This window comes from Podarcis cretensis, assembly GCF_951804945.1.
Source record: "Podarcis cretensis genome assembly, chromosome: 1".
Taxonomy (NCBI): Eukaryota; Metazoa; Chordata; class Lepidosauria; order Squamata; family Lacertidae; genus Podarcis; species Podarcis cretensis.
In genome coordinates this window covers 135,419,315-135,551,943 of record NC_137170.1, presented here as the reverse complement: position 1 = coordinate 135,551,943, position 132,629 = coordinate 135,419,315, and the positions used below count along the sequence as shown (strand labels likewise).

General features: G+C 44.5%; 1 protein-coding gene and 4 long non-coding RNA genes across 5 annotated transcripts; 4 read left to right on the top strand and 1 right to left on the bottom strand.

Annotated features, from left to right (window-relative positions):
* The first annotated feature begins 30,496 nt into the window (after positions 1 to 30,496).
* Positions 30,497 to 85,142, top strand: LOC307220362. Its single transcript, XR_013840852.1, has 2 exons — positions 30,497 to 30,619; positions 83,143 to 85,142. It is a non-coding gene; the product is annotated as an uncharacterized lncRNA (long non-coding RNA).
* On the top strand, positions 56,444 to 68,243 carry LOC307220678. Its single transcript, XR_013841030.1, has 3 exons — positions 56,444 to 56,689; positions 64,800 to 64,984; positions 66,130 to 68,243. It is a non-coding gene; the product is annotated as an uncharacterized lncRNA (long non-coding RNA).
* LOC307220419 lies at positions 74,634 to 80,360 on the top strand. Its single transcript, XR_013840874.1, has 3 exons — positions 74,634 to 75,310; positions 75,688 to 79,906; positions 80,285 to 80,360. It is a non-coding gene; the product is annotated as an uncharacterized lncRNA (long non-coding RNA).
* Positions 84,491 to 101,900, bottom strand: COPS8 (COP9 signalosome subunit 8). Its single transcript, XM_079983252.1, has 8 exons — positions 101,732 to 101,900; positions 101,077 to 101,147; positions 96,271 to 96,319; positions 95,020 to 95,152; positions 92,544 to 92,651; positions 92,069 to 92,131; positions 87,696 to 87,737; positions 84,491 to 85,847 (listed from the first exon to the last, which is right to left on the bottom strand). The coding sequence occupies exons 1-8, from the start codon at positions 101,822 to 101,824 to the stop codon at positions 85,768 to 85,770; spliced, it is 639 nt and encodes a 212-aa protein (XP_079839378.1). The 5' UTR covers positions 101,825 to 101,900; the 3' UTR covers positions 84,491 to 85,767.
* A 1,133-nt stretch (positions 101,901 to 103,033) lies between these two features.
* On the top strand, positions 103,034 to 104,075 carry LOC307220883. The gene is made up of 2 exons (XR_013841140.1): positions 103,034 to 103,547; positions 103,925 to 104,075. It is a non-coding gene; the product is annotated as an uncharacterized lncRNA (long non-coding RNA).
* Positions 104,076 to 132,629: the final 28,554 nt, after the last annotated feature.

Here is a 132,629-nt window from a genome sequence, read left to right as displayed (position 1 = left end):
TACAAGAAGCAGAGCACCATATTTTGCAAGCTGGGTACCCCCTCCTGTGTCAGGATAACAGGCAGCTGCCCCTCCTGCATTGCATGATTTGGAAACATTATTCCCCCAACAGCCATCTTGCAAAGCTCAAGACAACAGACAACAATTTCTAACAATGCCACATACAACTCCATCTACTCATCCTATACGCTAGAAAGAAGCACAGAATGACACTCTAACACCTCAGCAATGTTGTGATCTTCACTCACCCCTTCTTCTCTGGCCAGGAGGGACATTTTGTGGTTCATCTCAGGGGCCAAAATGTCTTGGGCTGGCCCTGCTCACAGCTAGCCAGTTTACACTGTAAACTCTTTTACAGTTTACTCTTCAAGACCATATTTGCAGTGTTAACTTTAAACACTGCAAACATTTACTGTTTGATCGTCAGTGGGGATGGCAGCGCTTAGCTCTGCCTCCCATTGTCACTTGAGGAGGGAAATTTTATGAAGTGGGAAATTTTATGAAGTGGGATGGTCCCTGCAGGTATTGTTTTCAAAACTGGTTTTCCAGGGTTCAAAAATGCCTGGGAAGCTCTTGCAAGTAGGGAAGGATTCCTGTTTCAGACCTTCAGCTCCCACCCTGAGCAACACTTAGCTGAATACCATCCTGTGTGACAATTTTCCATTCCACTCTATTAAAACCACATGCTGTGGTTATTCCCAATAGGAGCCCATCAGCTCTGCAAGGGGCTGGGGCTGGCATGAGGAGCAACCACATCATATTAACTCTCCCAAGTCGTCTCCTCCCATTAAATATATTCCAGAGCAGCATGAGAACCTGTCACCCCAGAACAGAAGCCATGCGCTCAGGTAATGTGAATCAGCAGGAGGAGCTGACAGCAGCAGGAATAGCCAACTACTGAACATGAAGGGTCCAGATACTTGCTTAGGACGCGGTTTATTCACAGCCTACATCCCATCTAGAATGGCGCATGAGTGGCCATCACCCCACCCCTGGCATCCTCCTGCATGGCTGGTCTTTCAAACATCCACTTTGAATCAGGGAATCTCTTCACATCCTGGCCATTGGCTTCTTCCTGGAATCCCTTTTGGCTCAGCGCAGGGTGCCTTGTTTACTGCCTCTCTCTTGGCAACGGCAGGCATTGAGGTTTCCAGATACGCCGGCAGCCCCGGGGCAAAGCACTGCAAGGGATGTGCAGACCAGTCTGCGCCTGCTCCTTGCCCTGCCACCTATGCATTTGTTTGTTCGTTCATCACTCTGTTGGCTCCCGCTTCCCACATTAATCAGAGATGCGTTTGTCTTTGTAATCCACACAGGTGGTCATGTTTCCCACAAAATATGTATTTCTAAACATTTCCTGCTTGAAGTGCATGTTTTAAAATGCATTTTGATAGTTTTACTCAACTGACAACTGCAGGACGGGTGCCAGTAGTTGGGTAGCCCAGTTTTGCAAAACTGGAGGATAACTATGTTCTGATTTGTGTATTAATCTGGGAGGTGCAGTTCATGTCCGTCAAATTCCTCAGCTATCCCCTAAGTCCAGACCCCTGAGGGGAGACATGGGCTGGACACATCTCTCCCTTATCAGTCTCTACGACCCCAGCAGCAAGGGTTTGATTTCATCCCCAAAGGTGCACTTTATCTTTGTTTCCTGAGCCACGGATTTTCTTGGATTTCCATTCTTGTAAAAAAATAATAATTAATTTTGACAATTAAATTTCCACAATTAAAAACAAAAATTAACTTACAATTCTACCAAATCTAGATATGTATGGATACAAGTTCAAGAACCTTCTCTCTGAGATTCTTTGAATTTCTAGACTCCCCTCCATACCCTCTTCTGGTTCCTTATACTGTACATACAAAGTTCTGCTGCATATTCATACTTATCCAATGATTATTTGCCCTAAATTCTGTCTAATTTTCTGCTGGTTGCAAGTGTTTACTTAAAATCCTGCCAATGTATCAACTTGTTTACAGTATTTTTGCACATATACAATAAACATTGTATATTAACATTGCCGTTAATTTTGCCATCTCTGCATAGTCCATTAGCTTGATTTGCCATTCTTCTTTCGTCAGTATCTTTTCTTCCTTCCATCTTTGGGCTAACAGTGTTCGGGAGGCTGTTGTAACAGACATAAATATTTTCTTCTGTTTCTTCTGGGGAGTTCGGTTCCTATCAATCCTAATAAGAAAACTTCTGGGGTTTTTTACAAAAATTGCTTTAAACATTTTCTTTAATTCATTATAGATCATTTCCCAGAAGCTTTTAATAACCTTACATTCCCACCACATATGATAGAACGTACCCTCTTTTTCTCTGCATTTCCAACACTTATTAGAACTTGTTCTATAAATTTTGGCAAGTTTTACCATCAGCACATCATTTTCATATTATTCTCTTTAAGTGAGAAACATGCAGTAAATTTCAGATCCATTTTCCAGAGCCTTTCCCAATCTGTCATTTGTATATAATGTCCCACATCCTAAAAAGTGGCTTGCCCATTTTATCATTACACACTTAACCTCTTCTTCTTTGGTTTCCCATTCCAACAACAAATTATACATTTTCAACAGTAATTTTGTATTATCTTCTACAATTTCTCTTTGAAATCTTGATATTCTATAACTAAATCCTTTCTTTTTATCACTTTTAAACTTCTGATTGGTTTTCCGATTGCACCAGAAACAATAGTGGAAGCCACGCTGGACATTCAGCTTCCCAAAAAACATTCAACAACTGGAGCACTCACTTCCGGTTTCCAATTGTGTAGGAGCCAGAACGTTCAACTCCTAAGGAGCTGAGGCATGACTGTATAAAATGTGTGAGGAACAGGATCGTGTGTGGCTTGCAGATTTTGGGCGGAATGTCTTGTTCCCATGAGACATAATTGAACTTTTATCATTAATATCTTAATATGGGTGTTCCCCCTTGCTGTTTGTCAGACCATTCCCAATCACCGTTCCTTCCATGGAGAATCAAAACATAACTGGAGAGAAATGAAATCAATATTTTTGAAATTAGTTGTATGGGGTGAACGATCCCCACAATTAGCTATGACTGTGTTCCAGATGCACAGTGATTTATGAGAAAAGGACAGCGAGTTACTCTGCCTGAGTTAAACAGCGTGGGCAGATCCAAAACAGATGTCTAACCTTTATCTCAATATCTGCAGAAACAAAAGGAGCAGAGCAGGAGAAAACAAGAGAAAACAGCAGCTGAAGCTAATGGAAATGCAAATACCTTCCAAATTCTGTTAGACGGAAAAGGCAAGAAACCAGCCAGGAACCTTTTCTTGAGCCAAGGCTATACAGTTTGCTTTTAAAGCTAATGCCATAGCAACCTCTCTGAAATGAAGAGACAGCCACTGAAGATGAGCCCAGTAGATTACGGATATCTAAACCATGACCAAGTCACCATTTTGTGTCCATATGAATCCTGAGAAAGGCTGGCTCTCTAAGACAGCTGACTTCTTTCTGATGGCAAGGAAAGGCAGCATACATGAAAGCAAAGAGGGGTGGGGGGAAACTTCATGCACAGAAACTAGCCGTTGAGAGAACCCCAAAACTGCTTTTAGCAAGGGGAAGGCTCCTTGCATCAACACTCCTGTTCAGTCCTGAACCCTGCTTCCCCAATACAAGTTTGCTTAAACCCACTTCATGCATCGGTGATGCTAGCACCACCCAAACAGGACTTCCAGGTGGGGACCTTCACACTAAATCAACAAATCTGGATAGTGGAAGATAAGGTTCTCAGCCTGGTCCTTCCCTGCTCATACTGCCTTCCTCAGCAACTCTTACTCCCATTTCGGCTTTCTCTGTTCCATACAAGCTCCTATTTTGTTGGCCTCCTTTGTTTGTTGGCCTGCTTCCTATTGTCAAGTTGTCAGGACTCTCCAAAGCCAAGGAATATCTTGGCTATTCTTGTTTTCAGGAAATGCAAATGTAAATTGGATGTGCATTGGAAAACTTAACAGAATGTGTACTTGATGGCCAATTTATTTACGACATTTGTATGCCACCACATAACATAAAGTTCTCTGTCCAGCTTATAATAAGTAAGTAAAATAAATTCAAAATAAAGCATAGAAGCATTAAAAGGATTGGGGAGGAAGCTAAATGAATATAATGAAGCAGAACTAACAATAATTCTCAAATTAATGTAAGAAGGAGCAATGGCCCAAGTTATTACTAAAGATGCTGTCCATTATTTCCAATGGGATGAGCATTTGGATGTGACCCTCATTCTTTAACCCCAGGGCAGCTTGCATGAAAGCTTGCACATTTCACCACATATAATAGGATAGGATACAACTGAACAGAAGACAATGTGAATGTGCTCTATTCCTAATATTTCAGTTCAACGCCTCCTACTGAGGTCTAACACCAACTACCAGCTAAAGTCCCTTCAAGTTCAATTGTATGAACTCCCTAGTAAGGTAACGTGGCTTGCATTGTTAGGGCACAGTCCAACAGAGTTAGGTTCTTTGTTAAATTATTTGATTTAAGGACTCCTGAGTCTGCATTGGTTGATGTCCTAAATGCAGAAGTAATTTCTCCGGGATACGCACCCATTTGTATGGTTATGGTTATGGTGCTGATGACGACCTATAAAACCCTACAAAACTTAGGTCCATCTGAAAGACTCTATTCCCTCATAGAGCCCCTTCCTGGGCTTTGAGATCTTCGTGGGAGGCCCTTTTTTGGGGGGCCCCACCCTCTCAGACACGCTTGGTGGGGACTTGGGAGAGGGCCTTCTCAGTGGTGGCTGCTCCCAGACATCGGAACTTTCTCTCTTGGGAAGCTAGACTGGCTCCCTCCTTGCTGTCCTTCTGCTAGCAGATGAAGGCTTTGGGGAACTGACTGCTTTTAATGAAGGGGCTGGTGTTGTGCTGGTTTCATTGTAATTATTGGTATGTTTAAACAGATTTAAATGTATTTTTATGATTGATTTTTTCTGGTTATAGTGGTTCTTGTTTTTATCTGTAAGCGGTCTTGAGTCCCATCAGGGGGAAAGGTGGGGTATAAATATAACAGCAACAACAACAACAACAATTCTGTAATGTGGAACTCATTTGGCTGGATTATTCCCAGAGCACTACACTGAACATTCAGTGTAATATAACCATGACATCATCTCATGTCTAGCCTTCAGAACATGTACTTTTAGCTTACATTTCTAGATGTCATTCTGTATCTCCAGTGTTGAAGCAATGTGTCTGCAAATAAGCATAAATCCATCTCTCTCCTGAATGTGGCAATTGCATCAGAACCTAAATATGTCCCTCCCTCCCCCAAACTCTGCACCTTGCTCTGTGTAGCCGTTATGAATTCTGGGTGCATTTCCCCCTTACATCTTTGGTACAAAAAGATCAGAAAGCAAGGAACAAGTTGGGGCTAGCTCAAATGGATCTAGAAGACTGTCCAACACTGAGGAACACAGTTGCATAAAGGAGCTCCTAGTGCTTCTGAGAACAATTAACATGCATCAAAGGAAGTTCGCCTCGCAGGAGAAGAATGAGGAGGAGTTCCAACATGAATTCATCATTGTGCTGGAAGACTAGATGAAAATGGTAAACTCCTAATCTAGTCTTCCAACACAATGATGAATATTGCAGATGTTCAGTTCTGTTGGAGGCTAATGAAAGCATCATATATTGCCTTCTCTTGGCTAATCCACCATAGCTGAGAAGATTTAGACCCTAAAAACTAGCAAAGATTACGGTATTCATGTGCAAGTCCTAGTTTTGTGGCTGATCCATTTCACTGCTTTCAGTGGGACATGCTAAGGAGTTGGTTCACCTTCTGTGACAGTCCTTCACTGGCTGCCCTTCCCCAGCATATCCAGCACACATTCCTTGCCTTGCCCTCAGCCCCCTTTTCTCATCATTTCCCAGCTTGGGACCTCCATCCTTCCATCTCTACCACCCCAGTTCACCTGAAGGTCTCCTGCCCTGTGAAATGGCTTTCTCCCTGGCTGCCTCCTCTGCATGCAACTTCCACCAGAATATATGCAAGGTGCCACCACACTCTCACCGCAAGCCCCACACTTGGGGTTTTGTTTTCTTCTGGCATAGCCTTTGCTTTCTCCTCTGAATTTGCATTATCAAGGAAATAGCCAGCAGATGCCATTGTGCAGGGATCAGCAACCTAAGGCCCATGGGCCAGAAGCAGCCCATGGAGGTCGTTTGACCGGCCCACGAGCTGCCCCAAACCGAGCTGCCTGCTCGCGTGCTGCACTAAACTGGCACAGCACAGCGCGGGGACTCACTTCCGCGGTGCCAAAAATTGTGTCTGTGCATGCACAGATGCCGAGAATTGTGTCTGCGCAGATGCAGCCACCCAAAATCACAGGCGTGCAAGTGCAGATGCCGAAAATCGCGGGCACACGCGTGATCTGGCCCATGGAGGGATCTCCCCAGGACCAATCCAGCCCAGGCAAGATAAACCTTGCTGACCCCTGTCATAGTCTTTGCCCACCCTCCTCCCTGTACTTGTAACTCCCCTTCTCTTTTGTTCTCTGTCCCTCTGCAGAGAAACAGGGACCTGCCTCTGATAGTACACTGATGATGTATAAATAAATTGTTCTAATAATAAACAACAGTGTGGTTTACTTGCGTGCATAGGAATTGAGCTGTAGTGTGGGAGCCATGCAGTCACTGCATGGCTCCCACACTGTAGTATAACTAGCTTCAGCTGGGTCTGGCCCTTTGTAATTATGGTAGATAAGATTTGCATTTTTAAAACCAAATAAAATAATATGGAAATTTGTGCTAATGGTAAATGTTTGTCACAGGTCTTTTAAAGTTGCATGCAACCCACACAAACATATTGACTTTCTCCAGTATTCTTTGCCCTTCTGGCTTGCGACATTAATCAATTAACTAAAATATTTGTAAATTTTACATGACAGTGAGAGATTGTATCAACTGAAAGTATAAACATCTTAAGGCAGCCCTGTTCAGGGAAGTTTTTAATATGTAATGCTGTATTGTTTTTAACACTGATTGGGAGCCGCCCAGAGTGGCTGGGGAAACTCAGCCAGATGGGCGGGGTATAAATAATAAATTATTATTAAATTATTATTATTATTATTATATAAAGAGGGGGCACGGGAGATGGGGAATGCAGCTAGACAGCAAGAACAGATGTGCTTTTTTTGCACATTCAGCATGGCTTCTTTCAGTATTCTGGGATTACAGGATTCCTGCAATAAATTTGTGTTGTATATATACAACTTTACAATGCATACCACATATGATCAGCCCATAAATTTCAAGGTCATTCACATCTTAGACATCTCTAGTACACACAGCTGTTGCTGTAGAGGATGTTACACAAAGCAAGGAAGTGAGATGGTAGTTTTACACAACATTTGACCCACATGTGGCCCAAGAGACCACTTTTGCTGGAGCAACACGGGGCCTATTAAGTAAGTGGGGATTACTGTGACTCACCACGTGGCCCCATCCCTGGTGTGATCCTTGCTGGTGGCGCAGTCACACAGGACAAGCTGGGGCAGATCAGAGCATCTTGATCAAACAGCAGAAGCCCTCAGTTGACTCAGGAGACTTAAAGATTTGAGGCGCTGACCTCCTTATCAGAGTCACATGGGGAAAGAGTAAAATCTCTGGGCAAGGGGCCAGAATGAAGGTGGCAGACTCTTGCCCTCAGGCCAGATGCCATTTTTCTCCCTTTGACTTTCTAAGAGGGAGCTATAGTTCCCCCACACTTAACAAATTACAGTTCCCAATATTCTTTGGGGGAAGCCACAACAGCTAAAGTGGCGCAAGTGTGCTTTAAATGTATGGTATGAATGTGACCTAAGAAAGCCAGCCAGCCTGTATGGAAGATAGCAGTTCATGAAGATGAGGTCTAGTTTAATCATTGCCTCAGACACTTTAACGTCTACCGAAAAGTGGTGTGCAAGTGCAGTCACAACAAATCATGACAAAACAATACTGAGACAACACCAACAATGCATTGTTACCCATAATATCTCCCTCTCAAAACTGTTTTATATCATAAGAAGCACCAAATAACTTAACCCCATTATCAAAATAATTTATTACCAGCAGAAAGTATGTGGGGAACTTAGGAGTCATAGGAGGTGACAGCCTCAACAGCATAACAACCCCATTTAAAGAGGCAGGTGGGGAGTCAGGCAGTCCCAGGTATTGGTAGGAAATTGGTCAAGTGCTTTCTGTCCCATTAAGTTGGATGGAGAAATGGGAAAGGGAAGGACATGGTCGCAGATCCCACAATGGGCCCTGCAATACAGTCAGTGGGCCACTGGCCTTGAAGACTAACGGGGGTCCAGCAAGCTGTGTCAGGGGGTGTTTAATTTTCATATGAAGAGGGATGTGTGGGTGATGGGAGCTAAGCCCCCTTCCTCACTATACCTGCTGCCATTCTCTCTCTAAAGACAGTTTTATGCAAGCCTGGCACATTTCCCGGAAATTTGGGGGAAGGATCTACACTCCTTGTATGCCCTGTGTGATGAGGCTGGAGGAGGTGCTGAGCCGCCCCCAGCTCTTTGGAATCAGGCTCAGGTGTACTGAAGGGCATGTTTGTGTACGTGAACAGAAATAAGTGTCAGGGAAAGAATTTTGAGAGGGGGACAGAAAGAAATCTCAGAAGACAACTGTGGAACAGGTAGCATGTTTGGAGGGAGGGGGGAGGAGGGAGAGCTTATCTTCAATCCTTCCCCAATGAGGACTCAGGGCTTTTAGGTCCCAGAGCAGAAACCAAGACTCCAGGCTCTACGCTTTGTCAACTGGTGTACAAGGGGCTGAGAACACTCTGGAGGTTGTGGTCTTGAACAGAATACTACACTGTGGGAGACTGCCGTCAAACTCAACAAATGCAAATTCTTGCTAGTCTGTAAGTTTAGGGGCAAATGACCACAGAGCTGTATTGCTGATAGGCAGACACTGAAACCATAGAAAATGCAATTGGTAGACAAGGCTCTGTGTGATGTCATTTCCCCTAGGAGGGAGGGAGCAGGTGTAACTTCCTGTTTCTTCCTCCCTCTCTCTTCTTTGGCCAACAATGGAAACAGACACATGCCTCTGCTTGCTCCAACTCCAGGCTCATGCCTGAGGCAACTTATCTTGTAAACGTAAGTGTTTTACCTGCATCATTTTTACTGCTACCTTTGCCATGAACCAGCACAAGACTACTGAGTAAGTAGACACAATTTTAAAACCAGCTTTACAAGTTGTTGCCTGATTCTTTGTTAAGTGGGGTAAGAAGGGGAAGCCAGCTTACTTTCTTAGCTGGAGTAGATAAAAAAGGAGCCTTTGCACCCTAATTTCTTAAGTTCCTATTTTACTGCCAGGAATGAGAGTCTCTGTGGGAGTCTGGAGGGATAAATTGTAATTAATAGAGCCTCTTCTACTCATTAAAACCTCTCTCTCTCTCTCTCTCTCTCTCTCTCTCACACACACACACACACACACACACACACACACATTTGGCTGCAAAAAGGAAAGGAAAGGAAACCCCACCCTTACGTTGTGTGTGAATGCTGCAGTCACAAGAACAGCAACACATGTGGCTCTGTCCTGTCTGGTTGGGCTCTGAGAACCTCTCCTTCAGTCATTTCACATGGACAGTGCCTGCTAGTGGCAAGACCTTTTGCTCTTCAAATCCAAGCAAAAGAAAGATGAGCAGCAGCAGATAACTGACCAAAGAGGCAAAGAGAAAAAGTTAAAAACAAGAGGCATAAAAGGTAAAGTTGTCATGAGATTGTAGGCTAGATGTGAAGGCGTTATCAAGCACTGCCAAAGTAAAACTGAGAATATATGTTCCAGAGAAATATAGCATCTAAAATAAACAATAAACGACTCCAGGAACGATTTGTTGACTTCCAAGTCCTTTGCAAGGCCAAACGTTGCTCTTCACCTCCTGCAGCTCAGGCTCTTTGCTTGCCCGGCTGGCCTGTGACGCCCTGCGCATGATGGACATCCCAGATGTGCATTCATTTCTCTTTATAGCTCCTTTGCCTGCTGCTGAAATACCATACGCAGATCCCAACAGACACTTGCAGGCGCCATCAGGCTTAATCAAGTGCTGCCATCCAAAATTTAAAGTTCAGAGGCCTTTATTGCAGTGCTTGTTCCATTAGGTAGTTTCTCTTCGTGAACTAGCGATGCACATGATATCGGCCTCACCCAACCTGCTCCTTCTTGAAAAGTGTTCCTTAGCAAGTGCAGCCTTTTCAGCGGTCCAGATACTGATCTATGTTTCAAGGGGGTGAAAAAGAAAACTTAAACAAGCATTATGGCGATCCCATTTCTTCACATGAGAGCTCACATTCAGGCAGTATACTTGGAGATGATGCCCCAGCTATAGGATATTCTAATGAACAAACAATTTAAAGCAAGATGTGAGCAGTATTAGTCCATGTTGCAATGGCACCTTTACAAGGCAGTCTGATGCATGCCTTGTGCAGCCCTTAGTTCCAATCCTAAGCACACTTTCCTGCCATGGAACAAGCTTCACAGTAAACATGCATCACATTTCATTGTAAGGGACCCGAGTGTGTAGAGCTGTTAGAGAACTGGAAGGTAATAAGGCAGTCAAATAAGATCCAGACATCTAGGATCTCCTGAGTAGATGTCAGGGAATGGTCTGAATAAGAGGATTGGAAATGCATTCTCAGGCAGATCAGCTCCTCCTTGAAGAGGAGGGGGGAGATCCCCCCCCCCCGTTTCCAGTGGTTTCAGAAGCAGAGGGAGACACAAACACTGAGCAGATGAGACAGGAGTTGCCTAGCTATGAGATAACGGAAAGAGAAGCAGAAGGAAGGGAACAGCCAGCAGAGACGTCATGAGAGACTGTGAGGGACCCTCCCTCCCCAAGAACTAGGAGATCCATCCGTATTAGAGAACAAAAAATGCAGAAAGGAGGAGGAGGATCTCCCCACTGGCGCCCCGGATGTTGCTGGGGACGGAAGGGGGAGGATTTAGAGTAGCCAACTGCTCTCCTTGTGGAGAGATGTGGATTTTTGCTTGCAACCAGATGATTGAATAAAAAGAACTATAAAAGAGAAACTGCTCATCAATTCTTGTCTGTGAAGTTACCAAAGGGAGGGGAGGACTCTCCATGCCTGACAGTACACAGCAGGGTGGTGGAATGCTAAGATGGAGGTTAGCAGTTTATGAAAACTTAGTAAAACTTAGGAGAAATTGAAAGGGGCTCCTACGGGGAGAAATCTGGGAGATGAGAGAGAGGAGGGCCAACGTGGTGGGAACTGATGCCAAACAGAATTGTGGAGGCATTAGGGCTGGCAAGAAATTACAAAGAGGAATTTGGAAATGTTTCACCCATATTGAAATTTGCAGTTTGAATGCTCCTGTTTCTTTTAGGAGAGAAGAAATCACTTTAGCTGACTGGAGAATCAGAGCTGTGACACCATAAGTGGCCAACTTTTTTTGCTGTTTCTTTGGTGCATTTGGAAAAATGAAAATGGCTCCCTTGGTTGAAAACATCCTTACCACTTGCAAGGATGGCCAATACCGTGGGCAGCAGTTAGTTATATACATCCAAGAAAGTGTTTTGTATCAAGCTGAAGAGTTCCGCCACGTGGACGGCCCTTTTAAGTGTTGCTGCCCGGACAGGACAGGCAGGGCCAGAGCCAATGCTAGGGCAGCCAGCAAGGGTCCACCCTATTGGCACAGCCACTGATTGGGCCACTTGAATGGGCATTTTTAGCAGGAATCCACCCCTACCTCCCCAGGCAACATGGACCTCCCCGCAACTGCCAGGAAGTGAGTATGGCCAGGCAGTGGGGATCGAGGTCGGAGTGCAAGGGACCAGAAACGTCACCCCCCCCCCCAGGAAGGCAGTGAGCAGCCATTAGTTACATACGTGCAAGAAAATGCTCTGCATGTACAAAAGCAATGAAGCAATGTCTACTGTGTGGCTATGATTCTATTGGTTGGCAAGAAAAAATATAGGTATAAAAGGAGAATCCCCTAGATGCCAAGATCCTGGTTTGGGACAAGTACTTTTTTGTAAGTCAGCCCCAGCAGAGATTTAAAATAACAAAATATGCAGTGTAGAAATATAGGATGTTAGACCTTTAAAACAATGCCCTTCCAGGTTCCTTCCAAAGTTTCCTACTTCCCCTAGCATAGAAAAAGACCGCAGATTTAGTAAATTAAAAATGATTTACTTACAAACTTTTCAAAGGTCAGATTCATGTGTGTTTCCATACAGCAATAAGAAAACACAGGCAGCGAAACTTAGCTTAGTTCACAAGTGGTGAAAGTTCCTAAATTATTTGTATAGGAACACAAGCATGGCTTGTAGAAAGCCAGGTTGGTTGCTCCAGGCTCAGACCTCTTCACACACCGTGTTCACGCGGTACACTGAAGGAACAATAGGCTTGCTGCCTCTGTCTGAAAGTACCTACAGACTTTGGGCTGTCTGTGCAAGGCTGGTGCAAGGCTGAGGCAAATCACAAAATGGTGCCCCCCCTGCCAGGGAAGAGTGAGCGAGTGAAGGTCTACACATGGCGAGGGCATCAAATAAACTTTGCCCAATGGTTGAAGGAGGAATCAAAGGCCATGGGTGGGGCACTCTGAATCACATGGAGCAGGTGCAGACTCCAGGAATCCCAGAGGGCAGCCCCTGTCATTTCCTCCCTAGGGGTGGGAGGAGACCAGCAGTGCCTCCTGTTTGCCAAGAGGCACCTATAGAGATGAAATGGGGGGGATGCCGAGGAGACTGCAGATCCGGCCTCCAAAGAGCACACAGCAACCACCCTGGGCGATGCATTCCTTGGAGGCCGGATCTGCTGCCCCTGTGGATTCTGCCACATGAAGCGTTGCCTTACCTTGCCCCACAGGTATATGCTATAAATGCAATCCATGTATCAAAGCCAGTATTCTGTTGTTGCTGCTGTTGTGCTTAGATAGCCTTTTCTGCCTTGGAGAACTCGAGCAGTAGAGACTCCAGGGAACAGTTACTCATAGACGTCCCTGAAGCCACGGATCATATTGAGCCATGGCAGAGTGAGTACTTTGCATGTGTAGGGCTAGGAACAACTACAGTGGTGCCTCGGGTTAAGAACTTAATTCATTCCGGAGGTCTGTTCTCAACATGAAACTGTTCTTAACCTGAAGCACCACTTTAGCTAATGCGGCCTCCCGCTGCTTCCGCGCAGCCAGAGCACAATTTCTGTTCTCATCCTGAAGCAAAGTTCTTAACCTGAAGCACTATTTCTGGGTTAGCGGAGTCTGTAACCTGGAGCATATGTAACCCGAGGTACCACTGTACAGGTGAGTATTGGATGTAAGGAGAAGATTGCAAAAATACATATGAAGGTGCCACCTTCCACAATTTGAATCAGACCATTTTCCTACATATCAAAATCCAAGTGTAAATTGGCAAAACTGTAGGAAAGCTAGGATGCCAGATGGAAATCTTGCCCATCATAGAACCAAGAAGCAGACAGCCAGGTTTTTAAATGCAAATGGTGAAGTAAGCGTAACCTTCTGTAAGGTGAAGGGCAACTGTATTTTACAGGAATCCTTTCCAGTGCCCCCACCCTCTTTTCAAATGGTGAGTCAGGAAAGCAACTAACATTCACAAAGGTATCAAGTGCCCCAATTATTTGCCCACGTGGTGGAGGAAGCTGTATCGTCACCGGGTCTTTCAATGACATTATGGAATGTGCCAACAAGTCCTGGGAAACAGATTTTGTATATCATATTCCACATGAACTAATTGGCAAGAACAGGCTAAATGCTTCTGAAATATGAAAAGAAATGTTGTAAAAAATAATAATAATGTCAGATTCAATTTTGGAGTAACTGGTGAGGGGGGCAGAGAGAAAGCTGGCTTAGTAGTACAATTGTCTGAGAAGCCATTATTTTAAGCTTATGTTGACAAAAGAGTTATATCACCTACTAACCAGAATCCAGTCTCAAAATATATTCCACTTGGAATGCTGAAAATGTATGAAAGTCTATTATTCTTCACATAATGCGAACATTGGGCAAAATATCTCAAGCAGCACTGATAGAGATCAAACAAATCTTTCCTGAAATAAGTGGTGGTTGCCTATCAACACTGTTTTGTGGGTTCTGCCCCTTGTTTCCTTTCAAATAATTATCTTCCTCAATGATATATATATATGTAGATTCCCTGGTATTCATGTCTAAATAAACTTAAGAACAAGAGTGTCATGTTTATTCCTTCTTATTTTCTTTTCCTAACTAGACAATATTTGATTTTCTACTTCCTTTGCAGCTAAAATGTTGGCTGATATTCCAGTCAAAATTATCTATATTTCATCCCCACTGACTCCTGTCCACCTCCCTGCCTTTCCTAGCTCCAAATTATCCATTGCTTACCCACCCACATCACTACTCTGATACCAAGACAGTGCCTTCGCTCCCTGGCTTGTGGGGCAGTTTTCTTCCAGCCCGATTTCTCTCTGGTCATCAGCTTGCTTCCAGGGTCTCTTACCTTCTTTGAATGAACATATTCGTTTATTTCACGCAGAAAATAAAACCACAACACAGAGAAAATGCTGCCCTGTTTCATTTGTGCTACAGCTCATCAGGAGTCAACTCTAAAATCTGTTTTTAATACCAGGGCCAGTTCCTGGAATTTGTGGTGTGAGGGAAAGTGAGCATGTTTAAAGCACATTTTCCTCACAATTAAACAGGTGCAGCTTATTCATACCTTTCCTCATCTCAGAATTAAGGTTATGGGGAACATGTCATAAATTCTACGTAGGCCTGATACCCAATCTCCCCTTTTTTGGATGTATCATTTGGAAGCAAATAATCTGGTCCGTCTCCACAAAAAACTTTTCCTGGTTTTCTACTTTCCAGTAGATCCTCACAGAAGTGTTTTCTGTCCTTACAGAGATTTGTCCTCATCCAACTGGCAAATTCTTCATTCTTTCCCCACACACAGGGATACATTTGTGCCGGGGCTTAGTTCAGAAAGCTCATAATATCAGTTCTAAATTGATAATATCAGTTCTAAAACTTTTTATTTATATAAAAAAATCCATTCCTGTTTCCTCCAGTTTCTGCCTCTCCTTCCTTCCTTCCTTCCTTCCTTCCTTCCTTCCTTCCTTCCTTCCTTCCTTCCTTCCTCTTTCCTCCCTTGTCACTAAAGTATCCCAGTTTTCAGGCTGTAATACTTCACATGGCAGGAACAGCCATACTTCCAAAAGCAGCATTAGTGACACCGATGAAGATGCAGCCTCCTGTCAGATGTGTGGGATATAGCCAGTCAACATGCTTAATATGCATGAAGGGGTTAAGTCCATAGAGAAAGCTGTCCTGTCAGCCTTAGCTATGTCCACTCCCCTCACCTTTGGAGGAAAGGATACCAATCTCTTTGCTCCCCCCCCTTCCAACATGTGAATACTCTGCAGGTGAAGATACTGTATAACAGCCAATCACTTAACAGCAATAGATCAAGCATTTATATCATTCGCATTCTGCAAGTACTTTGTGGATGGGGCTAATACTTCAGTTTAAATGAGCCATTTGTTTTCTCTGGCCTTAAGTCACTTTAGCTCTGACCAACCTAGACTGAGCAAGTGGCATGGAGGAGAAAATGGAATGTGTGCTTCTATTGTAGTCTGATCCACTTTCAAGATTGAGATTGAAACCATATTGCTTCCATTGGACACAGACTGAAAGCAGTGATTTTCTAGCAAACAAATCCTGTCTACTAAGCTGTTCCCTTTCTTCCTCCTTCCACTTCTAGCCAAGTACGTGTCTGGAAATTCTTGAGATTTCTGGTCCAAAGATTGCAAAAAAGTTTTTTGCAGATGGACTTCAGCAGTGACACTCATTGCACAACCAGCTGCGCTTACAGATACGATGTCCAGGAAGGGAGAATCTGCCCCCTAAAGGTGAGGCGATTTTGGGTTTGGAAAAAGCATTCAAAAATCTGAAGTATAGCCAAACTTCCTCAAGCTGGACACCATTCTGGAAATCTTGTGACACCAAGTCTTTCTCATGAGACTGCTGCTATTTCCCAGTTGTAATGTCCCGGGAAACTCTCCAGATTTTTGTCCTGGATTTTGGATTAACCAGAAAAAGGCCACCTCACAGAATCCAGGCTACAGCATTTAGTCAGCAGCAGTTGTGGTTTCTGCTGCATGCTGGGATAGATTTTTATTCATGTCTGTTTAGCTGCAGCCTCTTGAGCAATCTTTAAAGTGTAAGTTTTGAATGAGAAGTCACATCCCAAGGATCTTGACCAAGCCTGACTGTGGGGTACTTTATATCTAAAGCAGGGACAACCAGGTTAGGGGGCTTTTTAAAGATAGGGGTAGCTCAGTGGGGGCAATATTTTTGTCACCCAGCTGAGTGGAAGCTTAAGGATAACATTTTAAGTTCAGCCCAAGTTCAGTCCCTTCCAACTCTACAGTTCTATGATTCTATGAATTTTCATATATCGTCCAATGATTTGTCAAACCAGAATTAAGACAGGTTGGTGGGGCAGTGCCCCTAATTGCCCTGCCTCCATGAGGCTTGGAGAGGCTTGAGTAACAGCCCAATTCTATGTATAATTACTTAGAAGTAAACCTTAATTAGTTCAATGAACATACTCCAAAGCATGTATATAGGACTCTAGCCCAAAATCTTCTTGTAAGCCAATTGAGCTGTGAGCTGCCACCAGCACCAAAGAAAACCATCCCTGACTAATACTTGAGGAGACTTCTCATGAAAATGTTGCCCATGGCCTCCCTAGGCTGCTTGCTCTACTACTTTTGAGCATTTTGAGTTAGGAATCCTTTCCTGATGTTTATTGCAGTCCCATCTACCTGAATGAAACCTACTATCCGTTCTCTAGAATGAGATTGTGCGGAGCAGCCGGTCAAAATTCATTTTACTCAGTTAATTCCTATTGAACAGGAGGAGGGAGCAAATCTACACTCCTGCAGAAGTGGTAGTGTGTGTCAGGAGGGAAAAAGCGCTGGGTTCTCCCTGGTTAAAGGCCAAGAGGCTGAGGGACGGCTTTCTCTCTCCCAGAGAATGCTAATGCTGTCCTTGCCTCTCCCCTTCTCCATGCCCACAAGGAAATGAGAAGGCCAGGTAGAACACTGAGAATCTTCACCCTGGAACTGCACAACGGAGAACGCTCTTGAGCCTGGTGACCAGGGATGGTTTCCTACATGAGGCCAAAGGAATGGCACAAAGACATTCCAAGTTGGCCTAACACCCACACCTTTTGATGGGCACTGAGGGTGTGTGCCAATCATCATCAGTGACAACATGGACACTGGCTGGCTGCAGGAGTTCTAGTTGCACTTAAATCAAGACGTTGAAAGTACTATTTATTTACTGGATATAATGCTAGACTTACGTTATGGTAATGCAGTGATTGAAAGGCTGATTTGTAAACTAGGACACCCCTTGCTTTGCTCTTGCCCAAGCCTTGAGGAGGTAGCTCTTGGTTTCTGCCCCCTATCAGCAACATGGGGACAATGGCTTTGTCCAACCCTGTGGGATTGCCATGTGGTTGACTTGCATGGTGCTTTGAGCATGATCAAGTGCTGCCTGTATTAATGCTAAATAGCAAAACTGATTGAACTGCAAACCAGCCAAATTGGTTCAACCAGAGGCAGCAGTAGGACAGACAAAATTACACATATGTACCACAAACAATGACAACCTCCAAGTCCACCTGCAAGGCTCCTGAAAACTATCTTCTGGATACAGTTTAAGATATCTTGAACCTTAAATGGCAATTGGGATTGCATGATTGAGCACTCTTTACCAGGTCATCAGAGCAAAGCAGTACTGGGTCACGTATGAACGTATCCTTTTGGCAAGGATATAACACCATCATCCATCCACAGAACTGACAGGATGCAAGAGTTCAGAAGCAAACCTTTGCTGCTTTGATGTCTCCCTGCTCATTATTAGACTAATATTCTAAAGCAGCAAAATCCGAGCAGCTCAGACTGCTATGAAGGTCATGTGAACTGGCTGCAGTTTAAAAAGTAAATAAACTAATTCAACAGAAACTGTTTTCTGACATGACTAATCGTTTGCCAATCATCTTCTACACAGTGTTTCTTGATGGTCTCGGTTTCCTTTCATTGGAAAGCTTCTGCAATAATCTAAACTTTCCAGCCAATGAGGCTAAGGCACACCCATTTCCATGGTCTCAGCTATACAAAAGCAATGCAAGACATGTTGCGTCCAGCAGCCTTGGAAACCTCTAGTGCAAACAGATTGTCATATGAATCCATTGTTGCAGCTGGGTGAACCTGAGAGGCTGACTTCAAGCCATAGGCTTCAAGAGTCCAGTCAGATTCCCTTGGCTAGTGCTCCTTAAAAAAAACAAAGAGGAAGTTATTTTATAACAGTGAGGTAGCTCTCTTTGAAAAACAAGGTGCTATTACCAAGTACAGTCCAGCTGTAGCTTGTCAGATTTTCCTCATTGTCAGATGCTGCAAAGGCTTAGACTGAGCACAGCAGCCCCGTGTCCTGAATGGGCCACCCCAGGCTGGCCACAGACTCTGTCGCCTGTGAGTGATGCCATGAGCGGGTGCTGGGTGTCTGGGAGCCCCAGCCAGAAACTGGCTGAAGTTTCTGGAGCACTACAGGGAAGTGACTGGAGGCATGGCCCGTGCAAAATGGAAGATATTAAACTTTGGCTAGGAAAAAGGAGACAGGAGGGGAAATGGAATCTAAAAGGAGAGGGGAAGGCAGGACTGGAGAGAAGAAGCAGCAGAATGGGTGTGTGCAACAGAATGAGATCAAAGCCGGCAGGAACTCAGGCAACCCACAGGAGAGGGCCAAAAAGGCACCCCGGGTAGAGATTCCATGGCTAGGAGAAGGCATTGATTTATTTGTTCTTCTGGGTAGTATTTCTGTTTGCTGGTTTGTTGTTCTGTTCTCTTGCTGCTTTTTTTCCTCATTTTGTAGGATTTACTTTTTTTATTTGTTGGATATTTTGTTTGTTTCCCTGAGCACCATCAAGGCTGCTGACCAATGGCTAGACAGACAGACAGACAGACAGACAGACAGACAGACAGACAGATGATATAGATATTCTGAATGTATTTGGAAACTCAGAGAGGACTTTGAATTAAAATAACCAAAGAGCAGGAAAGATGCCCGGCAACCCAGTGAGAAATTAAGACATAGCAGCCTGCTTGGACTTGCATCCTTCTGCGTAAACATTTCAGCTTCTCCAGGACCTAATTAACCCAGCTAGTTTCCCTCATTCATGGGATGTGAAAGAGACACAATTTCTAGATTGCAATTTGGACTTCTTTTACAAGAACACTATCAGATTACTTCAGCAGCCATTAATTTGGGCTTTTGGGATTTGGGGCCACGCTTCACCATTATATTTGGACGAGAGGAAGGTCAGCAAAACATGTGTCGTGAATTAAGCATTCCCTTTCATGGCATATCTACCGTTATTAAAAGCTTTAAATAATGTAATCATTGCAAATGCAGTAGTTCTGATTTTTTTAAAAAATAAAATCAATATGCAGTGTAGAAGAGATCCCAACTTCCATGCTTGCACTATGATTCAATAGATAGGCACCAAAGTAGGTGAAGTGTCCTTATCATCTTAATAAAATAAAATAAAAATATTAAAAGCTTTCTTTGTTTAAAGTAATTCATCCAAATATTTCAGCATACTTGATTATGATGATGATTAAAATTGTGGGAAGTTCTGTTTAAGTCAGGCCTCGTCATTAAAAGGATACAATGAGATAACTATGCAGCTCATTGCAGCAGGAAATTCTGGTTCTGAGCATTGACAAAATACACTTGACTTTGCACAGTGAAGGCTGAAAGTGGGTTTGCCAGGAGGGGGAGAAGAGTGCTGAGGGGGGGAATGAAAGAATTTTTTAAAATACTTTTGATTTTGATGTTGCAATGGTTTGCTTGATTCAGCATCTTCTTGATATCTGCCTGACTGGGAGATTTGTAGATAAGTCTCCAGTGCTCTCTTCTTCACAGGATGCTTGGCAAGTAAAGGCTACCCTGTTCATCTCATTGCCCTCGGCCATTGTCTCCCGAGCAGTGGCGTAGCGTGGGGGGTGCAGGGGGGGCCCGGCCGCACCAGGCGCAACATCTGGGGGTTAGGGTTAGGGGGCGCAAATCCACGGGTTAGGGGGCGCAAATCCACAGGTTAGGGGGCGCAAATTACTTGCCTTGCCCCGGGTGCTGACAACCCACGCTACGCCACTGCTCCCGAGACAGACGGATGCCAGGCAGCCAGGTTCATCTCACTGCTAAATGAACAGAAGGGGCTAAATAGTCTTAAACCTTTGCTTCAGTTAGTTGTTCTTGGGTGAGCTTAGGGTTAGGGTTTCTGTGGTCACCCTGGGCAGATAAAGGTTTAGGATTTCAGTTTCCAACTCCCCAGGGACTGCAATCTACTTTCAGAATTAAAATCTGGCAGTGATCTACCCCCTGCTTATTTATTAAAGATTTTCTTGTTTTACAGAAGTAAGTGTAATGCCTCGTATTTTTTCCATGTAACATTTTTACAAATCTGTTTCATTTGTTGAGACATTAGGCGGAGAAGAAAAAGAAGAAGAAAAAAAAGGGGGGTGGAGGGAGGGAAGATGAGTGGGGTGGGGTCGGGTGGCGATGTTTCTATTATGCTTAATGTATGTAGGGTTTGACAAGACAATGACAAGAATCCACCAACAGCATACAAATCAATATGGCTAACCTGATCCAAAACACCCACCCACTCCACTCACACAGGAAAACAAAGACCACCACAGCCAATCACAAACAAACAACCACACCCTGGGCCAACCCCAACCTCTCTCACCACCAAAGGAACACAAGTGAACAGCACAAGCAACGCTGACACCAAATCTACCCCCCTTTTTAGGGGTTCAGGTGGGGGGGACTTTTAAGGGGAAAGTGGATTAGTCGCTCACCAAAACAGCGCTGTGGAAACATTTTGCCTCACAGCAAAAACTCCGTCTTTCGTTACAGAGATCAGGAGAAAATGCAGGCAGGGGAGAGGGGCTGGGGCCGGGCGCTCTTAGGCACAAGCAACGGAAAATGAGCCCACAATCGACAGCGATCGACTGGAACCTCCCGGGGATCAAGCAGTCGATCCTGATCGACCTGTTGGACGTCCCTGATGTAGGGAAACAGGGGAAGGGGCTTGGGTTTTTTGGGCAAAGGTGATTGGGAAGGAGACAGGTGGAGCCAGAAGTCCAGGCAGAGGCCATGCAAGGAAGAACCGCATTGTCAGGCTGGGGCAGAGTCACGGAAATGGTGTGCAGGATGCCTTGGGGTCCAACGCTGCACTGCTGTGGGGAACAAGCCCTACTTGAGGTGTAGTGCTCTCAACTCTCAGTACCTGGCTCTTCCTCTGGCATGGAATTTGAGAGGCAGGGAGACGCTGAGGGCAAAAACACATCGTCTTTTGGTAACCCTCCTACGCAGCCATTAATGAAGCAGAGGCGCTTCTGTGTGTGGCATTAGAGTGAAATTAAAACTAATATACAGACGCATGCTGGAATAGATGGGACAAGATCATAAACTGCCAAATTGAAACAGCTACAAAGCCGTTACGACTTGAATTGAAAAGAAGACTTCCTTCAATGCAAAATACAGTATTGGGAGGGACCTTTCATATATATATATATGCATATATGCATGCGTGCCTCCGAACGCCAGTGCTGGAAAACACAGGTGGGGAGAGGGTCTCATCCAGGCTTCCCAGGGCCATTTGGCTGGCCACTGTGAGAACACATGGCCAAGGGCCTGATCCAACATGCTCTTCTTATGGGTTTTTAATGTTTTGAGGCCTGCAGAGTCTGTGTGCCTAGTATTTCTGATATTACTAAAATTCACATATTCAGTTTTTTTTCTTCCTTCCTTCTTCCATTAAGAGGGAAACATAAAAATCCAAGTATGCTTGCTGTGTCAGTATGCATCTACTTAAGAAAGGTTGTAGCAGGAACTACGAAGTCCACAAAACATATTATTATTATTATATCAATTTATACACTGCCCTACACCCACGAGGTCTCAGGGCAGTTCACAAACGAGACCACATTATATAAAATCAAGCTGAAAGCAGTAACCCAATTACCCCCCCCCCCAAAAAAAAGCCACATTCTAAAAGGGTGTTGGATGTCAATAAGATCCAACACTAAGATCCAACACCAATAAGTTGGTTCCACAAGTATTTCTTTTTAATTTTATCTCCTGCCAGCAAATGGTTAAAGAACGGAAGCCTCTGATTTGTTGAGTTCCAGGAGAGAGAGTTTAAGAGAGGCTTTGGAGGGAGAGAGTTAGTTAGGTTGGTTTTGAGTTGTGGTTGTGGAGGGGGGTTGGAATTGAGGTTGGGCTTTAGGTTAGGAGACAGGTTGAAATATTCAGAGTGCTGAGGAGGGAGAGTTGGTTCAGGATAAGACTTCCGGGTTAGCGCGATCGGATTAATGGCGGATTCCCTCCGAGCTCCGGAGGGAATCGGCTCTGCTGAGGATGGGTCTTACCGCGCCGGCGACGCGGGGACCCTTAGAAACCGCAGGCGCGGAAGCCTGCGGACTTGGTGACTCGGCGGGCACCTTTAAGCGCCTTCCCCGACCCACGAAGAGCCTTTTTAAAGGCTACGGAGAGGGTACGGGGAGTGGCGTGGTGCTGTGAGTAGACCGCTACTGCAGTGGAGCGTAGCCGCGAGCCATGGCCGGAGAGCGCTGACTTTTTTTCCCAGAATTCGGACTGGAAAATAAACAACCCGTGAGTAGATTGGAATCTGGACTTTAAAATTTATACCTTTGAATTTGGTACAATCGGGGGATGTGCTAAAGGGAAGTCCGCACCCCCCCTACCTACAAACGATCTAAAGCAAGGATTGGAGAACTAAGGTGGAGAGTATTGTTTTTGGTGTCAGATAAAAGATACTTCAATGAATTTGACAGAAGAAGTCTTTGTGCTGGAGAGAAAGTGAGGAATTTTGGAAGCTTTTGTGTAAACCCCCCCCCCCCGAACCCGGGAGTGTCCTGTGCGTAAGCCGGAGGAAAAAAAATAAGGAGTTTGACAGCTGTCAAAGGAGCTGTCAAACGGGCGGTTAAAGTTAAGAACTTTGTTACTTAAAAACTCTCTGAATTAAAAGTGTTGCATTTGAACTGAGGTGGTTGGAAACAACGTAGCTATAAACAATAAGTAACGGACTGTTGGAAAAGGACTATCAAGTAATTGGAATCCCCCTAGGGGGAACTAGAGACATTACAATGGCTGCAGAGGGAAAATTACTGGCAGAGATAGAAAAAATGTTTTTTCTCATGGGAATCCTGCAAGAGCAGAGTACGGCTATGAACAAAGAACTTATGACCTTGAATTCTAAAACAAACAACTCTGCTGAATGCATAAAGGATTTGACTAATAAGAAACCTGCAGCTGAACCAGAAGAGACATTTTTGGAACAGGTGGAGAGGAAAGAAGGAGTGGAAAAGGAAAATACCAATCAGAAGCCTATATTGTCAGGAAATAAAGAAGAAGATTTTCGGATTACAAATCTGCGAAAGATGAGAAAGATGAAGGAGGAAGTCCCTGGAGTACCTGGAATTCTGGAATTTAAAAGAATAAAGAAATATGATTGGGACTTCCTCTTTGAGTATGGGAGATCAGCTGACCTTTTGCAGCAACTGCTTTCAAGTATTTTGGATGGAAGAAAACTTGGTGTGACTGCGACTGAATTCCTTCGAGACCTGAGGACCAACAAAAAGGATTACCAACAAAATCGGCGGAGAGAGACTGACAGAGACTTGAAGGCCTCGGATGTGAGGAATCTGGGCTAGGAACTGTTTCTGTAGACATAAGGGATGGAAACCGGGGTAGGGAGGGAGGGGAGAACAGAATTTTAAAATTTTATGATTTTTGTATTTGGCCATTATGACATATAATTAATTAAAATATAAAGGGAGAAATTCGTGGGAGGGAAATTAGGTCGACCTTAGAAAAAAAATTAATGTTTATAAGAGAATTGGATAAGTTAAATGTGGACAAGTAAAAAGAGTTAAGTTTTAAAAATAATAATAATATGTTAAAGATGAGAGATAAGAACTTGCTGAATTAATTATTGGAATTGGGATGTATGAAGAGGGGGTGGGGGGAAGTCAAGGAAAGAGGGTAAAGAAAGTAAGAGTATGAAATTATATATGTTTTGTTTTTGTTTTTGTTGTGTGTGTGTGTATAAAATGTGAAAACCTAATAAAAAAAATTATTAAAAAAAAAAAAGAGAAAGTTGGTTCAGGATAAAACATCCAGTGTAGTGTCCTGCAGGTGTTATAAGGCCGGATCTTGCTGGGAAACTGAGGGTGAGACAGGAGAAATAGCTGAAAAAGGATCAGTCTACTTAGGTCTCAGGGACGCGGGTGGCGCTGTGGGTTAAACCACAGAGCCTAGGACTTGCCAATCAGAAGGTTGGCGGTTTGAATCCCTGCGACAGTTCGAATCCTGTTGTTCGGTCCCAGCTCCTGCCAACCTAGTAGTTCGAAAGCACGTCAGAGTGCAAGTAGATAAATAGGTACCACTCCAGCGGGAAGGTAAACGGTGTTTCTGTGTGCTGCTCTGATTCGCCAGAAGCGGCTTAGTCATGCTGGCCACATGATCCGGAAGCTGTACGCCGGCTCCCTCAGCCAATATGAGTGCCGCAACCCCTGAGTCATCCCCGACTGGACCTAATGGTCAGGGGTCCCTTTATCTTTACCTTTACTTAGGCATCTAACTAGTCTGGAGGGGAGAGACTCCTCTGAGGATTAAGAGACTCCCAAAAGCCAGTTAAGGAAGGGGGGTTGTTGTGAGCCCTTAAGAGTCACAGGAGGCTTACCTCCTGTTACCTCAGGAGTTGGATTTGTTTAAGGGGTGGGTACCTGAAGGTACCTGAAGTGCCGCCTCAGAAAGGAACGAAACCCCTGTGAAATGAATTCAGCAAACTAGCTTATTAATTCTGAAGTAACCTAAGTTTCTCCACTTGTATTATAATACCTTGTTTTAAAATAAATCTTTATTGTTATTTTTAAAACATCTGCTTGAGACTCCAGCTTATTCATTTATAAAGACATTCCAGTCAGGATTCTACGCAAAAGGGAAGGATATACACAGTTGACAAGTGTGCTGAAGAGAAGCACAATTCAGTATAAATGGGAATTCCCAGAAGGGGTTTCCTTCTATTACAAGAACAAAAAATTCAAGTTGACAGATACACATGAAGCAGAAAAGTTCCTGAGAAGGTACGAAAAAGATCTGGGTAGAGAGGAAGCAAGACAGCGAGGAGGTGACCTGGATGCGGGGGGGAGGGAGACGGGGGGGAGTGGAGTTGGGGGCGGGGGGGGAACGGAGGAGGAGACGGAAGACACAAAATCGGAGGAAGAAGAGGAAGGAGAAGACAGAGAATCCAACAGAAAGAATAACACCAGATTCTAAAACAGAAATAAGGATAAAGCGCACGCAATAATAACCCAAAATGTCTCTTAAGTTTCTTTCGTGGAATGTGAATGGTTTTAACGATAAGCCCAAGAGAAACAAATTTGAAAAGATTATAAAGAAAAAAAATATTGATGTCATTTGTTGCCAAGAAACTCATGTTGCCAAAAAACATAAGCATATTCTAATAAATAAGAAGTTGGGAATAGAATTCATTAATTCAAACTCAAAGAAAAAAAGAGGGGTAGTAATCTATGCGAAGGAGAAACTAGAACCCAAACAAATTTGCAAGGATGAGGATGGAAGAGTTTTAGGAATTCAAATTAACTTCCAGGGAGAGAAAATAAACGTGGTAACAGTCTATGCCCCAAACTCAAATAGAATGGAGTTCTTTAAAAAACTGGAACAATCTTTATTAGAGCTAGACAACAATAAACTGGTCTTACTTGGAGATTTAAATGCGGTTCCGACGCCAGAACTAGATAGAAGTACAAGAAAAAAGAACATAAATCAAGGGAAACTACCGAAATCGTTTAATGATCTGGAAGAAAATCTGGACCTAATAGATATATGGAGATACAAAAACCCTACAACGAAACAATTTACCCACTTCTCTGAACCACATCAGAGCTGGAGCAGGCTGGATCAGATATGGATCTCAAGAGAACTAATAATAAGAACGGAGAAGTGCGAAATTCTACCCAGAACCTTATCGGATCATAGCCCAATAACATTACAATTAAAGTGGAAGATTCAAGGGCTGTACAGATGGAGAATGAATGACTACCTACTTGAAAAAGAAGAAGTGATCGAAAAAGCTAAAATTACCATTAAAGACTACTTTGACTTAAACATCAACAAAGGGACAGGTATAGACACAGTATGGGATGCTAGCAAGGCTGTGTTAAGAGGCCTCCTGATACAACAAAATTCCCAAAGAAAAAAGGCTAAAGAGAAAAAAAAAGAAGAATTAATCCATCAATTGAAAGAATGCGAAAAAAATATGATAAAAAACCCAAATGACGATGGCTATAAGCAACAATATAAAACGCTCCAAACAGAATACTCGATATTAATAAGCCAAGAGGTGGAATGGGGAATAAAGTTAATGAAACAAAGGTCCTTCGAATCAGCAAATAAAATTGGAAAGTTTCTGGCGTGGCAACTGAGAAAAAGAAGAAAATTTAGTACCATCAATAAAATAAAAGTTGAAGAACAAGTCTTGGAAGACCCCAATGATATAAAAAAGAACTTCCTTAAATTCTATGAGAACTTATACAAAAGAGAAGAAGAAGATTTAACGGGCATCGCAAAATATCTAGAAGAAAATAGTCCCAAAAATATATCAGAAGAGGAAAGAACCACCTTAAATAAACCCATAAAAATAGAGGAGATCCGAGAGGCAATCAAGAGGATGAAACTGGGGAAAGCCCCAGGCCCAGACGGGTTATCTGCCAAGTATTACAAGGTCCTAGAGGAACACTTAACACCAGTACTATGTGACGTAATCAACGAGATACTAAGAGGAGGAAAAATGCCAGCATCCTGGAAAGAAGCCTATATCACGTTGATTCCGAAACCAGATTCAGACAAACTTAACATCAAGAATTATAGACCGATTTCATTACTAAATAACGACTACAAGATCTTCGCAGATATAATGGCACACAGACTTAAAAAGTGTTTAACTAATCTCATCCATATTGACCAGGCCGGTTTCCTTCCCAACAGACAAATAAAAGATAACATTAGACATACAATAGACATCATTGAATATTTAGAATGTCATAATGAAATTCCCGCTGCTTTAATGTTCGTCGATGCCGAGAAGGCTTTCGACAATGTCTCCTGGGGTTTTCTGATAAAGTGCCTGGAAAGATCAGGGATAGATGGCATATTCCTGCAAGGAGTTAGAGCAATCTACACACAACAAAGAGCTAGATTAATTATTAACAATACCCTGACAGAACAGTTTGAAATAGCAAAAGGCACTCGACAGGGGTGCCCTCTGTCACCGCTGTTGTTTATCATGGTTTTAGAGATAATCACAAACAAGATAAGAAAAACCCCAGAGATCCGTGGCATAAAAATAGGAGCGAAAGAATATAAACTGAAAACATATGCAGACGATCTTATGCTGTCATTGGAAGAACCAAAAGAGAGCGTCGGCAAAGTGTTAAAGCTACTAGAGGAATTTGGAAAATTATCCGGATTTAAATTGAACAGAGCAAAGACTAAAATAATGACCAAAAATATGGAAGAAGAAACCAAAAATGATCTTGAAAGTCAAACTGGAATTAAAATAACTAAAAAAGTAAAATACCTTGGAATCTGGTTAACTATGAAAAATATAAATCTGATTGAAAATAATTATAAGAAAACATGGAAAGAAATAATGAAGGACTTGGATACATGGAATAGAATACATCTCTCGTGGTTGGGGAGAATGGCGGCGATTAAAATGACCTTACTACCTAAATTACTCTTCCTATTTCAGAATATACCGATAATTAGAGGAACCTCAATATTCAAAGAATGGCAGAGATTACTTTCTAAATTCATTTGGCAGGGAAAGAGACCAAGAATCAGATTTAAATTGCTCACAGACCAAAGAGATAGGGGTGGCCTTGCGGTTCCAAACTTGAGGTTATATTACGAAGCTGCATGTCTTTGTTGGGTAAAAGACTGGATTGTCATCAAAAACAAAAATTTGTTAGATCTAGAGGGGTTTAATCTAAGATTCGGTTGGCATGCCTATTTATGGCGAGACAAGGGAAGGGTTCATAAAGGTTTTTCTAACCACATTTTCAGAGGGCCACTGCTGGAAGTGTGGGAAAGGAATAAAAAACTGCTGGAGCAGAAAACGCCCTGGTGGTTATCACCAATAGACATTTTAACAATTAAAAAATTAAATATAGAGGGGGAAAGATGGACATATGAAGATTTACTAACCAAAACAGAATCCGGATGGAGGATTAGACCTTATGAAGAAATAAAAAGCAAGCTGACTGGCTGGATTCAATACCATCAAATTAATTCAATGTGGAGAGAAGATAATAAGATCGGAATAAATGACAAGAAATCTAGATTTCAGATTGAAATAATAGAAAGTAAAACAAAATTATTATCAAAAATGTACAACCAGTTACTTGAGTGGGACACCAAGGACGAGGAAGTAAAGGATGTAATGGTGAAGTGGGCGGTAGACCTAGGGTACAACATAGAGTTTGACAAATGGAAGGCATTGTGGTGTAAAGATATGAATTTTTCAGCATGCACGACACTAAAGGAAAACATGTATAAGATGATGTACAGATGGTACATAACGCCGGTAAAACTACATAAAATGTATAGAACGGGCGATAAACTGTGTTGGAAATGTAAGAGCAAGGAGGGCGAATTCATTCATATGTGGTGGACGTGCGAGATTCTCAAAAAATTTTGGGAATCCATCTATAATGAATTAAAAAAAATTCTTAAATACACGTTTGTTAAAAAACCCGAAGCCTTCCTGCTGGGGATAATTGGTAAGGATATCAAAGAAGAAGATAGAACCTTTTTTCAATATGCAACGGTGGCCGCCAGAACCCTCATAGCACAGTACTGGAAAACACCAAAAATCCCAACACTAAAGGAGTGGCAACTTAAATTATCCGATTATTTGGAGCTGGCTAAATTGACACAGAAAATAAGAAATCAAAGAAGTGCAAAATTTAACAATGAATGGGATAAATTTAGGATATATATGGAAATAGAGACAAGGGGAAAATTAAAATGTTGATCAGAAACACATATGTACTTATAGATATCACAGTAGGCATGAGATAACGCTTACTACGTAAAAAGTTTTATTAAGGAATAGACACAGCAGATAGATAAACAAGATAATAATTTCCGAAATCGAGATAAAGGGAAGTCGATCAATGTCATCAAAGTTGTATGTATTTCATGTTTTGTTTGTTTGTTTTTTTCTCTTTTTCTCTTTTTTCTTTTTCATTTTGTCTTTTGTATGTTTGTGAAATATATTTATGTCAAAATTTAATAAAAAATTTAAAAAAAAAAAAAAGAGACTCCAGCTTATTGGTTATCCCCCACACCAAAGTCCCCCACAGGATACTCTGGGATAGTTAGCATTTGTTTTAAGTGAGGTGGGGGCGATATATGTAAGAGAGAGTGGGCAAGTTGGCGCAAGTGGTAACTGAGACGTCGGGCCCGTCCCCCCCCCCCAAAAAAAGAGCCACATTCTAAAAAGGTGTTGGATGGCAATAAGATCAACCAAAGGCCTGGTTAAAGAGGAACGTTTTTGCCTGGCGCCTAAAGGTGTATAGTGAAGGCACCTGGCAAATTTCCTTGGGGAGAGCATTGCACAGAAGGGGAGCCAATGCAGAGAAGGCCCTGTTCTCATGTTGCCACCCTCCAGACCTCTTGAGGAAGAGATAGCACATGAAGGAGGGCCTCAGAAGATGATCTGAGTGTCTGAGTAGGTTCATATGGGAAGAGGTGGTCCTTGAGGTATTGTGGTCCTGAGCCATTTAAGGCTTTATAGGTCAAAACCAGCACTTTGAATTGGGCCCAGAAACTAATCAGTAACCAGTACAGTTGGACCAGGATTGGTATAATATGCTCAAACTGTCTTGTGAGCAACCTGGCCGCTGAATTCTACACCAGCTGAAGTTTCTGAACTGTCCTCAGAGGCAGCCCTACGTATAACACATTGCAGTAATCTAACCTTGAGGTTATCAGAGCATAGGCAGCAGTAGTCAGGCTATCCTTTTCCAGATAGGGGTGTAGCTGGGCCACCTGCTGAAGCTGATGGAAGGCACTCTGGGCCACTGAGGCCGCCTGAGCCTCAAGCGACAGCAAAGGATCCAGGCTATGAACCTGCTCCTTCAAAGGAAGTGTAACCCCACCAAGACCAGGCGACCTCCCAGCCATCTGGTCTAGGGAACCCCACCCCCCACTAACATTGCCTCAGTATCTCTCTTTTTTAAAACTATTTTTAATTAATTTTTACAATACAGTGGTACCTCAGGTTACATATGCTTCAGGTTACATACGCTTCCACTAACCCAGAAATAGTACCTCGGGTTAAGAACTTTGCTTCAGGATGAGAACAGAAATTACGCGGCAGCGGCGTGTCAGCAGCGGGAGGCCCCATTAGCTAAAGTGGTACCTCAGGTTAAGAACAGTTTCAGGTTAAGTACAGACCTCCGGAACGAATTAAGTATGTAACCAGAGGTACCACTGTAACAGAAAATAAAAATATCCCATCACAACTGCCCAATGTATTATTATTATCATTATCATTATCATTATCATTATCATTATCATTATCATTATCATTATCATTATCATTATCATTATCATTATCATTATCATCACCAAGAAGGTTCACATAATGCCAAATTCTGCCTTTCTGTACCTTAAGCCCATTAGTTCTAGTTTTGCCCCTAGGGCAGCAGAGAGCATACTCTTCTGTGTGACAGCCCTGATATTATTTCAAGAGTGCTATTGTGTCCCTCCTTTTGTCAAGTTCCTCCTAATTTTCCTCCTAACGCTTTCTATACTACTGAGCATCTTCATCGCCCTCCTTTGAACCTGTCCCAATTTGTCTAGATCAGCCTTTATCAACTTTGGTTCCCCAGGTGCTGTTGGACTACAACTCCCATCATCCCTGACCACTGGTGCTGCTAGCCAGGGATGGTTGAGAAAGGCTGGTCTGGTTCTAGTTTTGCCCTTAGGGCAGCTGAGTTCTAACTAGTGTGGAATAATTACAATGGAGGCTGGTTCATTAGGACAAGTGGGGCTCTGTCCCACCAACCTCAGTCTGACCTCTGAAAGCCCCCACTTGTCTGCTGTCTTTCTTGCAACCAGTTCAGGGGTTTCCTTCGCCATGAAATCATATTTTTCATGTACTTGCCCTCTGTTCCAGAAGAAAGAGGCCAGCAAAGTCTGGCTCTGGAGCACAGCAAGATATAGCAAGGTCAGACATATCCTAAGAGCCCACTGCTCTAAAAACATGACTCTTCTCCCTGTACACAGAACAGCCAATGACCCAGATCACATGCGAGCAATTCTTATTATTTTGTATAGCCTGCCTCTTCCAGGTTAAGGCAGCCTGGAAGCCTCCAATTTCCTGGAGCCAGCATACTGCCTGATGATCTGCCTGTATTTTAAGTTAGATTGAATTGAAGAGACTCAGACTTCCTTTCTTAGCTTAGCAAGGTTCATGTGATAGTATCTGAGAACCCCTGCCCTAGACATGAGCTAAGAGGGACCTTTGCGCACACAAGCTGTGTCAGAGAGGCAGCCCATTGTTTTGGAAAGGCTCCATGGAACCCTGCCTGGAACATGCTCCATTAGACGTTGCCAGATGACCAGGACCATGTCCTAGTAAAAATGACTAGACAGAAGAGCTGACAAGAGGTCTTTCAAAATATATGGGGTTGTTGTCTGGGAATTTGACTCCAGGGAACTGTTTAATATTTTGTCTTAGAGCACCCTTGGATTTGTTCATCAGCATGAGATGTTTCATCCTTGATAACCTCATAAGGAGCAATCTATTCCTCAAGCCACTTAGATGGGAGAAGATGATCCCATGGCACACATTTGTGCCAATGTGAGCAGAATAGCTTCAAACCAACTCCACAAGATAAATATGTTTGTGAACTGCAGCTCTGCGTGCGTTACAGTCAATGTGCATAGTACTTTATCTCTTCTACTTTATCAAAGTGTTTAAGAAGGGAGAGATCATTTGTAGAATTCGTATTCATGGAGAGCAGAATGGTTCTGCAAAACGGTCATGATCTTGCCTGAAAGGCTGATTAGCCCATGCTAGCCAACTCTTCATGCATGGAATGCCTCTCACACTCTTCACATTTCAGTCACCAATGATGGAGACCAGCTTACTTATCCAACTCGATAATCACTGCTTTTGTGAAGTGCTTGGTGGAATCCGATGAAATAAGTGTAATTAGAATATAGGGTTATAATGTATAGGGTTACAGAAAATGTTCTTTTAAAAAAACAAACAAAAAACAACTTAATCCAGAGGTTTGTAGAAGATCAGTCTACATTCCAGTCCCAAAGAAGGGCAGTACCAAAGAATGCTCCAACTACTGCACAATTGCGCTCATTTCACACGCTAGCAAGGTTATGCTTAGAATTCTACAAGGCAGGCTTAAGCAGTATGCGGACTGAGAACTCCCAGAAGTGCAAGCTGGATTTCAAAGGGGCAGAGGAACCAGAGACCAAATTGCAAGCATGCGCTGGATTATGGAGAAAGCTAGAGAGTTCCAGAAAAACATCTACTTCTGCTTCATTGACTACGCAAAAGCCGGCTTTGACTGTGTCGACCACAGCAAACTATGGCAAGTTCTTAAAGAAATGGGAGTGCCTGATCACCTCATCTGTCTCCTGAGAAATCTCTATGTGGTACCCAGTTCACCAGATTATGAGTCCACCATTCGTAACCGCTACACCATGCTGGCTCTCTCTACTATTAATGTTAATTGAAATAATAATAGCTGTAATAGCATTAACAAGTGAGGCCCTGCAACAAAGTGTTGCCGTTTGGAGTGCAAAGTTCCTGCTACTCCATTACAGTCACCTCAAGGCCTTCTCTCCGGCCCTGCAACAGTCAGGCCATAGTTGCATACCCTCCAGCATTTCTCCAATGAAAATAGGGACATCCTAAGGAAAAGTGGGACAGCTTCTCTAAATTAGGGATGTCCCTGAAAATAGGAACACTTGGAGGGTCTGTATTTATTGCATGCATTACTTTTGCTGGTTATAATGCTAGTGCTTTTTCCTGCCTTCCTTCCTTCCTTCCTTCCTTCCTTCCTTCCTTCCTTCCTTCCTTTCTTTCTTTCTTTCTTTCTTTCTTTCTTTCTTTCTTTCTTTCTTTCTTTCTTTTAGATTATATCTGCTCTTAATTCCCCCCAAATCATTTTTATTTGGTTTTACAAATACAAAATTATAAGAATCTAATATTCAGAGATTCCTCCAAATCTTGAGACTTCCCCCCCACCCGCTCCATGGGTTCCCATTTTAAACATTTACAACTGGATATTTTTCCATATGTCAATCAAATATTGTCCGTGGTATTTGTTACACTGCAAGTGAAATCAAAATCCTGCCAAAGTTTCCATCTGCTGACAGTGCTCTCCTCAATGCTTTATATTGCATTTCTAACATTTCCTTTTATACTGCATTACTTGTTGTGCTACACACCTGTGGCTTTTTCATCGATATACCTCCATGCCACACTAAATTTTAAACAGTGGGAAAGAGCTGTGTGTTGGGATAATGCCCCAAATTTTGTCATGTGTGCAATGTTGGCATGATCACAATAAACATGGGGGGAATTACAATGCAAAACTCCTGTGGTTTTCAAAGTTAATCCCCCCACCCCACCCCGGCAATAAGTGCTAAACTTCCACTAGATTCCGCTTAATTTCTATTAAGTAGCTTTTACATTGCGTGAAAGATGTGTGAAAATTAATAGGTAAGAAAACAATGAGAAGCCAGGAGAACATCTGACCGCAGCCCATCAGTCTAGGCATGGAAAGGTCAGTGTCAGTTCTCATGGTTACTCATTTTTCCAAGCTTAAATTCAGTTCTCCACATTTCTGCAGAAAAAGTGGTTTATTTATTTGTTAAAATTCCTGTGAAGATTTATTTCTCCTAATAAATTTCTCCTAATAAACTACAGTATAAACAACTAAATGTGTTTGTACACATTTTGCAAACAATTCACCCCATATAGTGCATTTTACTATGTTATTTTCACCAATACATTCATTATTATGCACACTTTCCCCTAATATATGCATTTTTGTAAACACTGGTTAGTTGTTGAACAGCATTACAAAATTCCGCTAAGCGTGAATTTCAAGATATGGCTTATGTTTCAGTTCTCCTATTGTTTCAGAAAGTGAGAATTGGATAGAGATTTGCCTTTAAATAAGAACTGGATTGAATTCATTCCCCATCCCTACATCATTCCTTATTGGCCCTATTTTGAAGTGTGTGTTTTGCAAGTGGAAGGCAGGAATGGGTTTGATGGACACATCTGTACCCCATCCTAACTGCCTCAAATTGTTTAGTTGCTCCATGGACAACTCTACCTTGTGGCATTCAAAAACATCTGCTTGGTGTGAACCAAGTGTCCAATCCAGACAATCAGAAGTATTATCCATGGTCCTATTTGAGTGTTTTTCACTCCTGTGCAGAATGACCCAGAAGCAAGAAACAGGGCCGTGCTAAAGTGGGTAGGGGGTTGGGGCATGGGAATTTGCCCCAACATTGCTGGGGGCACCCCCTACACTCCCCACCTTTGCTTCCTTAGTACACACTTACAAACCTTGTGGTTGGGGAACTCTGTGATATGAAGTTAATTTCTCCATTGATGTCTCTGGGCAGCTCTTATTTCCAACCCAGGAGCTTCTCAGTCTGAACCAGGAAGGGATGCAGATGGCACTGTAGGTTAAACCACAGAGCCTAGGACTTGCCGATCAGAAGGTCGGTGGTTCGGTATATTTAAATACCTTTTTCATTTCGTTATAGATCATTTCCCAGAAAGCCTTGATCCTTGGGCACGTCCACCAAAGGTGAAAGAATGTACCTTCAGTTTCCTTACATTTCCAACATTTATTATCGGGCAAATGATATATACCTTTCTGAAGAAACCAGAGGCCTTTCTTCTGGGCATGGCCGGCCAATTGGTGTCAAAGAAGGACAGAACTTTCTTTATGTACGCTACCGCAGCAGCAAGAATACTTATTGCAAAGTATTGGAAGACACAAGATCTACCCACTTTGGAAGAATGGCAGACGAAGGTGATGGACTATATGGGATTGGCAGAAATGACTGGCAGAATCCGTGACCAGGGAGAAGAGTCGGTGGAAGAAGATTGGAAGAAATTTAAAGACTACCTACAGAAATATTGTAAAATTAAGGAATGTTTGAATGATGTTGGATAGAAATTAAGTGGTTTCCAGCTGTAATGCTCTAAGATATATGAAAAAAGGGTTATAAACAGGTTAAAACTTAATGGTAAGGATTTGCTGAACCAACAATTTGAAGTAGAATACAAAAAAGGGAGGTATGAGGAGGTCCGGGAAATAAGCTAAAGGAAAATTAGCAATGGAAAATCTGTATGTTTTTAACTATTTTTATTTTGTATTTTTGTTATTTTCTTTTTTCATTTTTATTGTAATATTTTAAAAAATCTTAATAAATATTCTATAAAAAAAAAACAGAAGGTCGGTGGTTCGAATCTCCGCGACGGGGTGAGCTCCCATTGCTCGCTCCTGCCAACCTAGCAGTTTGAAAGCACCTCAAAGTGCAAGTAGATAAATAGGTAAAGGTAAACGGTGTTTCTGTGCGCTGCTCTGGTTCTCCAAAAGCGGCTTAGTCATGCTGGCCACATGACCTGGAAGCTGTACGCCGGCTCCCTCAGCCAATAAAGCGAGACGAGCGCCGCAACCCCAGAGTCGGCCACGACTGGACCTAATGGTCAGGGGTCCCTTTACCTTTATGAACCAGGAAGTGACCTATCCAGACCATGAGATGGTTCTGCCTGCTCTTTACGCACATCTCTGCTTCTCCAGGCATTCCATTCAATTTCTTCCACCCCATTGTAAGTCCCACTCCAGCCCATCAACATCCCAGGCAATGATTGTGGGACTGGTCCCCACCCTCCACTCCTTAGGGTTTTTTGTACTTGGAGTTACTCAAAGTCAGCCTCTGCATCTGGGATGGGATTGAATTGGTGTAGGTATATGGTTAACAGTAGGGCACTGCTTTCTACTTATTTATACCAACGTTTTACTAAGGGCTAATAAAAGGCAATACCAACAAATCCTAATTTTCAGTTCACTTGGCTGCTTCAGGGGGAGAGCTGGCTGGCACAGCCAGAACCAGCTGCCCTGGGACTTTTCCTCTCCCAGATCGGCCTCCCTCTGGTGCCACCGCACCCGGTGGCATCAGAGGGACTCAACGGAAACCTGCAGCCATTTCTTTCTTTCTGCTTATTTCCTGCCTGCCTTCCCAGGTGGTCTTCCCAGGGTTACCACCTGCTGGTCAGACTCAGACCCACCTAGTGGGGTTGCTCTAGTCCACGTGGTTCCTCCATTCCCAAAGCTGTGGGATGTAAGAGTTTCTTTCTTTAAAAGAAAATGCACTGTGTGCATCACACAAATGACCATGTTTCACTCTCCCTCCCTGTTTATAAAATATAGAATTTGTAATATATGAACAAACCACTATGATTGAGATATTTGGTTAAAAATGATAAAATAGTAAAATGAAATCAGGTTTTAAGCTGAATCCAGCATTACACTGAGGGCACTCCTGCTTGCTCTTAGAGTAGGCAGCAAGATGCTAATCTAAGAAAATAGGGCATCTCATCTGCAAACAGATGCATTTAATCCTGACTCACATTGATACATATTTCAGCCATGCTGGCCAAGCGTGGTTTTCCTTTCTGCCAAAATATACAATAAGGACACTGGTCAGAAGGAGGAGGACTGCCAGTACCAAAGAAATCATGTACTTGCTTTCAACAACCACAGCATTTATTTATTAACTAGAGGGAAGTAGTAGGCAATTCTGTGGATATCATCATTAAATAGTTTCGCCACTAAGTGGGCACTAGGCTTGAATGAGTCTGGGTGGTACCAGGAAATTTTGGTTGCTGCTCTATCTTTGTTTAAAAGAGACTATAAGGCTCTTGTGCAGTTTCCTGGCTGGCATGTCCTCTAAGTCTCCCACGACATGAAAAGGTCCTGCATTGTCTCAAAAGACAATGGAAGAGTGCACCATAGAGGGTGGAGTCAAACCATGGAGAGTGCCTGCTGTGGTTGCAGAGAGCGATATGCAAGAGACATGTTTTGTTGCAGCTGGGGCAGAGGAAGGCATCCAGTTTCATTGCTGCATGATGTTCTCTGTGCCCCTCCCAGCCGTCATTCCTCCTTTGGTCACTGTTGCGGATACACAACCTGTCTCCAGGTGCTGTGGTTGTCTGCAAGGGATTCCCACATGGCGGGGCTAATGTTGCCAGCCTTCATGTCACACTTGCAGACATCTTTATAACACAGAGTTGGTCTACCAGTGGACCTGGTGCCTGAAGGCAGCTCCTCGTAGAGCATGTCTTTGGGGATCCTGCCTCTTTCCTTTTGTGGACATGACCACGTCAGTGCAGATGTCGTTGAGACAGAAGGGCAACCAAGATGATCAAGGGTCTGGAAATCAAGTCTTATGAAGAACGTTTGAGGGACTTGAATATGTTTAGCCTAGAAAAGAGGAGACTGAGAGGAGATATGATTTCTTTCTTCCAATATCTCAAGGGATGTCTCATGGAGGATGGAGCAAGCTTGTTTTCTCCTGCTCTGGAGGGTAGAACATGAACCAATGGCTTCATGTTACAAGAAAGGAAATTCCGACTAAACATCAGGAAGAACTTTCTGACACAAAGAGCCATTTGACATTGGAAGGTGGTAGACTCTCCTTCCTTGGAGGTTTTTAAGCCAAGGTTGGATGGCCATTTGCTGAGATTCCTGCATTGCAGGGATTGAACAATATGACCTTGTAAGATCCATTACAGTTCTATGAACCACTTCTATTGGTTTCTGAGATCACCTGATGAACTGGAGGCAAGGAGTTTCGTTCTTTCATGTGGTTCTTGGATTCACACTTAATAAATGTGCACTTAAGGACAAACCACGTGATTAACATTATATGCAGTTCGACCCTTACTGCCAATTAAGTATGTACTAGATTGCAGCATAGGGACGCGGGTGGCGCTGTGGGTTAAACCACACAGCCTAGGACTTGCTGATCAGAAGGTCGGCGGTTTGAATCACCGCGACAGGGGGAGATCCCGTTGCTCGGTCCCTGCTCCTGCCAACCTAACAGTCTGAAAGCACATCAAAGTGCAAGTAGATAAATAGGTACCGCTCCGGCGGGAAGGTAAACAGCGTTTCCGTGAGCTACTCTGGTTCGCCAGAAGTGACTTAGTCATGCTGGCCACATGACCCAGAAGCTGTATGCCAGCTCCCTCAGCAAATAAAGCAAAATGAGCGCCACAACCCCAGAGTCAGTCACGACTGGACCTAATGGTCAGGGGTCCCTTTACCTTTACCTAGATTGCAGCATTAGTTTTTTATTTTACTAAACCATTAAACCACTGGCTGCTATACTTGCACAAGCTACATTCTTGCAGATGGGTGTGTGCGCAAGTCCAAATAGCTATTATATTTTTATGCCCTGATGCATAAACAGTTAATTGAAGAGGGAAAAGCACACAAGAAGTCAATTAAGGCACTTGAATTTCAGATAATATAATTTGGTTGTGCTTCTTGTACATCTGCCTCACACTGCTTGAATACATTTCTCTTTTGGTCACAGGGCAATGTGGTCAGCAACATACAAACTAGAAACTCAAGTGTGTGCTGCCAATTTGGGATGAGTTTATTCCAGGCCCAACGTTCTAAATGAGATTAAACCAGTCAGATTGAATGGAATTGATGATGAATACAGTGGAAGCATTCAGGCTGAAGCAAGCCAGACCTCCATGTGACTGGCATATGGTTCACTCAGCCTTGACACTGCCAACTGAAATATGGTTTTCCAAGGAGGCCAACTGTCATGGCCACCACTGCAAAACAAACATCATAGTCTGCCTTTCCACAGAAGCCTACTGCAAGCCAGGGAACAGGCGGAGGAGAAAAAGGTGCAATGACAGGAAAATGGGGAAGTTAGTCAGAGAAAGCCAGTCTAGATCCTTAAGGGTGGAGGTTTGGGTTTCTTTATAAAAAAAGGTTTAGCAACTGCTAAGAAAATACAATGGCTTCAAACCAAAAATGAATTTGATGGAAGTGAAAGACCTCATTTTCCTATTGGGGTTGCTATGATACTTTGCACCAGGCAATAAAGGCTCCCAGCTGTAGCAAAAGTATCTTATAACTTGGCCATTCCACTCTCACCAGCTTCACATGTGAGGGTTCACACATTTTGTGACAAAACACTCAGCAGCTTGCCACATACTGCTGCTATTCCTCGCTGCCCCCCAGGGAAGCTAAAATCCCTACAAGAGGTGGTGGGATTTAAATCAGGGGAAAGCATGGTAGGAAAAGATTAACACCCCCCTCAGATCATCACTTTCCTAGTCTTCACAGCAAACTCCCTGTGACTGATATTAGCTAAAAAAGAGCAGGATCCTAATTTGTTGTTGTTGTTGTTTAGTCGTGTCCGACTCTTTGTGACCACCCTGGACCAGAGCACGCCGGCACTTCTATCTTCCACTGCCTCCCGCAGTTTGGTCAAACTCATGCTGGTAGCTTCGAGAACACTGTCCAACCATCTTGTCCTCTGTCGTCCCCTTCTCCTTGCGCCCTCCATCTTTCCCAACATCAGGGTCTTTTCCAGGGAGTCTTCTCTTCTCATGAGGTGGCCAAAGTATTGGAGCCTTAACTTCAGGGTCTGTCCTTCCAGTGAGCACTCAGGGTGAGGAAATGGAGGCAGTGAGAGATTTTACTTTCTTGGGCTCCATGATCACTGCAGATGGTGACAGCAGTCATGAAATTAAAAGACACCTGCTTCTTGGGAGAAAAGCAATGACAAACCTAGACAGCATCTTAAAAAGCAGAGACATTACCTTGCCAAGAATAGCCCATATAGTTAAAGCTATGGTTTTCCCAGTAGTGATGTGTGGAAGTGAGAGCTGGACCATAAAGAAAGATGATCACCAAGGAATTGATGCTTTTGAATTAAGGTGCTGGAGGAGACCCTTGAGTGTCCCATGGACTGCAAGAAGATCAAACCTCTCCATCCTTAAGGATCCTACTCAGCAAGTAACAAAACCAAGCAAACCTCCAGCCCAGAATTAAAAGATAAAGAGAGCCAACAACAGCAAAAGCACAACAAATTGCTGCCAGCAGCAGCCTTTTAAGAAAAAGCCAGAGAGAACAGGTGGGTTATGAGCTCGTTCCTAAAGGTCAGAAGCATTGTGATCTGAAAGGGCCCTGCTGGAAAAAGGTTCCAGAGCTGCAGGCTTTCTGCATCAGACGGATCTGCTATAGTAATTTACAGATCCTAATAACAAAGCAAAACAAGTGTCATGTGGAAAATGCAACCTGCAGAATTGCTTACACTTGGGTGCAATGAGGTACTGGGTAACCATGGCCTAGTTTTCAGGAGGTGGTAAACCTTCATCTCTTCAGATCATGCAGCTCAATACTTCTCCCTTTCTTTTTTAAAATGCATATTGAAATACAGAAAACTGGTTTGTCAAGAAGATTAGGGTTGAATGTTTTCTCCAATTGAATGCTAGTTTTCTGTGTGGAAGGATATTGGGCAGGAGAGTTTGATCTGTGGGTGGAGTGGCTATGCCAGAGGTTTACTGCCGTATTGAGACTGAGGAGGAGGAGCGGAGTATCAAATGTAATAAATAAAATAAAATTATTGCTTGTTCCTGTTGTAATAGTTCCAAACTCTCAGTTGGAACATCACTTTTGCACTTTTAAATTATCTCTCTGTAGATAAAATATAGTTGTTGCCCTCCTCAGTGAGTCACATAAAGTGTTAGCTGAGGCCTGAAGGAGCCACAGAGGCTACGGGGGTGTGTGTTTTGCTCTCCTGGCTATGCAACACTGGGCATCGGTGCCACGTACTTGATTGTATACTTACTGAGAGTGTGATGGGACAAGGCACTGGGGAGGTCAGCACAGTGCAGGCAGCGCAACAGAGCCAACCCCATACCGCCACACTGTGCCAAGCTCCCCACTTCCTTGTGCAATGTTGAGAAGCCAGGAGAACCACGCCAGCAGCCACTGCTGGGTTCTTTTCTCCTATGGCACCTTGTCATTGCGTTTCTCAGTGCACAGGAGACTGTGATTATTGACCAAGCAAACAGGGAGTCTGCATGCACACTGTGCCAAAGGAACTAGGGTTTCAAGTGGGGTTGGCTGTCTTCCAGTATAACAAGTGCTCTGGAAGACAGCAATTGCACACCTTCTCATTCTCCCCACCACATCCTCCAGCATAACCAAGAGCAGGTGCCGCACTGCCTGGGGTGCTCTTGGAGCCAACATTGCTATTGGAGGCACAAGTGACCTCAGTGGCACCAAGTGCCTTCTCCTAACTCTAGTTGGTAGTCCAGTTTCAACCTCATCTGGAGGGGATAGTTTTGCTTTGATGCCTATGTTTTGGTAGCCTTCAGGTTAGACTACTGAAGAATGTGAGGCTACATCTGAAAACAGTTTGAACACTACAACTAGTGCAGGATGTGGCACCTAGACTGTTGACTGGAACAAGACGGCATGGCCATATAACACCCACTTGGCACATCTGCCTTGGCTGCCAATTAGTTTCTGGGCCCAATTCAAAGTGATGGTTTTGACCATGATAGCCTTATACAACTGGGGATCTGAATACCTAAATGACCACCTTTGCCCATCTGAACCTGCCCTAACCCAGAGATCATTCCTGAGGTCTTCCCCTTCATGCCAACTCTGAGGGAGGCCCAGAGAGAGCACTTTCTGTGGCAGGACCTTGTCTAAGGGATGCTCTCCCCAAGGAAGCCTGCTAGGTGCTAATTCTGCCATTGTTTTCCACTAGGAAAGGTGACTTTCATTTTTCTGGGCACTTGGGCAGCACCTGCAATTGGATGCTTTTACTATTTTCTGCATTTTTATTACTGTACTTTATTATTTTATACTTTGGGTTGTGGGAAGTGATTCATAAATTGAATAAACCCAGCCTTACATGTGTTGTAGGGACGCGGGTGGCGCTGTGGGTTAAACCACAGAGCCTAGGACTTGCCAATCAGAAGGTCGGCGGTTCAAATCCCCATGACGGGGTGAGCTCCCATTGCTCAGTCCCTGCTCCTGCCAACCTAGCAGTTCGAAAGCATGTCAAAGTGCAAGTAGATAAATAGGTACCTCTCCGGCGGGAAGGTAAATGGCGTTTCCATGCGCTGCTCTTGTTCGCCAGAAGCGGCTTAGTCATGCTGGCCACATGACCCAGAAGCTGTACGCCAGCTCCCTCGGCCAGTAAAGCGAGATGAGCACCGCAACCCCAGAGTCGTCCCTGACTGGACCTAACAGTCAGGGGTCCCTTTACCTTTACCTTACATGTGTTGTAGGATCATATGCCTCTGACTAGTTCGTGTAGCCCTCTTCAGGAGTTCACCTGGAAGGATATGGGCTAAAAGTGGGGAAGGAGCAGGGCTGTGGATGCAAGTCCCACCCAAAGACCCCTGCACAGGTGCCAGCTGCACTTCAGACCTTTCCATGTTGTGAGGGAAGGTCTGAAGGGGTGTTTGGGTGAACTGGGAACACCTGAAGAGGGCTAGATCATACATTTGTCTGGGTGGAGATACATGACCACAAATGTACATGGCACGGATTGATCCACCTGTCTTTATGGAATTTGTCTGTTTGCCGCCCCCCCCCCCCCGTGCCTACCTTTGCCAATAGGGCAAGGCATGTGCTCCTGGAAGACAAGGTGCATAGGGAGAAAAGAGTATTTATTAGGCAAGGGTTCCCCCAGTACCTTGGCACCTTAAAAGTAATAAACCAGACCCCAAACAAATTGTGCCGGGAGACCCTTACGTCAAGTCCAGAGAGCCTGGACTTGCATTCCCCATTTTCCTCCTGCTACCCCAGGAGGTAATGTTCTCATTCATTTTAAACTGCGAATTTAAAAGAGGACACTTTGTTTTTTTTTAATATACAGATATTTATTAAAGTTTCAAAAATAGTACAAAAAGAAGAAACAACAAAGATAGAAAAATACAAAAATGTAACAATACAAAAAATAAAAACAATTTAAAAACACGTACAATTTCCATTCACTTATTTTCTTTCACCTTGTTTTCCCGACCTCCTCACACCTCCCTTTCTTTTTTTTAATAATATTTATTAAATTTTAGTTTAACAATAAAATACATAGATAATAACACAGTCTTTTTCAATATCCACATTTCATATTCATCTTTGGACTTCCTCACACCCCTTGTTCCTGCTTTCTAAACTCATAAATTTTACCAGCAAATTATTAACTTAGTTTAATTCATATAATATAATTTTCCAATATTTAATATCTCAAATTTTGGGATTTAACATACTCTTATTGAAGCTTGATCATAAAATATTACTTATCCAAAATTTATCTTTTCATCTTCCAATAAATTTAAATTTATATTCTTTATGCCTAGTTTGTTGGAGCCATGTTTTTGCTAATCTTACATCTTTCTTAACATTCATACAATTTGCAATCTTTTTGTAGATAGTCCTTGAATTTCTTCCAGTCTTCCTCCACCCACACCTCCCTTTCTTATATCCCCATTCAAATTATTTATTCAGCAAATCCTCATCATTAATTCTGATACTTATTTCAAAACCTTATTTTCCCTATCTCTTAGCCTTTCAGCTGGAAACCATTTAATTTCTTTCCAACATCATTCTAACATTCATAAAAGAGGACACTTTGAGAACTTCCAAGTATATTTGTTCAGTCACCAGATGGAGCTGGCATTGACAGAAACCCCAATAGTAAGCGGGAGACAGATTTACAGCGAGTGTTAATGCTAAGCAGGCTATAGTTAATTTGAAGTGATTTTATAATGTTCTCGGATTATTTGACGTGGGGTTTGCTGCAATGAGTGAATTACGCTTTGGACAATTGCAGTGATGAAGTGCATTGCTGCAAAGGCTACTGTACTGCTGCTAATCTGGCCCCAGAGGGTAGAGCAGTGCCAGCAGCAGCAGCAGCAACACAGAACCTCAACTATTTTTGTTATAGAACAGCAGAAGAATGCTATCACCTCCCTTTCTTTTCTTTTCTTGGCTGGCTGGAAGAGAACAAGCTGATCCCTACAAAGAAGAGAGGAACATCCTGTCTTGCTCGTGTTAGGCTTGTAGCTCTCGGCACAGGAGGGTTCCCTCAGCTCTGCCACATTGATGGCTGGAAACATGGCGAGAAGGATGCCTCACTGGAACTTTTTAAACGGGGGTCTGTGGGTTTATGGTAATCCTGGTGCAGCTGATTAAGAAAGAAAACTACAGCTGACTGTTTACTGCAGCTGCTTTTACTGTCTGGCCCTAGAAAGCACTGTAAAAACACAGCTAAGAGATGTAGTAATGCAGTTTAGACAGCTGCTATGAAAGACCGCAGAGGGAATGCTGACCTGTTAACATCAGGAAGCACAGGCACAATTAGCAAAGGACTTTTCCTCAGGGAACATAGAATGTAAACAGGCAACACCACAAAAGTTTTGCCATTTCTGACCTGAGTGCTGAGGCCCATCTGATCCACATTCTTTCTCAAATTACAGTCAGGCATATATTTCCCCAGAAAGCTCAAAGCAGGAGATGGACATCAAAGTTACCATCTCAGCACCTGAAACTCAGAGGTATACTGTCTCTATGCATGGAGACTCCATTGAACCAACAGAAGTAATAGCTATTGATTCACCTAACTCTCTATGACTACTTCTTTTTTGGTGGCAAGCTCTACACATTTAAGCATATCTTGTGCACAGAAGTCTTTCCTTTGATAGATAGATAATTTATTACGGTCGGAGACCAGATTATAAAACACACTTGGGGGTACAATCCCAGAAGGAAAACAAACATTTAAAACTATGTAGAACAATAAATTTATAAATGTGATAAGTTTATAAACACTTAAAACTTTAAGATAAGCTACTGAGGCATCTAATCATAAGCCTGCATTTTTATCAAAGCTTATATTTTTGATTAAGGCCTGTATATTAAGATGAGCTTAAAGATTTTCAAATGTTTCATGCCAGGCAGAAGACCAGCTGCCTAAGAACCTTGGCAATGTTTATTCTCCTGGACAAGGGGGCCCCCTGATTTATAGCAGAAAACAATTCTCAAAGTCGTAAAAAGGGAATTACAGGCTGAGAGCGAGGACACTGACCTTGCATGTTGCAAAGTACAATTAAGCTGTAAGAGTGGTTAAATTAAGAGTTGGTAAATAGTAAAATAAAACCATGTGCCTCCCATTAAACTTGAGCCATATTTTCCTAAGGTTAAAAGGCCAAGAGCATCTGGCTGGCAGAAAGGAAGAGAGTATTTTGGGAAGTCTTTTTCTAAAGCTGTTTCTTTCTTAAACTGAGATCCTTTTAAGATTTCTTTTCCTTTTAAAAGGTTATTTATGTTATGTATTAAATATGTTGGCTTAAATGTAATTATGCAAAGGATTTAGAAACTAAGAAATGTTAAATCCTTATGCTAGATTCTTATTTCATATAGTTGAAAGAGATCACAGGGGCCATCAGCCCAGCCCCCCTGCCAAGCAGGAAACATCATTAGAGCACACATATGGTTGTCAGGCCTTTGTTTAAAGACCTCCAAAAGAAGGAGATCTTTCAATGATGATGTGAACTCAAGATCCTTGACATCTGTTTAAGATAAAAATTTAAGATTAACCATTTGTTTTGGAGGGCAATAGGGCAAGGAGGGCAAGAGGTGAGCTGGTAATTAAGGTTCCTTGTTGAGACACATGTAAGATATATTACTACTTATTTGTCATTTATAGATAGAAGAATATATAGCTTTTTGTTTCCCATAAAAGGGCAAAAGGAAATGGGTGTATCTTTTGTGATTGGTTCTAGCAAACAGCCAATAGGAATTTCAACCAGGCTGATTGGACAGAGGCAGCCACAGGAGGAGCAAGGGGGCTGGGTTAAGGAAATATAAGTGCTGGCCAGAATGGCAGGAAGGCAGGCCAGAGCTTGGTAACCATATACCACTGTGCCTCTCATTTATTTGTCTGACAAATAAATTATTATTTTAATTTCTCTATTGCTGCGTTGAATATTTCATTCCAGCTAAGCGTTAACCACAAGCAGGGTGCTACACTACCACAGAGAGAGGATCCAGAGTCACCCATGGAACCGCGTTTGGGGATTTTCTTGACAAACTAGTTTGAGGTCTTTTTTTATATATATTAATTTTTTTATTAAATTTTCCAACATACATTTATAGTATGCAATCTAAATTTATCACATATTTTCTCTTTTAGACTTCCTTCAACCTCTCTGACAATCATCCATTATTCAAATTTTTAAATATGCATTTCCTAATTTTATATTGCATTTTATAAACCTTCACACACTTAGTTTTCATCAATACAATAGTCCTCTATCATTTACAGAACTTCTTGAAATCCCACTAGCGTTATTTGCTCATCACATACACATTTCAGATACAGTAGTCTGAAAATTTCCCCCAGTCTTCAGTGAACTTTTGATCTTGTATATATCTGATCTTTCCTGTTAGTTTGTCCAGTTCAGCATACTCCATCAGTTTCATTCTCCATTCTTCGAGCGTCGGCAATTGTTCCTGTTTCCATTTTTGGGCCAATAATATTCTCGCTGCTGTTACTGCATATTGGAAAAGTTTACAGTCCATTCTATTTATTTCATTTCCTACTATTCCTAGAAGAAAAGCCTCTGGTTTCTTAACAAACGTATATTTCAACATCTTTTTCATCTCATTATATATCATTTCCCAGAAGCCTTTCACCTTCTTACAATCCCACCACATATGATAAAATGTTCCTGCTTTTTCTTTACATTTCCAACACTTATTACATGTTTTATACATTTTTGCCAGTTTCACAGGTGTGATGTACCATCTATAAATCATTTTCATAACATTTTCCTTTAACACAGTACATGCCGTAAATTTTATATTTTCATTCCACAGTTTTATCCAATCGTTAAACTGTATATTATAACCCAAATCTCTGGCCCAGTGTATCATAACCTATTTAACTTCCTCATCTTTTGTATACCATTCTAGCAAGATTTTATACATCTTGGACAAAATTTTATTTTCATTGTTTATTATTTCTATTTGAAATTTTGATTCTTTTTCCTCATAACCTCTTTCTTTTAAGTCCTTTTTAAACATTTCGTTAACCTGATAATAATGCAACCAATCATACACATACTCTTTCACTTCTTCATAGGGTTTCATTTTCCTCCTTCCTTTATAATCAATTCTTTATATGTAATCCAGTTCCCCCTCATATTGACTTTCTTAAGACTCATAACTTCTAACAGAGATAGCCAGTGGGGAGTTCTTGATTCTAATAAACTTCTATATCTCTCCCATATTTCTATGAGAGATCTTCTAAAGATGTGGTTTTCGAAACCTTTATGAATCTTTCTTTTCTCACACCATAGATATGCGTGCCAGCCAAATCTGTTATCAAAACCTTCTAAGTCCAATAACTCAGTATTTTTTTACTTTATCCATTCTTTCAACCAGCAGAGACATGAAGCTTCATAATATAATTTCAAGTCTGGCAGGGCGAAGCCGCCTCTTTCTTTCGTATCCGTTAATAACTTATACATAATTATTGGCTTCTTACCTTGCCAGATATATCTTGAAATTGCTCTTTGCCACTCTTTAAATATCGTTGTCCCCTTAATTATTGGAATTGTCTGAAATAAGGATAACATATTTGGCAGCACACTCATCTTAATCGTTGAATAGTTTGAGGTCTTTTCTTTGGTCTGCCTTTAACTTACTGCCAATCCATGTCATTGGCTGTCCTTGAGTTCCAATAGTATGGGTGTGAGTGTGTAAGCCTTTGTGGCGGTTGTTGTTCATGCTCTTAATACTACTCCTGAGTGTGGTGTCACACGGAGAATGGAGCAAGCTTGTTTTCTCCTGCTCCAGAGGGTAGGACCCAAACCGATGCATTCTGTTGAATTTGCAGTGTCCCAAGCACAGCAGAATGATGAGGAATACGTGCTCTTACTCTAAGTTGCTTTATTTACATTTCAAAGCTGGTAGATTACAGGAAAACATCTTGCCTCTGCCGGAGCAGAAAAAGCATCCTCTCTCCTCTGAAGCACGGAGAGAATCACTGTGAGAACAGTGAAAAACAGGAAACCAGTGTACGTCACATCCAGTCTCCCTTTCCCGTGGGAAAACCCAACAGCAACTCTGTGGAATGTAAACACCTGTCTCGTGACAAGCACTTCGCTGCACAGTGAAGAGAGCAGAAACCAACACATTCAAGTTACAAGTTACAAGAGATTCCGACTAAACATCAGGAAGAACTTTCTGACAGCAAGAGCCATTTGACATTGGAAGGTTGTGGACTCTCCTTCCTTGGAGGTTTTTAAGCAGAGGTTGGATGGCCACTTGTCCTGTATGATCTAGTTGAGATCCCTGCAATGCAGGGGGTTGGACTAGATGACCCAGGCCCCCTTCCAACTCCACTATCCTATGCTTTCATCATTCTGTGATGGAACCAGGCATTCCTTTGCCTCCAGGCTTAAATACTGGGCTTGATTCTAGTGTGGCAATAGGGTCAGTATACCAGCTGACTTGATCGGACAGCAAATGTTTTCTGGTTTCAGCTTTTATATCTGCTTGTTTGGCTTTCCATAGTTTTCAGCAATTCCAGAATTTTTAAATGTGAATTTGGAACCAAGCATATCACTGTTAATCCAAGAAACATAATTTAATAAACATGGTTAAACATAATTTGTTACCTCTGACTTTCCCAAATTTATTTCCTTTCAGTTCTGTCATTCAGACTGCTGCCAGTAAATAGAAAATAAATTACTTGAGGGTGAAGTACCGAATACTCAGTTGACTTGTTGAATACACATTCTTTTAAAATTATTTAGTTGTTTCAACCCACTGTGTGTAATTGGGATGACAGATTTTGTGTGTGCATAAATACGTCATTCTTCTGGAGTGCTTAAAGCAAGCCTTTTTTTCCCATTTCAGCTTTTGTTGCTGTTGTTGGAATCCAAAAAGAAGGATTAGAACTCATAGAAAAATTCACAGATCTGTAAAATCAGCTCATAGGTTGAACTTCATGTTCAAAGACTTGTAGAAAACCCACATACAGGAAACCAGAACGTTTGTACAAATCTTCTCCAGTTTGTCCAACATGTTTGCAGCTGCCACCCCCACCTCACCAGCCACACAACTATGAAAACTAGAAAGTTAAATAAAATAAAAGAGATTCCTAAGTGCATTGCACACATTTACAAAAGTGTTCACATGTGTTCTATGTTCTTGTATTCTGCAACAGCATTTTTAAATATTTTAAAAATCAACATGAGAATGCCAAGGAAAAGAATTTCCTTCACAGAGTTAAGGGACAGAGAAACAGTTTCTGTGCTACCTGTGTTGTGATTAGCTGATAGACTTGTAGCGGACTCACCCCCTTAAGCCCCCAGGTAAATAGAGCAGACCCACCACATGATATGGCAGTTGAATGTATTTCCACAATTTACCACAGGCTATCTTGTGGGGGGTCTTGTGTGAGGGAAACTTCAGACTTCAAAACACAGACTGCGCAGACACAGAGGTCACCTGGTCACACTTTTCACTGCTAGGGTGAGATGTTTTGGGCAGCGTCCAGCAAAACTACTTTGTTGGATACTGCCAGTTGTATTTCTATTTAAATTATGGTGCTAATTTCCAAATTTGCACCCATGCTTTTAAGTTAGCATATGGAAATCTGTGTCCTCTTTTGTCCTTTGCGATGCATTTCTTATTTTCTGGTGAAGTATAAGTGGCCACCTTAAGTAACCCTGTCTGGGGTTGATTCATCCTTCATTAGTAGTTTCTCTTGTACTGCTTTGAAGTTAGAGCCTACGAAAACACCCTATTCTAGTACAATCATCCTTATCCCAGTTGCACGCAATTCTGCATTAACAATTGCAGCTGAATTATTTCAGCTGGGCCTAGGTATCTTTCATGGAAAAGTGTGCTTTGTATGGAAGCATTTGTGCTTGGATTCCAGCAGCCCCATGCTTTGCTGATACCCCTGTCCTTTGGTTCAATGTACATTAGAAAATAAGCTGCTTTGGAGGCTGTGCTGCCAGACCGAGACCATTTGTTTAACTCTGGTCCCACAAAAATAATGTAGCAGGTTGATTAAACAGAGCTATATACAAGTAGAGATCTTTGCCAGTCTACTCCTGTACTGGAATTGTCTTTAGATGTTTTAATCATTGTTTGCCACTCTGGGCTTCTTTTGGTGGAAGGGCAGGATATAAATTTGGAGGAGGAGGAGGAGGAGGATACGAATTCTGCTACTACTAAGCCCGTTGCAAGCCTCTTAAGATAGATATTTTCTAGTTCTGGGTTAGGGAACCTGTGAACCTCCAGATGTTGTTGGATTCCAGCTCCCCTCATGCTCAGCCTGCATGAACAATGACCAGAGATTATGGGAGTTGTAATTCAGCAACATCTGGAGGGCCACAAACCGCCCATTCCTTCCTTAACCGTACATTCCTGTACACCATGAGCCTAAGAGCTTGAGCCAAAGGCCAGAAAAGCTTATGAGAATCTTTCCATGGCCTTCTATAGCATTTAAAAAGGTAAAGGGACCCCTGACCATTAGGTCCAGTCGTGGCTGACTCTGGGGTTGCGGCGCTCATCTTGCTTTATTGGCTGAGGGAGCTGGCATACAGCATCTGGGTCATGTGGCCAGCAAGACTAAGCCACTTCTAGCGAACCAGAGCAGTGCACGGAAATGCCATTAACCTTCCCGCCAGAGCGGTACCTATTTATCTACTTGCACTTTGACGTGTTTTCAAACTGCTAGGTTGGCAGGAGCTGGGACTGAGCAACAGGAGCTCACCCCATCGCGGGGATTCGAACCGCCGACCTTCTGATCGGCAAGTCCTAGGCCCTGTGGTTTAACCCACAGCACCACCCGCATCCCCTCTATAGCATTTGGGACAAGTCTATTCAGTCTCTAAACTCTAATTTAAAATCAAGGTTTTCTTCTTCCCATTTATGCACAAATTTGACCAAAATCAGCCTTAATCAGACAAATCAGGGACGCGACAGAGCCAATTTTTTATCTCTCTCATTGTGTCTCTCTCTCACACATACACAACACACACACTCCCCATTGGCTTCCCCCCACAGGACCCACCTCCTGCCTCATCTTTTTCTCACACGCACATGTGTTATGCAAAGAAGCCCAATGAAACTGACTTCTGAGTAAGATGATGATGATGATACAATCAGCTTAAGAAGGAAACAGCACACCACTCTACCTGAAACATCCTGTCTTTCTAGAATAGCAGATAGTAGACAATCATTGGTGTATCTATTCACCCACAAGGGCCCTGAAGCCCAGTTGCGCCAAACAAGGAGCCAACACATAAACTGCCAGCAGAAGCAATGTATCGATTAAACAGCTTAGCTGCAGATGCAAATAGAATAACACAAACCAGATGTGAGAGATGCCTTAAGCCCAAATGGGCTGTGATACATCCCAATTCAGGGGTGCACAGAAACACCAGATGGTTACATTGCCAACCCCTGTGTGGTCTGAACTGGTAATCACAGTTTAACAGGCCATTCCTTGGAGTCCGAAACCCATCCATAGAGTCCGATTTAAGATGGAGCTGAATGGAAAAGTTAAACTTGTGGCTTTCCTATGGCTCCTAGGTGAGCACCTGTTGACAGGAGGCATTTCATTCATCTGCATGGACATAAAAGTGGATTGGAAACCCAATGTGAAGTACAAACCAAGAATAATACAGGGGCTTGGGTTGCTTTCCCTGTTGTCATGTAAATTCAAATTACATCCCCAGTGCTCAGACATCTGCTAAACCATCTCATAATGAAAAACCTCTGGAAGACACTTAGCTGTAAAGTTTCATAAAATATTACACCCTCTTCTGCTTTGTAAGTCTCTCTCGCCCTCCCTCTTTCTTTTTTATCCTACTCCCACAAAAGCTCATTCGTGGCAGAAATATTCTTTTATTTCCTGGCAACTGGAAGCAATTAGTGACTTCAGAGCCAGAGGATCTGGAAAGCCAGATGTTCTTGCCCTGCTCATAAAAACCAACAAAATTTGCAACACCTGTGCAAAAGCATGTGCCCAGTTCTATTAGCAGTCACCCAGGGGTCCAGGGGGACCAGCGCTCGCACAACAGAGTCACAGACATAGATTTTTATCAGAGAGTCAGACCATTGCATTTCTGTTTATTTCATTCCCATTTGGCTTCAACGGTGACAGAAATCATTCTGTCTAGTTCTGGTTCAGGCCAGGCCAGGTCTAGAAAAGTGGCCTGACTGACACACCGGAACTGAAACATGTAAATGTTACTCACCTCACAAGATGAATTGCTTATTAGCAAATGGCATGGAGTGAATTACCGTACTTTTCCGTGTATAAGATGAGAGTTTAAAATAATGTTCAAAACTGGGGCTCGTCTTATACACAGATAATGCAGAGGGGGACGGGCGATTGGTTGCAGCCGCGAGCAGGAGGTTGTCAGCGGCGATTGGGTGGGTGATTGGTGGCTGCGGCCAGGGCTGCTGTGGACTGGTGGCGGCAATTGGCCGACACTTTGTGGGTTTATTGACGCATGTGATTGGCAGTGTTTGTCAGTCAGGTGAGTGATTTTTGGCAATTCCCCCCCCACACACACAAAAAAGCTCAATTCTGGGCAATCCTCCCCCAAAAAGCTCAACAACTCTGGGCCATCTCCCCCCATTTTCTTAAATAGGAGTCCCCCAACACAGGGGGCATTTTATACATGGGGGTCAGGAAAATACAGTAGCTATCTCATTTAAGGATGCCAACTGGCTGCCCCCTGGCCAGGGGTGATCCATGATAAATGTAATCAACAAAATTAAGGGTGCCAATTCCACTGATCAAAGCGGTTGAGTGGACACATGCAGGGCAAAGGAATCTCGTGGATACATTTAGAGAACCCAGCAGCATCTAGAAATGCAGAAGATGACTATTTCTAGGCTTTGGGACGTGATCTACCTTGGAACTTGGGCAGTGGCTGCATTCACACAGCAGCTTATCCCATTTCCCCGAAGTTTCCCTGCTAATTTCCACATTATATTTAAGCTTTTGTGTGATGTAAAAGCCAATTCTGAAAATCTAGCAGAATATAGTAGAAGTTCAACATTCATTGATATGTTAATTGTTTCCAGACAAAAACATCTGTTTGCAACTCCATTAACCTCAAAGATCCCAGGAGCAAAGTGATGAAATTTGGGGCCTCACACAGTTCAGAAGCATGCATCTGCATAGAGTAGTGAGGTTGGGCAGTAATGTTTGTTGTTGTGTCAAACTGCACCCACTGGTGTGAATTAAATTTAGCACAACATGCTGGTATATTGATGAAAAGGCCTCCATTCCATAATGCAGCATGAAAGGAACATCAGGAAACAGGGCAAGGGCTATTATATTGCTAGCACTATAATAAGGAAAGCTAGGGAAATATTCCATTTGTTTAAATGCACTCAGTGCATGGCAGCTCCATTGAGTATATGGCCCCACAGACCAACCCGTAACAAAAGCAGTTTGTGTCAGAAGCCACTGTTGGTAAGACTGCTACATATATGCTAAATAGGTAGCTTTCTTCAACAACTTGAATAATTACAGGAATTTCCTAGCATGGAAGAAGGGCTGTCCTTTCCTGTTTGCTATAACGGTGTAAAGTAAGCAGGCATCCATCTTGCCTGCTGTTTCCCATCACAGCTCTTGAAGAAGGCAAAGAGTGCAAAGGTCTGAGGAAATCCAAAATGTGTAAATCTCTCCACTCATATTAGATTTGTGTGCTCATAATTCATTTAAGTGGGTGCCGGTGGGACTGTCCAAGTATTTCACACTATTCAAAAACACTTTAAAAGCTCCTCATCTGCCCTTTGTCACATCCCATTTTAGCCTCATGTATCACAAGATGGCTAGGAGCTCCTTCTTACATTCAGACTCAGTCCCAGTTCAAGGAGCAACCTCAGGGAGTGTCCTACCGCACCATGGGCGGAATTGATTGAAATTTTACTCAAAGTAGGCCCACTGAAATTAATGGAGAGGATTCAAGTAGGGCCATTAATTGAAATGGGTCTACTCTGACTAAAACTTAGTTGACTACCTCCACTTTCAGTCCAACCCTATTTTGGAAGTGGTAACCTGATTCTTGTTGCTGTTGTTTTTCGTTTGGGGTCAGCATAGACTTCAGTGGTTCATGTTCTCTTCTGGCTTTGGGGGGGGGGCATGGTATCTGTCTGCTTGTGCTTTCTTTGCTTTATTTCTGGTTCAGTTCAGCTCCCTGGTTTGTCTACGGCATATTAATTTTGCAAAGTGCCTCATGACTTTCCCCATCATTCATCCTCACAGAATCTTGTGAGGCAAAGCCACAAGTATTCCTGTGTCACAGATCCACTCTTGGCTTCCGTTCTCCCATTTGGAAACGAGAACATGGCCGGCTGTTCTGTTTTTGTAGAGCTCCATCTGCACTACACATTTAAAGCAGTATCATAGCAATTTAAACAGTCATGGCTTCCTCAAAAGAATTCTGGGAGCTGTAGTTTGTTCGGGGTGCTTGCTAGGAGCCCCTATTATCCTCCTAGAGCTACAGATACCTCAGTTGGTTAGGACGTGGTGCTGATAACGCCAAGGTTGCAGGTTTGATCCCCATATGGGGCAGCTGCCTTTTACGGGGTTGGACTAGATGACCCTCAGGGTCCCTTCCAACTCTACAACTTCTATTATTCTATTCTGTGAATAAGCAGAGATCCATGGGAAGAAGAACGGACCCATCTTGGGACTTCTTGCTCTGTGGAGGAAACAGAGCCACTAAGTACTTGTATAAAAGACAGTGTCACGGCTGACATCTCAGTTTCCACTCAGGTCACTTTGCTATGAAGCCAGCGTCTGACCTCTGAAGTGAAGCTGTCGTCTATCTCCCTAGCCTCTCCCCCGTGCCCCCCATGGGCTTCTCTTGCCAATTTTGTCTAGCAAAGGAAAAAAATAAAATCAGGAGACACAGGTTTATAAAGAAATATGAAAAAGTACTTTTTTCATTTGAAATGTAGAGGTTTTTCTTTCAAATGCTTGTGTCTGCTTAACTGGTTCTTTAATAGTATTGGTTCTGAGTGCAAACACATGTTCCCTTTACTACTGTAAAAAGGAAAAGAAAGGGGAGTTCCATTTCCCCATCTCTGCCTTTGTAGTTTTAGCCGCTGCTTGTCATAGGAGGCCATTTCGAACAAGCTAAAAGCCTGAAAAGGGTCATATCACACTTGGATTTATTTTTTTTAATGAAAGTTTTTAACTAGGTTAGTCAAAATAAATATTGAAAGAAGTGGCTCTTGTAATGACGTAGCACATTTTGTTGAGTTCAATGAGACCAAAATTCAACTGCTTTCAGCTGCCTGCCGCAATATCTACCCTTTGCCTGAAACTATGTCCTTGTGAACTCAGGGTCCATCATCTAAAAAAAATGTAGTATAAACACCGACAACCGGTAAACACTGGCCTGCGAGCAGTCCAATTGGAGAACAGCCTTTACCAAAGGTGTCATGGGCTTTGAAGACACCCAAACTCAGGACGCAAGGGAGAAACACGCTAAGAGGAAGGGACGCTAGGCAAATCCACATCGTCATCAACTCCCTCCTGGAAACCTATCCCCCCCCCCCGTAGAAGCATCTGTGGATCCAGAATTGGCCTCCACAGTCACTTACGGACTCACTGTTAAAACCGTGTTCATGGAAGACAATCTTACTTGGCTACGAGTGATTGCAAAAGAAGAAGCATGGCGAATATTGTCTTACTTTCCCCAGTGCTTCGGACCTGCTCATAGCTATCAGCTTTTCCCTTTTCTTGTGAGAAATCCTATTAGGAATAAGGGAATTTCCCTTTAAAAAAGGGAAACGCTGACAGCTATGGACCTGCTGTGTTATAGAATTGTGGCTTTTTGACAGATAAACTGGGATGTTGCCCTCAGTTTGGTTCATGCCACAATGGGTGTGGTGTGACACAACAGCAAACACCATCAAACATAGTTGCTACTTCCCTGTGCTTCCTGCATACATGTATTTCTGCCCCTACATGAGGCACCCATGAAACAGCAGGAAAGAACTATGCTGGTATACTGCCCCAAATCCCATCACTTTATTCCCAGGATTTTCTGGGTTAATGGGGTTGCAAAAAAAAAATTGTGGGGAAGCAATTAACAAGGAAATCAGTGCTAAACCTCCACTGTGTTTCACTAAATTTCCAGAAGTGGCTTTGACATCATGTGAAAACTCAACTATAAATTGGGGAAACGAAATAACCCGCCGTGTGAATGCAGTCACTGTGGCACTTACTTCTGCACAGATATACTCAGTCTGGATCAATCCTTTGCCTGTTAAACTGATTTATACTCAGGAAGATGATAGCCTCTAGCTGTTGTGAATACTGGAAAATGAACTAATTATGCAAGGCAAGTATGCAAAAGCAATTATTTAACTTGGCTACTTTATTCCAAGTATGGGATTTGCATTTCTTTGCTCAGAATTGCTCAGCATGTCACCGCCACCTCTCTGACCACTGCTATGGAGGTAATACAGTGGTTCCCCGCAAGACGAATACCTCGCAAGACGGAAAACTCGCTAGACGAAAGAGTTTTCCGTTTTGGAGGTGCTTCGCAAAACAAATTTCCTATGGGCTTGCTTTGAAAGACGAAAATGTCTTGCAAGTTCCTGTGGTTTTTCCCCCCCTTTCCCCCCCTTTTTCTAAGCCGCTAAGCCGCTTATCCGATAAGCCGCTAAAAGCCGCTAAAAGCCGCTAAACTGCTAATAGTGCTAATCTGCTAAGCCGTCAATGGGCTTGCTTCACAAGATGAAAAAACCGCTAGACGAAGAGACTCGCGGAACGGATTCTTTTCGTCTTGCAAGGCACCACTGTAATGGTACAAAGTCCATGCACTTCTGTCCTTATTGCTGTGTCTGATTGCATCATATGCCACTTCTATGTTTCAACTGGCCATGACCAATATTGCCCACTGCTAATAAGGCATATTGGAAATATTGCATACTACATCATTAGTTAGCTGCAATAGTTTTCAAGAATTTCTATATCTATTGTGTACAGATTAGCTTTGTTATTATGTCAAGAATCATCTCTATGTTTGTTCTAGTAACAGCTGCAACCATTGGAGAGCAGCCAAACTCTTACATTCGATTTGAACCAGAGTCCAGTTTCAGCCCTTGAACCTGTGAGTGATGTGTACTAAGGTACCCAAGAGAGTCCTTACCCCTCTCTGTGCCCCATGGGGCCCACAAGGAAGACCAGCTTAGCTGGGCATCTAAATGCCCTCACCTTTGTTTCCCATAGTAGGGTAGCCAGCTGCGTAGAATATAAGGATGGAATCATAGGTGGTCTGAAAGGCCCAAGGCAAGGATTTAGGGTGAGATGCAGTGAGTTGTTCAGAACTCTCTTGCATCAGACTACAGCAGCTGCACTTCAGCCAATCAATTTGATTTATTAACAAAATAGACATAACATGGTGTTGTAGCCAGAAAATTCAGAACTGTCTTCTGAACTTTCCCTAACTGCTAGCTTAACATAAGTAGGCAGGTAGTGTCTCTCGTGTGTTGCAGCGATAGCTGAGCCAAGAATCTGTAGCCTCTCTTTTCACCCTTCTGGCAGATGAACAGTAGGGAGTTTATGGAGCTTCACCAGCTAACTGCTTTGTTGAAGACCCCCAGCACAGCTCTTGCTGAAATGTTCCTAGGCCCTGGCCTCTCAAACTGTCCGCATCAAGATGTTGGCAGGGGGAAAGCAACAGCCATCCCTGATTGCACGTTTTAAAAACGAAGTCTAGAAAATGGAAAATAGAAGAGCAAGTTTCTACCATAGAGAAGCCCCCCCCCCTTTCCATTGCCATTTGCCTCATTTCAGAGGGGAGGGGGCACCCAGTGGATGGAGGAGGGGCTCTACAGATGATCTCTCTGGCCTCCTGGGCATGTGTTGAAGAAAGTGGTCTTCCAGGTAGCCAGAGTCCAAGCCAACTTTCACTTCGATGGCCTAGCAATGGCCTTGCTTAATTGCTGGCCTGGAAAGGTTATGTCCCCATTGCCATCTTGTGCCTGCATACTGCACTATTTTCTTACTATTTTGTGATTTTATAGTGTAAAGTGCTCTGTGATCTTCAGATGAAGGGCACTATAGAAATTTAACAAAAAATTGAAAATAATCAAATTTCAGATTTACTGTATATGGTTTTGTTGCAAACACCAGGTAACTGGTGTAAATCAGCCTAACCACCTCTTGGCTCTGTTGCGAGAATTAGTTGGAACTGCCTTGATATTGCAACATAAAATGTATTTGCAGGTTCAGCTTCCTTCCCAATAGCATTCAGGTCTGCCGGATTGAGCTAGGAGGTGTCATTTATAGCCATTCTCCCTCCAAATTATTCCATACCATTTACATTTCACCCTCCCACTGTCCCCACACTTTTTACCCTGACTTTTAGCACTTCCATACTCACCAACATTTCTCTGATGAAAATAGGGACGTCCTAAGGGAAAGCGGGACATTCTGGGATCAAATCAGAAACTGGGACAGCTTCTGTAAATTCAGGACTGTCCCTGGAAAATAGGGGCACTTGAAGGGTCTGCATTTGAGATATATATTTTAGGGCCCAACCGATGATGATTTGTTTTAACTGTTTCTAATATTGTGTTTTTGATGGTTGTAACCTTGCCTCAGGGGACGTGGGTGGCGCTGTGGTCCAAACCACTGAGCCTTGGGTTTGCCGATCAAAAGGTTGGCAGTTCAAATCCCTGCAACGGGGTGAGCTCCTGTTGCTCGGTCCCTGTTCCTGCCAACCTAGCAGTTCAAAAGCATGCCAAAAAGTGTAAGTAGATTAATAGGTACCGCTCTGGCAGAAAGGTAAATGCTGTTTCCATGTGCTGCTCTGGTGTCGGTGTTCCGTTATGCCAGAAGTGGCTTAGTCATGCTGGCCACATGACCCGGAAAAACTGTCTGCGGAGCGGACAAACATTGGCTCCCTCAGCCAGTAAAGCGAGATGAGCACCACAACCCCAGAGTCATTCGCAGATGGACTTAACTGTCAGGGGTCCCTTTACCTTTACCTTAACCTGCCTCAGACATTATGGTAAAGGGTGGCTAAGAAATCAAAACAATAGTAAAAAGAACAACAGCAACAATAATTATATTGAAAGCTTAAACTCATATTTTTCCCAGGCTTCAAAAATCCATCAAGTTGTTTCTTCAGAGTCTTAACTTTTGATCCTGCTGTGAATCCAGATGTTTCTGATCTCTCCCTTTCCCCTTTGCTTCTATCTCCTGGTCCACATCCAACAGTTTCAGTTCTGGCTAAGTTGTTGTTTCCTGAAGTTTGAGAAGCTTTGGCATATTCTATACAGCACAAAATTTAAAACCAGAATTTATTCAAAATAAACTTTGACTTTTAAACATATTGCATAGCTCCATCTTTGCAGCCCCATTTTGACACAAAGCTGCAGACTTCAAAATGGGCGACGAAAGACACTCGACTGTGATAACCCAGTCAATAGAGCAAGAGACTCTTAATCTCAGGATTGTGGGTTCAATCCCCACTTTGGGCAGAATATTCCTGCTTTTCAGGGATTGGACGAGATGACCCTCATGGCCCCTTCTAACTCTACAATTATATGATTCTAAGCTCTCCCCTTCCACACTAAAATGCAATAACCTATTAAACATTAAAAGCTTCTCTAAACAGGGCTGCCTTCAGATGTCTTCTAAAAGTTTGGTAGTTATTTTCTCTTTGACATCTGGTGGAAGGGCGTTCCACAGGGCGGGTGACACTACCGAGAAGGCCCTCTGCTGGTTCTCTGTAACTTGGCTTCTCGTAGCGAGGGAACTGCTAGAAGACCCTCAGCGCTGGACCTCAGTGTCCGGGCAGAACAACTGCCAAAACAGCACCAGAAGAAGCGAAAGAAGTTTGGTGGCTTCTAGGCCCCATGATGCACCATCCTAATAACACCCTTGGGAGCATCTTTTCAAGCTGTGGAGGCTCCAGCATATGTGCAGAGAGCACTGAGGGTTTGTTTTCTATCAACCCACCAGCCATGGCTCATGGTGCAAAATAGGAGTGGCAGGTGTGATCCTACCCCAATGGGAACGGATCCTGGGGTGTGTGGGTGTTAGGGAAGGAGTAGTACCTCTGGTGGGGAACATGTCGTGCTCCTTCTGGGGTAGTTTGTCCACCTTTTGCCCCCACCCTCAGGAGCACTCAGCTCTCACCTGTGGCTCCTGGAAGCTGTCAGCAGGCGACAGCAGCCACACCCCAGGAAATGCCTTTGACTGGCCGGCTAAACCAGGTGAGGGTGGCTGATGCATCTCAAACCATCATTGAGTTAGGGACTTCTGCTACATGCACAGAGAGGCTCTGGCGCATTGAGCAGACGAGACCAATAGTGGACCCAGTGGTCAGGAAGGTGGTTTCTGCATGTGCTGTGGAGGGAAGTGAGGCGCAGATGTGGCTCATCAACCTGGGAAAGTAGCCCTCTAGGAGAAGGAAAGCTCTGATTTCAAACCTCTGCTGACTTGTGGGAGAAGAAAAGGCTAAGGAGCAAATCCGACACAAATCTGGAGTGGAGTCCCTAAGACGGCTGGATGGCGCCTTGTACTCCTTCTTCCAGTGTGGCCAAGCTGGTGCTCTGCTTTCCAGTGAGCCCGAGAGCGGGGTCTTGTTATCCAGCCGGCCAGGACAGCCACACACAGACGGCCCAGACTTGTGCCCCAGAGAGGTTGCTTTGGTGCTGCTAACACAGAGGTTTGGCTTCACCCCCAGAAGCACACTCCATTGTCTCTTGAGACAGACGGATGCCCACAACAACTGGTTGCAAGGTGGCTGTCACCTACACACACATCCCCTGCCCTCTGGACACCTTTGTAAGGTAAAGGGACCCCTGACCATTAGGTCCGGTCGTGGCCGACTCTGGGATTGCGGCCCTCATCTCGCTTTATTGGCCGAGGGAGCCAGTGTACAGCTTCCGGGTCATGTGGCCAGCATTTAGGACACCTTTAAGGTAAAGGTAAAGGTACCCCTGCCCGTACGGGCCAGTCTTGCCAGACTCTGGGGTTGGTGCGCCCATCTCACTCAAGAGGCCGGGGGCCAGCGCTGTCCGGAGACACTTCCGGGTCACGTGGCCAGCGTGACATCGCTGCTCTGGCGAGCCAGAGCCGCACACGGAAACGCTGTTTACCTTCCCGCTGGTAAGCAGTCCCTATTTATCTACTTGCACCCGGGGGTGCTTTCGAACTGCTAGGTTGGCAGGCGCTGGGACCGAACGACGGGAGCGCACCCCGCCGCAGGGATTCGAACCGTAGCAGCTAAAACCTGGGTTGTTTAGGTGCAAATTTAAGTTATTTATAAATTGTGGTTTGATTGATTACCTCAGGTGTTTTTCAGCTATCTGTTCACTACTGGTGTTGCTGTTCTTCTTCTTTTAAAAAATATTTCTTTGTGTTCTCTCTTTGCAGTTTTTAAACAATACAAATTTAAGGGCAAGGGCAAGGGCAGTCAGGGAGGCTCCACTGTGGAGCCAGCAAGCTGGATAGAAATGCTTTTGCAAATAAATAAATAAATAAATAAATAAATAAATAAATAAATAAATGCCAAACATAGCGCTTTAAAAATTAGGAGCTCTTTAAATAATCTTACAGTGTGTTATCTATCACTTGCTAAATGGAACATTATGGAAGAAGTGTGCAAATCCTTTGGTCTTTGGTTCTCGAGCAACATTTAAGAAACAACAATGTGATTTCAAAAGAGATGAAATGAAAATCAAACCTCAGTGGTGCACCCCCACTTTGAAGGAGGGATGTTTTAAGAGCTTAAAGGCCACACTGTGGGAACTCTGAGATGGGACGTGTTCAGAGGGCTCTGCTTGTGACTTTTGTGTAATTCGTGGGTCACATTGCTTATAATAGCACATTTTAGAAGTATGATTCTTGGTTAACAAGGCACCCACAGCAATCTTCTTGGAATGACCCTAGAAATAAATAAAACTGTGACAAATTATATTGGTATAGCTGCACACAAGGTGGATGGAACAGACAGCAGTAAACAATGTACTGCTGTTTGCACCTTCAGAGACTCATTTTTCATGTGTCTTTCCTACTGGGCTTGAGGTTTCTGTATTCACCTTAGCTCATTTAATACCTGACCCTCCATATTAGTACAAAGTCCGGGGGGGGGGGGAGTGCTTCTCAACCATTTTAAATTGGAATCTTGCCAGTAAGACTTGTTATCTTTGTTCAGGAAATACTTGCAGTTCTCCCACAAAACTCAGCACCTTCAGTTCCTTGACTGAGCTGTTTCCAAATCTGCACTGCAGTCTTGTGACACACTTTCAAGCGTCTTCCGCGGCCCAGGGGGAATCACTAACACACAAACTGGCACAGCGACAAGACAGTCAGAAAGTTAGGGTGCCAAGAAGGAATTTTCTACCTTCTTGCCAGAATAACATCTGATTTCCCGATTGACTTAATTTGCAAAGCTGTATTCATGTCTGCCGCTGTGGATCCTAGGTGATGATTCGCACGTTCTGTGGGTCCTTTTCTTTTCTTTTTTTAAATAATTTTTTTATTGTTTTCTTTAAGTATTCTTTTTCCAACAACCTGTACCATCACAATATACTCCCTTTGACTCCGCCGAGTCTCAACTTCCCTCCCTCCCTTCAGTTGATATATTTATCACATTCTTATCGTGTATATTATTCTTATATCTCTACTATTTTACATTGAAGGTATTATTCCAGTCCTGCTAGTGTCTTTAAGTTTTTACAGTTCTCCTTTAAGTATTCAATGAATTTACTCCAACTGTTCTTGTATCTCTGGTCCTCTTGGTCCCAGATCCTCCCTGTCAATTTGGCAAGTTCCGCAAAATCTGTTATCTTCACCTGCCACTCCTGGATGGTTGGTATATCTTGGGTTTTCCATTTTTGGGCCAGTAGGGTTCTTACGGTGGCTGTGGCATACATAAACAAATTCTGATCTTTTGTTTTAATCTTCCTTCCCATTAGACCTAGCAAAAAAGCTTCCGGTCTTTTGGGAAAGGTGTATTTAAATATCTTTTTAAGCTCATTGTAGATTGATTCCCAAAAATTTTTAACCTTGTCACAGGTCCACCACATATGAAAATAATCACCATCTACTTCTTTACATTTCCAGCATCTTCTATCTCTCTTTCTATACATTTGAGCCAATTTTGTTGGCGTTAAATGCCATCTATACATCATTTTTAACACATTCTCTTTTAAAGCCATACATCCCGTAAATCTCAAACCCTCATTCCATAATTTTATCCACGCTTCCAACTCAATATTATGCCCAATGTTTATTGCCCTCTATGGGTCATTTTCAAGCAGGGCAACCCCTGCCCCACTAAACTATTGATTAAAAAAAATCTCATGCCTAATGCGTAGTGAAACTCTTTCTGTCCCATTCATTCCACCATCTGCTGCAGATTCAACTCGCCACCAGTCACTATGAGGCAAACCCACCCACAGACTAGCTAGAACAGGCACCCTGAGCACTGTATGGGGACGGGGGGGGGGGGCGGAGTGGTACTATGGGCTGCCCTTTCCTCCTCCCCCTCTTTTTTTTTTTGCAGGGGACTGTATTTTGATTGCAGCATCTATTAAATAAATTTCTCAGGAGAGAAAAACTATTTTTAAAAACGTCAAGTTCCTCTTGAGCTGTTGGAGTCCTCCCTGAATAATATTCAGCAAAATGGCAAATAATAATAATAATAATAATCAGTGAAATCATATTTGATTTTCCTGCCCACAGATTGCACTGAGAAGTCAGGAAGCCCCAGTTTGCTCTGATGCTGTGCTTTCTCTTTTTCAGCACCACTTTTCAATTTGTTTATTCTGGAGAGGCCTCTGTGGGACCTACCTACTTTGAGTAAGATGTTGGAGGGCTGCATTCTTTATTTCCTTTGGCAAAAATCAAATGATCCTCAAATTCCTGTCTTCACCAGTGTCTCTCCTCTCTCTTGTTTGCTTTTGTTAATCTATCCCATAATAACAGGTTAGTCATTGTGGTTTGCAAATATTCCCTTTCAGGGGGTCATTTGATGGCATACTTGGCAGAAGATTATGGTAATTTTCCCAATGTGCCAGTTGTTTCCAATAAGTAAAATTAAAACAGTCTTTCTGCTGGGTCTCTTTAATCTAGTACAAGGTGCAAGATGAAGTCTGGATCCTGTTCCCCCGCTTTCCCCCTTTAAGAGCAAAGGGGTGGGAAAGCTCTGCCTGTCATTTGTCTCAATGCACTGGAAATCAGTCCATTTATGGCATGCTGCAAAATCACTCGCACTTTTATATGAAGTCCAGTCAAATTACGTGTCTGTCTTAATTTGCTTGTAGAGGCAGTTTTCTTATGGGGGCGGCACTGGAGAATAAAGGATACAGAAGAAAGAATCTTCAGGATTCTGTTGAAAACTTTTGAATCATGCAGATTATAAAAGTAGCTGATTCTTAACTGGCCGCATTTCAGTGGCTTCCCTCTCCTCCCTTCTGCTTTTGCTGCCAGAGAAAATGGCCAGATAAGTTGCGCAGAGAACAACAGTGACATCTAGTGAGGGCAAGAGGAGACATCCTGCTTTCCCAGCCGCTTCCTCTGAAATCCTGGGCAATCCGAAGGCCCAGCAGGAGAGGAGCCAGGAGGGCAGCATTGCCAGGAACAGTTGCTGGAATCTCCCCCTTCAAGGACCTCAGGTAGCAGGGCTAGGAAAGTCCTCTGCTGCAAGTCAGAAAATACTGAGCTCAAGGGCCAACGGCCTGACTTGGTGCGGTTCCTGTGTTCACAGCAGTCAAAACAGAGAAGCTTCTCATGTGCTGCCACACAGGGTCTGCCATCCCAGGAGGCCCATTGAAGCAGCCCCCTCGGGCAGTGTCATTCCACAAGGTGGGGACCCAGCAGCTGCCCCACCAACTCTTGCCGCTGCAGTTGCAGCTTCTGGCGAGATCTCACAAAGCAGGGTATTGCGAGAATTCTGTGAGTTGTTGCTGGAAGACACCATGTGGCCCACAGAATTGCAGAGCTGCAAGGGACCACAAGCGTCATCAAGGGAGCGCTCAAACCCAAGTCTCATGCTGTGCCAACTAAGCTAAGCAAGGCTTTCGTGTGTGGGGCACCTTCCATTTTGACAGCCTGCCTCTGCTTGCTCATATCACAGGTTCATGTTCATAACTGATTCTCCTTTACTTTAAAAACCCTGTTTTAGCTTTATATACTCCCACGGGGGCCAAATTGACCCAATCTGGGGACCAACTGCCAACTTAGCAGTTCAAAAGCACATCAAAGTGCAAGTAGATAAATAGGTACCGCTCTGGCGGGAGGGTAAACGGCATTTCCGTGCTCTGCTCTGGTTCACCAGAAGTGGCTTAGTCATGCTGGCCACATGACCTGGAAGCTGTCTGCGGACAAACGCCGGCTCCCTTGGCCTATAGAGCGAGATGAGCACCACAACCACAGAGTCATCCGCGATTGGACTTAACGGTGAGGGGTCCCTTTACCTTTACTCCCTGGGGTGGGCAAATTGATCCAATCTGAGGACCACAAATTGGGACCACAAGGTGGATTAGGGGTGTGTGTGTGTGTGTGTGTGTGTGTGCGCGCGCGCACAGAGTCCTAGTTTTCACCCATGCTTTGGAGAGGTGCAGGAGTCCATGAAATCCCCATGGCAGAGGTTAGTGTAATTGCATGTGGCCTGGATTGCTGGAATAGAAAGCATCTCTGTCACTCAGACTGCTTTGCCTACTTTGAAGTTTGGTTCAGATGTAACAGGGAACCATGGTTTTACAACTGTATGTAAGAGCTGCAACAAGCCTCGCTTTGCCTCCCCTCTTCTCTTTTGCAGCTCTAATTTGAAACGCACCCAACTCAGGGTTGTTTGTTTAAACCATGGTAAGTGAAAACAGGTCAGGATCAAACTGTGGTTTGCTTAAAAGTGGGAGCAAAAAGCTTCTGATCTCCTTCTCTGGTGCACAAGAGAGGATTGGCAGTTCATGAGTCTGAGACTCACCCTAGCTCATTTGCAAAGTGGGAGACTGTAAGCTCATCCTGTACGGCCATTACATCTCTCACCACTGCCTGCAGCGTCTGTGCTAAGGGGGTTGGAAAAGGTGGCAGTTTTGGATTTCCACTTCGTATTTTTATCTTGTGAACCACTCAGATCTTTTGATGAAGAGTGGTATATAAATCTAAAAGAGGGGGAGGGTTCACTTAGTTTTCAGGAAATGGACTCATGAGGCAGACACACACACAGAGAGAGAAAATAGGAACCATTTGAATGTAGCAGTGCTTTGAATAAGACTTCCACTGTTCCAGGGACAGCAAAAGGAGATTGCATCCCAAGTGTATTCACTCTCCCCTCCATGGCATCTTTTGCAACATCTCCTATGTCTGGAAGAGGTTCTCACTGTCCTGCTAAGTGGAAAAAACCTCACCGTGCCCCCCCCCACCCTTGGAGAGTTTCATGTTTCCATCTGCTACTTCATTTAAATAGGGGGCATTTTAGGCTCTACCTATCAAAATGTGGGCCATTCTTTCTCTGCTTCAGAGGAAGGAGCTGCCTGCCGGCTGTGCTCGTCTAACACAAATGTTATTAGTTCTGCATTGTGGGTGCAACAGTATTATTATTTTCAGCTTGGAATCGTAGGGTTGCCATTTTTCAAAAAGTAAAAAACAGGACACCCCCAAAGTTATTGACCCCCCCATGCTTTTTCCATTGGCTTGCCTAAGATGCAGGACAAAGCGCCGCCTTTTGGAAATCCCAGTAATGTCTGGGGAAATCCAGACGTATGGCAGCTCTAGCAATCAGGATCTTTAGCTAGCTGGTTTTGATTTTAGAAAGTCCTGCATTTCTCAGAGGCCCTGCTTAGCCTTCTTCCCCCACAGCCTACGGTGCCCAGATGCGACAACAACTCGCATGTGACCTTGTTCAACGTTCTCCTCCCAATGGCAGCCACTGAGTCTTGAGGGCCCTGGACGCCCGACAAGCCTTCAGCTTCTGTTTCAGCTTCCTTCTGCCAGGGCCGTGACTCACATGTTCTGCACCAACTGTACTTGGATGCAGCTGCAGAACTAATCTGTACATGATGTCCATCTTCGTTTCAGATGATCTCACATTTAACTGAGGGCTCCAGACTCCTCTTCTCTCACCATATAGCTTGGGAATAGTTTGCGAAACTTCTCATATTTGAAAGAAGACGCCCCTCACTTCCACGGGTGGCAAGGGCCCAGTAGAGACTTCCTGCCGTGCCCTGTCCTCAGGTGTCCTTCCAGACAGGCTTGCCAGATCAGAGTTGGACCTAAAACTTCAGTTTTGGACTCTCACTGTCTCCAGGAGAAGGGTGGAAAATACTGGGATGAGCAGGCCAGGAACAAAGTTTATCTTCTTTCCCGGGACTGTCTTTTTGCAAGTTCTTTAAATTAGGGGTATGTGCTATATGTGAGTACACTGGTGGTACTTGCTTTAAACAGCAGAATAACTCCTGATGCTTCTTAATGGCAGAACTTGCCGCTCTGTTAAAAGCCAGTTTAAGACATGTAAAAGTTGTTTTCTGAGCAAATTAAGATTTGCGAGAGGCACACACTCTTGGCTGTTTATAAAGTTTCCTAAAATAGCCTGATGTTCCAGCCAAAGCTAATGTAGCTGGATTTTCCATGCATCGGTCTGGAGGGAAAGGAGGCTTTCAGGGCTGGTCATCCTTGCAGGGCCAGATGCAGCTGCCCCCTTCGGGCACCTTGGAGCAGCAGGAGACTCCTGGTTTGACTTGCCATCTTAGGCTGAGTTCGGACATATAAATGACTATTTATTTAGCTTTTCTCCCTCATGCTGAAGCCAGTTACACATTATTATCTTTCTAATAATCCTGTAAAGTTGTTCAGAATGATTTTCCCATGGCTTAGCCAAGGCCACCTAGTGAGATTACAAGAACAGAACAACCTGCAATTTTCAGGAGTTTTAAATTCCATCAAGGTTAGAATGAGGATTTGATTGTGCAGACACAATGCCGGGTTGTTTTGTGGGGGGTGTTAAAGTTTGAAATCTTGACTAGATAACCATAACATTATTTCACTGCTTAGCAGTCAGAATTTCAGTGTCAAATTAAAAACTAAATTAATCATCACAGTTTATTAAAAGCTTGGCTATTATTTTATTTTAATTTTATTAGATTCATATACTGCTCTTCATCAGGGTGGTTCACAAGATAAAAATACAGGATAGAAGCACAAGTAAATAGTTAAAGTAGAAGCAACAAAGGAAAAGCCCTCTCCTCCAAAACACATTTAATAGGTTGTAGAATGTTAACAGCCAAAGGCCTAGTTGAAGAAGAATGTTTTTCTCTGGCGCCTAAAGGGTGTATCATGGAGGTGCCAGGCAAGCCTCCCTGGGGAAAGTATTCCACAAATGAGGAGCCACAGCGAAAAAGTCTCCTTCTTGTGTTGCCACCCTCTGGATCTCCCGTGGAAGTGGCCTCTTGTGGCACACGAGGAAGGTCGTCAGAGGATGGTCACACAGTCCCAGTCAGATCCTATGGGGAAAGGCAGTCCTTGAGGTATTGTGGTCCTGAGCCACTCAGAATTGAGCCTGGAAGCTAGTGCAGGATCAGTGTGATCTGCTCAAACCGTCTTGCTTCTGTGAGCAACCCGGTCGCCAAATTCTGCACCAGCTGAAGCTTCCGAACCATCTTCAGAGGCAGCCCTACATATAACATGTTGCAGGAATCCAACCTAGAGATCACCAGAGCATAGACATCAGAAGTTAGGCTACCCCTGTCCAGATAGGGGGGCAGCTGGGCAGCGCTGGATTCAGATCTCTGTGTGGCAAGGCAGATAAGATGCTAGAACAGAGACAAGGCGAGTTAAAATCCCAATTCAGCCATTGTTCCTCGGGTGACTATGGCCAGCCACTAAGCCTAGCCACACAGGGCTATTGCAAGGATAAAAGAGGAAGGGATGAACCATGCAATACCACCTTCAGATCTTTGGATGACAAGCAGGATAGAAGTGAAATGAAAAAGGCCTCAGTTTGGTCTTATCCACACTTACCTTTCCTCTGTTCTTTCCAGGCACAGTCAGAGTGCCCCCCTCCTTTTCTTTATATTTTGCTTGGGAGCTTTCCCCACCAGTGGCGTAGCGTGGGGGGTGTAGGGGGGGCCGGGCGCAACATCTGGGGGGGGGGCGCTTGCACTTGCAGCTCTCTGCCCCTACCTGGCTCACTCACTCTCCATGGGTTAAAGTAAAGGTAAAGGTACCCCTGCCCGTACGGGCCAGTCTTGACAGACTCTGGGGTTGTGCACCCATCTCACTTAAGACGCCAGGGGCCAGCGCTGTCCGGAGACACTTCCGGGTCACGTGGCCAGCGTGACATCGCTGCTCTGGCCAGAGCCAGAGCCGCACACGGAAACGCCGTTTACCTTCCCGCTGGTAAGCGGTCCCTATTTATCTACTTGCACCCGGAGGTGTTTTCGAACTGCTAGGTTGGCAGGCGCTGGGACCGAGCAGCGGGAGCGCACCCCGCCGCAGGGATTCGAACCGCCGACCTTTCGATCGGCAAGCCCTAGGCGCTGAGGCTTTAACCCACAGCGCCACCTGCGTCCCATGGGTTAGGGGGCGCAAATTACTTGCCTTGCCCCGGGTGCTGACAACCCACGCTACGCCACTGTTCCCCACGCAAAAATTGGAGCAAATGCCAGCCTGCAAAAGAACCAAATTGACATTTGTTCCAATTCAACTTTGAAAAACAGATTTTCACTGAGAAAGCTTCGGGGGGGTGTGTGAAAAAAACTAACCCCACACTCATACACGGAACGCTGCAGTGTGGGCACTGGGCACCTGCCTGGAAGGAGTGGGGCAACAAGTAAGTGTGGAAAAGGCCTTAAACTCTGACATCCAAACGCAACAGAAACTGAAATGCAAGCCGCGTTTGCTACCTGGGTTTCCCTGCAGAGCAGGAGGCTATCAAGAGCTCTGTCCTCTGAGCTACCTGCTGAGTAGCTGAGGGATCCTCAGTCGATCTAGATGGAATAGTCTAGACATTTTTTTCCTGTTCAGCAAAGGGAGAAGAATTCCCTGCCCATGCCAGTCCCTTATACACTTTCATCGAGGGCACCCACAGTGGGAAGGGGTACTACTCCCCTTGTGGATGCTGGCTAAACTTATGCCCTTAGGTGCCATCTTCAGGATAAAACCTACCTGTGTAGAATTTGTAGGCACCTCGGCTCTTTTCATATCTTGATGTCAGTGCGTATGGAGTGGAACCAGTGGTCCTGACGCTTCCCCTCCCCCTCCCCATGCATCTCTTAATGTGATATGGGTCCTCTGGGTGCTCACAGTGTCTGTCTCCCTTATAGCAAACACTATAGGTTTCTTCCCTGTGTATTCTTCCAACTTGGTAGGTGCGGGGTGTGGTGTGTGCGTTCTTTCCTGACCTCTTTTATCTGACTAAGCAAGGAGGGCATTTGTAAGACTAAACATCAATTGTGGATGCATACCTGTCAACTGGCATTAAGATCTCTACAAATTCTGTTGGTTGTGGTATGAATCTCGGCATCTTTTCCTGCTGTGGGTTAAACCACAGAGCCTAGAGCTTGCTGATCAGAAGGTCAGCAGTTCGAATCCCCATGACGGGGTGAGCTCCCGTTGCTCGGTCCCTGCTCCTGCCAACCTAGCAGTTCGAAAGCACATCAAAGTGCAAGTAGGTAAATAGGTACCGCTCTGGCAGGAAGGTAAACGGTGTTTCCGTGCGCTGCTCTGGTTCGCCAGAAGTGGCTCAGTCATGCTGGCCACATGACCCAGAAGCTGTACGCCGGCTCCCTTGGCCAGTAAAATGAGATGAGCGCCGCCACCCCAGAGTCGGCCACGACTGGACCTAACGGTCAGGGGTCCCTTTACTGTATTACTCATTTCAGTTAGTGGGAAGAGATGGAGCAAATAGAACATCATGGGACTCTGAATTAATCTGATGAGAGATACAGCCAATAAGTTAGTCAACTGGGCACAGTAGATGGAAACTGGGTAACTACTGTGCCATGGAATTTGGAAATTATCCTTTAGGGACAAAAGAATTCAGCACCTTCAGCTTGAAGAAGCTGGCTGAAAAGACAGTATGCCTCGTTCAAAACAACATGCTTCTCATGACCCAGAGCTGGGACAGAGCTCTCCTTCCTCTTCACTAGGTGAAATAGCCATAAGTGACAGGCTTGCTATAACAAAATACAATATCAGAATAAAATTGAGGAAGTGCTATTGTCTTGTCTTTCTCTTAAGAATTTGCTTTCAAAAATGTGCCTGTGTTTTTATATTAAAGAGGGAAATTATCTCCACGGGGAAATGGCTCTAGCAGCAACAGGGATGCAAATTAATAAGTACATAGTACTGCTTTCTGAGGGTTTGTTTCCATGCACTGGTGAACCTGTGCCTGGGTTCTCAGACTGCCTTACATGAACAAATTACTGAACAAATAATTAATATATGTCTAATGAAGACAGAAACCATAATCACAGGTATCAAGTACCTCTCAGTGCACCTACTGATTGCTACTTCTCCATCAAAATCAAAACTAGAGTTCAGGGAGAAATGGTCTAATTTAGCCTCAACTCTGACACACTATTTTTCTGCATGCAGGGCCCTGAATCCCCCCAAAGTGCCAGCAAATGGTGCCCCCCCAACTCCTGGCACCCCACCTGAAGCCTCTCTTGAGTGGGATGGGCTGTGGGGTGAAGGGCTGAATAGGGAAGGAAGGGGGCGTTGCTGTTAGTGTGATCTGGTTTTTACAAAAATCCAGAGTGAGCAAGGTAATAACTGCTATTACCTTTGAATTGCAAGTAAAGGAACAGAAATGTGAGAGTTTGGCCTTGACAAATGCCAGCATGGGGCAGTTTTAAGCTTGCACCAGGAAGTTCAAATGGCACACCACCCTCCTTTTATTAATTCAGGAGTGTAGAACAATCTTCATTGCAAGAGGCTCAGTGATGCAGCCTTGCAGTGTCGCTTTCATTCAGTAGAAGCTGTGCAGAACACCCTGCCATTTTAGTGAGCAAGATGAGGGGCAGAATTTGGATTTTTCTGTCCACTCTGAATCTGCTGCCTCAGTTGGCCATGGCACTTTGGGTCAGGTTAGGGATGGCTTGCAATGTAAGTTGGCGTTATAACAGGGCTGGAGCAGTTCAGATATCGTTGACTTTTCCCTCCCCTGAACCTTCTCCTAGTGTACCAAAACCAACCCCATAATTCCAACAAAATAATTTAGGTATTCGGAAAACCCCAGTGGTTTGTGCCAGTAAAAATTAATTATCCAGTCGTAGTTTGAGCAGAGCCTTGCATGTTGAGCTCTATTGACACAAAATGTCTTATTAACTATCTAAAATTGCAAAGCAATGTGTTGTTTAAACCAGACTGAAAGATGCAGTATAAATTCAGATCTTCCACATTTCCCAAGTGTGTCTTTTGAAATGTACATTTAAAATAAAAAGAGATAGATAGATAGATGATAGATAGATAGATGATAGATAGATAGGAGATAGATGGATAGATGATAGATGGATAAATAATTGATAGATGTGCACTTTTTGCACTCCCTAAATGGCAGGTCTGGGTCACTGAATGTGAAAGGAAATTAGGTTAAGTTTACACAATTCCAGCACTCACGCTTTAAGTTTTGATATGAGATTTTGAGTTTCAAAATAGAGGCATTTTCAAATGAAACTTTAGGCAAGATTTCCCTTCAGTGTTGGTTTAGATTATGCAACAATCTTAGGACCTCTTTGGCAGAGCTCTTTGGGCAGTGCCCACAACTGCCTCTGCTTGTCACACATGCAAAACTGTGAGTGCCCCTTGCTTCCTCCTGCCATACTCTGCCAGTGTGAAGGCAGAGACACTCTCATCACAAGAGGCGTACAGGCCTCCCTACTTTGCACAATGCCCAGTGGAATGAGGAAGAGAAAGCAATTAATGCTTTTTCTCCGTTTCCTAATCTCATGCGAAGGCAACTGGAATTACCCTTTACCTTCTTTTATACTGGCACCCCAGGGCCAAATGATATGGGGTTGCAAGTGGTATTAAGACCATGTTCATGGTAGACCATCTTACTTGACTAAAAGTGATCACCAAAGAAGAAATTTCCATGCTGAGCAATTTAGCCTAGGATGGCAAACCTCTTTTTTTGGCCTGAAGGCTGTGTTTGTGCTTGACCCGCCCTCTGGGAACCACACGTCACTGGTGTGCTGTGTCTATTTTTAAAATATATGTTATTATCGCTGGCACTGCCAAAATTGGTGGGGTTGTCAGGGGTGGGGAATGGCAGATCAGCCTCCCAAGCTGTGAATTGGCCACCCGTTTACACATTCTGCCCTGCAGAAACTAACAAACACAAAATTTGAACATGCAATCAGGAGAAGAGCCCAGCTAGATTAGGCCAAAGGCTCACCTAGTCATAGAATTGGAGGGTTGAACGTGACCCAAAGGGTCATCGAGTCCAACTCTTGCAAAGCATTGTTCTCCTAGTGGCCCACCAGATACCTGTGGGAAATCTTCACACAACTGGCACTCCCATGGAAACATGCAGCCCTCCTATCCAAGATGGCAGCGGACAGTCTCCAATGGGATGTCCTCAATGAAGCTGAGTTCCCCCAGCTCAGACCAGGACTGGGAGCACCTGCATCTCTGTGCTGGAGAATCTTCATCTTGTTTTCTTTCATTCCCAAGAAAGGCAAGCACTTTTCTTCCCCACGATGACTCAGTCCTCCCAGATGGAAAGGGTATACTCATCATGGCTTTGGAAGCAAATCCCACACGCATTTTCCCACCAGCCTCTCCTCAGATGAATCAAACACAACTGTTTGTTTAACCACTTCAAGCAAACTGGGTTCCATCCAGTGGCTTCCAGGGTCATGAGGAGGAGTCTGGCTGGCATGTGTGTTCGAGAGGAAGCAGAACATGGCAAAAGCTACCAAATGTAAACAACCAGGATCCTTTCAGGCCAGGACACATTGTTCTCTGGGAGCTTTGCTAGTTTGCTTTTGGAGTAAATAACCCAATCATTACCCTTTTAGCACAAGCTCCTCTGGCAACTTCTCCAAGTCTCACAAGCCCTTCCTGGTTTGGCCAAAGCACACATTTTTATCAGTGAAATGTGATGTTCTTTGTCAGTGAGATATAAGCAAGGTTAATTCTCTCTCTTGCATAGAGAGATTGGGCGGAATCTGGAATTACAGCCTTTGTTACAAAAAGGTGCATTTCTAGTCCTCCTGGATGTCATGCATTTGAAAATAGGCAATGGATGACAAATTGCTGCTGCAGCAGGAAAGGCAGGCAGCCTCCGCAAGGGGCCCCAACAGTGCCAAGGGAGGCATTCATGAGCAGAGCACATGACGAGCTTCTCTGTCTATATGGCCAAGCACAGCGCCACTGCCCTGCCACCATTTCTGCCCATCAAAGGGGATGGGGCAATGGAAAGCAATTCTTTTAAAAAGAAAAAGTTTGAATGTTGCGTTCAGAAAAGGCTTTGAACATTTTTGTGAAAGGGTCTAACTGCTCCTTTGTAAAAGCACTTTTACTTTGTAAAGAAGTGGTATTCCATACATGGTTTCATTTTCAATGGCCACTGAAACAAATTCAGTGTGTATATGTGATTCTTTCTTTCTTGAGTGATGGTTAACTTGGAGCCAAATGTAATGGTAAAAATACATGGGTTTCCTATCCTGGCTTGTGAGGGGGGTGGGATGCTAATGGATGCCTCACTTCAGCAGAAACAGGTAACTAGGGATGCTTCTCAGCTGGCTCCCACTAATGGTTTTGTTTTGTTTAAGCAGGTGAAGATCTTATTTTTATTTTCCCAGGTCTCTTTACTCACAGTTTTATCTGTGCTGGTTTTACTCTGCTTTTATCCGCTCCTTCATTGCTTGAACTGTTTTATGTATCTATGTACTTAGTATTTTATTATTTCACTCAAAAAAAATATCCCAGAATATTTGATAATGTATATACATTTATTTAAATCAAACAAAACATAAATATCACCCAGAGGCACTAAGGTAAAGGTAAAGGTAAATGTACCCCTACCCGTTCGGGCCAGTCTTGCCAGACTCTAGGGTTGTGCGCTCATCTCACTCTATAGGCCGGGAGCCAGCGCTGTCCGCAGACACTTGCGGGTCACGTGGCCAGCGTGACAAGCTGCATCTGGCGAGCTAGCGCAGCACACGGAACGCCGTTTACCTTCCCGTTGGTAAGCGGTCCCTATTTATCTACTTGCACCTGGGGGTGTTTTCGAACTGCTAGGTTGGCAGGCGCTGGGACTGAACGACGGGAGCGCACCCCGCCGCGGGGATTTGAACTGCCGACCATGCGATCGGCAAGTCCTAGGCGCTGAGGTTTTACCCGCAGCGCCACCCGCGTCCCTAGGGGCACTAAGGGAAGCTCAACTACAACACTCACCAGGGACCTGTCAAAGATTCCCCACACCTGTTCTAAGGGAAAGTGAAAACAATAGCCTTCCTTTGAAGTTGTTGTTTTTTTAAAATAGCTAGATGTGCATTGATTAAGTATACCATATCCTTCATTAGGCCAAGCTATTTAGCCAGATAAGCCACGAAGGAGGACATTTATCTTTGTTGTATGAATAAGAATACATCAGCATTGTATTTTTCTTCAGGAAAACCTGGAGCCTTCTTGGGTCCTTAACTTCAATGATCTGCAATTCCAGGACTTTGATCAGAAGCTCAAGACGTTTTCCTGTAAACACTCCCATTGTGCCCTGACAGGGGGAAGCAAAAAAAGAGGTAACGGTAAAGGACTCCTGACAGTTAAGTCCAGTTGCAGATGACTCTGGGGTTGGGGCGCTCATCTCGCTTTACAGGCCGAGGGAGCCGGCGTTTGGCCGCAGACAGTATTTCGGGTCAAAGCCATATAAATATTCTCCTGACCTGCCTGGACACACACTCCGTTTTTCACCACTTTCCATCAAGTCAGCGATGTAAGAACTTCTGCTGTATCTGAGCTCCGGTGCTAAGGCACCATTTTAAAATATACTTAAGCATGTAACTGAATTGCCATTTTAAGCCTGCCTGAACAAAGCTGCTGTATCTGTTACTCTTCAACACAAGTATTCTGAGTAAATGTTTGTTTCTTTTTTTACTTTTCACAAAACTGTGCGTGATTATTGTTTTAAAGGAGAGAAAGGGGGAAATAGCAGGAGAATCCAGTGTGCCTTAAAACATCCTGCATTACTTAAGTTAGAAGCCTAAAACTAGCCTATCTAAGCTTCCTCTTAATCTGCAAAGGGATGCAATCACAAACACGAAGGAAGGATAATACTTAACAAATATATCCTCTCCTAGAATCTATTCACATCCCTAACACCATTAACTTTGCAAAAACTGAATTTGGCGTGCCAGACAGATAACCATGATTTATTTTGTTTTGTAAAACAAAACTGGAGCCACATTGTCATCCAAACCACAATTTGAACTGTTCTCTCTCAGCAGCAAAAACGCCTAGCAGTTAATTGGTAATTACGATAATTTAAAAAAATGCTTCTCATCCCAGCAGACCCTCACTCTGCTCGCTTTCAGCTATCCTGCTGCACATTCAAGTCTTTAGAGGAAGTGGTAACGGGGAACGACTATAAATCTCCAAGCAAATAAGAGATCCAGTGGGATTCATGTGGAAATTTATTTCCAAGTAATACCAAGGGAAATTGAAATGGGAGAGTGCCCAGGATCATCTGCCAAGATTCAAATATTCTTTAGGAATCAAGTATCAGATGCATTACTTGTAAGCACCATTTCTACAACATGGGGAAAACCAGTGGTAGTCAATAAAAATGGACCTGTGTGGCCACTGAACAAACGACCTTCTACTGCCATTTATACAAAGTCTTTTAAAGAAAAACTTCACAGAGCTTTAGAGATGCAGCTGCACAAAAGCTGTTTTCGTCCTCATAAACTCTTCAAACATCTGGACCCCACATTCTTGGAGCAAACTGTTCCCCAATGAACGCCTCTGCTTTGCTGCTCACATTTATACACTCCCTTCTTAAGGTCGTGTCCTGGGCACAAAGCAAATTTTAGACATGCATGTGTGTGAATTTTCGCAACCAGTTTTTCGTAGTGCTTTCAATTATGATCCACTAGCCAAATGACCACTTCTAGCAAACAAATTGCCCCCCCCACCTCTTGGACTTTGTGCAAGGGGCAGCATATTTTATAAGATCTATGGGAATATCAAACAATATCAATACAGCATATCTGTAAATATATTTCTGAGCAGATGCTCCTATGAATTCATATGAGAATGATCCATCAAGAATACTGTTGCAGGAACCTTTAAGGGCCTTTTTATGAGAACAAAAAGAAAGCAGTATTTTCTTCCCACAATCTCTTTAGACACCTGCCTCTTCCCTTAGCTGGGAAAATCCACCTTTCCAAGCCCTGAGAGCGAAGCATTGCTGAATTGTTAACCAACAATTCTCAGCTATTAGGCTGTTTGAACAGAATGGACTGCAGCTTTGCCCTCCCCAGTAGAAATCTCCAGTCCCTTCAGTCAAAGGCCAAGGTGTCACTGAGGGAGGAATCCAATGTTATGCTGGACTACTATTTCAGATGGAAAGCTCACCCGTATACAGAAACAGCAGCAAAAAATTGGCATGTCAAGGTTTGGCTAGAATTTTTAGCCTTCTTTTCTATGTGGGGAAAAGAAAGCATTCATTCATGGAAGCCCCCGTCTCAAGCACTACAGCCCAGGCACAGGCTCACCTCCACAACCGACAGGAAAAGGCCTAAGCAGGGGTGGAAAGCCCAGTGGGGCCCCCCCAGAGGCCCTGGACTCCAACAGACAGTAGTTTCCCCATCCATTTGTTTCTCCATGCGCTGCTGGCTGCGTTCCTGATAAGCTCCCTCGATATAGGATCTGTCAAGCAAGGTAATGCACAGAATTGAAAGGTGTTATCTAACACTGTTAGAACTCACAAGGAGCTGACAGCAAGAGCTTTACACCCGAGGTAAATATTGCATGGTATTATGTATATAATAAATTGAATCCAGGTGTCCTGAAGTTTGAACATACCTGAGCTGAGTTACAGCCTTTGTGTTGGATGCTGTGACACACAACTGTGCGTCTTGGCAAGCAACCATCCAGGAAATGTGCAGATGGCATTATCAAAGTAGGAACTTAGCATGGTGTGCGTGTGTAACCAGGTGGGAGCCCAACCTTTTGTAACATCCCACCAAGTGTGAAGGGACGTGGGTGGCGCTGTGGGTTAAACCACAGAGCCTAGGACTTGACAATCAGAAGGTTGGTGGTTCGAATCCCCGCGACGGCGTGAGCTCCCGTTGCTCAGTCCCTGCTCCTCCCAACCTAGCAGTTCGAAAGCACGTCAAAGTGCAAGTAGATAAATAGGTACCGCTCCAGCGGGAAGGTAAGCAATAGCGTTTCTGTGCGCTGCTCTGGTTCGCCAGAAGCGGCTTAGTCATGCTGGCCACATGACCTGGAAGCTGTATGCCGGCTCCCTCAGCCAATAAAGTGAGATGAGCGCCGCAACCCCAGAGTCGGTCACGACTGGACCTAATGGTCGGGGTCCCTTTACCTTTACCAAGTGTGAAACTTTTTTTTTTACTGTACATGTATCTGATCAGAGAACCGTGGGAGAGGGAACTGGCAAAATCATGTTTGCCGCTGACCGGGACATTACAATTTTATACCCACTACGGCACTTTGTAAGTGGCTGTATGTGTGGCTATTATGCCATATTTAAAGCATTTTAGAGTCTGAAATCCAATCTGAGAGAAAGATGGCAAAACAGTTTTGAATGAATCCAAGATGAATATATATCCAGACTGAAAGCTAAATGATTTTAAACGCACTATGCTCAAGGGCCGCTTTCAACGAACAGGCTGTGCTCCCCTTGGACACTCATGTACTCCTTCCACATGTATGCTTGTGCACCTTCATTTGCACATGAGCACTTTCAATTTTGTGCCTCCTAAATCTCTCTGTGTTCACCATCCATACTAGTGGCCAGTATTTCATGGCATCTTGATTCCCAGTTGTCTTCTGTAGTATTGCTACCCCTGCCAGTTTGGTATCACCTGCAAATTTGATGAGCATCCCCTCAATTCCTTCTTCCAAGGCGTTTATAAAGATGTTGAACAATAGGTCCAGGACTGAACCCTGCAGCACCCCGCTTGTCACTTTTCCCAGGATGACAAGGAACCATTAGTGAGCCCACTTTGGGTTTCGTCATTCAACCACCTACAAATCCACCTAACAGTTACCTCATCCAGCCCACGTTTCAGCTGCTTCTCTGCAAGAAGATCATGGGGGACTTTGTTAAAAGCCTTACTGAAGTCAAGATACACTACATCCATAGCATTCCCCCAATTTACCAAGCTTGCAACTCTATCAAAAAAAGAAATTAGATTTGACTGGCATGACTTGTTTTTGAGAAACACACGCTGGGTCTTATAATTCACATAGGTAAATCGATCCCTCCCAGAACTGAGGGAGGACAAGTCGCAGGAGAGCGGTGGATCACATGCTTTGCAAATGGAGGAACCCAGGTTTGATATGTGGCCCTGAAGAGCTGCTGCCATCCAATGCTGGGCTCAGTGATAAATAGATTAACCTAGTGTAAGGCTGTATCTAAGGGACGCAGGTGGCGCTGTGGGTTAAAGCCTCAGCGCCTAGGACTTGCCGATCGAAAGGTCGGCGGTTCGAATCCCTGCGGCGGGGTGCGCTCCCGCTGCTCGGTCCCAGCGCCTGCCAACCTAGCAGTTCGAAAGCACCTCCAGGTGCAAGTAGATAAATAGGGACCGCTTACCAGCGGGAAGGTAAACAGCGTTTCCGTGTGCAGCTCTGGCTCGCCAGAGCAGCGATGTCACGCTGGCCACGTGACCGGGAAGTGTCTCTGGACAGCGCTGGCCCCTGGCCTCTTAAGTGAGATGGGCGCACAACCCCAGAGTCTGTCAAGACTGGCCCGTACGGGCAGGGGTACCTTTACCTTTACCTTTAAGGCTGTATCTATACTGGTAACGTCCGGATCAGACTACTGCAATGCATGCCACATGGGGTCCCTTTTGCCGACTTTAAAAAGGTAAAGGTACCCCTGCCCGTACGGGCCAGAAATGTCCGACTCTAGGGTTGTGCACCCATCTCACTTAAGAGTCCAGGGGCCAGCGCTGTCCGGAGACACTTCCGGGTCACGTGGCAAGCGTGACGAAGCTGCTCTGGCGAGCCGGCACCAGCGCAGCACACGGAAACGCCGTTTACCTTCCCGCTAGAAAGCGGTACCTATTTATCTACTTGCACTTAGGGGTGCTTTCGAACTGTTAGGTGGGCAGGAGGTGGGACCGAACGACTGGAGCTCACCCCACCGCGGGGATTCGAACCACCGACCATGCGATCGACAAGTCCTAGGCACTGAGGTTTTACCCACAGCACCACCCGCGTCCCATTGCCAACTTTAATTGATCCCAAATTCTGCTGTTAGAATGTTGACTGGGCCTTGCTAAAGGAAACCTCTCACCAGCCCTTCCTTGAGCATCTTCACAGTCTGCCAATCCATCTTGAAGCGAAATGCTAAATGCTTGTGCTTATCATTAAAATCCTATACAGCTTTATGACACCAGAACAAGGTATCTTGCCTGCTTATTAAGGTTGAGATCTTTCTCTAGGTGTTTTGCTGGCCTGCAGAGGTTAGCAGGGTTGCAGCTAGACAAAAAGTCTTTTCAGCTGTGGTACACTACATATGGAATGTTCTCCCAAGGGATGTTCAGCTAGCACCTGCTCTTAATGCCTTTTCAACTGCTAGTTTGGTCCTTTGTATAGATGCCCAGACTCAGGCCTATTAATATCTGTTTCTAGGCCATACTACAGGGTGACAGAATGCTGGAAACTAGTAGATATCATGAATGGTGGCACTGGACAAACAAACAGGAGTATCACATCACATTTCAAGCATTAGTGCTCTCTTCCTCTAGAAGCTATAATAACTTTGCTACCCCCTTCCATGCACTTCACATTCTGACATGCTTTATGGGGCAGAGCCCTTGACTCCTCTAAACCCTGGAGCTATGAGCAACAGAAGTAATTAACTATAATATTGTGGTTACAATTTAATAGATAGCAGATAGGGTGCCACAGAAGGGGAGAAACTACTCCATGGAAAACAGGGTGGGAAGTCGATAAAAATAAAAGACAAAATTGTGTTTTGATTGTACACACTGAAAATGCTGAAACTTTTGAGCCCAAGTAACTTTCTCAAGAAGATATATTCCATAGTTCTTGTTTTATGAGGAGCGTCGTGGCAACAGCAGTTTTATGACTTATGTGGCCTTAACATATGTTAGTTAGGCAACAGTCCTATTAAAGTCAGTGATTCATCGTTATCATGCACTTAAATTGCCTCAAAGCAGATGCTGTTAATGTTAATAACCATCTCCTCTGGATGTTGGAGTGCAATAATGGGTAAAGGTTTTAAAACTTTTCCACAAGAGTTTCCTAAACATAAAGCATATTCCTGACATCTTCCTGCCATTTGCAAGCCCTGGTGATGTGTAGAATTCTGGCAGCAGTATCATAACATCCCTCCTATCATAAGATACTGACCCACCCATGCATTTCTGAACCTTTGGCTCCTCATCAGCCACCCACAATGGACAACTAAAATAAAGAGGTGCTAATACCCTTTCACATTCGGAGAGGATAAAGTCAGAAACAATGGTGTGCTGTTGCCATTATGGGATTTCAGATATCACTTGTCATAAAACATCTGATTTGACTTATTATTTCCATTCCTTCTGGTTTAATTGGAGCATGAAATATACTAGGTTGCAGGTTACGCAAGAGCTACAATAAAAGTGAATTACTATTCTAACTTTTGCAAATGATGCCTCATAGAAATGCAAAGTCCTTACTTTCCAAGTAACAAATGCCACTTTAATGGCAGCATCTATACCCAAACTAATTTTGAACAGAATTACAAAAATATTCAGGAGAAAGTAATAATAAAGACCTCCAAGACAAGAAAGCCACCACCACTCGTGGCTCTTTTACCTATTTTAACATGGTGAGAACAGTGGCATGGCTAGAGGTGGGCGTGCGCCAGAGGCGGAAGGGCACCAGCCCAGCCCTTGCCACTGAAGTTGTAACTGCCACCAGAATGGCAACCTGAAGCTTTGCTGCACCCCCACCCCCATGGTCTCCGCCTATATACAGCCTGTAGGACTCAACCATGGTGGCTGGTGTAACAGTGGGAAGGAGAGGAGGCTGGCTATCTGTGATGGTAGAAGCAAGAATTAATTACAGGAGGGATCTCAAAAGAGGCAAAACAGCCAAACAAAATGCATCCATGAAACAATCACTGCAAGCCAATTTTAAAACAATTCATTGGCCAGCTGAAATCAGTTTAAATCAATATAGATTGATTTAACAATAAATCATATCAATGAATTGATTTTAAGCACTCATACCAGTCTCTCCCCTCCCCCTTTTACTGAAATTCATTCAACAGTCCACTGAAAATCATGCGGACGCACACAGAGGAAATTGAGGGGTCAGGAGGAAAGGGGGGATGCACATGGCTGGACTCTGACCAGAAGTCCATGAAAAGTCCTCCACCAACAGGAGTGGCGGCGGTGTGGGAGGAGGAGAAAGAAAAGCCCGCAAGAAAACAAAAGGCACTTTAGAGGTATTTAATACTTAGCACAGACCTGGCAAGTTCAGTACAGTGGTACCTCGGGTTACAGATGCTTCAGGTTACACACTCTGCTAACCGAGAAATAGTACCTCAAGTTAAGAACTTTGTTTCAGGATGAGAATAGAAATCACACGGCGGCAGCGTGAGGCCCCATTAGCTAAAGCGGTACCTCAGGTTAAGAACGGACCTCCAGAACAAATTAAGTTCTTAACCCGAGGTACCACTGTACAAAGGAAAAAGAGTGAAAGGTACTGACGTGTAAATACAAGCCTTAGCAGGGAATGCTGAGAGTCTCTTCAGTGATGCACTGATGAGCTAGAGGCAAGAACGTGAAAACTGAAGACTTTTCCAGGAGCACAAAGATTTCAAACGTTCTTAGCAACAAGTTATTGCTGCTAGTTGGTGGTGCTCATCCCACCTGGCCCAGGAGGCCAACACAGGAGGAGCATGTTGGATTTTCAGAGTTCAGCACTTCTATGAAGTTGAGGGAAGATGGACATGCTTTCAGTGATACAACCTGAACGGCTTCTTCCATGCCACTCCCCGGATCACAGACATGCAATTCAACCATGGCCCACAGACTCCTGGTGTAAATAGCTGGTTTCCTGAGAGAAATTCAGTCATCCAATCTGTGAAATTCTCTCTCTATGGTCAGTGTTCTCAAGGGAAGCAACTGCATGTGCATATCTCTAAAACTGCAAATGTTTGTACAGTGGTGCCCCGCAAGACGAATGCCTCGCAAGACGGAAAACCCGCTAGACGAAAGGGTTTTCCGTTTTGGAGGTGCTTCGCAAAACGAATTTCCTATGGGCTTGCTTCGCAAGACAAAAATGTATTGCAAGTTCCTGCGGGGTTTTTTTCCTCCCCCCCCCCTTTTCTAAGCCGCTAAGCCGCTTATCTGCTTATCCGCTAAGCCGCTAATAGCGCTAATCCGCTAAGCCGTCAATGGGCTTGCTTCGCAAGACGAAAAAACCGCTACACGAAGAGACTCGCGGAACGGATTAATTTCGTCTTGCGAGGCACCACTGTATCAATAAAAGTAAATAGTTCAGTAAATGATTGAGGAGTCCCTTTGTCTCTTATTCCATTTTACTTGACATGTTCATCTACTTACTGGCTTGCTCCACATTTTTTGTCTTTTCAGCTGCCTTCCATGCTCTTTCCACACCGCTCCATTGGATTTCAAGCCCCTTTCCCTGTCCAATTCTCAGCACCTAAAATTCTTCCACAAAAGCATATTCTCTAGTCCTCCAGAAACCCCCTCTGCTGCATTCCCCACCCTGCTCCTCCATCACGCAACACTTGCACTGCATTCCTGAACAAATTTACTTGACAGTACATCTGAGGAAACATGATGTAGCTCTTACTGTGAAGTCCATTGAGAAGGAACTATGTAATCTACATTCTGCACAAGATCTATGTCCTAGAATAGAGGACTACTGCTGCTGGATAACGTTGATCTAAGTGCTGAAATAATGTTAATACTAAAGGTATCACTAGAAGAAAACCTTAGAAAGTAAGATTCTGGTCTGATGTAAGCACACTTTAATATTACCAAAATTAACTTCCAACAATTTCAAGAGCTGAGGCTCCCCCATCCCCACAATAAATAATAGTTTTGAGATCAATGGTTACACTCACAAAGAGCCTCTTAAAGTAACTGTGTACATACTGGGACCTTCTTGCACCCAAAAACATCCAAAACACTGTCAGAATGTACAGTAATAGTGCATTGGGAGAACAAAAGGACAGACACTACCCATTTCAGAGACAAGCTATGAAATGATGGTGACCAACACCTGGAGAGGGGAACAAATGAAAAGAGAAAAAAGAATGAGACTCTAGAGGAGGGCTGCATTTTAAATGGAAGCATTACGGACAAGGGGATGGCAAGAGCAAGCTGCTTCCTTCCAGACAGTACTGAAGATGGCAATCAATACGATCAGGATTCCAATTCAGAAATGTTCATCCAAAGTTGCAGCATAATTTCATCCATTTACAACAACCACAAAACTATTTTTTCAGTGATGGCAAACATGCTCCAGAATTGCTGGCTTAAATACAAGCCACATATGTCTGAAAGAACCTAAACACCAATGAGACCATCATCTAGCTAACTGAAGCCAGATGAAGCTCTCTGAAAACTACAACCCAATATTTCCCCATCTTCCCCCAGAAGACCTAATGGGTGCTCAAATATGCTTTTAAAATGGTCACTTAGTTTCCTTTTAAAGAGAAAAGGACACATTGCATACAGCAGTCAAAAACCGCCTAGAGTAAGGAGACTTCAAGTAATTAAAAACAGAAAAAGCAACTTCAGAACCTCATTATAAAGGAAGAAGAGTGTAATCTTTAGCGTGTAGTATCAGACTCCACTTTCTATGGAAAGACACTGCAAAGACTGACCCCCTCAGACTTACACCTTGTTCCCTGATCTGGGTACAATCCTTCCATGTCCTTTCAGAGCTCAGTTTCTGTTCCACCCATGACAACGGATGACACTCTTCTCCACTGCTGCATTTACAAGACATCAGCGTTGGAGAGAAGCTGCTTTCCTCACAATAAAGCACAAGAGTTTAAAACTGAATATATAATACTGCTGTGCAGCTGGTTGATAATCAGGGGGAATCAAGTGAATTAAACCCTTGCTCCAGCAAAACACACACAAAGATGAAATGCAAAACTATGTTTTACCAGCATATTCCATAATAGTGCATATATTGCAACATTCAACAGGACAAACATAATGTTGAAAGGTCTAGAAGTACACAGGATGCAATGGATGAGTGACTGGAGTTATCAGTTTTCCAGGAAAGCCACATAGTCAGTTAACCGAGCCAACTGCTGTTCATTGGGAATCGGCGGGACTGAAGCAGGTTCTGAAAATAAGGCACAAAATGGGATGAAAATTAGAAGTGGGAAGGGAAACTGAGTAATAGCCCCCTGCCACTGAAAAGCACAGAGAAGTCACATCTGAGGTCTGATCCATATTCAGTTAGGAGGCACTGCTTTTGAATTGCCAAGTACAATGGGTCTCCTCTTGAAGGCAGAGGCTATGTGCCCCAGTAAAGGGTCATCTGGAGAGAGGAAAAGGATCTCTTTCTTGCCCTGTTGGGGGATTCACTCCCACATGGAAATCAAGGCCCAAGCTCAAGTTCTATCCTTGTGCCCAAGTCGTACATGATTTTACATAGGTTCTGACACAATACTAGTACATAAATTAGATGGCGTAGATATAAAACCAACTTGTGTGGCGCCTTGAAGACTAACAGTTGTATTCAACATAGCACTAAGTAATTAGTTCTGCCAATGAAAGGGATTTCTTGCTCCTGCAATGGAATGTCCCCCTCCCTCTCTTTCCCCTCCAAATCTGTTTGAGAAGTTCACCCAACCATCTGCAGCAGATCTGGGGAGGTCAAGGGATGGGGGGGGGGGGAGTCCTATTGCACTTGCACTGACCAGATGAGGAAGAAGGCCACCCAAACACATCTATTATGGCATATGCTTTTGTGGACCACAGTCCACTTCATCAGCAAGCAAACATACATATGACTAAGGCAGGCAGAGGGGAGTGAGGCCAGAGAGAATTGAAATCTAAGGCCAAACAGCGATGATTACCTAAAAGCAAAATAACTACAGTCAGTGTTGGTGATTGCACAACTTTGTGTTATCGACAACAATACTTTGTTAACTGGCTACTGTGATTATTGCCCCTGCTTTTGCATTTGATTTCCCAGACTCACTTTCCAATACTTGTCTTACAATTAAATGCATACATACTTGCCAATATAGGATTATACTTCCTGCATCTGAAAGAATATGCCATAATAAATTTGTTTGAGTATAATTTAGCTGGATGCAATCTGAGTAGACCCATTAAAATTAACAGACCTAAATTACCGTATTTTTCGCTCAAAAATGAAGGGGAAATGTGTGTGCGTCCTATGGAGCGAAGAAGCCATAGCCCCGCGACCCTCTCCTGGCTGGAGAGGTGACGCGCGGCTATGGAAGGAGCCTCTTTAGCCGTGCGTCACCTCTCCAGCCGGGAGAGAGCGCGCGGGGCAAAAGAAGCCCCCCGCGACCCTCTCCCGGCTGGAGAGGTGACGCGTGGCTATGGCAGGAGCCTCTTTAGCCGCGCGCCACCTCTCCAGCTGGGAGAGCGCGTGAGGGGCTAAAGAAGCCATAGCCCCGCGACCCTTTCCCAGCTGGAGAGGTGACGCGCGACTATGGCAGCAGCCTCTCCACTGCGCCTTTCCGCTGCTCCCTGACCTGCTCTTGGGGGCTGGTGGTGGGCTTCCCCCCGCCAGCCCCAAAGAGCAGGTCGAAAGGAACCTGAAGCCTGGAGAGTGAGAGGGGTCGGTGCACACCGACCCCTCTTGCTCTCCAGGCTTCCAAGGTAGCCGCCTGAACGGCACCTTGTTTTAGAGTGGGAAAACAAGAGGGGGGAAAGTCTCCCCCTCTCTGCGCAGCGCCTCCTGCCGCTTCGCTGAAGGGGCGGCTGGGCAGAGAGGGGGAGAATTATTTTTTCTTGTTCTCCCCCCTCTAAAACAAGGTGCGTCCTATTGTCCGGTGCGTCCTATGGTGCGAAAAATACGGTAGCTGTGCCCAGTAATTTCCATGGGCCAACTCTGGATAAAAACAATGCTGGATCCAACCCATACCTTTTAACTGTGCTGTTTTTGCCATGGCAGACTACCACCCTCTCGACATAACTCATGAACACATACCTGATAACGGGTGAAATCTGTTGAATGAAGGCTCTTGGGGACCTGAGACAGAGATACAAAATGACATTTATAAACTGTTCAAGGACCATTGCACCAAGAATGAGTTTCTAGATGTACCTAATTTTACTGTGAAATCTTTTATAGAGCTATCCATTACTAAGTTGCTTACTTGCTACAGAGATTTTACTTGCTTTGCCTAAAAGCACTGCATTCAGTGAATCCTTTCAAACTTCTCATTAAGGCATTCTCTTTTTCAGTAACTGACTTTATCAGTTGAAGCAGAGTTTACCCTGAACTCAAGTAAGGCATGTATCACACCTAGCATGACTGGAAGATACTAAAAATCAAATTAAGGTGTTATGCAGTTTGGAAAAATCCCTAGCACTGGGTCATTGAGGCATTTACAACATTAACTAACTGCTGGTCAAAAATGATGTCTAGGACTATGAAAAGCCAGCTACTGAAAATGCTGCTGGTGCTAAGAAATGGACATTTATTCTGTTCTCAGTTGCTCACTCTATCTCTTTTCCACTTTCAAGATACAAAAACAGTGATTCATCTATACTCCTTTATTTTTAAAAATGGCAATGATTTTAAAAAGAAATTAACAAACTAACATTGCTTTGGAACAAATAGCTATGTTACTAATATATATTTGAATATTATATCCAATAATTCTTCTCTTTACATTATTTTCAAAGCACTGTTGCTGTCATTTAATACATCAACATACAGAGCTGGGACTATCCTAGCCCAGGTGAGCAGAGGTGTCACCCAGTGGGACACAAACCACCAGCTCTGCCTGGTAGCCTATTTCTGGTATGTCTGTGCCTGTGTGGCCCTGGGGGCGTAACAGCAGAGGCTTGAAAGTCTGGGGTGAGGACTTGGAACATGGAGGCCCTTCTCCCCACGACTTCCCACTGCTGCCTTCCACATGGAGCCTGTTCCCTCTTGGCCTGGAGAAGGGGGGGCACTAGGCGTATTGTGAGGGCTACAAAGTTGTATTACTGCTGCTCCTCAAAATTCTCTGTGGGCGGCACCCAGAGAAGTAGTAAATGGAGTTATAGTCATAGGAAATGAGAAATTTTAACAGATTTCCCCCCAAAATAAAATTCAGCTCCTGAGGGTTGAGAGATGTTCTGGAATGGAACGAGAGGCAATGCAGGAATCTCTATTGGGTAGCCAGCTCTTCCATTTGTAAGAGAGCGATTGTAAACCCAAGCCTGTGTGTTAGAGGGCTGGCTTATTTGCTCTTAATTACTTTTTGTTACAAACTTGCTTAAGATTTTGTGTGATGTAAGTATCACTACAGGAGCCAACACTGGCTGAAAAGAACACTGTAATTATTAACTGTTCTACAGCTATGCTCCATCTCTGCCATATAAAATTGTTGTAGGTTCCTTTGTTTTGTGGGGAATTCACCTCAAGGAACTCCTGCGGCTGTTAAAGGTAAAGGTAAAGGTACCCCTGCCCGTACGGGCCAGTCTTGACGGACTCTGGGGTTGTGCGCCCATCTCACTTAAGAGGCCAGGGGCCAGCGCTGTCCGGAGACACTTCCGGGTCACGTGGCCAGCGTGACATTGCTGCTCTGGCCAGAGCCAGAGCTGCACACGGAAACGCCGTTTACCTTCCCGCTGGTAAGCGGTCCCTATTTATCTACTTGCACCCGGAGGTGCTTTCGAACTGCTAGGTTGGCAGGCGCTGGGACCGAGCAGCGGGAGCGCACCCCGCCGCAGGGATTCGAACCGCCGACCTTTCGATCGGCAAGTCCTAGGCGCTGAGGCTTTAACCCACAGCGCCACCTGCGTCCCACACCCTGCGGCTGTTAAAAGAAGCTAAAACTTTAAAAAGAGCAGTTCTGTAAGATTACTCCCTATCCCGAAGAACTATTCACCAATAAAAAACCCCAAACTGAGTTAAGTATGTATTAAAAAGGTTAAGAACTAGTTAAAGAGACAGCAAACAAACCTTAGAGAAATTTTAGTTGGCTTGGAGTAGGCACAGTATTTAGCAACTGATCAAACCTCACAACATGCCCTGCTTGTTCTTTATTCCATTAATGCAGAACATTAGAACATGAGTAGGCAAACTAAGGCCCGGGGGCCGGATCTGGCCCAATCGCCTTCTAAATACGGCCTGCGGATGGTCCGGGAATCAGCATGTTTTTACATGAGTAGAATGCATGCTTTTATTTAAAATGCATCTCTGGGTTATTTGTGGGGCATAGGAATTCGTTCATATATTTTTTTCAAAATATAGTCGTCGTCCGTCCGTCCCCCCCCCCCCCAAGGTCTGAGGGACTGTGGACAGGCCCCCTGATGAAGTTTGCTGACCTCTGCATTAGATTCAGCAACCAAATTACAAACTAACACCCAAGTTAGTTGTAATTTCAAAATGGCAACTACAGGAAGTTTTCACTACACTTTATTTGCATCACACAAACTGACGGACATATTCAACTGAGTCTCCAAAGCCAAGGCTAGATGAGAGAAATTAAGGCACATTCTGTTTTCCTTTGCCTAAAAGCTTTTTTTAAAAAATATATATATAATTTTTATTAACCGACCAATCAAACCAAATCAAATCACATCACATAAATTCCGAATTACAAAGCCGAATTTTAATTTTTTTTTGTTTTTTTTTATAATAATTTTTATTAATTTTCCACACAAATAATAAAGAACAATATAAAACAGTACAACTTCAAGCTCATCAGTTCATACCCTTCTTTCTTTGACTTCCCCATACCTCCCCATCCCTGCATCCTTGTTTAATGGTTCTTTAGCAACCCTTAGGTCCTTTGTCCTAATTCCCTTTCATACCGAATTTTAAATTTTTGTTGAGGGGACCCATATTTCAAGTTTCAAAGGGGGATTCCGATCATCTTCTTGCTACTGCGTTCATATCCAAATCAGTCCAGATAAAGTTCATAATTCTATCCAGTCTTATCTTGCTGTTTCCACATCTCATCTTGTTCGTACATTTTTTCTTTTTCCTTTATGCTCTCTTCTGATAATCTCTTTAAGCAGATAAACACCAATTATATCCTGTGTGGATTTTTCCGTTTGACCAATCCTCATATTGTGATGGTTTCCATATATCATCACATTCATAAATAACATCGCTCTTTCCATCATTAATCTCAGGGTCTGTCGTTCTTAAGTCCCACTGAGGAGTCTCACCCACAGTATAAAAGCAGCTCTTTCCTCCTCCCAGACTCAAGTCCTCCGACAGAGCTTACCAATATGGCGACGGTATTTTTAACTGCGTCATTCCAGAGCTCTTCAACTTTCCACGCTTTTCTTAAAACATGCTTTGGTTAGAAACTTTATCTCCACACAGTCGTAAATCCACAGCTTAAGTCATTAAAGCGGCATTTCTGACTTGTGGGGGGGGGTTCTTGTTTAATCACATAGAGGAAAGAAAGAAAAGTTTTTTCCCCTCCCCCATCCAGTCCCTTTGCCATACCGAGTCTTGGCTGTCTTCTCAAGATTGATTCTTCTTCTTCCGACTCGTCTTGTTTATCAGAGAACTCTTCAGTTAGCAGTCTTTACTCCCCCTCCTTCCTCGAAATATGTGCATTCGCTTCTTCCTAATTGTTCCTTTTGAAGTTCTTGCAGCTAGCGGCGCGGATCAGAGACTGCGTCCAGGAGCGCCGAAATCCACAGGAGGGCATTGTGCCTAGTGCCCCCATCCCCTCAAATTCGGGGGTGGTATAGGGCACCGCAGGCAAGGGCAGCCCCCCCCCCACAATCCTGGGGGGGTAGGGAGGCTATTTACTCCCATCACAGCCTCCTAATTACCCCCTGTATGTCAGAGAGATGTTATTGTCAACCATCTTCTGATGCACCCCTAGTGGCCCCTCCCTCCTTTGCCTAAAAGCTTTACACCCGCTTGCTTACCGTATTTTTCGCTCTATAAGACGCACCAGACCACAAGACGCACCTTGTTTTCGGAGGAGGAAAACAAGGGGGAAAAAATTCTGAATCTCAGAATCCAGAACAGCAAGAGGGATCACTGTGCAGCGAAAGCAGCAATCCCTCTTGCTGTTCTGGCTTCTGGGATAGCTGCGCAGCCTGCATTCGCTCCATAAGACGCACCCACATTTCCCCTTACTTTTTAGGAAGGAAAAAGTGAGCCTTATAGAGCAAAAAATACGGTAATTAAAGCTGTCTGTGCCCATGAGAAATACGCCAAGTCATATTTCTGACATTATGTTTCAGGAATACCCCTTGCTGTTTTTTAACTTTGAATTAAGTACTGGCATGCAAATGTTAGTTATCCTTTTAAATTCATTCACAGGAAAGGCAAGCAACAAAAATGTACCCACCCACCCAGACACAATGTCTTAATGAATCAAGAGCGCCACCTACCTGGCTTTTTAGGCATTACCATCCGAGTGGATGAATCTGCTTGCCATCCCTGATCAAGAACACCTAAAATGATTAAAATGAGATGCAAAATCATCAATGCCATACAGAACCTTCAACAAGGTAAATTCTGTTCCAAAAATTTCCTTACCTTCTGTGCAAGAAGCATTTTTATTTTACTATGCCCCCATATACTTTTTTGCCACAATGAGAGCAAATAAAAATCCACTTGAAAGCCAAAAGCAAAATGGGAATAATATCTGTTCAGCAGTCAGATGCCATTAAACAGTAATTTTAAACAGTGAAGTCCGTTAATTTCAATGGGTCTACGCTGAGTTTGACTTACTCTTTGAAAACCTACAAGTTTTACTGTAGTAGACCAGTACAAGGTTACTCCAAGGTGTGAAACACCAAGTTTAATAAAGCGTTTTTACATACATACATACACACACACACACACACACACACACACGCGTACCTTTCACTGCTTCTTCTATAGGAAGCCCAACAAAGGCTGCAAAGTCATCTGCACTTATTGAGGTATATGCTTGAGAGACCAGCCCAAATGCTCGCCGCCTAGTTGCATCTATTAGAGAGATAATTGGGAAGAATGATGAAAATCAGATGTATAAAAAAAAATGTTTTGTATGTTTATGTAATGAATAAATTGGGATTTTTTAAGAGCTTAATGCATATGACAAAAGCATAGCCCCATGGGAAAGTGGTTATACAGAGGCATTTTCAATGTACAGTGGTACCTCGGGTTACAAACACCTCGGGTGACAGACTCCGCTAACCCGGAAGTAGTACCTTGGGTTAAGAACTTTAGCTCAGCATGAGAACAGAAATCGCGTGCCAGCGGCATGGCGGCAGCGGGAGGCCCCATTAGCTAAAGTGGTACCTCAGGTTAAGAATGGTTTCGGGTTAAGAACGGACCTCCGGAACGAATGAAGTTCGTAACCAGAGGCACCACTATACCCAAAAACAACTGTTGCACATAGGAAATTGGTGAGGACACAACCTTCTAAAATATGCTGGCTAAGTACTCAACTTGGAGATAAGTAGTCTTGATAAGAAAACTAAGTGCCCCTGAAGAAACCTGCCTTCAGCCAAAACATTTTGCACTTTTCAATATTTTAGAAGGACTCTGGGTCCAAAACCAGTTTGAAGTCCATATCATGATATCCATTTCATAATTTTTGACCTGGCAATATATTGCAAATTATATTTTTTTTGTGTGTGTATGCATGCCCTATGCAAAAATCACAATGTGGGGAAAATCATGAAGTCAATCCTTCTCTCGACTCCTGTAGCCCCTGTTAACTCTGCTGGCTCAGCTCTCCCCTGCCTCCTGCAGGCGACAGAGAATCACAAGAGAAGGCACCATCAAAAATCACAATGCAGGAAAAACTGTGAAGCCTGCCAATGCCTCTCAATAGCTCCAGCCTTATTTCAGACATTGTGATATATCATGATATCTAAAGGTAAAGGTAAAGGTAAAGGGACTCCTGACCATTAGGTCCAGTCGTGGCCAACTCTGGGGTTGCGGCGCTCATCTCGCTTTATTGGCCGAGGGAGCCGGCGTACAGCTTCCGGGTCATGTGGCCAGCATGACTAAGCCGCTTCTGGCGAACCAGAGAAGCACGGAAATGCTGTTTACCTTCCCGTCAGAGCGGTACCTATTTATCTACTTGCACTTTGACATGCTTTTGAACTGCTAGGTTGGCAGGAGCAGAAACTGAGCAACGGGAGCTCACCCCGTCGTGGGGATTCGAACCACCGACCTTCTGATCGGCAAGTCCTAGGCTCTGTGGTTTAACCCACAGCGCCACCCGCATCCCATCATGATGTCTAGCTTGTGATATATTACGATGCTGAAAACCAGATACTGCCCAGCCCTCTGGGTTATATCTACCTATGGCATACTTACGACTAATATAAGTCCACTGATTTCAATGGGACTACTTTGAGTAAGATTTTATCAAGTACAACCCTCTATCAAGAGTTTGACTTTGATACCATTCTGAGGCTTCAATGGGAATACAAACAAGTTGTGCTACCTTAATTTACAGATTACCATACAAGTAAGAATTTGCCCAATATGGCCACAACAAAACAAAGGAATCCAAACATGTATGTTGCCTGAGCTGCAGTGGGCTTTTCCCATTATTCGCTTCCAAACAACCTGCCAAGAACTTGGCAACAAGCAGAGTAGCAGGTGATCCTGAGCACCTTTCTTTGTGAAAAAAAATATCCTGAGATCAGTGGAACTCCAGTTAGGTAGACATGCATAGAATTGCAGCCTTGAGGCATCTTCTGTATAGACAAACCCAACTCCTCTGACAACTTCAAGTTTTGCTTTGTAATCTCTGAGTTATATTCAGACAGGTCTCCTTCTGTTTATGGGTCATCACTGGAGAAGGAAGAGGGGCGATTGTTACTAATTGTTCCTTCCCCTCTGCCACTTCCCATGCTGTTCTGGGGAGTCTCCCACTTCCCAGAAAGAGCTTTTCAGGACCAACGTGGGTTGCAGGGGGACTGGTAAAAACCAACTCTCTTCCTCTATGGGCACACTTCCATCCACAGATAGCATCAATCCCACCCCTCTGAAACTCCCAAAATAAGTCAAACTGCTTCATCATAAATTATCACATGGCCATATACAAGCCAACCCCAAGTACTGTGTTACATCAAACTTGTACAGGAGACAAATCTCCAGGCACTAAAATTAAAAGAGAAACAAACCAGCAAAATCTTTAAGGAAATTCTGTAAAGTTCATGCAAACTCTCTCTTTTCACAGTGATTATGCATACACTAACAGTCAAAGCTTTTGAATCTGTATTGGAACAGGACAAAACAGCAATTATAAATTCTGTGCTGATTTTGAGCAACCATTTGAAAGAACACACTTTCCACACCAAGTGAAAATGACTAGGGTTTTAGAAAGATGTACCTCTAAGTGCTTCCATGATTGGCTGAATAGATTCAGACCACTGGTGTGCACCAATTGTTGTATAAATTCCAGGGAAATCTCTTTGCCAGATTCTCTGCCCCACTGACCAAATTGCACCAAGTTCAGGGTTTGCCTACAAAGAAAGGAAGAAAAATTATTTAGACGGACAAGCCACTGATCAGCAGATGAAGAGGGAAAGGAAGAAGTCCACAACTAGGGTAAATGGAGCGACCAAGAACTCAGCTGTGGTGGCCATGAGAGCCAAAAACCAGCATGTTCCCCTATTAGCAACTGAATTAGGTAGCCTCGGTTGCTGTATCATAAACTCTGCCCAACCAAGCACTTGAGCAGGAAGCAGCATTTTAAAACCTCTTTTCTTCCCATCTGCTCTAGCACCTACTTCTGTGCTTGATTTTGACTGCTGATGCTTTTTGTGCATCTTCAGTGGAATCCTCCTCTAGTTCCTTCCCCTACCCTCTCACTTCTCACATTAAGCATTAAGTGAAGCACAGTGCCCTCCATCTGGCCTCTCAACATCCCACTCCAGAAAATCGGGGGGGGGGGGGGGAGAGAGATAGTACTTATTGCACCAACTCTCTTGGCACTATCCTCCCAAAATTAATTAAAGCCCAATATGCAAGACTCTCTAGGTCACTCAATCAGTTAAAGTGATTCCACTTGTATGCAATTTGTGAAGAGTTTGGCTCTAAAGTAAAATGGTTCTACTGCAATTGTTATTTCTTTGTGGAGTGCCCATCCTAAGGATGTTAACATTCAACATCACTCCCAAGTTCCATCAGCCACACTGAATTTTCATGTGCTAAATGCATGCTTAGAATCTAGTATCTCATCAATTCCTACCAAGCAAAAGCAAAATTCCTCATGTGCTCTATAGTTGTAAGCTGCTGCTGTGGAAAAAGAGGGACTGGGCGGTAAAACACATTTGCAAGAAAAATGAAACTTCTTCCACCTAATCCATGACGTACTCTAGAAATGAGTCTGAACTCAGACATGAAATACTCTGCATGGAGCACCTGAGATGTACAAACTTAAAGAGATAAAATACAAATCTATAAAATACAGCAAGTATCTATTAAACAATAGCAAAACGCAACCTCAGCAATCTCAACAGCAATAGAACATTTGTTCAGCAACCAGCAAAGGTGTTGCTTTTTAGCTTTCACTTTTGGAAACACAACCCTAAAGTTATGCGTGACACCTCTATCCTTTAAAGTATTGAAAACTACTTACAGACTTAATTGCAGGAGGGATTCTTTTCCACAAATACCGTGCATTGTTCCTAATAACATAAAAGTGTCAATTTAAAGTATTTTTTTTTTAAATGACATTAAGTAAAAACAAGTGCTTACTACTAGAAGACTATTAAAAGAGGCAACAATTCAAAGAGAAGCAAGAAACATATTCACAACAATGCAACACTTTTATATAAGCTGCAGATAACATTTCAAACAATGGAAACACACAGATTTCACAAATTTTCTTTCTTTTTTTATCTAGCAGCATGTTCACATATGGGCATGTTTAGTCCTCATGCAGTCTATACTATGTACAGGAAAAAACATTTTAGCATATAAAGTTTCGCTTCTAACATCAAGTACAGTGGTACCTCTAATTACGAACTTAATTAGTTCCAGAGGTCCGTTCTTTACCTGAAACTGTTCTTAACTAGAGGCGTGCTTTCGCTAATGGGGCCTCTTGCTGCGTTGCTGGCACACGATTTCCTTTCTCATCCTAGGGCAAAGTTCTCAACTCGAGGTAACTCTTCCAGGTTAGCGGAGTTTGTAACCTGAAGCGTTTGTAACTCGAGGTACCACTGTACAAGGTCTGGAACACATCTTCTGCACACTTGATACTTCCTGTAAGCCACATGTGTGTGCATAGGCTAAGCTGCGGTAAAACAGAATGTTCTGTTGCTCAGGTATTTAAAACAATGTGTAGCCCAGTGTAACGTATAAGTCGCCTGTTTGGCTGGGATTATAACCTTACACAGGGACTGGCCAAGACTGGAAAGAGCAAAGAAATGAAGAGAAGGGGTGGTAACACCCAGAGACAAGGAAGCTGAAGGTAGAAGGTGGGTTAAGGGGTAGACTGAGACAGATGAACCTGAAGGATGGATAGGTAGAGAATGAGGCCCAAAGGAAAGAACAAGGAGGCAGCAAACTGAAGTGAGAGTTCATTGAAGAGGAGCCTCTGAAGAATGGTTCAGATCAGGAAAGGCTGTATGCTGGGTCAGAAGAGAAGATAGAGAGAAGCTTGTCAAGAAACAAGGTGTCTTAAGAAGTGTTCACAGTAGTCAGGGGCCTGAAATGCAGACAGTGGGCAGAGCACAGTTGGAGGAGACATGAATCTGTAGAAACCAGAAGGTGGGCAAAAGTACACAGATGCATCTGTGTGCAATGGGAAGGAGCAGGAGACATTTAGAGGGCTGGGGAATGTGAGCAAGGAAGCTTGTGGTAACTAGGTCTAGAGCTGAGACATTGGCAAGGGAATCCTGCCAAGTGCTGCTTCTGTTGCCTCTGAAGGATTGTGACTGACAACTATGAAGGTCAAAAAGCAAGGGTGAGTCGGTTCACATACTGATTTGTCCTGAGCTGATATTTAGTAAAGTGAGCTGTACCGGGTGAATCATGCTAGCTTTGTAGAAACAAATATTGCTATCTGACTTAACGATCTTGCCCATTAAGGATCTGCAAAATTCAATTTAAAAAGTGCAGTATTTTAAGATCCCACTGATTCTTTATTTAAAAAACATATTTTTAATTAAAGATTTCTTGGTTTATAAAAGTATGTAAAATGTCTCTTTTTTCAACTTACAGTGAGGGGGGAAAGTATTGGATCCCCTGCTAAATTTGCCCGTTTGCCCTCTGACAAAGAAATGACCAGTCCATAATTTTAATGGTAGGTTTAGTGTAGCTGTGAGAGACAGAATAACAACAGGAAAAACCCCAGAAACCCAGAAGACAAAAGTCAGAGATTGATGTGCATTATAATGAGTATTGAGGACAGGAGTGCCTGGCGTTCTTTGGTCCATGGGGTCACGAAGAGTCGGACACGACTAAACGACTAAACAACAACATAATGAGTATTTGATCCCTTTGCAAAAGATAACTTAGTACTTGGTGGCAAAACCCTTGTTGGCAAGTACAGAGGTCAGAAGTTCCTGGTAGGTGGCCACCAGGTTTGCACACATCTCAGGAGGTATTTTGTCCCACTCCTCTTTGCAGATCAGTAAGTCAGTAAGATTCTGAGGCTGATGTGTAGCTACTTGAACCTTCAGCTCCCTCCACAGATTTTCAATGGGATTAAGGTCTGGAGACTGGCTAGGCCACTCCAGGACCTTAATGTGCTTCTTGAGCCACTCCTTTGTTGCCTTGGCCCTGTGTTTTGGGTCATTGTCATGCTGGAATACCCATCCTCAACCCATTTTCAATGCCCTGGCTAAGGAGAGGTGCTCACCCAAGATTTGACGATACATGGTCCCGTCCATTGTCCCTTCAATGCGGTGAAGGTGTCCTGTCCCCTTAGGAGAAAAGCACCCCCAAAGCATAATATGTCCCCCTCCATGTTTGATGGTGGGGATGGTGTTCTTGGGGTGATAGGCAGCATTCTTCCTCTTCCCAACACTGCGAGTTGAGTTGATGCCAAAGAGCTCGATTTTGGTCTCATCTGACCACAACACTTTCACCCAGTTCTCCTCTGGGTCATTCAGATGTGCATTGGCAAACTGCAGATGGGCCCGTCCATGTGCTGTCTTGAGCAAGGGGACCTTGCGGGCTCTGCAAGATCTCACAGTCCTTCACGGCGTAGTGTGTTACCAACTGTTTTTATGGTGACTATGGTCCCAGCTACCCTGAGATCACTGACAAGTTCCCCTCGTGTAGTTCTGGGCTGCTTCATCACCGTTCTCCAGAGCATTGCAACTCCACGAGATGAGATCTTTCATGGAGCCCCAGACCGAGGGAGGTTGGCAGTTCTTTTGTGTTTCTTCCATTTGCAAGTTATTGCACCAATTGTTTTCACTTTCTCACCAAACTGCTTGGCAATAGTCTTGTAGCCCAGTCCAGCCTTGTGCAGGTCTACAATCTTGTCCCTGACATCCCTGGACAGCTCTTTGGTCTTTGTCATGGTGGCTACTTTGGAATCTGCTGGACTGATTGCTTCTGTCGACAGGTGTCTTTTGTACAGGTACTGTAATGAGCTGGGATTACAGGTAAGACCTCTCCCTTACACCAGGTGCTTCTAATCTCTGCTTGTTACATACAGTGAAGATACCAGGTAGCCTGACATCTGGCTGGTTGATAGGGGATCAAATACTTATTTCACTCATTATAATGCACAGCGATCTCTGACTTTTGTCTTCTGGATTTCTGGGGGGGTTTTCCTGTTGTTATTCTCTCTCTCACAGCTACAATAAACCTACCATTAAAATTATGGACTGGTCATTTCTTTGTCAGAGGGCAAACGGGCAAATTTAGCAAGGGATCAAATACAGTGGTACCTCGGGTTACAGACGCTTCAGGTTACAGACTCCGCTAACCCAGAAATATTACCTTGGGGTAAGAACTTTGCTTCAGGATGAGGACAGAAATCGTGCGGTGGCAGCAGGAGACCCCACTGGCTAAAGTGGTGCTTCAGGTTAAGAACAGTTTCAGGTTAAGAACGGACCTACAGAACAAATTAAATTCTTAACCTGAGGTACCACTGTACTTTCCCCCCTCACTGTACATTTTCTACAGATGGGGTTGGGTGGCAAAGTTTCTATTCTACTTAATGGAAGTGTGGGGTTTTGTGTCAGTGTTGCTTGTGCAAGTTATCTTTACTATTCACTTCTGTTCCTTTGGTGGTGAGAAAGGTTGGAGTTGGCTAGGGTGTGGTTGCTTGTTTATGATTGGCTGTGGTGAACTTTGTTTTCACGTGTGAGTGGGATCGAGCCTACAGGTAAATTTTGCAAAGTTGGAAGTTATGTGCTTCAACACGCCCCCTCACACCCAAAAAGAATTCGCCAACATCACCAAGATAAAAATTTGCAGTACCAAGTTCAGATACCATGGGGTACAAATAAACAGAAACCTCAACAAATTATACCTCCACAACTACAACTCTCTGTGGTGACAAATCAACAAAGACCTAAAGAGATGGAACAACACCAACTTCACTCTCTCAGACAAAATAGCCATAATCAAAATGATCACCCTTCCAAAAAAGTCCCACTGATTCTGAAGGTAAAAGTTAAAACATGTGCAATTCCCTCACTGAAAACAAGAGAACCTCAAAGTGTTTCACTATTGATGTGCCACACTCTTGTTTAAAACAGTATCAATAAAGAATGTCAAGTAAAATTTTCTGTTCACCCAGGCATTTGAGGACTGAAAGATACTGACAGTGGCCAACTTGGAATTAGTATCTACAATGTACAGTGGTGCCTCGCAAGACGAAATTAATCCGTTCCGCGAGTCTCTTTGTCTAGCGGTTTTTGCGTCTTGCGAAGCAAGCCCATTGACGGCTTAGCGGCTTAGCGCTATTAGCGGCTTATCGGATAAGCAGATAAGCGGCTTAGCGCCTTAGAAAAAGGGGGGGGGGAGGAAAAAAATCCCGCAGGAACTCGCAAGACATTTTCGTCTTGCAAAGCAAGCCCATAGGAAATTTGTTTTGCGAAGCACCTCCAAAATGGAAAACCCTTTCGTTTAGTGGGTTTTCCATCTTGCGAGGCATTCATCTTGCGGGGCACCACTGTATGTGATTGCCTTTAGATGTATTTTTTAAATTTTAAATTGTATTGTCTCAACAGTTCTGATGATTGTTGCCATGTGTTCCTTTGGGAGGAAGGCAAAACAAATAAGCCTCCTTTTGTGCGCCTGTTCCGCAAACTCTTCCAACTTCACTAGCATTACCCATCTCCACCTGCTATATTAAAGTATTGAAGAATTAAATAAATAAGTAAAGCTCAGAGTGACCCTCTAGCGGCTGCTGCTTTCAAAGACACACTTCTTCTCAAGTCCAGGTATTAGAGGTAGATCGAAAATAATTTCTACTTACATGTCATTATGTAAAAGGTACAAAGCTAGGAGTTGTGCATAAACGGGTGGTGTTGCTATTCCTCCAGGGGCCTAAAAAATAAAAATAAAAGTGGAAGTCAGGAAAGAGGGTTATAAAGATAGTAAGTAAAAAATTAGATTTTCTTTTTTTTTGTTTTTATTTACTTTTTCTATGTCTTTTACTGCATTTCTTTGTTTTGTTTGATTGTGCTGGTTTTTATTGCCTTATTCTTTTTCGTTTGACTGTGATGCTTGTTTTATTATACAAAATCTTAAATAAATATCTTTTTTTAAAAAAAATAAAAAATAAATAAAAGCGGTTTACAGAATTAATGGCAACGGAGTAGGAAGAACAGCATCTATTTCTGCCACCCACCCCCCACCCCCCACCCCCCCGCCCGGCTGTTTGAATCCCGTGATCCCAGCGGCTGCCTCTAGTTTAACCAGTTCATGTCTCGGGTTCTTCGCCGTCTCTGTTTCGCCCCCCGAAGAGGAGCTTCTCCTGCGTAGCCCCCGCGCGGAGAGGCCTCGCCAAGGAGCCCCCCCCCCCAGGCGCCTGGCGGGGGGAGGCCGAGAGGGAGGCGGGCCCGCCGGGGGGGGGAAGGGGAAGGGGAAGCAGCCTCAGGCAACACCGCCCCCCCCCCCGCCCCACACACCTCCAGCTCCTGCGTCTCGCACTGCTCCAGCAGCTTCCGGTAGCCGAGGGCGCCGCTCGCCGCCGCCGCCGCCGCCATCACCGCCACTGGCATCTTCGCGCCGGGCGCCGGCTCCAGCCCAGGCGGTGGGACGGGTCCTCCAAGGCGCGCAGGCGGGCGCTCTCGCCGCTCTCCCTCGGCTTCCGCTTCCGGCGCAGAGGATTGACGTCACGCGCGCCGACGGGGGAGGGCGGGAAAGACGCCACAGAGCTAGGGAAAGCAGAGAAGCCTCTCGCAGCCTACAATTCCCATCATCCCCCCCTCGCGGCTCTCCTCGCCGGGGGATGACGGGAGCTGTAGTCCCCGGACACCCCGGGACTCAGAAAGTCAAGAGGGGCCCTACGGAATTGCTCGGACATCCTTGGAAGGCTGCGATTGGCGGCTAATGGATTGAGGTTGAATCCTGACAAGACAGAAGTACTGTTTTTGGGGGACAGGAGGCGGGCAGGTGTGGAGGATTCCCTGGTCCTGAATGGGGTAACTGTGCCCCTGAAGGACCAGGTGCGCAGCCTGGGAGTCATTTTGGACTCACAGCTGTCCATGGAGGCACAGGTCAAATCTGTATCCAGGGCAGCTGTTTACCAGCTCCATCTGGTACGCAGGCTGAGACCCTATCTGCCTGCGGACTGTCTCGCCAGAGTGGTGCATGCTCTAGTTATCTCCCGCTTGGACTACTGCAATGCACACTATGTGGGGCTACCTTTGAAGGTGACCCGGAAACTACAACTAATCCAAAATGCGGCAGCTAGACTGGTGACTGGGAGCGGCCGCCGAGACCATATAACACCGGTCTTGAAAGACCTACATTGGCTCCCAGTACGTTTCCGAGCACAATTCAAAGTGTTGGTGCTGACCTTTAAAGCCCTAAACGGCCTCGGTCCAGTATACCTGAAGGAGCGTCTCCACCCCCCATCGTTCTGCCCGGACACTGAGGTCCAGCGCCGAGGGCCTTCTGGCGGTTCCCTCATTGCGAGAAGCAAAGCTACAGGGAACCAGGCAGAGGGCCTTCTCGGTGGTGGCGCCTGCCCTGTGGAACGCCCTCCCATCAGATGTCAAAGCGATAAATAACTACCTGACATTCAGAAGACATCTTAAGGCAGCCCTGTTCAGGGAAGTTTTTAATCTGTGATATTTTAGTGTATTTTTGGTTTTTATGGAAGCCGCCCAGAGTGGCTGGGGAAACCCAGCCAGATGGGTGGGGTACAAATAATAAATTATTATTATTATTATTATTATTATTATTATTATTATTATGCTATGACAACTTGGTGAGGCCTTTAGGGACAAGATTCGGACAGAGCTGGATGCCACCGTTGGAGCAAGTCCCATGGGAGCACCTGCTCTGAGCAGCCCTGTTTAGGGAAGTTTTCAATGTTTGATGTTTTATTGTATTCCTAATATTTTGTTAAAAAATACATTTGTCCCCAAACCAGAAGCCTCTTTGTTAGGTGAAGAGATACCAAGAGAGGATAAAAGCCTTTTTATGTCTGCAAGGACGGCAGGGAGGATGCTACTAGCCCAGAGATGGAAGGAAGGAGAAGTACCAACCAAAGAAGAATGGCAGGTGAAACTGATGGAATATGCAGAGATGGCAAAACTGACAGGGAAGATCCGAAACCAGGAAGATCAAGTATTTTCAAAAGACTGGAGTAAATTTGTAATTTATTTAAAAGACCACCGTAAAGAGTTAAAATCTTTGGCAGGGATGTAATGACACTTGTAATGTGGAATTATTTGTGGTAATTATGGTTATATAATAGATGGATAAGGGACGCAGGTGGCGCTGTGGGTTAAAGCCTCAGCGCCTAGGACTTGCCGATCGAAAGGTCGGCGGTTCGAATCCCTGCGGCGGGGTGCGCTCCCGCTGCTCGGTCCCAGCGCCTGCCAACCTAGCAGTTCGAAAGCACCTCCGGGTGCAAGTAGATAAATAGGGACCGCTTACCAGCGGGAAGGTAAACGGCGTTTCCGTGTGCGGCTCTGGCTCGCCAGAGCAGCGATGTCACGCTGGCCACGTGACCCGGAAGTGTCTCCGGACAGCGCTGGCCCCTGGCCTCTTAAGTGAGATGGGCGCTCAACCCCAGAGTCTGTCAAGACTGGCCCGTACGGGCAGGGGTACCTTTACTTTTACCTTTAATAGATGGATAAGGGTAAAAGATGCAGTAAACTTAAATCTAAATACGGAACCCATAGAGGGAAGGAAGGAGGTTCGAAGGTTTGAAAGAACCTTGTATTTTAATGTTTGAAATGCTTTTGTTTTATATGTATAAAATCATCAAAAACTCAATAAAAATCATTTTAAAAAGAAGACATTTGTCAGGAGAAAGTTAAGGGGAGTGCAGCCCTGATCATTCTCCTAGATCTCTCTGCAGCTTTTGGAACTGTGGGCAACTGGAGGGTACTTCAGTGGTGCCTCAGGAAGGTATGGGTGGGGGGGGGCACTGTCCTAAAGGGCTCCTGGGAATTATCCTGGGGTGTCCCACAGGGCTCCATCTTGGCCCCCGTGCTATGTAACATCCAAAGGAAGCCTCTGGGAGCTGCCATTAGGAGATTTGGAGTGAAGTGCTGTTAAAATGCTGGTGACAACTAGCTCCATCTCTAGCCCGGGCTTTGTATGTGTGACGCCCTCTGCCAGGCACACATTTGTGAATTCAATGTTTCTTCTGGTAATGTGTAAATATTACCAAAAAACAGCCCCACCTTCTCTGGCAAGCCTTGCTCTCACTCACAAGCCCCTTATCATCAGTAAAAAAAAAACTTGGGCAGCATTCATGTAACGAACCCTATCAGAAGGGCTTCTGCTTGTGCAATGGGGCTCCCCACTTCCCGTTACTTGGCAGGGGTGCATGTGTCAGGACCCCCAGAACATGGGTGGGACAGGGGTTGTTCTGCCTGACAAGCTGATATATTTGCGCAGATGGAACATTCAGCATGGTGCAGAGTTCAATCCCACCCCTAAAGTCCAGCTAATTCTCATGGATGGAGCAATTATAGTTTCTAAGCACTCTTTCTTTAGCAGCAGTTAACAACTCCCTTCTAACAATGAAAGTTGCAATTAAGTTTTTATATGTAGTGGAAGCCGCCCAGAGTTGCTAGGGAAACCCAGCCAGATTGGCATGGTATAAATAATAAAAATTGGTGCTGGAGGAGACTCTTGAGAGTCCCATGGACTGCAAGAAGATCAAACCTCTCCATTCTGAAGGAAATCAGCCCTGAGTGCTCACTGGAAGGACAGATTGTGAAGCTGAGGCTCCAGTACTTTGGCCACCTCATGAGAAGAGAAGACTCCCTGGAGAAGACCCTGATGTTGGGAAAGATGGAGGGCACAAGGAGAAGGGGGCGACAGAGGACGAGATGGTTGGATAGTGTTTTCGAGGTTACCAGCATGAGTCTGACCAAGCTGCGGGGGGCAGTGGAGGACAGGAGTGCCTGGCGTTCTCTGGTCCATGGGGTCACGAAGAGTCGGACACGACTAAACGACTAAACAACAACAACAACAAAAATAATAAAATTATTAATAATAATATACAGTTTGGAAGAGGCTGAATCTGCATTAAATGCTTAAATGTGAGAACAGGTAGATGGGCTCTGCATGGGTCTGTGTCATTTTGAATTCCTAGCAGTTAATCAGGTTTATTTGCCACAGGAGGGATTGGAGCGTAGTTCAGCCCCGCTTGGCCTGCGTTTCCTCTTTCCTCCAGGTGGTGGTGCTGCTGCACTGCCAACTGCCCACCTAGGGCTGCCATTATTTCTCACTCGAGCCAACATTGACTTTTCCTCTCCGTCCATAGCAGTGTAACTTTGGCATAGATCTGTTTTATTCTTTCCTCCTTCTCTATCAAGACATTTCTCTAACAGGGTGACCATCTCACCAATACAGAAAAGCTCACAGGGTAGTTTTGTTGTTTGCTATAAGCCAATTCATTATGCTGAAGTTCAGATGGATGAACTAGCTAGAGCCCATGGCCATGTCAGAAAAAGAACAGCCTGGTAGACATTGCAGCCAGACAATGTGTTCATTCCTGCGGTTTCACTATGAGATAGACTGCTTTTTATTTTACACTCTATGTTAAATATTTATGCCCACTGTGTGTGTAAATGTCTGAATCCAAACATAGCAACAGCCCAGTGCAAATGGTGAAGGGAACTTTTGGTCATGAAACTCCATCACCCGTTCCACCAGGCCAGTGCTGAAGCTGTGCTAGCAGAAGTTTTTCCCCACAGGCAACTTAGCCACCATGTTCTGTACCAGCTTCATATAGAGCACATGGCAACAATCCAGCACTGAGGTTACCAGTGCATGGACAACTGGCCAAGCTGCCCTGATCCAGGAACAGCCCTACATAGTTGTCTTAGCAACCAGAGCTGGTAAGAGGCATTCCTAGCCACCCCTCGAGTTATCTGTGCCCCCAGTGACAGAGATGGGTTGAGGAGCGCCCCTTCAGGCTGTGTGTCATCCAGGACAGGCACTGTACCAAGTTCCTGGACCCCCACACCTCTCGCCCACAGAGAGCACATCCAGACTCAACTTATTAGTCTTATCCACCCGACCCCTGCATCTGGACAGCACCAGTCAAGAGCCTGCACAGCCATTCCTGACTCAGATGGTGCAGCATGCTGGTGACACCTGCCTGGCTCCAAAACTCCTGTGGCAACAGCTCACAACAGTTTCATATATATTTTAAATAGAATTGGAGCACCCCTTGGCTTAAGAGCCAAGGGGCCAAAAACATTAATCTGATGCTACTTTCAGAAACAGAAGACAGCACCTGCTTCAGAATAGTGCCCCTGAGACTCATAGATGGTCCAGGAAGATACCATCCTGCATGGAATCAATAGCTGATGAGAGATCAAGCAGGAGCAGCGTGGTCACACTCCCCCATCCCTTCCTGAAATGATGAGACTCTGTCCATCCACCAGGGCAACTAAGGTGGATTCAGTCTCAAATCTTGGCCTGAACCCAGATTGGAATAGGTCTAAATAATCAGTTTCCTCCAAGAAACTGGACCTCCTTGCCATCTTTGATCGCCATTAAGGGAAAGGGTCGAGAGGGCACACCAGTGGGTGCGTGTTCTCACAAGCATCTTGCCAGGGTCATTAGGCGGCAAAAAGTGAAACTGATGATCCCACAAAGCAGTTTCCCCAGCCACTCTGGGCGGCTTCCATAAAAACCAAAAATACACTAAAATATCACAGATTAAAAACTTCCCTGAACAGGGCTGCCTTAAGATGTCTTCTGAATGTCAGGTAGTTGTTTATCTTTTTGACATCTGATGGGAGGGCGTTCCACAGGGCAGGTGCCACTACCGAGAAGGCCCTCTGCCTGGTTCCCTGTAGCTTTGCTTCTCGCAGTGAGGGAACCGCCAGAAGGCCCTCGGCGCTGGACCTCGGCGTCCGGGCAGAATGATGGGGGTGGAGACGCTCCTTCAGGTATACTGGGCCGAGGCCGTTTAGGGCTTTAAAGGTCAGCACCAACACTTTGAATTGTGCTCGGAAACAGCCTACAAACAACCTTGAAGAGCTCTGCTGGGAGATCACATGAGGATGAATTGGAAGCAGCAAATCAGGCCCTCATTACTGCTTTCACTGTCGTGCAGTAAGGCTAGTTATGTGCTCTAATATGAGTTTGGTTGTCTCCACAGCAAGACCTGTGCTCAGATTGGCCCATAGGAGATGGTTAGGCATGTTGTTGGATGTGCCCCCCACCCCCACCCCATGAAGTAACCTATAGCACTGGTCCTCCACCGCTGATCTAAGGCTTAGGTGAACTCCTTAAAAGCCTTGTGTAAAGGGGGGAAACTTTACAGGAAAACCAAAATTGAACACCATGTACAATAAAGGGAAATGTACTTTTAACTCACCAAGTAAGCAGAATATTGACAGAAAGCCAAGGTAAAAATTCCCCACACCCTTCCATATCTCCTGAGAATCTTGGGTTTGTACTGATTGTGCCTGCTCTCAAGCAAAGCACACAAATGACTTCCTTCCCGAAAATCAAAGCTAATTTTACATAAACCAGTTGAACTGTTCCAGCTCCTCCCCAGCGTGCCTTGTTCAGTTTAACAAGAGCTAAACAAGGCTTTTAGAAATGGAGAGCTCTAAGAAGTGGGCTAAGCATTATTTGATTACTTTGGGATTTGTTGAACATGATAGAGGACAATTAATTCAATTGAATATGAATAAAGAACTGGCCAATCCTGAGAAAATAAACTATTCTCACTTTTTTGTTTTTTCCAGAAACCCTTATCATAAAAAACAACTGAAGAAATGTAATAGGCTTACCTGTTTCTGAGTTATTGAAACTGTAAATAAAATTCCTCTAGGGCTGCTAGAGAAATCAGCTAGTCAAGTTCAAATCAGAGGGCTCATGTTTTGCAGAGGCAGAGAAACTCTGAGAGACAGCTTTCCCCTGAGTAAGTGAGCCAGAGCCACTGTCATGGAAGAACAACAGCACAGAAGGTTGTAGGGCAATTAAATCCCACAGGTAGACATGTAGGTGACTGACCAAGCCATTGTCTCTCAACTCCACATCAAAATAACAAGCAATAATAAACTGGGTAGGCTCCCACCTCCATTTGGTTGGCCCTGTTTACATACTTCAAGACTTGCCCAGGTGAAAAGCAGTTGTGAGCAGGCAGTTCACGGGTTGTGCAAAGCACCATAAAGCCATGAAGCACATGGCTTCTCCAAAAGAATCTCAAGAACTGTCACTTGCCAAGGGTTGTGGGAAAGCCATGTACTTCAAGGGTGCTGCTGGCAAGACCTGGGCCTGTGGTCATTTGCAGGAAGCGTTTGGAGGTGTTGCACAGACATGGGAGGCTGCGCTCCGTGTCCTGGGTCTGCAAATGTCTTGCCATGAGGGCATTGCGCATGCAGTTTGTTCACTGACTGTCCCATGGGTGCCTACATGGCAGACCTTCCTTTATCCTTTATCTGTAAAGCGGGATCAAGAAAAGGGGTGGGAGGCCCTGGGTGCCTTTTAAACGCCACATAAAAGGAAACCTCCCAAAGCATCTGGAAATGACATGAAAGACAGGAAGTTTCTTATCAGTACCAGACAGGAATGCATTTTTAAGAATAAGGCAAGGTACAGTAGGAAAATCACCATGGCACAGTTTCAGATCTTTAAATCTCCTTTAGCACTGCAAGCATGTTAAATATACCTGTTCACTTAACACACCCTAAGGAAATTACATGCAAGAAAGGCAAGAAGCAAACCCCCCAGAAAAGTCAGTCTTCAGTTCATTGAAGAGGTACCATATTTTTTGCTCTATAAGACTCACTTTTCCCCTTCTAAAAAGTAAGGGGAAATGTGTGTGCGTCTTATGGAGCGAATGCAGGCTGCGCAGCTATCCCAGAAGCCAGAACAGCAAGAGGGATTGCTGCTTTCGCTGCGCAGCGATCCCTCTTGCTGTTCTGGCTTCTGAGATTCAGAATATTTTTTTTCTTGTTTTCCTCCTCCAAAAACTAGGTGCGTCTTGTGGTCTGGTGCGTCTTATAGAGAGAAAAATATGGTAACTTCTGGTCATACAGCTATATAGAAGCAGCCAAGGACCAGCAATTGATCTGCTCTTCAACTGTTTCCAGCCCCAAGCAACTGGGCAGCAAGGGGAGGGGTGGGGAAGGGGTCTGTGGGCTGCACAGAAATCTGTCAAGGGTTGCATGCAGTCCATAAGTTGCCAATATGTGAGACAGAGAGATGGATAACTGTCACGTCCATGGCATTGGAACATTCTTACTGATGGCTTATAACTTGCTGTTTACACAGCATGCAGATTAAAATTACGGTGTTTACTTTTATACAACAAAATACTGTTATTCCTTAATTTTTAACAGAATTCAGAACACTTTGCATACATTATCTTGCAGCCATTGCAACAACCATGTGAGGTAGATGAGCATTGCTACTTCCATTTCAAAGATGTGAGAGGCAGGAAACGAAGATGACACCTATTTCTGCCCTGAACATTTATTGCTGAATAGCCATGGTTTATGGAGTATCTGGATGGTGTTGTGAACAAAACATTCTCCTCCCACCTTTTCCCATTTTGGCTTAATTTGTTTTTTAAAGCACATGCAAGCACACACAGCAAAACAGCAGTGCAGCTTCCCCAGATGTAGGGCACCCATTCCACAGCTGTCTTCTCGGCATCTCATGTCCATTGTAGATTGCTGTAGCCATTTGTGATCTACCTTTCATCTCTAGCCACGAACTCTTGTCACCTCAAGCTTTCCCTTTGCAAATAGCATTCTGCATGCAGTTTGAAGCAGAACAGTAACAACTGGATGTTGCTAAATCACTCATGTCTAATAATAATAATAATAATAATAATAATATCTGTATTTATACCCCACCCATCTGGCTGGCTTTCCACAGCTACTCTGGGCAGCTCCCAACAGAACACTAAAAACAGAATAAAACTTAAGACATTAAAAACTTCCCTAAACAGGGCTGCCTTTCGATGTCTTCTAAAAGTCAGATAGTTGTGTATTTCCTTTACACCTGATGGGAGGGCATTCCACAGGGCGGGTACAACTACTGAGAAGGCCTTCTGCCTGGTTCCCTGTAACCTCACTTCTCACAGTGAGGGAACCCTATTGCCCAATTTCCGGAACATGCACTCAGAAAACTGGGTCTTCCCAATAGGACGCCTGGTGTAAACTAATGACTTCCTAAAAAACACTGCAACCCCCCGCCCTCCCTGCCCACATAACCTGGGTTGCTGTGTGTAAGAGAAACCTGGTGGACAAGCAGTGGCAAGGACAGGCCCATCTGCTTCATCCAACCAAGTCTCTGTCACACATGCCAGATCAAGTCCTCCATCCACGATTAAGTCATGGATGGCAGTGGTCTTGTGAATCATTGACCTGGCATTGCACAGCAGCATCTTCAGGTCATGTGGGTCTCCCTTCTTGAATCCAGTATCCATCCAGTCAAGACCAGACCCAGAGGCAGGAATAGTCTTCAAACAACAACTAAACCTGCCTCCTCGCTAATGAAATGGTCTGGTCTTAGCGTAACTCCTCCTCCTACACGTGATCACTGAGATCGGGTGTCCCAATACATCCCCCCCTGTGGAACCCGCCCCAGCCATTCTATTGACTGAGGCCCACTCCCAAGCAGCCCTGACCCTCTCCCCTTAAGAACAAAATATAAATTACCGTATTTTTCGCTCTATAAGACGCACCAGACCACAAGACGCACCTAGTTTTTGGAGGAGGAAAACAAGAAAAAAAATATTCTGAATCTCAGAAGCCAGAAAAGCAAGAGGGATCGCTGCGCAGTGAAAGCAGCAATCCCTCTTGCTGTTCTGGCTTCTGGGATAGCTGCGCAGCCTGCATTCGCTCCATAAGACGCACACACATCTCCCCTTACTTTTTAGGAGGGAAAAAGTGAGTCTTATAGAGCAAAAAATACGGTATATAACACACCAGTAAAACAGTAGCAACTAAACAAAAACAAAACAAAAAACCAAAATTAAACTAATCCCCAGCTCTAACTAAACATTTATCCCACCCCAAACATAGTAGTACAGTGGGTTGCCTAAGGCTGTCTTTGCCATGGCAGCAACACCAGTGTATTAAGTAGCTACAGTACTTGGAACAAAGTTTCAGTGTGGTATATTGTGTACTTCACTGAAGTTTCCATCTCTGGATACCCATGAGGTCATGGTTTGGATGGTCCAGTTCCTGTGCTTTATTACTTAGACATAAATATGGGCTGAGGTCACAATCTGAAGGCTACTTTCCTTAAGTAAACAGGCAATCTTTGGAATTAACTGAAACATTACAAGAAAGGAAACGGTATTAATCCTAACAAAAGGGGCCCATTTGCAAAGGAGGTGTGACTATTGTATGCTACTGAAGTCTTGCCAGAACAGATCTCTTAAATATGAGATATGATATTCTTTTGGAATTCTCAGATTCCAAAAAATGAACTCTCAACCCAGATTGTGGAACATGCCTCCTATTCAGCAGCTTGTATTGCAACAAGTAACGAATCTGCTGGATAAAACCTTCTCAAAATGTGAAGGTTTAAAATAGCCAGGGTCACTCTAAGCATTGACTCAAACATGTTTTTATCATAAAATTCAAATAAATTTCTAGTTACTTAACTGATTGAAGAAAAAACATCCTATTAAAGAATATCATAGCAGACTGTGAAACTTCTGGGTGTTTTGTTGTTGTTTTGATGTTTTGCATATGTTCTTGGCTAATTTGTTAAATATATGTAAACCTCTATTCTGTAAGATCACTGTGGCAAAGCTATGCGCAGACTTGAATGTAAAACTCTGGCACAAGGACCCCCATAGCATCTGTGTTCTGGAAGTCTCTGTTGTTGGACGAACTGTGTTTTATGCCTAATCACAACTAAAGACCTCAATAACTTGCTCTTCAACAGAAGGGGAAAGCATTTTTTTGGTTTTATTCTTAATTTGTTTAGGAAATATTTATTTTATTTAGCAAAATTGATATACAGTGGTACCTCGGGTTACATACGCTTCAGGTTACATACGCTTCAGGTTACAGCCTCCACTAACCAAGAAATAGTGCTTCAGGTTAAGAACTTTGCTTCAGGATGAGAATAGAAATCGTGCTCCGGCAGCGCAGCAGCAGTAGGAGGCCCCATTAGCTAAAGTGGTGATTCAGGTTAAGAACAGTTTCAGGTTAAGAACGGACCTCCAGAACGAATTAAGTACGTAACCTGAGGTACCACTGTACTGTCTGATTATAATAAAACCTCTAAGCAGCTTACAAGAAATATTAAGAGTATCATTGATTTTATCATTCTTGATCCCAGGCAACACATATCAGCATCAGTAAGAACAGATAAACCATTACTGAAATGAATTAAGGGCTTGCCCACACTGGAGTTTACTGGGAATGTGTAGCTATTTGTGTTTCCATTTAATTTGAGTAGTCCACATGATGTTAGCCTCAAACAACAGCAACCACAACACTTCCCCACTGTCGATTCAGGTTTACCTGATATGGGGATAATCTGATAAACTGGGGAAAATTGTCTTCCAAACCATTCCTCTCAGGTTTTCAGATTATTTGTTTTGGTGTTTAAGGGGGGAGTGGATCACCTGTCATTTTCTGATGCGCCTCTTTTTATGCTTTGAGATTTTTTTCTTACAATCAAGATCAATAAATGCTTTTATTTCATTCCTGGTTGTCCTTGTAAATATTTCTGGTGCACTCCAGGATGAAGGAATATATATATTTTATTTGATCCTCAGATTTGTACAAAACCAGAAAACTCCACAAGCAAACCACATTTGCCTAATCCAGATATATTGGGCAACAATCCAAAAAGTGTATGATGAGACTTTACAATTGCTTTAATTTCTTTTCCAGCCTATTAGTAAGGGGACATTGGTGGGGGTCATTTTAAAAAACAAAAACAAACAAAAACACCCAATGTGTGCTCACCCATGCCTGATGGGTACTAAATTGGCATAATAGAATCAACAAATTAGAAAGCAGGGACAAAAGGGACTTTCCCCCCTATATATGGGGGTCTGGTCTAATACAAATGAGGAGAAAGTAGATTAAAAGCTAAATAATGGCCATTTGTGGACCCTAAAGTGTCATAAAACTAACAATTGCTGTGGATGGATCTATTAAAAGCCTGGAAAAACAAGTATGTTTCTGCTGTCACCAAAAGCATTACACTGTAAATAGCCTAAAGGTAAAGGTAAGGGGACCCCTGACCATTAGGTCCAGCCACGGCCGACTCTGGAGTTGCAGTGCTCATCTCGCTTTATTGGCCAAGGGAGCCAACGTACAGCTTCCGGGTCATGTGGCCAGCATGACTAAGCCACTTCTGGTGAACCAGAGCAGCACACGGAAACGCCGTTTACCTTCCCGCCGGAGTGGTACCTATTTATCTAGGTGCTTTGACGTGCTTTTGAACTGCTAGGTTGGCAGGAGCAGGGACTGAGCAATGGGAGCTGGCCTAGGTAAAGCCTTAAAAGGCTTGTGTCTGGTATACCTGGAGGATTGCCCTTTTTGTTCCCATGTGGTGGGGAATCTACGTCCAACAGAGAATCCAGTCTCTAATGTATAACTTAGGGGTCTTTTTTAAGGGATTACAGTAAAAATTCCTAGTAAGAATTCTGAATTGTATTTTTTAAAAAACCAGCAATACATGCTGTGGGCCTCTTTAGCAAAAATTAAAGACCTGGTTCCTTTGTGGTTACTGTATAAGGGTAAATTGTGCACTTGCAAGGGTGTGGGAACTTAACCTAATGAGACAAATGGAAAGGTTCTTGCAGATAGTGTTGTAAAAGGAAGCCAAGCTTTTAGAAAGACATTTCCGGGCCGGTTAAGGTGGTTCCTAAAAGGGAAGTGAGATGGATATAAAACAAGAGAAACATTGAGAAAGACTCTTTAATCAATCCAGTGCATCCCATGGAGAAAAATGCTAGCAAGGAGTCAGGTCCAGCGACACACCCCTGCGATGAATTTTTCAGATTTCGCCTCCTATCTCCTGATCGCTTCCTGTGGTAGGATGTAAAACTTTCCCAAGCCCCTTCCTCTCCTCATAAGTAGAGCATGACCCTGACAAGCAGTGCTCCATGTGCTGCCCTTTGGAGAAATATGGACTCCTCCAAAGGGGAAGAGATCGGCATTCCAGAGGAAACACCTTACGGCGGCTGGCTTGAACTCAATTTTCCACGCAGAACTTGTATTTCTGAACCATGAAATTGCTATATCCCTGCATGAGTTTTGCCTCTTAGAATGGGGTTAAAACAACACAGGTTGAGATTCTCTGTTCTGTTGAGCTTTACCAGTGCAAAATGGGTGGGGTGGAACCTAACCACTCAGAGAAATAATATGTTACAGTCATTACTTTACCACAAACATTTTTATAAAGAGTTCAAGATGATCAGATGTATAGATTCTTTTGAATGTTCTTTTACATTGTGAATCGCAGAGTGTCTTTTACATACCGTAATACTCTACAGAATTATAGGATTGAAGATCTCACTATAGATTTAAAATTCCACTATAATTCTCATGACTTCCAGTGCCAAAATCACCCTAATGTGAATTTTAGAACTTTCTGTATTTGTGCCACTGTAACCTTTGCTTTGAATATATTGTAGCATGTTAGCTTCTGAAGTGTACACCATTTAGACCGCACAACTGCAAGAGATGACACAAGGTTTGCTGTACCTTTCTATTTTGAAAGATAAGCTCATAATAATTCATTTCCTGCAGGAACTCTCCATTTTATGGCATTTAATATGCTAACCATCAGATTTCTTCTAAAATAAGAAAATGTTGTCTCGTAAGTACCCCTTTTCCTAATGAGATGATAATGATGAGTGACACTTCAACTCTGACTATTTAAAATAACTGGGAAGAGCAGATTGTCTTTAACTCATACACTTCAGTTTCACTGATTTTCCTTATACTCCAGAGCAAGTGGTTTAAGGATTAGGGCCGCACAGCCCACTTTTGTTATCCTTTTTTAGACTGCATACCTTAACAACAGTGCTGCTTTGTACACCTTGTGATTTCTTGCTGCTAATTAGTTATAGCTTAAGCCTAATATTTCACGTGTTTAGGTTTCAAATAATTTCTTAAAGCTTAAAGCTTGACTCTGAGAGTGCCACAATAAATAAGTTTCAAGCATCTCCCTCAGAAAGTCAGTGTATGCATTTCGACAGGCTGTCGTTTACCCAAGTCTACAACAATCCATTGAAATTAACTGGCAGGTATGTTGAGGAATGAGGTGTGGGAACACCAAGCCTCTTCTGCACATTCTCAAGTTTGCTCAACTGGACCTCGGTTGCCATATATGGGTTCCTTGGAGAATATGTGGAAGCACGCTAAAGACGGCCACAGAGCATATGCAGTAAGCTCTGTTTCCTGTCTCGTTGTAAATTCAAGCAACACCATGCAGTTCCTAAAAGAGACGCAACTGCCAGGAGTGCCATGCGTATGCTTTGCGTTTGCCACCAGAATCCATGTGGCTGAGAAAGAGGTGCCCAACATACTTTCACCTGTGCATTGAACTCCTTCAGATCTCTGAAGTCAACATTAATTCGTCAAGTACAGGTTTACAAAGTAATTGCAAAATGGGAGGGGGCGATGCATGTGCTTTCCTTGGAGTAAGATACATCAGTTTAACCATTTTTGTTGTAGCCTGTATATTCTCATAGGCATATTGAGAGGGAAAGCTCATCAACAAGGCTTAGGAAAAGTCTCACATGTGGCGTCTGCTTGCAGGGCAGCAGCTGAAGAAGGAGCAAAAAGGGTTTTCTTGTGTGTGTTTCTTTGTGGCTGATTAGCTGCTCTCCCTGTGCAAAGGTCAGAGGGGGCAGGGTTTCTGTTGAGGCACGTGATTAGCTGTGGGAGGAGCTTATCAGAGCTTGCAGGGCAGCGGCGCACGCCTAGCGGCGCGCACAGTTTGATCCATCTTTTAGATTTAGGGGAGCTAGTCTCAAATGTTTGTTGGGGGAGACCTAGGTTTTTTTTGGGGGGGAGTTATTTGTCCTGTCTTCACGCTTTTTATGATGGAGGACCGCTGTAGCCACCCCCAACGACACGTTCTCAAGATGGAGGGTGAGGGAACAGCTGCAGTCGCCTGCGGTTCCTGCGCAATGTTTGCCATCTTGCCAAAGGTTGCAGGCAGCTTTACCTGCAGCAATTGCATGTTGATTGCCCTCTTAGAAGACAAAGTCCAGCAACTGGAGGAACGTGTAGCTACGCTCCAAAGAATTAGAGAGCTGGAGCTCTTCTTGGAAGCAACAGAGCACACCGTCTCCACCAAGGAGGAGACAGGGGACTCCCCTGAGAAGGAGGCTAGTTCACCAACACAGGAGCCAGATATATGGAGAAACGTGACTCAAAGAAGTAGGAGGCCCAGTGTTCGCTCTGATTGTTTAGAAATACACAATCGCTTTGAGGTCCTCTCCCCTAGCATGGAGGACGAAGAGCAGACTCCATTTGAGGATCTCTCCCTCATTACAGTCGATCAGGTATATGAAGACGAGCAGCAAAGTCAGTCCTCAGGGAATGTGCAGGCGACCTTGGAATGGACAGATCACGGAAGAACCCCGACCAAACCTAAGAGGAGGCGTGTAGTGGTGATAGGGGATTCCCTACTGAGGGGAACAGAAGCAGTGATCTGTGGGCCTGACAAGATGTCTCGGGAAGTGTGCTGTCTCTCCAGGGCTAAGATCCAAGATGTAACTGAACGACTGCAAGGAATCATAAAACCCACTGACAAATACCCCTTCCTCTTGGTTCATGTGGGAACCAATGACACTGCAAGCAATAGCCTCCAGAAGATCAAAAGAGACTACAAGGCTCTGGGCAGGAAATTGAAGCAATTAAATGCACAAATTGTCATCTCATCTGTCCTCCCAGTTGAACGACGTAGCTCAGGGAGAGAGGGAAAAATAGTGGAAGTGAACAGCTGGCTTCGCAAATGGTGTAAACAGGAACGGTTTGGATTCTTAGATCACGGACTGCAGTTTCTTGAAGATGGACTTCTGGCAAGTGATGGGCTGCACCTCACAATGGCTGGGAGGAATGTTTTTGCCAAAAATCTCAGAAACCTCATCAGGAGGGCTTTAAACTGACTAATGTGGGGGAGGGAGACAGTGCTCCTGAAGGTAGGAGTCTATCAATTGATGAAGATCATCCAAATGTCATAGACCAAATGGAGCAAACAGCACGCAGACCTAGTGGTGGGAGGAAAAAATCCTTAAATAAGAGACACGGGGGAATGATTAATGGACTTCAATGTCTGTACACTAATGCGCAAAGCATGGGAAATAAACAAGATGAGCTTGAGCTCTTGGTACAGCAAACTAAATATGACATAATAGGCATCACTGAAACCTGGTGGGATAAGTCCCACGAATGGAATGTAATAATGGAGGGATACAATCTATTTCAGAGAAACAGACCAGACAAGAAAGGAGGAGGAGTGGCGTTATATGTCAGGGATGTGTATACCTGTGAAGAGATCCAAGATTTAGAACCTCAAAGCCAAAGTGAGAGCATTTGGGTCAAAATTAAGGGAGAGAAGAATAACAGTGACCTCATTGTGGGAGTTTACTATAGATCCCCAAGCCAAACGGAGGACATAGATGATGCCTTCCTGGAACAGATGGCCAAGCATGCAAAAGGAAGGGAGATAGTAGTAATGGGGGACTTCAATTACCCGGATATTTCCTGGATGTCAAACTCAGCCAAGAGCATAAGGTCAAACAGATTCCTCACTGGCCTTGCAGACAACTTCGTTGTCCAGAAAGTGGGAGAAGCAACAAGAGGAACAGCCATTTTAGATCTGGTCCTAACCAATGTTGATGACCTGGTTAGTGGGGTAGAAGTGGAAGGATCATTAGGCGTGAGTGATCATGCTCTTCTGAAGTTTACTATACAGCGGAAAGGAGCAGCCAAGTATACTAGGACTCAATTTCTTGACTTTAAGAAAGCCGACTTCATAAAACTTAGGGAAGTGCTGGGTGAGATCCCATGGACAGTAATACTAAAAGGAAAGGGAGTTCATGATGGCTGGGAGTTTGTTAAGAGGGAGATAGTAAAAGCACAACTTCAGGCAATACCAATGAGACGGAAACATGGAAGGTGCCTAAAGAAGCCAGGGTGGCTATCTAAAGAACTTTTAACTGAGTTAAGATTAAAAAAGGATGTGTACAAAAAATGGAAAAGGGGGGAAACCACCAAAGAGGAATTCAAACAAATAGCCAGCACGTGTAGACACAAAGTCTACAAAGTTCAAGAAGTCTACAAAGTTCAAGAAGGACACTGACAAACTGGAACGTGTCCAGAGGAGGGCAACCAAAATGGTCAAAGGCCTGGAAACGATGCCTTATGAGGAACAGCTAAGGAAGCTGGGCATGTTTAGCCTGGAGAAGAGGAGGTTAAGGGGTGATATGATAGCCATGTTCAAATATATAAAAGGATGTCACATAGAGGAGGGAGAAAGGTTGTTTTCTGCTGCTCCAGAGAAGCGGACACGGAGCAATGGTTCCAAACTACAAGAAAAAAGATTCCACCTAAACATTAGGAAGAACTTCCTGACAGTAAGAGCTGTTCGACAGTGGAATTTGCTGCCAAGTAGCGTGGTGGAGTCTCCTTCTTTGGAGGTCTTTAAGCAGAGGCTTGACAACCATATGTCAGGAGTGCTCTGATGGTGTTTCCTGCTTGGCAGGGGGTTGGACTCGATAGCCCTTGTGGTCTCTTCCAACTCTATGATTCTATGATTCTAAAGTCAGAAAAGCTAAAGCACAGAATGAACTCAGGCTTATTAGAGAGGTTAAAAGCAACAAAAAAGGCTTTTATGGGTATGTTCGTAGCAAAAGGAAGAACAAAGAAACAGTGGGGTCACTCAGAGGAGAAGATGGTGAAATGCAAACAGGGGACACAGAAAGGGCTGAACTCCTCAATGCCTTCTTTGCCTCAGTCTTCTCCGATAAAGAAAACAATGCCCGACCTGAAGAATTTGGAGCAAATGATTCAGCAGAGGAAACACAGACCAGAATAACTAAGGAGATAGTACAAGAATACTTGGCTAGTTTAGATGTATTCAAGTCTCCAGGGCCAGATGAACTGCATCCAAGAGTATTAAAAGAACTGGCAGATGTGATCTCAGAACCTCTGGCAGTCATCTTTGAGAATTCCTGGAGAACAGGCGAAGTCCCGGCAGACTGGAGGAGGGCAAATGTTGTCCCTATTTTCAAAAAGGGGAAAAGAGAGGACCCAAATAATTACCGCCCAGTCAGTCTGACATCAATACCAGGGAAGATTCTGGAGCAGATCATTAAGCAAACAGTCTGTGAGCACCTACAAAGGAATGCTGTGATCACCAATAGTCAGCATGGATTTCTGAAAAATAAGTCATGTCAGACTAACCTGATCTCATTTTTTGACAGAATTACAAGCCTGGTAGATGAAGGGAACACAGTGGCTGTAGCCTACCTTGATTTCAGCAAGGCATTTGACAAGGTGCCCCATGATATTCTTGTAAAGAAGCTGGTAAAATGCGGACTTGACTATGCTACCACTCAGTGGATTTGTAACTGGCTGACTGACCGAACCCAAAGGGTGCTTGTCAGGGACTCAGCGGGAGCGCAGGGAGGAGAGGAGATGGAAAGCGAGGGGGAGCAATCCGAGGGCAGCGTAGGAGAATATGACAGCAGCCCGATAGATTCCATGAGCCTCTCCAGCGAATCGGAAGATTCACAGAAGGGGGCGCCGATGGGCAGGGCAAGGGGAGACCCAAGGGGGACACCCCAGAAGCAAGGGGCCAGCGGGGACTCCCAGAGCACCAGTTGCAAATCAGGACCAGCTTCCCCACCAGAGCGTAGTGGGGGGGAGGAGTCCCAGGTGTCAGAGCCCACATATGCACCACCAGCGAGAGAAGATGAGTCAGGGTGGACCACGCCTCCATCGGAGAGCGAGTTAACGGTTAAGAGGAAAGTTGCAGGCTGGGCGCGCGCGCCAAGTTCAAAGGTACAGGCGAGCGGCACAGAAGGTAGCCCGGATAGGGAACCAGGTCCTAAAGCCCGCCGGAAGGAGGGGCAAGAATCGTCAGGGTCAGCGTCAGAGGAGTCGAGGAAGGATGAGACCCTAGCGGGCAGGAGGGCCCAGAGGAGAAAGGAATTTAGGAAGAGGTGGAGCAAAGCGAGAGTCTTAAACTGGTGTGGAGGGGTCGGTCTCAGACTTGGGTGCGGAGCGCTCTTATTGGTGGGACACTCAACCCGAGGAGGAGTGGCGCAGGAGACTGCTCAGAGGGCCCTGGCACGCAGACTACCCAGAGGAAATGGGGGAACAAGGGGGCATGGACGGGTTGGGGGAGGATCCTGGTTTCGAGCACGCCGGCAACGAGATGGAAGCGGAGGAGAGCGACGTCGATGTACCCGTCACGGACTGGCAGCATGCCAGGGGGGAAGACCGGTATCCGGCATGCACCCCCACAGCATTGGAGCACCCGGAACCCACGCCAGAGGAGGGGGAGGGGGGAAGGGGGGGCTTCGAGGGGGGGATGGATGTCAGGGACTCAGCGGGAGCGCAGGGAGGAGAGGAGATGGAAAGCGAGGGGGAGCAATCCGAGGGCAGCGTAGGAGAATATGACAGCAGCCCGATAGATTCCATGAGCCTCTCCAGCGAATCGGAAGATTCACAGAAGGGGGCGCCGATGGGCAGGGCAAGGGGAGACCCAAGGGGGACACCCCAGAAGCAAGGGGCCAGCGGGGACTCCCAGAGCACCAGTTGCAAATCAGGACCAGCTTCCCCACCAGAGCGTAGTGGGGGGGAGGAGTCCCAGGTGTCAGAGCCCACATATGCACCACCAGCGAGAGAAGATGAGTCAGGGTGGACCACGCCTCCATCGGAGAGCGAGTTAACGGTTAAGAGGAAAGTTGCAGGCTGGGCGCGCGCGCCAAGTTCAAAGGTACAGGCGAGCGGCACAGAAGGTAGCCCGGATAGGGAACCAGGTCCTAAAGCCCGCCGGAAGGAGGGGCAAGAATCGTCAGGGTCAGCGTCAGAGGAGTCGAGGAAGGATGAGACCCTAGCGGGCAGGAGGGCCCAGAGGAGAAAGGAATTTAGGAAGAGGTGGAGCAAAGCGAGAGTCTTAAACTGGTGTGGAGGGGGAGGAGACTCAGACAGGACTTCGCCGGTCTAAGCTAGGGACGTAGAGCTGCACGCTGCGGCTTTGAAATGGAGACTGAATCTCAATAAAGACTTTTGTACATAACTACAGCCTAGCGTTGGTCCTCTGTGAGCTGGGACCTGGAGGCAGCTCTGACAGTGCTCATCAATGGTTCCTCTTCATCCTGGAGAAGAGTGAATAGTGGGGTGCCACAGGGTTCTGTCTTGGGCCCGATCTTATTCAACATCTTTATCAACGACTTGGATGATGGACTCAAGGGCATCCTGACCAAATTTGCAGATGACACCAAACTGGGAGGGGTGGCTAACACCCCAGAGGACAGGATCACACTTCAAAATGACCTTGACAGATTAGAGAACTGGGCCAAAACAAACAAGATGATTTTTAATAGGGAGAAATGTAAAGTATTGCACTTGGGCAAAAAAAAATGAGAGGCACAAATACAAGATGGGTGACACCTGGCTTGAGAGCAGTACACGTGAAAAGGATCTAGGAGTCTTGGTTGACCACAAACTTGACATGAGCCAACAGTGTGACGAGGCAGCTAAAAAAGCCAATGCAATTCTGGGCTGCATCAATAGGAGTATAGCATCTAGATCAAGGGAAGTAATAGTGCCACTGTATTCTGCTCTGGTCAGACCTCACCTGGAGTACTGTGTCCAGTTCTGGGCACCACAGTTCAAGAAGGACACTGACAAACTGGAACGTGTCCAGAGGAGGGCAACCAAAATGGTCAAAGGTCAAAATGGTCAAACGATGCCTTTTGAGGAACGGCTAAGGGAGCTGGGCATGTTTAGCCTGGAGAAGAGGAGGTTAAGGGGTGATATGATAGCCATGTTCAAATATATAAAAGGATGTCACATAGAGGAGGGAGAAAGGTTGTTTTCTGCTGCTCCAGAGAAGCGGACACGGAGCAATAGATCCAAACTACAAGAAAGAAGATTCCACCTAAACATTAGGAAGAACTTCCTGACAGTAAGAGCTGTTTGACAGTGGAATTTGCTGCCAAGTAGTGTGGTGGAGTCTCCTTCTTTGGAGGTCTTTAAGCAGAGGCTTGACAACCATATGTCAGGAGTGCTCTGATGGTGTTTCCTGCTTGGCAGGGGGTTGGACTCGATGGCCCTTGTGGTCTCTTCCAACTCTATGATTCTAATTCTAAATATTTGACTAGCTTGCCAGTCATTGCATTCCCTGCACCCCACACCTCCAGGCTGCCTATCCCTAACTCAGTTCTCCACCCATGTGAGGAAAGCCTCAAGGCACGACGAGACCCTGACCTTGGCTTTAATTCCAGGAGTAGATTTGATGTCCTGCCCTGCAAGCCTCCATTTCTCCCTATCCATTTCAGTGAGATTTCTTCCCTCTGCCCTTCAGCCTGGGGCAACTTCTCTGAGAACTCTCCTGCGCTCATCTTCGTTGATTTCAGATTGGCTTCTACGTGCAAATGCTCAATTTTCTCCTGTATTTGGTACCGCTCCACTGATTGCCCTCTTCTTGAACCAGGTTCAACATGTACAAGAATTTAATGAAACATTCCTCCTGGTCACTTTGAACATGTCCCCTTTTCATTCTGATGCTAGCTTGAGACTCCCACACCAATTCCAATTCAAGGAGTGGACACACTTCTAAATGACAACTTTAATGATTTATATTACATGGGAGAGCCTTATCTGCAAATGCATTTTATTTTCAATTAATCTCTCAAGGAGGGAACAAGATAGCCATGGTAGTTGAGAAACAACTGAATTAAGTCTGCAGCTTTTTTTGGCAGATAGTTTTGTACAGGAACAGATTCTTCAACTAATGGGAGGACTCGGGGTCAATTGCACGAGCCTTTCAGCCAGCGACAGCCCATTTTTTATTTGCCTGTGCTGATATTCATCCACGCTGCCATACACTAAGCTGCTCGTGTAACTGCCAACCTCAAATGCAGAATTTGACACAGACCAGCTTTTGTCACTTGATTGCCACCACTTCAAAAGGTTACGAGGGTGTCAAAAATCAAAGCAGGCTGAGCTTAAAGTGTAGTGCTCAGCATGTGTTCAACTGTCCCTTGGCAGGAACCTACAGGGAAAGGCTGAGCTCAGTGGCAATTGCTTTGCAGGAAAATGACTCCAGGTTCAGTCCTGTTATCTCCAGACAGGGCTGAGAAGAACTCCTGCTGGAAACCCTGCAGGGCCACTGCCAATCAGCGCCAATCAGGGTTAGGGAACCTTAGGCCCTCCAGATCTCTCTCTCTCGCTCTTGAGCTTGGAACTCTTCCTAGGCCACACCCCACACTGGCCCTGTGGCATCCCCCACCAAACAAAACTGTTTTTGCCTGGGTGGAATGTGCCCTTGAACTCTGATGATGCTTCTCACTTGCCTGGATGGAGGATAGAAACTTGCCCTCTGTGCAAAAGCTGGCATCTGTCTTTCTCGGGAGATAATGGAGGAGTGTGCCTTCGAGGGTGAAGCCAAACGGTTGGAAGGTTACAGCGCCTGCTGTGGCTGCAGACGGCGGCAGAGGAAGGCTCTCGGGCACCTGAGGCGGCGTGCCCAGGGGCAGGGCGAACCACCTACAGGGCATGGGGCGCACTGCCCATAGGGGCAGGACACACAGCACCCATAGGGACGGAACAGGGTACGCAGCATCCCGTGTCATCCCTCAGTGCACCCCGTCCCTATAGACGTCATGCACCCCATGCCGTGCCATCCCTATGGGTGCCACACATCATGGGATGCATGGCGCCCATAGGGACAAGACGGGGCACATGGGATGGGCACGCAGAGGGGTCTCAGCCACCCTACAGCTGGGGGGAAGGCAGCAGGCGGACAGCGCAGAGCCTGGGGGCGCCGAGATGCGTGGCTCATGCACGCTGCAGGCCCCGGCAGTGACGCGTGCTGCCCGCCATTTTGTCACCCCCATCAGGGTGACACATGGGACAGACCGCACCCCCTGCGCCCTCCTTCGTATGCCCCTGGCTGCAGAGGCTGATATGGGAGAGACAGGCCACACAATGACCTCTCCCGCCAATGAAGTCAACCTGTAGCACTTGTACCATATCCCAATCAGGTTGAGCTTAGAACTCAAAACCGCTGCCTCCCAGTTTGATTTTGCTGCGTTTGCCTCACCAAAACAGAAGTAAAATTTAAAATTGCTCTGCAGATTTTTGCCTCTGACTCCACTCACCAAGGACATGTGGCCCTTGGGCAGTTGCCCAAAAGGAAATGTGGCTCTTGGGATGGGAAAATTTCCTCATGGCAGGCTTAGGAAATACTGAGCTAGCTAGACCAATGGTCTGGCCGGCTCTGAATGAGCTTCCGAACCTACAGTCATAAAAAACTGGCCACCTTCAGGTCTCCAGTGTGGTGTAGTGGCTAAGAGTGGTGACTTGTAATCTGGTGAACTGGGTTCGCGTCTCTGCTCCTCCACATGCAGCTGCTGGGGGACCTTGGGCTAGTCACACTTCTTTGAAGTCTCTCAGCCTCACTCACCTCACAGAGTGTTTGTTGTGAGGGAGGAAGGGAAAGGAGAATGTTAGCTGCTTTGAGACTCCTTCGGGTAGTGATAAAGCGGGATATCAAATCCAAACTCTTCTTCTTCTTCTTCTCCATGAGACATATTGGGTGGGGCATGCATGTTAAAGTACTGTAAGTACATTAAGAAATTAAGAAATTCATTGACTTGCTATCTAACTTTGAGATGAAGCCTAGAAAAGGCTAGATAAGAGTTAAGCACCTGGGAGGCAGCAACGTGGATTCCACCAGTTTTGTTTGCACTTCTATCTAGTCCAAGTGTTGCTTGTCCTTTAAATAGAAGGCTGCCTCCTATCACTTTGCAAAAGAAAAGAGCTGCAATTCGGTTTTTATAGAGCTCTTTGCTGGAGGCGGGACGCGGGTGGCGCTGTGGGTAAAAGCCTCAGCGCCTAGGGCTTGCCGATCGAAAGGTCAGCGGTTCGAATCCCTGCGGGGGGGTGCGCTCCCGCTGCTCGGTCCCAGCGCCTGCCAACCTAGCAGTTCGAAAGCACCCCCGGGTGCAAGTAGATAAATAGGGACCACTTACTGGTGGGAAGGTAAATGGCGTTTCCGTGTGCGGCTCTGGCTCGCCAGATGCAGCTTTGTCACGCTGGCCACGTGACCCGGAAGTGTCTCCGGACAGCGCTGGCCCCTGGCCTCTTGAGTGAGATGGGCGCACAACCCCAGAGTCTGTCAAGACTGGCCCGTACGGGCAGGGGTACCTTTACCTTTACCTTTACCTTGCTGGAGGCAAAGTTGTAGGGCTGTATCTGGAGCTGATGCCAGGCATACATTCTAAGTGTGGTCAAAGTGGTTTGAGGACACATTCAATGCCCTGAAGAAGGAAGGATGCAGGAGCAGGGGCTGCATGAAAGAGCCCCACAAATGGCACCTGGGCTGAATTTGACCCCTGCATGCTTCCACCTGCCTCTTCTTCAATAGCCAGGATACAGAGAGCCCTGACAGATGACTCTTGTACAGGGAGGGAAAGTTGCATTTTCCCATTAATTCTCATGATTAAAAGAGCAATATTTGTTTTGCTACTAATTTGCTGGAATGAGTTTGTTTCATTTGTTTCAGTAGTGATTTGGGAGTCATTAAAATAGGGGAGGTCTTGTTCAAGTACTCTCTAAACAAACAAAATCAGGCAAAATCAAGGCAAGTCAAACTTTCCCAGACTACTAATTGTCTGATGGCATTGTCTTTATCTGCTGAAAGCTGGGTAAAATAAGGCATTAGTCATACTTAAAATTGATTGTTTTTAGTGCATTGCTAGAAGGCATGTAAAACATTCATGAGAATGCAGTGTCCTTGAGTGTCAAAGAGAAAACAAGTTGGCTGTACAGAACACATTCTGTTACAGAGATTTCAGACATGCTCATTCAATTGCTACTATTAAGTATTTCTATGTAATATAAACAAGGGGGAGAGAAAGACCAGAGGTTTTCTTTTGCTGTTGCTGTTGTTAAAATGTATTGATCACTTTTCTGTAAGGTTTTATAAATATTAAATAATTGAATTGTTATAATTCAAACTATAAAACAGCTGAGAACAGAATGAATGAAAACAGAAGGCAGCGAAATACAATTTAAAACCATTTTTAAAAGCACAGGAAAATCAAAATCAAAAAATGGAAGGGCCAAACTGCACGTTACATGATTCATGGCTTTTGTTTGGTTTGGTTTGGTTTTGAAAGCATGCTCAGGCTGGCCACTTTTATTTTGAAGGAGATGCAACTGTGGAAGATTCAGATACGGAATACACTCTTGATCTGAGTTGGGGCAAGGTGGGGAGAGGAAACAGTACTTTTGGGGGCAAACAACAGCAGAAGGGCGGCAATTTTTGGTGGGAAACTGGTGTGAGACCTTGATCTGCATCAGGAGCACATTCTGGACTGGGGCTCATTTCAGATGAAAGTAGCCAGCTCAAACATGCTTTTAAAAAGTCATGAATAATGTCGTGTGTAGTTTGACCAAATGTTTTTCTTTCCATCTTAAGTGCAGGTTCTTTCCTGGAAATTTGGTTCCAAAGCTGCAGCCCAAACCAGGAATTCTGCACCTGCTGTAGTTCCCTAACTGTCCTCAAAGGCAGCCCCATGGACACGGCATTGCAGTAATCTAACCAAGAGGGTACAAGAGTGTAGACAACAGAAGTTAGGCTATCCCAGTCCAGACCAGGGGCTGCAGCTCAGCCCCCAGGCAAAACTCCCAGGAGACAAAGTCAGCAATAAAAAACACCAGGGTCAGGGAAATTAACTATTTATTCAAAGAAACCAAAACAGTGCAGGCCTTGTGATCACATCAGCTCTTTCCAATAGGTTTTGCCCCAAGACCTATTCAGTTGTGAGGACTGAAGTTGCCTTCCCACCCTCTCTAAGGCTCCTCCCCTGGTTCCTTCCCCAGCAACCTAAGGCTCATCTTCTTGTCTCTCTTTGCTCCATCCTCTTCATTCCTCTGAATGTTCTGGGAGACCTGAGAGAGGAGAGCTGGTCACAGTAAGAGGGGGAGACTCCCTGGCTTCTTGAGCAGCCTGCCTCCACTCTGCCTCTTGACCCCTCTCTTCTGCAGCCTCCTCTGGTTCCAGACTGCCCTCTGCCACAGCCTCTTCCTGCTCACTAAACCCTGTTACCTCTTCAGCTTCCAACACCTCCTCCTCCCAGTCTGCTCCCTCTGACCACTCGTTGTGATCCCATCAGCATTCCCCAGACTCTGAGCCTTCTTCCCTTGGGGGTTCCCCAGCTGGTGCCTCCCAACTCTCCTCTGCATCCATCCGATCCATGGCAAAAGCTGATTTAAGGCACTTCGCACCACCAAAACCACTTGACCATCAAGCCACAATGATGGATACAGAAGCATCCCCAAGCCCTGTGCCCTTCACTAGTCAGAGCAACAAAAGAAATGGTTTAGCAGAGTTGTGGGATGCGGGTGGCGTTGTGGGTTAAACCACAGAGCCTAGGACTTGCCAATCAGAAGGTCGGTGGTTCGAATCCCCATGATGGGGTGAGCTCCTGTTGCTTGGCCCCTGCTCCTGCCAACCTAGCAGTTCAAAAGCATGTCAAAGTGCAAATAGATCAATTGGTACCGCTCCGGCAGGAAGGTAAACGGCGTTTCCGTGCGCTGCTCTGGTTTGCCAGAAGCAGCTTAGCCATGCTGGTCACATGACCTGGAAGCTGTACGCCGGCTCCCTCGGCCAATAAAGTGAGATGAGCGCCGCAACCCCAGAGTCGGCCACGATTGGACCTAATGGTCAGGGGTCCCTTTACCTTTTATAGACTGAGGGGGGAAAGAAATGCAACAGATTGGAAAGCCAGCCGGGAGGTATGTAGTGGTCTAGCCACAGCATTGACAAGGACAGCAGCACATAAGGAAAGGAAAGGGTGGATCTCCTTGGGACTAGTGAGGAAGAGCCTGTGGTTTTTAGGGACTGCTTTAATGCAGAAGGAAGGTTTGCAGGCTGACTGCAAGAGGAGGGAGCTTCCAGTATATCCAACAGTGAAGAAATGTGTGCAGGAGGAAATGCCATAATGAAACACAAATTTTGGAGCGCAAAGGTCTAACCAAGTCCCAGGCGTGCAGGACACATGATACGATGTCTATTGTTTAAATGTTGAAAAATGTATTACCTAAGTGGGGAAAAGAAGATTCTTACTGCAGTTTCAGAAAGACAAAGCTTTGGCCTTGTGGAGATGGATTAAGTACCAGTGTGAGGCTGGTAAGCAGGTCCCTCTGCAGTTCTGCAGGTGTGGTTCTGGTATTTTACACCAAGAAATCAGCTATGGAGATTTCTGCAGGAACTAACACTCAGAGCTGTGTTGCTGGGAAACCTCTATGTGTCCAAAACAGTGTTACTGTCATCTCCTTAGAAGTTCTCTATCTTGTAGAGGAAAGCACAGCGCAGGTGTTTATCCAACACCTCATATTTCTGGTTGCTGGCTTCTTAAATAATTTCCGGGCTTCTCTGTCACTTCTTAAATTAGTGAGTTAAGAGTGTGAGGAGCACAGTTGATAAAGCAGTTGATGCCCTCATCACTTCCCCACAAAAATCTCCCTGCTGAGCACCGCACACAGCAAAAGACAAATCCAGAAACAAATAATTTCAGTGGCTTCCAATATCAGTTTCAGCAAAATGTTTTTCCCTAGGAAGAGGTTGTACTTAAGAAATAGCAGCTTCTTCATTCACTCTCATTTCTAAAGTTGGAGTGATTTGAGAGTGAAGAAAGGATCTGAGAGTGAAGAATGATGAGGAGATCTTGAGGCTTGACATACCTCTTTTTAACCTTGGGAAGAGAGAGCAAGCAAATAAGATCACAATCTTAGGTATGCAGAAAAGTAGGTCAGAATTCCTTAGAAGCAGTGACCTCTGAGAAATCTGCATATTGTTGGCATTCCTGCCCCCGCCCCCCATTATTTTTTCAACCAGAGCAAGAAAACAGTATTTTCAATGAAAAGGGATTAAAAATAAGTAAATCTGTGCAGATAGGAGGTTCCATATCTCCCAGAATATGTTTGATGGACACCATCTGAGAATATTTATAACCATGGGATCTCAATGAAATGGGAGTTTTTCAGCAGTAAAGTCAATTGAGCTGATGAATCTGAATTAACACTGGTGCTCCCCACAGGTAACATTATCTATTTAAATATAAGAAGCACAGGACCACCCTTCCTGAAAGCAGTGGCTATGTCCCCCCCCCCCATCCCACCATCATTTCTTCTTCTAAATATCCCTGAGAAGAAAATTAGGCTGAGAAAATATATGACTGGCCCCAGGTCACTGACCAAGCCTCATGCCTGACCAGGGACTCCCTAGTCAAAATCTGGCACTATTTATTATACCAAGAGAGGGCAGAAGTCAGTTTTGTTTGGGCTACTTTGGAGGGGGTTGGTTGCTTCATTTTCCTAGAATTGCTGTGGTCCTGCGATATGTTTTAAATTTACAAAGTACAAGGTGGGAAACCTTCAACACCCATCAAAATTAGGCCCACGAGGCCTCCCCATTTGGCCTGTGAGGTTGTTAGTGAAGTTTTGAAACCATATTTTGGGTGTGGACAATTTTTATTCCAAGAGGAATCAGTTTTATTCATCCTGCTGCTCAAGCTGCACAATATTACCATCCGCAGTGTGAACACAACGGAGTACACTTAGCGCACAGCAGTTTGCAAGAATCCTGTCAACCAGCTGGTAAAGATCCAATAGACAGAAGCTGGCATTCTTCCCACCCTTGTGCTCCATCTCCCCTAACCTTCATGGCTTCTCTTGTAAGTGAGGCAACATTTAAATAAATAAGTTTAATTTTTTTCTTTTCCTAGATCTTAATTATTCGCCATATTCAGGCTGAGTCACATCTAGTCAAAACAATAGCAGCAACCTGATATATTCAGTTGACCGAGTATGTTTTCATTCTGATGTCAGCTCAGTTTTGCTGATTATAATCAGCGGTGTTGTAAGTGGAAAAACAGAATTCCTTTAAACAGCCCTACCAACTTGCACTTCTGTCAACTGGATATGAAGCAGTGGGCATAAGATAAGTTCTCAGCAGATTCATTTTATCCCATTACGGCTTACCGGGCTGCTTAAAATGGCTGCTTAAAAGTAAACTTTTACTTGTGCCCCAAGAATGTATCTGGAAATAGGCTCCAAATAAAAGTACATTTTATAAAATATAAGACCCCTGTATTTCCTCAGCATGAGTTTGACACAGATATTTGGAGCATTTTCTTCCGGAAAAGGTCCTTTTCCATTTCCCTCCAGGAGTTTACACAGTGAACCAAATGTGAGGTCATGTGGAACTCCCCACAATTAATGAACCCAAGAAGCTGCTTTCAATATCTTGTGGTAGCTGTTTTGCTGCACTCATGGAAACAGAACCAAATATTTCCATCTGCTAGCAGCTCAGAGCTGTGAAAGACCCAGCCGCCTTCTGCGCAGATAATGGCTGGGCTCCACAGAGACCCTTGCATGAGGGGAGCTTCTGTGGTTTCCAGGATTCCCCACACATTGGCCACTCCCACATGACCCCCCTCACAGGGCTATGCAAGAGGATGAAGCAGTCAGAATGGGTGGGGAAGGGAGAGCCCCGGTGCATGAGTAGAAGTGTACTTGGAGGGCATCCCTGTTCTATGGCAATTGCTTTTTAAATGTTGGTGCACTTATTTTTAACTGAAGATTTTGCAAGATCATGTAGCAAATTTCAAATCTCCAAGGTCTGATGAGCTGCATTCCAGGGTTATAAAGGAGCTTGCAGGTGTAATCTCAGAGCCTTTGTCTATACAGTGGTACCTCGGGTTACATACGCTTCAGGTTACAGATGCTTCAGGTTACAGACTCCGCTAACCCAGAAATAGTACCTCGGGTTAAGAACTTTGCTTCGGGATGAGAACAGAAATCTTGCTCCGGCAGCGCGGCAGCAGCGGGAGGACCCATTAGCTAAAGTGGTGCTTCAGGTTAAGAACAGTTTCAGGTTAAGTACAGACCTCCGGAACGAATTAAGTTCTTAACCCGAGGTACCATTGTAATCTTTGAGAATTCCTGGAAAACAGGTGATGTCCTGTCTTTATGAACAACTTGGATTAAGGAACTGAGGGGACCCTCCTCAAATTTGCAAATGACACCAAACAGGGAAGGGAGACCAATGCTGCAGAAGATAGAATCGGGATTCAAGATGACCGTAACAGATTGGAGAGCTGGGCCCGAGCTAACAAAATGAATTTCATTAGGGACAAATGTAAAATTCGGCACTTAGGTAGGAAAAACCAGCTGGGGGACACCTGGACTGCCAGCAGTGCAAGCTGAACATGAGTCAGCAGCAAAAGAAGTTAATGCTATTCTAGGGTGACCAAGATAAAAGGTCTAGAAACCAAACTAACAAAATGAATTTCAGTAGGGACAAATGTAAGGTCCCACACTTAGGCGGGAAGAACCAGCTGCACAAATATAAGATGGGGGACACCTGGATTGCCAGTAGTACACGTGAAAGAGATTTTGGAGTCTTAGTAGATCACAGGCTTAACATGAGTCCACAGTGTGATGCAGCAGGGGGAAAAAGGCTAATGCTAATCTAGGCTGCGTCAAAGGAAGTTTAGCGTCAAGATCAAGGGAAGTCATAGTACCACTCTATTCTGCCACGTCAGACCACACCTGGAATACTGTGTCCAGTTCTGAGCGCCACAGAGGACAGTGATCAAGATGATCAAGGGTCTGAAAACAGCCTTATGAGGAGCGCTTGATGGCCATCTTTAAATATCTGAATGACTGCCACATGGAAAATGGTGCAAGCTTGTTTTCTCCTGCTTCTGTCCATTTTGACTAGTCTGTCCCCGGGCCACCCTTGATTCTCAGGCACAGGTCTTTCTGTGCCCTACTTACAGCCTGCAGTTCATTTTCCTGGAAATGCCGGGGGCTGCACCGTGAATGTACTGTCCATACAGCAAGTGTACTACCATGGGGCCAGGACAGTCAATATATGACAGCTGACATAGAGGAGAACTGCATTGTTGTTGTTGTTTAGTCATTTAGTCGTGTCCGACTTCGTGACCCCATGGACCAGAGCACGCCAGGCACTTCTGTCTTCCACTGCCTCCTGCAGTTTGGTCAGACTCATGCTGGTAGCTTCGAGAACACTGTCTAACTATCTCATCCTCTGTTGTCCCCTTCTTCTTGTGCCCTCCATCTTTCCCAACATCAGGGTCTTTTCCAGGGAGCCTTC

Excerpts from the sequence above, each read along its gene's own strand:
- COPS8 (XM_079983252.1), bottom strand. The coding sequence starts at position 101,824 with ATGCCAGTGGCGGTGATGGCGGCGGCGGCGGCGGCGAGCGGCGCCCTC. Across the intron at positions 96,320-101,076 it reads TACCTTTTACATAATGACAT|GAACAATGCACGGTATTTGT; the intron begins GTAAGTAGAAAT and ends TTATGTTATTAG. Across the intron at positions 92,132-92,543 it reads TATAGAAGAAGCAGTGAAAG|GTGTTCTTGATCAGGGATGG; the intron begins GTACGCGTGTGT and ends TAATCATTTTAG.